The sequence below is a fragment of the Mytilus edulis genome, chromosome 13, assembly GCF_963676685.1.
Source record: "Mytilus edulis chromosome 13, xbMytEdul2.2, whole genome shotgun sequence".
NCBI classification, from domain to species: Eukaryota; Metazoa; Mollusca; class Bivalvia; order Mytilida; family Mytilidae; genus Mytilus; species Mytilus edulis.
The window spans coordinates 11987786-12131964 of NC_092356.1; the positions used below are offsets into that span (position 1 = coordinate 11987786).

At 32.6% G+C, this 144179-nt stretch overlaps 3 protein-coding genes across 5 annotated transcripts in view; 1 reads left to right on the plus strand and 2 right to left on the minus strand.

Moving 5' to 3' along the window:
- LOC139499979 (short-chain collagen C4-like) overlaps positions 1 to 1219 on the minus strand; it is a 3830-nt gene extending 2611 nt beyond the window's left edge. The window contains exon 1 of the mRNA XM_071288651.1: positions 897 to 1219. Coding sequence (XP_071144752.1) covers positions 897 to 1086 — 190 coding nt within the window. The 5' untranslated portion in view covers positions 1087 to 1219. The remainder of the gene's footprint in view (positions 1 to 896) is intronic.
- A 27065-nt stretch (positions 1220 to 28284) lies between these two features.
- LOC139502105 (ATP-binding cassette sub-family F member 3-like) lies at positions 28285 to 49998 on the minus strand. 2 transcript variants are annotated; one of them, XM_071291469.1, is made up of 19 exons: positions 49910 to 49998; positions 47572 to 47716; positions 46949 to 47102; positions 46115 to 46215; positions 44704 to 44823; positions 44056 to 44160; positions 43069 to 43227; positions 41787 to 41936; positions 41184 to 41240; positions 39716 to 39738; positions 37355 to 37410; positions 36406 to 36606; positions 35421 to 35497; positions 34633 to 34677; positions 33801 to 33930; positions 32604 to 32784; positions 31423 to 31555; positions 29391 to 29478; positions 28285 to 28578 (listed from the first exon to the last, which is right to left on the minus strand). In XM_071291469.1, the coding sequence occupies exons 1-19, from the start codon at positions 49980 to 49982 to the stop codon at positions 28426 to 28428; spliced, it is 2151 nt and encodes a 716-aa protein (XP_071147570.1). In that variant the 5' UTR covers positions 49983 to 49998; the 3' UTR covers positions 28285 to 28425. The 2 variants fall into 2 exon arrangements, with proteins under 2 accessions (XP_071147570.1, XP_071147571.1); XM_071291470.1 differs by lacking the exons at positions 46949 to 47102; positions 47572 to 47716; positions 49910 to 49998 and adding an exon at positions 46773 to 46856.
- Positions 49993 to 109289, plus strand: LOC139502104 (phosphoinositide 3-kinase regulatory subunit 4-like). Of its 2 annotated transcripts, none has more exons than XM_071291467.1 (34): positions 49993 to 50221; positions 52393 to 52559; positions 54814 to 54938; positions 55710 to 55765; positions 56242 to 56391; positions 57123 to 57224; positions 58457 to 58650; positions 63028 to 63154; positions 64051 to 64223; positions 66158 to 66278; positions 67922 to 68017; positions 68770 to 68864; positions 69698 to 69737; positions 71292 to 71374; positions 72059 to 72131; positions 76375 to 76522; positions 77835 to 77881; positions 79195 to 79296; positions 80380 to 80514; positions 82826 to 82963; positions 83669 to 83839; positions 89445 to 89501; positions 90867 to 90910; positions 91465 to 91614; positions 91917 to 91968; positions 92794 to 93049; positions 93970 to 94165; positions 94921 to 95051; positions 95680 to 95764; positions 97356 to 97447; positions 105493 to 105597; positions 105967 to 106250; positions 108380 to 108555; positions 108887 to 109289. In XM_071291467.1, exons 2-34 carry the CDS (start codon positions 52465 to 52467, stop codon positions 109089 to 109091), a joined length of 4104 nt encoding a protein of 1367 aa, XP_071147568.1. In that variant the 5' UTR covers positions 49993 to 50221; positions 52393 to 52464; the 3' UTR covers positions 109092 to 109289. The 2 variants fall into 2 exon arrangements, with proteins under 2 accessions (XP_071147568.1, XP_071147569.1); XM_071291468.1 differs by having other exon boundaries at positions 50151 to 50229.
- Positions 109290 to 144179: the final 34890 nt, after the last annotated feature.

The window sequence follows — 144179 nt, forward strand, 5'->3', positions numbered from 1 at the left end:
TAATGTTACCACGTCTTCTTATTTGTATAAGCATATCGGCCCTATTGTACTTCAACATATAGAAAGATAAAACTTGAAGTATCGGCAAATGTACACTAATTGCAGACAGACAGATTAGAAAGTGTACACACGTTAAAACTGGTCGCTGTCAAGATGAGCAAAAACAATTCTGCACTTCTGAATAGACGCAAAAATATGGTAAATTTCTTTATTTCGCATATAGCAATCTAAATCCAGAAAATAATTTGGTTTAACCTTAAACTTATTTCAGCATGTTGACACCATGGATCAAGGGGAACATTTTACAAAAACACGGTTAAGTTATGGCTTTCCGTTCAAAAGTATTGTTACTTTTTTAAAAGTCCTTATTTATGAAATTTCAGGGATTTTCTTTTAAATATGCAAATTTCGAACAAAATTATCTCAAAAAGAAAGTCATGGAGGTACCTTTTTCTTTGCATATTTTAAAAGTACACATTAAAATTTACCTTTTACTAAAATTTCAAGAAAAAATCACCGAGGGATCTATACAGTTACAGGGGAGATAATGACGTTGCTAACGTAAAATGTTATTTTTAGCGACGCCAAACTTTGACACATCGGGAAAAGATGCATGTGTCTACTTACTTTTATCGTTTAGACTGATTTAACTTGAAAACGAGTTCATGAAACCCTTTTTTTTTAAATGACATTAGGTTTGTTTACGTATGAAAATTATTTGTACCAATTTTTATAAAAAAAAGTCACCGATGAAATGTTTTAATACAAATTTAGAGCATACTTATGTAAAGAAGGTTTTCCTAATGTTTTTACAAAAATCCGCTTTATATCGTTTTATTGTATGTTCTAATCTTAAATGCATTAAATGTTTTACTTTAAGAGCAATACAGTCTTACCTCTTGCTTTCAATGCTTTGTTTTCTCTTTCCAGGCCATCAATTCTCGTTTGAAGGCCATCAATTCTCGGTTGAAGGACATCAATTCTCCCAATTTCTCGTTTGAATTCTGGAAACATATCGAGAACAGATTCTGTCGCCTGGCATCGAATAGCTTTAAGAAAAAATACTATTAAAAATTGAACCTTCATTCTTTTATATACTGTTTTAACAGATGCACACTTTTTAGTGGCTTGTTATCGGGCCATGTGTTTATATAAGGCTACTGCTATTTCCTGTTGATGTTCTTTACATGCATATTAACCAATATATATATATGTACATGCAAATTATTTATATCTACTTGTAATTTATAGTTAAAATTAGAAACCAGACAATATTTGATTGGTTATAGGTAGCAAATTTTTATACGATAATTTGTCATATTTTGTTGTTTTTGTTAACAGAAATTAAAATTCGACTGCTGATAAAAAAAAACTTGATATCGCATTAGCCATAAATGCCTCCTGATATTTACCTCTCTACTGGGTTTAATACCGTTTTTGTTTTCTAATTCTCTGGAATCGCCGAACTTCTCAGGGAAAGACTGCTTATTTTATCTAAAAAATGATAGCTAAGGATAGAAAAGTGTTCAGCATCGTCTTTATTTGGCGTGTTCTGTTAAAACAATGACCCGGAATCGAAAATCTGAAAACACTATCAAATGCCCCTTCAAATAGAATAAATTTGTGTTCAGGCGGTGCTTCGCCTCCTGGTCCTCCACCAATTACGGAAATCTTGTGGGATCAACAGCTAGACTCCTTCCTGATTTTTTTTAAAGGAATTCTCCTCAAAATATGTTAGCAAGTATGTTATCAAATGTAGATATGGTTCTGAAGCTGAAGGCTACGTTTTGGTCCCTTGAATAACAAGATACATGTATTATAAATCTACAAATAACATTCTTCATATGTTCGAAAGATACTCGTCTGTCAGATAGTAGTAACATCTTGAATTTTGTCTTACATCTTAGCTGTAAGAAAATTTATTTTTCCCGAGTATCCATGGCATTGATCAAAGGGGAATTTATGTTTTTGGCCCGAGAAAATGAAGTTTGTTCAGCATTATTTGTACTCAAAACATTGGAAAATGCATATCATCAAAGAATATAAATGAATTAGACAAGATTTACGATGTATGACGTCAGATTGTGCATTATTCACAAAAATACAGAAAAATGTTGATTTTAGGCAAGTTTTCATCCATGTCTGTTCGAAAAGATCGCCCACAGATAAATAATAACAAAATAATTTCATAGAAGCTATCTTAAAGCTATTTACATTAATCCTCAAAATATAAAGTTCTTATTATTGGTATGCCCATATAGTCCAGTCGATTTGTGAAACAATTGCTCAGATTGTGGTAAAAGCATAGAATTTGGCAGAGTGTTAGTTGAGGTCATAACTAACATTTATAGCTATGGAATCAATTCAGAAAATCAAAATGGCGGCTCTGGGCGGCCATTTTGAAATCATGTCCAAAAAATTAATAAAAATTATTAAAAAAAATATGAAAAAAATATTACTTTTAAATTACCAATTTTGATAAACTTTCGTATATCTTATGACAAAGGATATCAACTGAGGTCTATTGAAGTATTAGGTGGCCATCTTGAATGGTGGCTATTTTGGAAACGTAAATTTCAAATATATCATTATTCGCTATCCTAAATTGTTTTTGGAATTAATACTTTGAGTTTTATATGCATTTACAAGTAGTTTTTCTTATCATTTATTTATATGACTGTTGCTATTCATATAGGATATATTCACCAAGTACTGAAATAAGGCATGCATATGTTAACTAATAATTACATTAGATGTATGTTTTATTATAATACGTTATTCTTATTGGCTAACAGCACATCACGTATTATTCCTTAATCAGTTGTATCACACAATACAACTTATCATTCATGATGACACGAGGTCCCATAATAAAGTGCACAGGTAAATTAAATAAAAACTTGATGTAAATCGTGTTTTCATGATCCTAGCTAAAAAATGTAATTATAAGTATTGAATGCTTTTTTTGTAACTTTATAGGGTTGTAAAAGCGTTGACCGTGCGCACATTTTTAGAATGAAGCGCTTCCGCGCTTCATACAACATGTACTTCGGTCAACGCCTTTACACCCCAATAAAGTCACAAAAAGAAGCATTCAATTCTCAAAAAAATGTATTTAAAAAATATGCGTAAATTCTTTTAATTGCAGTTTAGCATGTAGGGCTTAGTTACTCTTTACCACCAAAAATGCGTATAAACAATATAAGTTATGACCACTGTATGTTGAAAAGGAATAATACGTAGGTATCAAGTCAATGGAGCTGACAAAATAATAAATAGACCGGAAAGAATTCCGTAACGCCAAGAGAGGACACATGAGGATTTACAATGTCAATCAAATACAAAAAGAGCAGACATAGACATTTGAGCTGGTAATCAGTCATTTTCTGTAAGCATACAACTGTTCAAATTTGATGAAGGCAATGTAATGGGAGAATCACAAGGCAAAAGGTACTTATCATGTTAAAGCAAATCTTAAGATCAAAATACATTTTGTCAGGAAAAACGAAAAAAGTCTAAGATGAGTCGCGGATTGAAAATAACAGTAAAATAATCAGCCACGGTTGTGATGAATTAACAAGAACAACATGATTGCAGGATTTTTTTTTTTCATTGTGATGAGGTATCTGACTATCATCATGAAGCCTCGACAATTATGATCGAGTATGTGACTGTCATTTGAACCACTAACCATTGTTCTTTTAGCAAGACTCAGTGCTGGAGATTATTATTTCAGGAGCAGATATCATGCTTAATGTTTGCTAAAACTGCACGACAGGGCAATTAGACAGAATTCGAGACACAGAAGCAAAATCAAGAATCTGTTATCCATGGAATGGGGCTAGCCAAATTGATAGAAAACAGTGACGGCTCACACTATGGAACAGATATTGTTTCAATATTTGAAATTGATGATATTGGTACAGTAAACGTTCTTAGTAAATATGAGTTGTCATGGAAGGAAAGATTAATACAACACTTCTGAAAAATTGAATACTAGCTGCCATAGATGATATTCAAGCACACATGAAAGGTTGCGTCTTTCTCCGGATTCTCAACGAATATGTTGGGGAAGTTCTGAAACAGTCCATGTCTTTTAGTCGTGATGATGAAGGTCTCTTCATAGTCAAAGTAACTAGAAAAGTTTGAAGAGTTAAGCTTGTTACTATAAAAAGGTTTACAGGGACAATCAATGTAGGCTTTCCAAATGAATCAGTTCCACAATCTTTGAGACATCTTACTCTCTATCTGAGGACTGATAAGTTGCAGTTGTATCCTTTCAACGACGAGTTGCACAATTGAATTATTATAGCTGAGAAATGGTAAGTCTTGTCTGCCACTCAACGATATTTCTGGACTGTGTCTTGATGTTTGGCCATCCTGTATCATTCTTACTAGGGAAACTTATGTCTGTTGAACTGATTCGTGTCAACAGCTGTTATGGCAGTCAGCAGGTGTCCCTGTAAAGTTATTCTTAGTATCAAGCATATATATTGTGCCTGCTATGGCTATGGTGATGCATTCATTTTTACCCTTTTTTATTAGGTCTGTTTCAGAGCTTCACGATTACATTTGTTGAAAATCAAGAGCACTAATTTATCTTGCTTGTATGCTTATAGATATCCTATAGCAGCTGCATTCCAATTTTGTTAACTGCGTTGTATCAGTTCTTCCTTCCATGATAACTCCAAGATCTTCCAGGCGTTTACCGTACAATTTAGCGTGATCTGCAAGTTTGGAGATTGGTACAATACTTCTTCCAGACCGTGTGCCATCAATGTATTTCATTATTTAGGAAAGCACAACTCCAAGGATAAAAGATTCCTGACTTTCTTTCTGTGTCTTTTATTCTGCTTATTTGCTATGTTGTCAAGTTTCATCAATCATCCAGCATGATACTAGTGATTTGACATCTCAAGCTCTTACTTTGGCTAAGGGAATATGTCTTGTAGTACAAGTGCACAGTCATGCCCTTTTTTGTCGATTTGAAAATGTCGATGTATCATGGAGATCTTAAGATACATCACCACAGAAAAAATACATTGCAGTCATTGTTCTTTTACAGTGTCTGTTTGCTTATTGTTTCCTTTCAATTGGCATCTTATCTTCAACATCAGAAGTATGTTTTCCCTTTGCTGATGAAATATTTTGAGGTCTGAAAATTTGTTTGACATGGTTTGTGCCATTTTGCCTTGTAATTCTGGAGGGCTTCTGCAGTTCCATAGCCCTCATTCAACTGTTTCGAATTGAGCGAAAGGAAAACAAATTCAAGACCCAACAACTTCGTATGCTTGCATCAAAAGAGTGATTGCCAGCTCAAATGTCTATGACTGTTCTGTTTGTATCTGCTTGGCATTACAAACCCTTACATGTCCTCTCTTGCCGTTTCACACATTCCTTCCAGTCTAATTGCCCATTATGTTTTTCTGATATCTAGTTCCAGTGTTTTTGAAATCTACAATTTTGATCTTTTCCAAAAATAAAAACTTTCGGTCATAAATTATATAATATATAGATAATTTCTGTTTTAAAAAGTTACTTAGGCAAACGTGTCAGTAACAGAAATTTTGATACTGATCTCTTGAATTTGTAAACATGTGCATACCTTATCTGACCTCTTTGTGAATATCCAATATAAATTAGTAAAAAAAGTATGAAAGCAAACAGTGAATTAGTTAGATTAGCGAATAATGATATATTGGAAATTCATGTTTTCAAAATAGCCATCATCCAAGATGGCTACCAAAAAATCAATATATATAAAGTCATCAGATGACAGTCCTTGTCATCTGTGATGAATATACCATATGACTATATAATATTTTCCTGCAGCACGCTTAACTTATAAGTCAAAGTGAACACAGTTACTAAGGAATTGCAAATGTGTAAAGGCAGTATTAAGTTGTACTACTCTATGTTAATGTGGAGGACAATGTGATAGAATATGATAAACAGAGTGTGGTTTGACAAAACATGTACATGTACATTTCATTTATTGTTAGATATTGTTAACGTAAATTGAGAACATTTGAGCAGTTGATGTTCTTATAACATTACTTGTATGATCTAAAATTCATTATGTCTGCAATCAAGGTTTTTGAAAGTTGTTTCAAATGAACAATATCAACAAAACGAATTATCCAGTAATCAGCCAACTATTATAAACGACAGGAATACAAATGTGTTCTTGCTTTATTTCTACGTATAAAATAAAATTCTCTTGTTATTCTATGTTGAACAAGCGGTTGCACGAATATTGCTTTCAGAGTAATAGTTCATTTTATGATCCTCTTCGTGTCCGCGTTTTTAATGCTTTTGTACCCGCTACAAAACAGAAGAATAGCTCGGGGGAGGGGGATATGCTATCTTTTTATCCTGTTTATATAGCTCAAACAAATACATTTGTATATATCTTCCACAACGCATTTTTTTTATTATATCGAATAATGACTACATATTTTTCATGATGGCCGCCATTCAATATGGGTAATATTTCCAAAACTTGTGTTCAACAAGACAATTGGATTCACCACTGTTATTCTATCAACCAGATTTCATGTCAATATCTTCTCTAATATCATTTTCATGATTTTCAATTATTAATCTATTGAGATCAAACAGCCGCCATTTTAAAATGACCGCCTCTTCCGCCAATTTCGATTTTCAGATTGGGTCCATAGCTTAAAATGTTGTCCATGACATATACTACTTCTATGCCAAATTTCATGCTTTTACCACAATCTGAGCAATTTTGTCAAAAATCTGCACAAATCGACTGGACATACTTTTCTAATCCAAAGTATACTCAAAAGTTGATACAAAACAAGGAATATTGCAAAATTATAGACAATATATTTCGTCACGGTCTGCAGCCATGGATACGTTATAAGGGTCTGGATGTGGATTACTCAATTCTGTATTCCTTATTTTTTACACCTTTTTTCCATTCTCTATTCTTTAAATTTGTTGCCCATTATTCTCTATTCTTTATATTTGTTGCCCATTATTATCTGTTCTTTATATTTGTTGCCCATTATTATCTGTTCTTTATATGTGTTGCCCATTATTATCTGTTTTTTATATTTGTTGCCCATTATTATCTATTCTTTATATTTGTTGCCCATTATTATCTGTTCTTTATATTTGTTGCCCATTATTATCTGTTCTTTATATGTGTTGCCCATTATTATCTGTTCTTTATATTTGTTGCCCATTATTATCTGTTCTTTATATTTGTTGCCCATTATTATCTGTTTTTTATATTTGTTGCCCATTATTATCTGTTCTTTATATTTGTTGCCCATTATTATCTGTTCTTTATATTTGTTGCCCATTATTATCTGTTTTTTATATTTGTTGCCCATTATTATCTATTCTTTATATTTGTTGCCCATTATTATCTGTTCTTTATATTTGTTGCCCATTATTATCTGTTCTTTATATTTGTTGCCCATTATTATCTGTTCTTTATATTTGTTGCCCATTATTCTCTATTCTTTATATTTGTTGCCCATTATTCTCTATTCTTTATATTTGTTGCCCATTATTATCTGTTCTTTATATTTGAACACCCTTTACTCTCTATTCTTTAATTTTTCTCTTTTCTTAATTTGCTTTTGGCCCATTATTCTCTATTATGTAATACCCATGCAAACTTTCCGTTATTGTAGCCTGGTGTAGCGAGAATGGCCGAGTAGTTACGATTGATGACTTGTTACATAACCCTTAACAAAGTGAATATTGATAAATATTGCTAAGGGTTTCTGCAAACAAGTGTTGTATTACATCCGAAAGATAAAGTCACGTTTTCTGCAGGATGCAGAACATGATACAAATACTAAATATAATATTAAGGATATATCTGTAACAAAGACGCATTGTTTTTGTTGACCTTTAAGGACGGAAACCCTCAGCTCATCAACAGATGCATCCGTAGCTGTAAATCTTAATGACAACAGCTACTGTTTATCAAGGATGCACTTGTTTTATGTTTTAATTTCCTGATGTACAAATATTTTTTTAAAACATTCAACCTTTTTTATTTAGCAGAAAATTAGATTTATGTTAACGCATTCATTCAGCATTGACGGAAGTATCAGTCTATTATCCGTTCGGAACACCAGTTTTACACTTTTTTTATCTATAATTTGAACCACCGAGTTAATTAAGACTTAAACATAGCTAACATTATTGTTAAATTCTTATAACCTGTCTGAGTATAACTCACGACCTAGCCACAATCAGATGTACTATTTTTTGTTTCACATGAAGTCAAAAATGAATATCACATCACGAAAAAACTCTTTTATATTTTGGTACAGAAATGGTTTAAATTATGAGAAATAGCCATCGTTCACTTGGGTAAAGCTGATGACCGTAAGGGAGCTACCATTTGATTTTTATGGGGGGGGGGGGGGGGGGTGGGGGCTAGGATGAAAAATTGTGTCCTGCATTTTTTTTAGCTGTAATCGCTGTCCTGCCTTTTTATTTTTCACTCTGTTCTGTTCTGCCTTTTTCTTTTTTTTTTAGTATATCCTGACTTTTTTTTACCTAAATTGTCGTCCTGACTTTTTTTTTTTGCAAGTGTCTAATCCTGCCTTTTTTATTTAATCAAAACTCCTGTCCTGCCTATTTTTTTCAAATTTCATCCTAGCCCCCCCCATAAAAATCAAATGGTAGCTCCCTAACTGCATTCACGGTCATCCCAAGATGTCGGATGAAAAATTAGGTTAGTTTCTGTATTGTCAGTTAAAGTGTTTCTATATCATTTTCTTTACCAAGCATATATTGATACGATGTAAATTTATAAAAGATTCACACGGAAATCACCAATTACTACCGAGAAATGTGCATGAAACGGGAAATTCGATTTGAAAAAATCGCTAAGATGACCGTAAATCATCATCAAAATATTTTCAAGATGACCGTAACATATAACAAGGATGACCGTGATTGGTAAAACGATGACCGTAACTTGTAAAGGATGACCGTAATTTGTAAAGGCTGACTGTAATTTATAAAGGATGACCGTTACTTTTAAAGGATGGTCGTCAATTCTAGAAAATATCCGTATTTGTATTCATAGCTTTTTGTTGAGTTTGTCTCGGTTAGCGGATATAAATACGTTTCATTAAATTCTTTTTAACTATTTGCCATATTTTGGGTTCATGACAATGATAGTAAATTGCATATTTCTCGAAAACAATGAAATATTCATTGATAACGACGTTAAGATTTTAATACAAATTGACAGTGATAAGACGAAAAGTTGAAGAATTTCAAACATGAATGTGTATCTAGTACACGGATGCCTCATCTACACTATCATTTTCTATGTTCAGTGGACCGTAAAAATGGATTAAAACTGTAATTTGGCACTAGAATTAGAAAGATCATATCATACGGAAAATGTGCACTAAGTTTCAAGCTGACTTCAACGTTATCAAAACTTCCTCATCAAGAATTTTAACCTGAAGCTGGACATACGGACAAACGAACAGACGAACGGACACACAGACCATAAAACATAATGCCCATAAATGGAGCATAAAAAACATTAATTAAAAATTTGAATATCCGGTAATCCAATCTAATTAAAAACCGATCTCTCATCGCTCCTGTTTCTGATATGTCGCGTGGGAGATCTAACGAAACCGGCTTTGAGGTCACATGTGAGTGAACTAAAAGTCATGAATTTATAAAGATATGCAAATGAGTTGACGACCTATTAATAAGCCAATCAGAAAAGTTTATGAATTATTATGACTGACGATTTCGTCGTAAATAAAATGAGTTACATCCCTTTGCCTTACGTTAAACTTCCAAGATCGTGGAAGACTCAATTCCATTGGTCGAAAAAGACACACCTACGAGGTCACTCACATGTGACCTCAAAGCGGGTTTCGTTAGATCTCCCACGCGACATATCAGAAACAGGAGCGATGAGAGATCGGTTTTTAATTAGATTGCCGGTAATCGAGCCCATGTGTATGGTTCCAGAGGAAGCAGATTAAAATCTTAATTTGTCTTGATATATAAACTACATTTCTGTATATATATAATATATAAATTGACAAGGTTCCCCCTTGTGATACGCTATTCGTACAAGACTATTTTAAGGATCTATTTTGCTAGTTTGGTCGTATTATTTAAAAAAAAAAACATTTTCAAAGACGATATAATATCAATAGGTGTACATGCATTAGCATTTTTAAAAATGTGTATTTATTATATGTCATTTAAAGGAATCCCAGAAATAAAAACAAAATCTCTTGACTTTTAGGTAGGCTATGCACCGCCTTTTTTTTTTATTATATATAGTAGGGCTATTGCATAAAGTATGAGAAAACAGAACAAAACCTCAAAAACTTAACTTTGACCACTGAACCATGAAAATGAGGTCAAGGTCAGATGACATCTGCCCGCTAGACATGTACACTTTACAATCATTCCATACAACACATATAGTAGGCCTATTGCATAAAGTATGAGAAAACAGAACAAAACACAAAACACAAAAACTTAACTATAACCACTGAACCATGAAAATGAGGTCAAGGTCAGATGACATCTGCGCGTTGGACATGTACACCGTACAGTCCTTCCATACACCGAATATACTAGACCTATTGCTTATAGTATCTGAGATATGGACTTGACCACCAAAACTTAACCTTGTTCACTGATCCATGAAATGAGGTCGAGATCAAGTGAAAACTGTCTGACTGGCATGAGGACCTTGCAAGGTAAGTACATACCAAATATAGTTATCACATTACTTATAATAAAAAATAATTCACAATTACAAAGTGGTCACAGAACCATGAAAATGAGGTCAAGGACATAGGACATGTGACTGACTGACGGAAACTTCTTAACATAACACATCTATATAGAAAGTAAGTATGAAGCATCCAGGTCTTCAACCGTCTAAAATATAAAACTTTTAAGAAGTGAGCTAACGCCGCCGCCGCTGCCTGATCACTATCCCTATGTCGAGCTTTCTGCAACAAAAGTTGCAGTCTCGACAAAAAGATACATATCGTGAACTATTTATTTGAAGCACGTCTTATTTTCTTCTACCTAGGATAATACTCTCATATAAATAAGTTTATACCAACATAATTAATCATTTGATACAAAAAAAAAAGGTAGTTATATAAAAACGGATATTTCTTAAAATTGACGGTCATCCTTTAAAAGTTACGGCAATCATTTATAAATTACGGTCATCTTAAAACCAATTACGGTCACCCTTGTTATGAATCGCTGATTCTGTTACGGTCATCTCGATTGTGATTTACAGTCATCTTGGCGATTTTTTTAAATCGAAATTTGTTTCATGCACATTTCTCGGTAGTCATTAGTGATTTCCTTGTGAATCTTTTATAAATTTACATCGTATCAACATATGATTTGTAAAGAAAATGATATAGAAACACTTTAACAGACAATACAGATACTGACCTATTTTTTCATCCGACATCTTGGGATGACCGTGAATGCAGTTACGGTCATCAGCTTTACCCCAGTGATCGTTAGGCTAACACTGGAAGCATTTATACAATTACATGCAGTTTTCAGAAGAAATATTTAATATTTATATTAAATAAATGGTGTTTAAAAACTGTCTTATTTTCTTAATTGGTTGCCTTCAAGAATTGGTCACCAGTCTAAGATTTTTGGTCAATGACAAAGACAACAAAATATGTTTAGAACTATTGAATATCAAACATTTTAATTGAAAAAAAATTACATGTTTAACTCACAGTTATTTCAAACAACCGTAGCTTTATTTTATCATTATTCTTATCTGGTCAAAATATACCTTAACTTATCTATAAAAAAAAAAAGAAAACTTAAAACAAAACCCTTTCTTTTGGTGTATAGAACATTAAAATAACTTGATGCATATTCTTACAATAAACAATCAAACTTAGCAATACAATTCGTATGTTTTGTCTACGAACAAGACATTGTATTCATATTTAATGAAATGCATTATTAAAACATAATTTTGACAGAGTTGAAAGTGTTCTTCTGAAGAAAAAAACCCAGACATTTTATCAGGTTTATCTATCAAATGATGCTGAACTTCGAAGAAAATGGAAACAAATACATTGTGATATTGTCTACGGGAAAGACATTTTATTGATATTTCATAAATGCTTTCAAAGATGATTGTTAAAGTTAATATTAAAAGTTACCAATTAAATTTTAAGCTGTATTTTTTAAATTTTGGAAAATATAAAAATGTACCCATAATTTTTTATATCTAAATAATTTATTGATTAAGCCAAAATGAAGACACATTCTTTTAACTGATATCCAAATATCTGACTGTTTAAAACAATCAAACTATTATTAAAACTCAATTTTGACATAGTTGAATGTGTTCTCTTGAAAAAAAATAGCATACATATTATCTATAAAATTAGGCTGAACTCAAGGAAATTGTTTACAAATAGTGTGGTAATGTCTACGGACAAGACAATTTCTGTTAGAATTAATTGTCACTATATATATGTTGAAAATATTGAGTTTTTATTTGAATAGATAACTTTCATCACCTATAAATAAGATTTAAGTTCCAAAGCAGACAAATAATTGAATCTAATACTTGTTGTGTACAAGTGGCTTGTCTGTAGACACTACCTCATCTGCTGGTAATACTGAAATGCGTAAGATAACATCAGAGAGAGTTTTCATTTGATTTAGTTAATCTTTTAAGGTATGCAGCAACTGGAATTAAAATATTGAAGTAAAATAAGGTATGCTTTTCATGGCTGATAATTTGCCACTTATTAAAATCCACTCCTGTAAAGTAAATTTACAAAAAATTAGATCACTTAAACTACCAGTTATTAATTAAAAATAAGACATTTCTAAGTTTAAAAAACACATAGGGCTAATTTAGACCTATAAAGCTAGCCAATATTGATATAAAGCCATGTCTACGGACAAGATATTGTGACATATTTTTCACATATAACCTCTATTAATAGATGGTAGAAAAAAATGTGAGTAGTGTTTTCATATCTACAAAAGAACAGGAACTTAGCAATGCAACATTAATGTTATAACACTTCCAGTTTACTAGGGAATGCATGTCTACGGACAAGACATTTTTTTCACTTTATTTGCATATCCAACTTTGTTGGCATATATATCTCCAGCTAGGGTACTGCAATATTGATATATGAGATAGTTTTTGATAATGTATATGCTAGAAGAGAAAACAAGACACATAATAGCATAAATTTGATTTATTTTTCTCTTTTATCACTACACTGAGCAAGCTAAAAACAAAAGTACAAAATTTCATAACAAACGCATTGTATTCCACTTTATATCATAACTTTGTAATCATTTTTTGAAGATTTTTTGTTGCAACAACCAGTAAAAGAAAGATAAATAAATTGTCTATAACACTAAACCAATAATGTAGTTCACATTAAGTTTAATTATTAACTATACTGGATAAAAACAGCGTAATTTCAAATGAAACAACATAACGTGAAATTTTGCCCATTTTCAGTGTGTATTTTATTGTTTTTTTTTAAAAACGGTAACACATATACATGATATTTGATATTCATTGTGAAGCCCTACATTTTCTCCCTCAGTTCAAACATGTAAACACTTATGTTAAGTTTATCTTCTTGTCTTTACATAGACCCAATATGAAATGTACATCTGATTGTGGCTAGGCCGTAATATACATTACTGGATCAAATTTACTAATGAGTTTGGATGTTCCTTTGGTATTTTTCGCCTCTCTTTTACTGGTTAAATTTTAAAATGTGTCACTTTGATCATTGTATATGTTTGTTTCTCTGTTAAACCCATGTCCTCACTATTTGGACTACACTTTTGGATGCCTGCATAACGTTAACGATTCCATTCAAAAATTTGATACGAGTGATATTGACGGTTGTTTTCTTCGTTATTGCTTTAAATAGTTAATGTATACAGTTAATGTATACAGTTCATGCACTTTGCTATTTTTTTTGTCAGTATTGCCTGATTGCACATTTTGAGTATTTTAGTGACGTTTAGGACGTTTCTGAATAATTGGATGAAAAATATGTAAAAGTATGCGAAAGATACCAAAGAAATATACCAACTCAAAAGTCGAAACGAAACTGACAACACCATGGCTAAAACGAAAAAGACTAACAAACAAACAACCGGCAGTGTAAGCAGTTCATGCTCTGCATGTGGCAGCTGTCGTAATGATCATGTACATGTAAGTGCCAGGGGCGGATCCAAGAATTTAGAAAGGGGGCGAAGTTTTTAAAGATCGCCGAGCGGAGCGAGTGGAAAAATTTTGGGACATTTTTTGGACTAAAAAACATAAAATAAGTGTAAAATGCACTTTTTAAACCGGGTTCCTGACGTGGGGCATGTATATTCTATAGTTGCTGTAAAGTGTCAGGGTTGGACATTTTTTATGCTATATTCTCCATATTGATTGTCTATAATAAAATGATAGTATGGATCCAAAGCTACATGCATGTACTGATATATTTGATGTGGGACTTGTCAGTAAAAAATAGACATGGACAATTCTCATTTGTTGTATGTTAAGTTAGCATAACCACACAGATTTCTTGTTGTAAACAAGAAATACGCCGGGCTATTCTATGAAAGTTACAATACGAATGAGTCTGAAATGACAACGAATTTATGAATGACTGTCGACAAATGGAGACATAAAGGCCACTCTCAGCAGTCAGGTTGCAGTCTGGTCTTGAAACAAGTATTCAATATATCAGTTCGGCGAAACAGACATTCCGGTCAGACATGCAAACCCCCGACCTTAAAAAAATACGCCTGTTTTTTATTCATCATGTTCATTTAATGCAAAATAATTTTGTGGGAAATTTTCGTTTCTAATAGCAAAAAAATGGACAAGATTATTGTTTTAAATCCAGATACGGCCAGAAATTTTATTTAATGCAAAAATCGGAGTTAGATTTTTTCTTTCTGATATACCTTAGACTGCCTCCTCAAATCAAATGGTTCGTACCTTAGACTTTAAATCTATCTATTGAGCTGATACTGACTGGGGATCATATTCAGCTATCACGTTATTCTAAAATAGGCTGGGGCTTTTGGGGTAAAACATGTTTTCGTAGGTAAATAATATTGTTGTGCATTTTTTTTTCTTTATGAGAGTGTTATAGAGTATTACTTTCTGTTTGATTGAATTGTGAAATAGAAGTCACTACTATACGTTTTTGCTCAATCCTGTGTCGCTTTGAAGGTCATCCTCAGACTAAGCAATGTGTTACTGTAATTTGAATTTCAAAATGACTGAGAGACGCACTGGTCAACTCCACCATAGCGAATCACATGACTTAGATATACTCAATAAATACGTATACCACCGAAAAATAAGAAAAGAATTGTCGCATAAAAATTAAATACACGGGAAATGGCAAATTTCACGAAGTCTTTTCTGATAAATCATTTTACAAAAAAAAGGTTTAAGCAAAAGGGGGGGGGGGGTACGCCCTCTACGCCCCCTCTGGATCCGTCACTGAGTACGAACCGGTGATAAGTCTGCTTTGCTAGGTCACATACTATGTCAATATAAAACAATCTAATATAAAAGATATATGAACACCAAAAGATCTTTGAATCTTTAAGTATCTACATCGGATTCGTACCAACTCTAGTATAGTTAGTTTAGCACTAATTTCGAAGCCCGATTTTGATTGTTAATTACATTGATGTTTAAAATTAGTTAAAATGGACAGTATTTGAAAGTTTTTGTTTATTATTTTGTTTGCCTCAGACAACATTGCTCAATTTAAGAATTTTATGTTTAAATAAATGATGTTTTAATTTAAGTTGCAACTAAAGGTTTTCAAAGAGAAGAAAACAAACCAAAGCCACCAATTGGTCTATCTAATAAAAAAGGATGAAAATCTGCGTCTATCAAAAACCAGAACCGACAGTTTAACATGGCTTTGACATTATAATAATAATGATAATAATAATATCTTTATTTAGAGAGAGTAACTCATTTGGATTACACCAATTTTCAATAAGGCTCTCTTAATACAATAATAATTACATTACAAATAAACAATGCATCAATAATAATGGTAAATAAAGATTATGTACAATTTAAAATACAATAAACAATTATGATATGGCATTACAGTAAAAATATGATGGTAATGTTAAAAGTACATAGATTTGTATTTATGTTTAAATTCGGATACTGTATTTGATTTTTTTTATTGAATTAGGAAGATCATTCCACACTTTTGGTCCATTGTACGAGAAACTAGACTTATACAACTCTGTATTTGGTTTTGGAATAATAAAATTATCTGAGGATGAAAATCTCGTATTATATTTTTGGTTTGCAGAAGCTGATACAATAAGACTGGACATATATTCTGGAGCTAAGCCATGTTTTGCCTTATACATTAGTAATGATTTGTGATAAAATATTCTTTGTGTGATTGGCACAATGTTACATTCGTGAAATAATTCTCTTGAAGGTTTGGTGTAATCATGTTCGTCTAAAATTATTCTTGCTGCCCTTTTTTGCAGTTTTAGTAAACTTTTTTGATTATATAATCGATATGAGAAGACCAAGATAGAGATGCATCAATAAAAACACCTAGAACTTTTTCACATGTACTTTCTATAATTTGTTGTCCATTTAAAGCAAGATTAATGTTTTCATTTGATGTAACGGAATGCTTTTGTTTAGATCCAATGCATATAGCTTTCGTTTTAGATACATTTACAGCCATTTTATTGTCATCACACCAGCTAAAAATATCTTGTAAAACCGTATTAGGTTTTTGACTGATGCAGCTTTTGGTTTGTCCAATGACTGATATGGTGCTATCATCAGCAAATAAATCGGTGTTATGATTACGATTAGACAAAGGAAGATCATTAATAAAAATTAAAAACAACACCGGTCCTAATACGGATCCTTGAGGTACACCCGTGTTTTGTTTTTGTACGTCTGATAATGTATTTGAAATAGATACTTTCTGATATCTGTCAGCCAAATATGATGTAAACCAACGTAATGAAGTATAAGCTAATTTGTATTTGTTTAATTTATGAATAAGCAGTTCATGATTGAGAAGATCAAAAGCTTTTGCTAGATCTAGAAATACTGCTCCAACAAGATCGCCATCATCAATGGCTTTAAGCCATTTATCTATTAAAGCTGTTAAAGCAATTTGACAAGAATGGTTTGCACGAAAGCCTGACTGCATTTTATACAATAACTTGTATTTATTAAGATATTTTACTAAGTGTGTTTTCACATGTTTATCAAGGATTTTAGAAATGAGTGGTAAAATTGCAATTGGTCTATAATTAAAAACATCCTGTTTTGAGCCTTTGTTCTTATAAACTGGTATGACTTTTGCCAGTTTAAATGAGGATGGAAAAATACATTTTTTGATCTCAAATTAAAAATATGACAAAGTGGTAGTGAAATAGCATGAGAAGACATCATTAAAAAATTTTCACTTATGGTATCAAGGCCTGTTGCTTTTGATTCATCTAGTGCTTTTAGTTGTAAACACACAAAATCATAACTCATAAGTGGTATAGAAAAATACACGTCATCTGGTACATGACCCAATATAAAATCACCAAGTTTGTTAAAACAACTACTAGAATTGTTGATGTTTTGATCTATATTAAGATTATCTGTGATATTTGTGAAATAAGCATTAAAAACTTCAGCAATGCCTTTTGGTTCTAAAATTTCCTTTTTGTTACAATCACTTATGATTTTATACTGGTATGATTGTCGGTACCGCTGACAGTATATAGGTGCTTCCATAATTTACTGCTGTTGCTCTTTTTTTGTTCTATGATATTGGTATAATAATTTTGTTTAGAGTTTTCGATGAGATATTTGACTTTATTTCTCCAAAGTCTATAACTATGCATATCTTTTTTCTTATGATAAAAATCACGTTATCACATGCTATCTAGAATTTTATCATTCATCCACTCATTTTGATACAAACGTTTTACTATCTTTTTAATGAGTGGAGCATGATGATTTAATACTTTAGTAAAAATATTTAAAAGAGACAACAGTGCTTCTTCGGGGTCATCAATTTCTAATACACAATTAAATGAACACTGTGATATGTCATTGACAAAATCATTTTCATTAAAATGTTTAGTAGATCTGAACGTAATATATTCATGAATTTTCTTTTTCGATTTTAACCCTCTTTTGTGAGAAATGCATACTGGATAATGGTCACTGATAGAATACTTCGGAACAGATATAAAATGAATATTATGTGGTTCATTGCTATAAATATGGTCTACCAAAGAGGAAGATGTTTGTGTGACTCGAGTAGGAACTGAGACTATTTGAGACAAGTTAAAAATGTTTTTTAAATGTGACCATTTAGCTGGAATCTTTCTCGACGACAAATTAATATTAAAGTCACCCAAAATAATCATTTCCTTATCTTCAATATCGACATTTGTTAACATTAATTCAAATTTTGTAACCCACTCTGCATTACTTTTTGGTGGTCTATAAATGTTACCAATTAATATAGGTTTTTGATGAACAACAATAATTTCGATCCACATTGATTCTATATCATCATTTTCCAAATCATATCGTCTTATTGTGGTTAACATGTTAGAAATATAAATTAAAAACCCACCGCCAGATTTTCCAATTCTGTCTTTTCTGTTTGTATCATAACCCTTAATATCTATTTCTTTGTTTTGGACAGAATCTGACAAAAATGTTTCACTTAAACACAGCACATCTGTGTTAGATTTTGATAGCAAATATTTAATTTCAGAAAACTTTGGCAATATATGATTTATGTTTAAGTGACATATATTAAGTGACTTGTGTGGAAATATAAAAGGGTTTGTAATTAATGGAGATGATTTGGAATTAGATGATAGAATATGTGTTGCAGTACATAAATACAAATTAACAATACTGACAATATTTCCTAAAATAGAATTACATGTTCTGGTAGTAGAAAAGTTATTGGTTAAATTTACCTCCAGTACGTTTGACTGGACACACTTTGTTCTTGAGTTGTTGTGTTGTTGAATGGCATAAATCTTCTCCCTGTTGACCTCACCGATAAATTCGATATATATATAACAAAACTAATACTGAACACCGTTTAATTACACTCATAGCAGGTGATGTCTCGTCTGATGAGTTACCCATTATGGCATAATAGTTATCAAAGGTACCAGGATTATAATTATGCCTCGTTCACACGTATATTTAATTCGAATTGAATTCGAATCGAATGCGAATCGAATTCTCTAATCGCGTTCACACACTCTTCTTTTTTAATTCTAATTGATTCGAATTAGCTAATTCGAATTATCCAATTCGGATAACGCTTTTTTTAATTCGAATTGAAAGTCAACGTCGTTTGGACAGTTTAGCGAATTTGACGCGCATTGCAATTCGAATTAGAATTGACGTTAGGACGTAAAACGTTTGAATGCGAATTAACTAATTCGAATAAGTTAACGCGAATCGAATTCGAATTACGTGTGAACTCAGCATTAAATACGCCAGACGCGCGTTTCGTCTACATAATGCCTCGTTCACACGTACATTAAATTCGAATTGAATTCGAATCGAATGCGAATCGAATTCGCTAATCGCGTTCATACACTCTTCTTTTTTTAATTCAAATTGATTCGAATTGGCTTATTCGAATTTATCCAATTCGCATTAGAAATACGCTTTGTTAATACGAATTAAAAGTTAACGTCGTTTGGACAGTAAACCGAATTCGACGCGCATTGTAATTCGAATTAGAATTGACGTTAAGACGTAATTCGAATTAGTTAATGCGAATTCGAATTACGTGTGAACTCAGCATAAGACTCATCGGTGATGCTCAGATAAAAAAAGTCAAACAAATACAAAGTTGAAAAGCATTGAGGACCACAATTTCAAAAAGATGTGCCAAATATGGCTAAGGAAATCTATTCCTGGGATAAGAAAATCCTTAGTTTTTCGAAAATTCCGAGTTTTGTAACAGGAAATTTATAAAAATGACCATATAATTGATATTCGTGTCAACACTGAAGTGCTGACTACTGGGCTGGTGATATCCTCGGGGACGAAACGTCCCCCAGCAGTGGCATCGACCCAGTGGTGTAAATAGTTATCAAAGGTACCATAAACCAGGTTTAATCCATCATTTTCCACATAAGAAAATGCATGTACCAATTCAGAAATATGACAGTTGTTATCCATTCGTTTGATGTGTTTGAGCTTTTAATTTTGTCCTTTGATTTGGACAATTTCATTCTGAATTTTCCTCGGAGTTTTTGTTCTTTTACTTTTCGCTACTCTTTGAGCTCATGCGATTCCAACGATCTGGTAATAGGCGTTTCGGAGGTAAGAAATTCATTACGTGTTGTTTTAATTTTTTTGTCAGATTTGAGAAAACTAAAAACCTAATTATGATTTAAGTACAATACAATTTACTAATTTACTAACGACAGCCACTGAACTACGGGTTACGTATTAGGGACATTCACATACATGTGGTGGTGTTCAAGCGCTGCATGACAGCTGCTACTAAGACTTTGTAGAACGTCACCAGTTCTGCTACTCAGACTTTGTAAAACGTCACCAGTGTCTGAGCACAAAGTTGATGAGCCAGGGGTATGTCAAAGAAAGTCTCGTCCTTATTCTAATAAAAAAACTAATAGGAAGATACCAAGAACTTGTTCATTAATATTCCCTATCAACATAATAATCAATGGTCTTGAAGTATAGATTCTAGATACTAACGATGTGTATCATCTAAAAAACGTGTTTCGACTTTTCCGTGCAAAGACCTATTGGATTTCTTCTGATTATTATTCTACATTCAACTGAAAAAAAATGAGTGAACATGCTTAACAGAAATAATAGATAAATTGGAAAAAGGGATAAAATTAAAACAAAAGAAATAACTGAATTGCAAGAACATAAAATTGAGAGGATTGAAAATATCAACAGATTGAATTCATCAAAATCAAAAGAACCACTAAGAAATACAGACGTGTTGATTATAGGAACATTAGTAGTAAAAGATCTAGAGCCAATAAATTATAGAAATAAACATGGGAAAATTAATACACTGAAAGAAAAAAAAATAGAGGTGCTAGAAGCTTTATTCAATCAGAAAGCAACAAAATGCCTGTCAATAATGTAGGTTCTAATGATTTAGATTTTGAGGACAGTGTAGACCAAGTTAATCCTCCTTTTCTGGAATTATTGAAAGAAACAAAAGAGAGTATGTCCCCTGACTGCAACATCTTTGTTGGAGAAATTTTGCTTACATACTACCAAAATAGAACAGAAACACGAACATTTGATAAAAAAGGCTAGACTTTAATCAAATCTTTGAAAATCACACAGAAACTACGATATGGATTTACAATCATTAGACAGAATAACCTGAATCGAAATGACTTCATGGATGGAATACATCTGTCTTTAGAAAGGGGAGTCCCTACATACGTCAGACATGTAAAATAAATTTTGAACCCAATATTAGGAATCAGTTCTTGGAACAATTTTAACAAAGGAAAGAAAGAGCCCAGTACAACTGAGGCACCGAACAGCAATTTATGCATGGAAGACGAAACCGACTTCAGACATACTGAAATGGCCACCGATTTACAGACTATAAGGATGACCAATATCAAAATGATAGGGAATGTCCAAGATATCAAAATGAGAGGGAACATCTGAGACATCAGACCGAGAAAGAATATCAAAGATACCCAAATGAGAGGGAACATCTGAGACATCGGACCGAGAAAGAATATATCAAAGATACCCAAATGAGAGGGAATATCAAAATAACTTTCAAAATAAACAGGAAAATTATAGACGCATGCAAATGGATCAAAACTATCCCTACCAATCAAATAAGAGAAATGTGAATCATGAAAATGACAACATGGAAAGATTTATGAATCAACTATTGAGAAAGTAAATAAATATTTTTGCCAAATTATAATTAACGCTGAAAATTACATTTGCACTGTAACAATTCATTGTTTTGTGTTAACTTCATGTCTACCAAATTTTGCATAGCTGGAGAAAATAAATACTCTTAAAAATACAAGTCAATTGTAATGCAATTGATCACGTGGTTAACATTTGCCGACAGGTGGAAACTGGTGGAAACAGTGTTTCCATTTTCAGAGTCCAATTAATTTGTGATCGTAATTTCGTTCATATTGGTGGGAAAAAAAATAAGCAACACAGTTATAAGGTTTAAGTATAATACAAAAAATATTCCAGCAATTAATCTCCAATGTAACAATAATTATTTTATCGTTGTTACATTTTCATGTAACCGTAGCCAGTGCCATATTTAGATAAACGACCAAAGGACAATTTGCAAACAAGATATAGTGGGATATTTTCCTTTATACATACTTGCAGACCATATGCTTATTCTTATACAAAACATATATTGGCTTTTTATCCTGTGACTTTTTTTCCTGTGACTTTTTCCTGTAACTTTTTTTTCCGTGACTTTTTCCTGTGACTTTTTTCATACGTTTCTCACTGGCACATCTTCCCATATCTATTATTAGCAGCAACTGACATGCCAACTCCAGACCTCAGTTAAACTGATTGTAATATTATGTTTTCATCATATGAATATAAATCAAGCACAATCCTACCCGTTTAATGGTTTAGTATCATATAATCATAAAATATATTAGAAGAGCATAATCTGTATCATGCCAAATATTAGTTTAATCGAATAAATGTGTTTATTTCCGATACAAAACCCAACAAGTAAATCAAATATCAAAGCCAATATATGACATATCAGTGACCTGATTTTTTGAGGTGAATGCCGACATTTTTGTGCTGTGTAAAACATTTAACCATAAAAGATTGGATGTGAAATACCTAGACGTATAAGATGTCTGCATGTTGATTTATATTTACGAAAGGTGTCCTTGTACCGATGATTATTCAAATAAATAACTTGTGAAAATAAATGTTTTGGTTAGCTTGTGAAAACCCTAGTGTAATAATTTTTCAGTAATACAGATTTCTTTCTTTAAAATCAAATACGTTCAACTTGTTAAAAACATGAATCTAGATTAGAGCCAAAACAATTAATAATATACATCAGAGACTAAAATCAACTTAAACACATCCCAGGGATTTAGTATTTAACGTCATGGACAGTCAAAGAATACATTTTTTCAACTCATAATTGATATAAAGTCAAATGTCCAATGTCAGTTTTTGTACCAAAGTTAGATGGTTCTTTCAGGCTGCCTCCAACAATAAATATAGGTCAGATTTGTCGGATACTAATAAGGTCAAAGTTCCTGCATTGAGTGGTCTGCCTTGTTATGTATAAGCCCAACAGTCATGTGGTCTGGAGAATTATGATTGGAATTAAGGAGGGGTCTATTTAGAATTCCAATTATTTACTCACTGTTTTTAAATGTTCCTTGATGACAGTTGTCAATCATACTGATAATGTACAAATACACTTAGTAATAAAATGCTCTGTCGGGTGCAGCTTGATACGACTGCAGTAAGTACAGCTCTGAATTTGGATTGGGATAAAATATTTGACACAGCATAGATTTCTGACACAGAATGGATGTGCCGGGTCTATGAACTTAAAATTTTTAATTTGGACAATTACCTTTTATGGTCTAATATCCAAAATCAAAATACATGGTAAGATTCAGCATATCAAAGAACCCAAAGAATGCAAATTTTTGATGAAATTAAACAAACTTTAATTTGGACCCTTTTGACCTCAATGTGGACCAATTTGATAACAGGGCCCATAAATCAAAAATCTAAATACATGGTTAGATTCAACATACCAAAGAACTCCATATATTCAATATTTGTTTAAATCAAACAAAGTTTAATATTGGAGCCAATTTGTAACAACTTGAAAACTGAGCCCATAATCAAAAACCTAAGTACTGTTTAGATTCAGCATATCAAAGTCATCAAAAAACCCCAAGAATTCAATTTTTGTTAAAATCAAACTAAGTTTAATTTTGGACCTTTTGGACCTTAATGTAGACCAATTTTGAAAACTGAACCAACAAGAATGTGTCAATAGTACACGGATGCCCCACTTGCACAATCATTTTCCATGTTCAGGAAGTTTATGTAACTTTAACTTCATCAAAAACTACCTTGACCAAAAACTTTAACCTGAACTTCGCACTATCATTTTCTATGTTCAGTGGACCATGAAATTGGGTTCAAAACTATAATTTGGCATTAAAATTAGAAATATCATATCATAGGGAACATGTGTACTAATTTTCAAGTTCATGTGACTTCAACTTCATCAAAAACTACCTTGACCAAAAACTTTAACCAAAACTGAAGCGGGAAGAACGAACAAACAAACGGCTGAACGAAAGGACAAACAAACGGATGGACAAAAACCCACAGACCAGAAAACATAATACCCCTCTATTATCGTAGATGGAGCATAACAATTAAAATCTAGATACACGGTTAGATTTGGCATATTAAAGAACCCCAATATAAATTCAATTTTTGATGAAGTTTGATTTTGGACCCTTTGGACCTCAATGTGGACCAATTTAAACCAGATGCTCCGCAGGGCGCAGCTTTATACGACCGCAGAGGTTGAACAATGAACGGACACAACATTCAAGCTGGATTCAGCTCTAAATTTGGATTGTGATTAAATAGTTGACACAGCATAGGTTTCTGACACATAATGAATGTGGTCTAATGAACTTTTTTTGCCTTTGAGCAATTCACTATGCTGTTGAATATTAATCCTCTCAAAAAAATGTTTGAAGAATTTTTTTTTTTATTTATGAAATCTGAAATGAAAAAAATTGGAACCCCCCCCCCCCCAATTTTTCTTTCACATCCCCCTTTCCCTTATTCCAAAACTGATCTCAATTCAAATTTCTATTGGAGTTTGCAACAATAACTACTCATTATTAAAAATACATATTAAAATGTAAAAAAAGTGCTTGTTATCACTGAATGGTAAAGATTGTTTTAATTTATCAGTTGGTAGTAAAAGTGAATATACATTGTATATTGTATAAAGCAATGATTTAAGTTGATCAACTACTATTCTGGACAAAGAAAGATAACTCCAATTGAAAATATGAAAATTTCTTGCTATTGCACAATATTGTGCAATTAGATATTTCTTGCTATTGCCCAATACTGTGCAATTGAAAATATTTGCTATTGCACAATACTGTGCAATTGAAGATTTCTTGCTATTGCGCAATACTGTGCAATTGAAAATTTCTTGCTATTGCACAATACTGTGCAATTGAAGATTTCTTGCTATTGCTGAATACTGTGCAATTGAAAATTTCTTGCTATTGCACAATACTTAATATAATAATTTTGGATCCTGATTTGGACCAACTTGAAAACTAGGCCCATAATCAAAAATCTAAGTACATGTTTAGATTCAGCATATCAAAGAAGCCCAAGAATTCAATTTTTGTTCAAATCAAACTTAGTTTAATTTTGGACCCTTTGGACTTTAATGTAGACCAATTTGAAAATGGGACCAAAAATTAAGAATCTACATACACTGTTAGATTTGGCATATCAAAGAACCCCAATTATTCAATTTTTGATGAAATCAAACAAAGTTTAATTTTGGACCCCGATTTTGACCAACTTGTAAACTGGGCCAATAATAAAAAATCTAAGTACATTTTTAGATTCAGCATATCAAAGAACCCCAAGGATTCAATTTTTGTTAAAATCAAACTAAGTTTAATTTTGGACCCTTTGGACCTTAATGTAGACCAATTTTAAAACGGGACCAAAAATTAAGAATCTACATGCACAATTAGATTCGGCATATCAAGGAACCCCAATTATTCAATTTTGATGAAATCAAACAAAGTTTAATTTTGGACCCTTTGGGTCCAAACTGTTGGGACCAAAACTTCCAAAATCAATCTCAAACTTCCTTTTATGGTCATAAATCTTGTGTTTAAATTTCATAGATTTCTATTTACTTATACTAAAGTTATGGTGCGAAAACCAAGAAAAATGCTTATTTGGGCCCCTAATTTCTAAACTGTTAGGACTTCAACTCCTTAAATCAATCCCAACCTTCCTTTTGTGGTCATAAACCTTGTGTTTTAATTTCATTGATTTCTATTTACTTATACTAAAGTAATTGTGCGAAAACCGAGAATAATGCTTATTTGGGTCCTTTTTTGGCCCCTAATTCCTAAACTGTTGTAACCAAAAGTCCCAAAATCAATCCCAACCTTTCTTTTGTGGTCAAAAACCTTGTGTCAAAATTTCATAGATTTCTATTTACTTAAACTAAAGTTATAGTGCGAAAACCAAGAAAATGCTTATTTGGGCCCTTTATGGCCCCTAATTCCTAAAATGTTGGGACCAAAACTTCCAAAATCAATCCCAACCTTCCTTTTGTGGTAATAAACCTTGTGTTAAAATTTCATAGATTTCTATACTCATTTACTAAAGTTAGAGTGCGAAAACTAAAAGTATTCAGACGACGACGACGATGACGACGACGCCAACATCATACCAATATACGACCAAAAATTTTTCAATTTTTGCGGTCGTATAAAAACTGGGCAAAAAATTCAAAATCTAAGTAAAAGTTTAGATTCGGCATATCAAAGAAACCAAATAACTAACCAACCTTTCTTTTGTCGTTAAAAACCTTGTTTTAATTAAATTTCATAAAGTTATTGTCCGCAAACCAAGTGTCTTAGACAACACGGATAATAAATTATCGCATTTTTTTCATCTTTGCGGTGTCAGATATAAAAAGACAAAATTAGCCAGTAAATTGAAAAAAGTAAAGAGGGCTGTTCCATAAAATCATACATGGGATTAAGTAAGGCAACTTCAATTTGCCACTATGGATGAGTGTGAAATATTGTATTTAATGTGCTTTAAATGTATGCAGGACTCTAAATTTACCACTGTTCAAAATTCATAAATTGATCGAGAAAAAAACAAATCTGGGTTACAATAACCAGCAATATCAACATATTAATGTTTTTTAGGTATCCAAAAGAGAAAAAAGATCAAGTTCTTTGTCTGTTGTTGGCATTCTGAAGGAACATAGAATGATTATCCAGAATTTCTCCTGTGTAAGAGTCATAAGGGTAGATGTTGAGCTTCCAAGTGAATTATCATTTCATTTATCAAATAAAGGCAACAGTAGTATACCGCTGTTCAAAATTCATAAACCGATTGAGAGAAAAAACAAATCCGGATTACAAACTAAAACTTAGGGAAACACATCAAATATAAGAGCAGAACTACGACACAACAGAAACACAACATTTAAATGTAACACACACAGAAACGAACTATAATATAACAATGGCTATTTTCCGGACTTGGTACAGGTCTAAAATTGCTTCAATGAGGGATCACTGTGTTTTTAAAGTGCCTTATTTGGCCTTTTTAACATTTTTGGGTTCGAGTGTCACTGATGAGTCTTTTGTAGACGAAACACGTGTCTGGCGTATACTAAATTTAGTCCTGGTATCTATGATGAGTTTATTTACAACCACTGGGTCGATATTTATTTCCCTGAGGGTATCACAAGCCCAGTAGTCAGCACTTTTTGTGCTGACATGAATTGTCATTGATATGGTTATATTTATAAATTTACTGTTTACAAATTTTTGAATTTTTTGAAATACTAAGGCTTTTCTACCTCAGGCATAGATTAACTTAGCTGTATTTGGCAAAACTTTTAGGAATTTTGGTCCGCAATGCTCTTCAACTTCGTACTTTATTTGGCCTTTTTAAGGTTTTTGGATTCGAGCATCACTGATGAGTCTTTTGTAGACGAAACACGCGTCTGGCGTATACTAAATTTAGTCCTGGTATCTATGATGAGTTTATTTCCATGGGTACCATGTATGTTTTAATAGAACAGTCCCTGACTATTATTTGACAAAATAGTCTTAATTTAAGATGTAACCAATTATTATTACAATTCATTTGTGCATATGTCAGTATGTATATATTGAGTACCTGAAAATCTGTCCACTTTTTGTCATGCAGTACATAATTAAGAATTTGAACAAGTTCCAATCTTTCAAAAAATTGACTGCCAAGAAGTAGCGTAATAGTGCAGAAAATGGCAATAAACACAAATCAACTGATCAATGTATCAAATAGCCCTTTGTGCCAGGTGAGCTTAAAAACATTAAAATCTTTCCGTCAAATAATCAACAACTAAGTAGGATAAGGATTTTAATCATGTGAAGAGATGTCAATTCTTCATTAGTTTCCCTCTTCTGCAGACTACCATCTCCAAAAGTAAAAATAAATACTATCAAGTTCGATCGATCACAGAAAAAGTATCTAAAATACAGCCATTATCAACAGTTCATTTCTAACTCCTTCTCTACGATATGCTTGTATTCCTCGAAGCCTCCTTCTAATGTCCGAACCGTTCCTCCTTGGACAACCCATAATTCCTTGCAGATCATTCTTATCAAACGTTCGTCGTGAGAAACTAAAATGACACCTCCCTGAAAAAAAAAGCAAAAAGTAAGAGTAAATTGTCATGTACTATTTATACTATACTTGCTAGTTTTTCAATTTTTTTATTGTAAAAAGATGGAACTACTTAGACCACTCGGTTAAGGTGATTTAAATCATAGCTAAAGTCATTAGAACAATATTTATTACCCTGTTGGTACTATCATGAGCAACACAAGTGCCACATGTGGAGCAGGATCTGCTTACCCTTCCAGAGCACCCAAGATAGCCCCTGTTTTTGTGTTTCTCAGAATTTAGTTTTCTGTGTTGTGTTTTGTGTACTGTTGTTTGACTGTTGGGTCTTTTTCTTTTTTTTCCCTTAAATTATTAGTTACTTTTTCAACTAGAGTTTGAATGTCACTTTTAAATATCTTTTGCCTCTCTTTAAATATTCTTTAATTCCTGAAATTTCTGTGAAACTTACCTTGAATTTTAGTAGCAAACTTTACCTTAAATTTGAGTAGCAAACCTTACCTTAAATTATAGTACCAAATCATACCTCAAATTTAAGTTGCGAAACTTACCTTAAATTTGAGTAGCAAAACTTACCTTGAATTTGAGTAGCAAAACTTTACTTTAAATCTAAGAAGCAAAACTTACCTCGAATTTGAATAGTAATCCATACTTTAAATTTGAGTAGCAAGAGATATACCTTAAATTTGAGTAGCACAACTTACCTTGAATTTGAGTAGCGAACCTTACCTTAAATCTAAGAAACAAAATATACCATAAATTCAAGTTGCAAACCTTACCTTAAAATTGAGTAGTAAACCTTGCCTTAAATTTGAGTAGTGAACCTTACCTTAAATTTGAGTAGAGCATGCCCAAGTGCATCAATGGTTTCCATGTCTAAATGATTAGTAGGTTCATCAAGGATTAAAAAGTTTGGGCTAAAAAGAAAATTGATATACAAGATATTATTCACTTAAAATCAAAAACAAGATACATTGGGCAACTTTTCTTAAACAGATAATCTTTGACATTTTTTTTTACTTTGAATTGGAAAATCCAACTACCTGTAATTGCCTTCAAATGTTCATTAGACATGTTAGATATCAAACTGCTAGATATTATAGTTATTTAGGAGGAATTTGTCCATTTATAAAGGGATATAACTCAACAACATTGAAAGTGATGCCAACTATATCTTAATCTTAAGTGTGGTGGTAATAAGCATTATTATCACTATTTATAGTTAACTTGTTCTGGTCCTGAAAATGAATGAAATATTTGCCACTTAAGAAATAATTCATGGAAGCCATAGATTGTTGAACATTTACACATGGCCTGGGCCGTGATATTCGAATTTTATCCTGAGCGTTAGCGAGGGATAAAATAAACGAATATCACGGCCCAGGCCATGTGTAAATTTCCAACAATCTATGGCTTCCATGAATTATTTAGATTCTAATAGGACAAATACGGTCATTAAAAAACTGAAGCGAGGGTGGGTATGCTGTGTGTTTGGCTGTTCTTTTTTATTCCCTGCCTTAGATAAAGCTCAAACATTCTAATAAATCTGTAGCTTGCATGCATTATTTCTTGAATAACCGCTAGAAAAAAATCTGTTTAATTCTTTTAATTCTCAAACCCAACATTTGCCATTTTTAATTTACATGTTTCTCTCGTAAGCTACCGTCAAATCCAAAGGTGACATTTCGTAACTAAGGAGCTGCCATGTTGACTTGCTGAAATCAGTAAATATGCGAATAATGCAATAGAATAGAAAACAAAACAAAACCTACCTCAAAAATGAATTTAAATACAATATCATATGAATTTCGATGGTTCACATAACAGAAAACTTTCAACTCTAGCGTTTACATTTGTATGACGTCATGTTTTGAAATGACTTAAATTCTCCAAAAACATTAATAGACTTTCGCGGAATTTTATTTTATTTTTATTTTTTTTATTTCTCCGAGATCTTGTGCATTACTTCTTTTTATTATGCATCCGAATAGGAATAAAAGTTATTTCATCTTTTTTAATTGAAATTTTAAAACAATAATATCGGCAAAGGGTTTGAAAATAGGTTCCAATACATGTGGATTTACGTGGGAAGTTAATTGTAACAGCTAAAATTATGTTTATCTCGGAGTCTGCGCTAAGTATAGATATATCGAGAATTTTATCACAGTGTTGTTTACAAAGCGAAAGAAGCGTGTCATATTAGAATGAATTTAAGCAACAAACAATCAATCAATCACGTAGGAAAATAAATCTCGTTGAGATGATCAACCATGATCTATAACTATGTATAATTTTGATAACATTTAATTGGTTGAGGGAAACTAAAGTTAGAGCATGGATATGGCAAATTGGAAATGTTCTTGATACAAACCCTGTCAAATTGTTCTCATTTTGAGATCTTTTCATTAATGGTTTGAAATGAGCCAAAACTTTACCTGAAAGATACTTTGCTACAGAATGTGAAATGTCTTTTTGGGTAACCCCTTTGGTCAAATCTATATGCTAGCTGTATTGGATATCAATCAGCTTTATGAATGCATATGTTAACCTATCTAGAGTTGAACAAATCTCTTTGCAAAGTCTGTAACTGTGTGAAAATTGAATTGATATAAGAAGCCTGTGATACTGACAAAAAGCCCCCTTTTAAATTCGTATTTATAAATGCTTTAAAATCAATCAAATTCTAACACATGTACATGCATATGTGCACGTTCATAAGGACGATGTCTATCCGACGCAACTCATTTATATTGTATTGATCTTTTATACAGAAATTATAATGTGGCATTGTCTTATTCTAGTTAGTGAAGTGTTGACCTATGACCTGCATTCTAATCAGACTGGTACCAAACTAAACTTACTTCTGCATACACAGTACAGCAAAAGCCACCCGACTTTTCTGTCCTCCAGATAAACTTGAAACCGGTCTCAAGACCAAATCACCACTCACACCAAACTGACCTAGCTTGTTTCGATATAATTCTGAATTATTACCTGTAATTATAAAACATTTACACATTTATTTATTTATTTATATTCATATGCCAAAATCTAAATAAATAGCAATAACTAACTTTTCAAAAAAAGTCTCAGTTTAAATAATTAAGATCATAAATCTCTTATAATGCAACTATCACTGTTGTATGAAGTTATGAACTAGTACACGTGTACATAGGTGTGAGATTTAATTATGCGCCCAAAATCTTTTAATATGCTAAAAATACCATGGATTTCTTTATGTTTTTTGTTTTTTTTCAAGTAATTTCTTGTTAAAATGTTGTTTGGTAAGAATATTATAGAATGATCACTACTGTAAAGCTAAATATTCTCATTGATTATAAAGTTGTATACTTAAAATAGCCATTTCAGCCCTTCACACAATTCTAATACAGTATGTGTCAAACTCTTTTGGTATCTGTTTAACATTCGGTCATACAGTGTTGTAGGTTTAGTCTGACTGAACAGAATTTTATCTGTCCAAAAAAAAAATCATTCACATAAGCTTTAAATGTTGTTTATTCTTTTTAAATGTCATGTTCAAATACACGGTGTTGTTTTATGATGATATTCATATTCTTGGCAGACCTGTGTCTATTTCAGCAGTCAGGTGTTTGACACATACTGCTAATATTTTTTCTATGTCAGATTGTATATTATAGGAAACTAAATGTATTCAAAGTATTAAATTTTCTAAGAACTTATTGTGTGAAAGGAGCCGCATCACCAAAGGATTTTCAGGGTATGCTTATTTACAAAACAATGAATCTTACTTCGTACCCTGAAAATTTAACTACATATGTGAAAATGTTTCAGGTTTGAAACGAGCTCTCATACATATCCAAGTTTATGACATGGACTGAGCTACAGAAGAAAACATTACCATTATCGCCTATGGAAAATATTTTGAGCATATTGCCCCATATAACAGTTTAAACATAACAGCCAATAAATAAGTTAGATAACAGTAAAAAAATACCAATAAAGACATAACAGCCAAAAAATATCAATTAAGACATGACAGTTAAACTTCCTATCAACATACCAGGGAACTTTTCTGCCATCATTTCTAAAGATGTCTGATCCATTTCAAGTTGGTCGACGTGATGCTGACTGAAGTATCCTATACTGAGATTTCTATGGGTGTGGCATATTCCCGACGTCGGGGACAAGTCTCCTTGTAAAATTTTCAGTAAAGTTGTTTTACCAGCACCATTTTCTCCTACCTATAAATAATAATTTAATTTTGGATGTAATGCGTCTTCTGATTGGCTGACATCGTTTAGTTTATCAGATCATAGACATAATTTTACAACCGATGTTACATTGAACAGTATTTGGTCAATTTTTCGTTTGTCTTTTGTGTAGTTGTTACAACTTTCTTCAATAGTAAATTGCTAGCTGTTACATTTCATCAGATTTTATTATAGTTTATGGACTGTGGTAAATTCAGTATTAATGGTTGGAGCTAGGTAGGGAGGGATGAGTAGATGGAGTAAAAAGAGGGGGGGAATTGGAAGGTTGGTAGAAAATTAAGGTACTATAGATAGGAATATCATGCGAAATCATTTTCTATAAAATCATGATTTTGTCAAATATTGGAAATCCCCTGGTTATAGGGTAATGTAGTGCATTAAACATTTTGCCCACTAATCAACATTTCTTCCATTTAAATGGATAATGAAATTTTACAATCCATTATCCAATATGGATTCATTATTATTTGTTGGATACAAATTGATGTGGATTTCATGGGTACAGGTGAGCTACAAATTTAAATGTTTGAAAATTACAAATTCCCTACAGGGTGGTATGTAAACTTAAACAACATGAAATCAAATATCCATCAAATTGCAAGTTTTACTCAAACCCAGAAAATAAATGAATCCTCATTAGTTAAAGTGCCTCAAATTAATGTTTTTTTTTTAATGATAATTCATCAAAACACAGCTAGCCAAATTACGAGAGTATGAATGCCATTTACCATCCAGATACAAAAGGTCATTTTCGACTACCATAAGTATCAAATTGGTAATTTTATTGTGATTTAAAAATCCATATCACGATTTGTCAGAGGTCTCAAATAATTATCTGTTACTGCTATTTTTGGAAAAAAATTAATGTGATTCGTTAAAAACAGTTGATTTTTTCATTGTCATGCACCAAACTGTTAACGTCATTTGGCAAGATTTTTTACCGATATTCGTCATGAAGGTACCGCAGTTTTGACTCATTTACTTACAATACATATCCTAGATTCCATATCGGCATTGACACATATACTATTAAATATAACTTCATCTTTGGAGTAGTAGAATCCCACTTCATCCAACTGTAAAATTGGGGGAGATAATCTTTCACATTCTGGAAATCTAAAAATAGAATTAGGCAATAATATTTAACAGATGTTCAAACTTTCAGACGACTTTTATGTGGTGCCATTAAGACTGCAATTATTGGGTTTTCTACGCATTTATTTTTGCATTTAATAGAATCAGCAGTATTTCCATTAGTGAGTTTTATAATCCTTACCATCAATTAGGTGATTAATATGAGACAAGTGATACCTGATGAGCCCCTAAATATTATTGGTATATGTTATATCAATAACTAATTATCATTATTTCTTCTGGTTATCAGATATACAAATTAGCAGGAAATCAAATGATCCTTTTAAATAGAGGAAATCAGATACTAATTTGTGGGAGATTGTATGCTGGGAAATCAGATACTAACTTGTGGGAAATTGTATGCTCCTTAAGAGCCTAGAGGTAATCAGATACTAATTTGTGGGAAAGTGTATGCTCCATTAGAGGTAAACAGATACTAAATTGTGTGAAATTGTATGCTTCTTTAGAGGTAATCAGATAAAAATTTGCATGAAATCGCATGCTTCTTTATATTTTGGGAAAAATCATGCAGAAACTGAAAACTAGTATTAGGAACATTCCGCCATATCATTGAAGCTTTTAATCATTATAGTAGACCCCATTGTAAACCAAAATCGATCCTTCTACGAAAGGAGAATAATGTCACGTGACCAATACTAATAATGTCATGTGATGAATACTTACCTAAAAGTGACAGTAGATACTTTTTCAACAGCTATTAATGGCGGTCTGGAATAAACAAAATAAGAATCGTGAATTAGATAGATAAAAATCATTTTTGATAAACGATATTTAACACATATAAATTGCAATCACTGTGTAGAAATTATCAGGGTTAAATTTTTTTGTTACAGTTCACTAGCCCATGACTTATTGGTAACAGTAGTCCTGTTGATATAACTGCTAGTCCAGCAAATCAAACCTTCGAGTCAGCTTGATATTTTCTTCTGATTCAAATTTCAATCCTGTAAGACTTGGGCACAAAGACAATCATTGTTAAAATGTGTCTTAGTCACAAAGGCAATCATTGTTAAAATGTGTCTTAGTCACAAAGGCAATCATTGTTAAAATGTGTCTTAGTCACAAAGGCAATCATTGTTAAAATGTTGGCATCATCACAATACCTTAATAATTGACATAAAAACAACATTAAAATAAATCATATTGGAGTGTTACATTTAAATTAAGTAGACATATACATTTGGTATTGGTACAATATTGAAACAAACAGAACATTCACTGCTCTTTTAATTTTTAGTCTCAAATTTGTCTGGGAGTTTCAAAAGGAAAAGTCACTTCTTCCTATCATTTTGAAGTAGTGCGAGCCCTGTTAATTTCTGATTCTGAAGTAAACAACCTCAGAAAGTCTCTTCTCTTTTTAGTTAAACCGTGTAACCTCTTCACCTTGCCAGAGTCCCCCCCCCATGATTCTGAAGTAGTGTGAACCCTGAGTGATTGAAATAAATACTTACAATTTTTCTAATATTTTCAGCTTACTCTGTACAGATGCAGCTCGGTTGGCATTATATCTAAATCTATCAATGAACACCTATAATGAAGAAAATAAATTAAGAATGTTTTTTTTTTGTATTTTTTCTAATGTTGTGTTATAACACCACTTTCCCAGGTTTGGGGAGGATTAAGCACTTACAAACATGTTAAACACACCCCATTTCTTTGGCCTGTCCCAAATCAGGCGTCTATATCAACTGCTTGTTGTCTGTCTGTTAGTTATTGTTTTTAGCATTAATCATTCTCTTTTGAATTGATTTACATTTTGTCATTAGATAGATATAGATATAAGAAGCTGTGGTATGAGTGCCAACCAGACAACTTGCCATCCAAAACTCAATTTGTAAAAGTAAACCATTCTAGGTCAAAGTACGGTCTTCAACACAGAGCCTTTTATATTTACTATATATGGTATGCTTTTTCTCATTGTTGGACACTAATTAATGACCTATAGTTCACATCCTGGTCCTTTGGTCTCATTTGAATATTAGTCTGATTGACAGTCATACCTCATCTCTTTATTCAGTGATTGGCAGTCATACCTCATCTATTTACAGAGTTCGCAAAATCTTTTTTCCCCTGGTGGTCCCTGAAGAAAATCTACTGGTCCTCACTATTAATTCTATTGAAAAATACTAAAATTTTGTCAGTCCTACGCAAAATTTTGTTGGTAAAATCCTGAGGACCGATACTTTTCCCGAACTCTGTCTTTATTCAGTGGTTAGCAATCATACCACATCTCTTTAATCAGTGTTCTCCAAAAGATTTTAGATAGCACCAGTTTTTAACAGATTTTACCAATAAACGATTTTTGACTGAAAATTATAGCATCTTTGAACAGGAATATATAGGACCATGCAAAGACTGATATTATAGAACTGTGGATCTATGGTGCTTTAAGGGCCTGGGAAGATCACAGCCTTATTTCTATACTGTCTTTCTTACTTGTAGATGTTCTCTGTATTGCACTTGTGCCTCATATTCTTTCTGTTGGTTTATAAGTCTCTGCTCCCGTGTTTTATGAAAGATGTCGTAGTTACCTCGGTATGTTTCTATCAAACGGTTGTTTAAGTATAAAATGTCTGTAGATATTGCGTTAAGGAACATTCGGTCGTGAGATACAACTAACATAGTAGTTTGCCATTTCTGAAAAAGAAAATATACACTGTATTAAATATAGCACTGAAAGAAAATATACACTGTATTTAAATATAGCACTGAAAGAAAATCTATACAAATGGAGTATTGTAAACACTTGAAATAACCTGTGTTGATACAATTAACTTTCAATGGCAATTCTTAACTCTAAAATATCTGTTTTTTAAGCTGACCTTGAATGACAAACCAGCAGCTGACAAGCAGAACAGGAAAAAAAGTTAAATGTTTATACTAAGTACTTAAACTGCTGCTGTTTTGGTTAACTACAAACAACATACTGTGGATTCATTATTATTCATTGGATACCATTTTTAGTGGATTTCTAAGGTACAGAGGAACGTTCAATGAAATACTACTCTTTAAAAGGAATAAATGCAGACTTCGGTAAAATATCTAAGTTTTCCATAATCCATGAAATTTGGTGTCCATGAAATTAAATGAATCCACAGTTATAGCAACTAGCAAGAAGAACAATAGCAATCTAAGTGCTAAAATGGTTATAATAATAACATGTACTTCATGCAACAGATGTAACTACTACATAGCTGCTCATTTAAAAATGTTCTTACATCAACTTTCACAATGGAGAAAAGCTATATAGAGTTGAAACTGACTTTCTTCATATTTCATATTTAACATGCAGATGGTACATTTGTGTATATTTCTTTTTTCATAAAGTTAAATTTCTGACAAAAAAAGTCCAAACTGTAATATTAATTATACTTATATACAATACCTGTAAATAGTTTTCCAACCAGATTATGGCTTTCATGTCCAACATGTTTGTAGGTTCTGAAAGTAAACAGTAAACATATTGAAATCTCCATTTAATAAGAAAGGGGGAGGGAGATCCTGGCTCAAGGGAGATTACCCTATAAATTAACTGACGTCAGACATGCGAAGCAATGAATGTTTTTAATTTGATAGATGTTTTTGTGATTTTTTGTAAAATTGTTTGTTTGAAGATTGTAACATAGTGATGACTGCTGTACCAATATTTTGACTATTTTATTTATTATGTCTGTTTTGTTCACGCATCATTGTAAATAATACGAAATTTGATGAGACTGTCGTAAAAGTGAGAGGTTTAGCGCTAAAAAACCTGGTTCAATCCACCATTTTCTACATTTGAAAATGCCTGTACCAAGTCAGGAATACAATTCGTTAGATGTGTTTTGTCATTTGATTTTACCATGTGATTAGGGACTTTCCGATTGAATTTTCCTCGGAGTTCAGTATTTTTGTGATTTTACTTTTTGTTAGGATTACAAAAACTGTGTCAGATTAATTATTGCAAACATAAAAATTTGCTTTATAAATGTTGATATCATAATATTTGTAAAAAGCTTTTCTTCACATGTGCATCTATTTTACAATTACAATAATAAATGAATACATATATTTCTTAATTTACAGTCACAGTTGATTAATATTAACTCCAAGAATCTGTTAAGATATGACTGAAAACCCACTAACAGTTAAAAGTTATTCAACAGCAGCGCATCATGAATACACTGTAAAAACAAGAATGTGTCCAAAGTACACGGATGCCCCACTCACACTATCATTTTCCATGTTTAATGGACCGTGAAAATGGGTAAAAATATAATTAGGCATTAAAATTAGAAAGATCATATCTGACATAGGGAACATTTGTACTAAGTTTCAAGTTGATTGGACTTCAACTTCATCAAAAACTATTTTGACCAAAAACTTTAACCTGAAACTCGCACTTTCATTTTCTATGTTCAGTGGACCGTGAAATAGGGGTCAAAAGTTTAATTTGTCTTTAAAAATAGAAAGATCATATCATAAGGAACATATGTACTAAGTTTCAAGTTGATTGGACTTCAGCTTCATCAAAAACTACCTTGACCAAAAACTTTAACCTGAAGCTGGACAGACGGACGAACGAACGAACGGACAGATGAACGGACGCACAGACCAGAAAACATAATGCCCCTCTTCTATCGTAGGTGGGGCATAAATATGTAAAAGGGTTCTAAGGAACTCAGTGTCTCGCCTACTTTAAGAAGCTAATAAATGTTTTAGAAACTTTAACTAATGTTTAATGGAAGAAAACTATCTACATAAATAAGTAACATAAGGAATAAATTGCTTTGCTGAGCGCAGCTGGATCAACCTCAGATGTCCAACCCTGAAAAGTTGGGGCCAAAATGGACACAATATTCGCGCTTGATACAGGTCTGAATTTGGATTGTAATTAAATTTTTGACACATAATAGGTTTCTGACACAGAATAACTGTAGTTAAAGACCTTCAAATTAGTTATATGATTTGAATTTATATTCTATTTTTTACTTTTGTGCAATTAACTATGCTGTTGAATATTAACCCCAAAAAAATAAATATTTGAAGATTTTTTTATTTTTTTTTCAAATCTGAAATGAGAAGCATTGTCCCCCTTCCACTTTTCTCACCTTCCCCTTTTCCCTTATTTAAAATAATAATCTTTCCTCAAGATAAGGTCAGTATTTCAATTCAAATTTCTAATGGAATCTGAACCAAAATTACCCATTTAAATACATCATAAAAGGTTAAAAAAAAAAAATTACATACAAAGTCATGGCTAAAATTAATATAAATTTATAGTAACTGCTAAAATAAATTCACAGCTAATCACCTCAACACAATCATTATTTCTTAATACACAATCTACAAGCAGTATAAGGGAGGTAATCAACATTGTTCTTTAAAAATTATCAGTCAGCATGATCAAAGGAAAATTTCGTAAAAAAAGCAATAATTACATTAAAACACAGAACATGCAGATAAGAAAATATACAATTTTTAACAAAAATGCTTTGAAACATTTTACTCGCTGCATTGAAGACCTGTTGGTGACCTTCTGTCTGTTTTATGGTCGGGTTGTTGTCTCTTTGACACATTCCCCATTTCCATTCTCAATTTTACTATGATCCAATCTTTAACAATGACAATTATTAAATTCAATACATTATAATTCAAGATTGTTCTGTTCTGAATATGAATAAAATATTGCTGACTAGAGAAGAAACAATCAATATCAGATACAAACTCTTTCAATTTTGGAGTAAGAATAGTTGCTATAACTTACCGTCAAGTAACAACAGATCTGGTCTGAAAAATTAAAGAAAATAATACAATAGATAATATATACATATTAACAACTTATCTTAAATAAATATATTCAGACTTAAGGAGGTTCGCGGGTATAAGATTTTTAGAACTTTTATTTTAAATTACAAATTTAATTTATTACCTTTAGAAGTTGTTACTTTATCATATGGTACAAAAGGCATTCCAAAAAACAATTCGTGTTGACCCCAGGTGACTTTTAAAATGTCGATATCATTGAAAAAGCTCTAAATTATCTCCCTTTGGTGCAAAAATGCCATTTTTTGGCATTAAAATTGAAATATCTTTTTTAACTCATTGGTGACCTATATTTTTTATTGTTGTTTTCGAATGAGCTGTTCATAAACTAAATAATTGTAAAATTTAAGCGATTTCTGTAATTTAGTTCTTTTTTTATTTCGATATTACCGCTATTTCTCCTATTAGTTCAACAGAAAAAAAGGACATTGACAAAAATGTATGCTTCTTTCGAAGGCAGATTGTGAGCGTAAATGAACGGTGACCCCATTTTTTAATTTCATTTTTCTATTAAGAATAAGATTAAGTTCATTTATAGAAAAATATAGCGAAATCCTATATCAAATAAAAAAATTCATTTAGACCCGCGAGCACCCTTAATATATGATATTTGAATAGTACAAAGGTAAATTGTAGGATTTTTAAATAGAATGTCCAAAGTTCATGGATTCCCCACTTGCACTATCATGTGGGGCATGAAAAAAAGCTAATATATAGTTAATAATTTGCTCTTTGTTTACAGCTAATTTCCTAATACTTGTTGAGTAAAATTTGGTTTGCTTGCTTGCTTTGTTTGTATAAATGTTTATTCAAGCTTTTTGAGTACAATGGAGTAAGGTTGACATCTTCAAACAATATATATAGGCATAGTTAAACCTGTATATATTATATTTAACCTTAATTGGATCAGTGTTCCAGCTTGAATCTCAGGGCAGAAGGGTGCTAGTTGTCTGAAAGGGCACTATAGCGCAATAACCCAAATTGTAAGGGCACTGTTTGGCATTCTTTTGCTTTGGAGGGCAGAAGGGCGGTGGTAAGGGCACCAAAGGTGGGGTACCCTTCTATTTAGGGCAGGCAGGTACACTGTGGATGTTATCCCATTATAATTGTACTAAATACAAACAAAGCAAGCAAGTGAACCAAAATCTTGCTCTACATGCATCAGGAAATTAGCTGTAAACCTGTAGTACATCCTTGTCATTAGTGTCTAGTGAATAGTTGCTCTTTGCTCCTTACTCTTACAAAGTTAGATATTAAGAAAATTTTTAAATTAGAGTCACAAGTCTTCACAAAATACTATTTTACTTACAAGCCCCCCAAAAATTAGTCTCTTGTCAAATAAGTGAAGCATTTTACTGGGATTTTTATTGTAGTAAATCCTGAATACTGGTGTGGTAGATAATACTTACTTTGTAAACAGAGCTCTTGCCAGAGCCAATCTCATTCTCCAACCACCAGAAAATTCCCTGAAAAAAGTATTGTCATTTAATTTGCTGCGGTTCCTGATCACAGTGGATTCATATAAAAATGTATAATTTTGTAGATGATTAATATCTTGGCCTTGACAAAATTTGCATATCTTCCTTTTGAAAATTTGTAAATCATAGAACATTAAAATTCATGGTTCCCAATATCAACAAAATCAATGAAAAATTGGTATCCAAAGAGTATTAATGAATCCAGTCTCTGAAGAATTCATTTTAGTGGAATTTCGTGGGAATAGGTAAAGAACAAATTGAAATGTTCTATAAAGAATAAAATTCATAAATGATTAACATTGTGTGGAATAGAGATAAGTCCAAGTTTTATACTAGGAACAATATTTGCATATAAAACCATATCAGTTTGTTTTATGTTACATCAGACTTTATAGAGACTTTTAACCATCCATTTTTACAGCGCTTTACAAAGTAAGGCTTTCAAATAAGTTTAATAGGGTAGGCATGACTATTAAGGGTAGACTGTAGGAAAATAAAAAACATAAATGTATTCTTGGAGGCCTTAATACTAACTTTGTAGTCTGTCCCTGCATCTTTGGTGTGAATCCGAGACCAGCTAGGATTACTGCAGCTTTAGCTGGCGCTTTGTCTGCCTCCATGGCCTCTAGTTGTTGGTATATCTCACTTAGTCTGGTTGATACACCGGCATCTGTTTTAGTGGGACTGAAAAATAACAACATGCAATCATAAATATACACCTAATGGTGTTCAAAGTGGTGTTAAACACAAATCAATCAATCTTTTGGTTTAAGTTAGTTTGCAAATCAGTCCTTATTACACTCATCAGTGTAAGATTATAGGAAAGCAGAATTCAGTAATGTTTTATAAAAGTATTGGTCTAAGAAGTTAACATGTTAAGGTGAACAATGTTTCTGCATGCTTCAGGTAAATGAGTTATATACAAGTTTGTTTTGACATCCAACATTCTGAATGTACCTGTCCAAGTCAGTAGCCTGTACTTCAGTGGTTGCCGTTTCTTGCTGTGTTTCATATTTGTTTTTCATTCATTCTTTTGTACATAAATCAGGCCATTGTTTTTCATGTTTGAATTGTTTTATCATTGTCATTTCAGGGCCTTTTATAGCGGTATGGGCTTGCTCATTGCTGAAGTCTGTACGGTGACCTATAGTTGTTTCTGTGTTATTTGTCTCATAGGCAATCACACCACATCTTATCTTAGTATTTAGACAAGATTGTTTTCAATATCTCGAATCGGGTAGAGAACATGAAACATTGAAGGATAAAAAATTGATGTAAGAAGATTAGTTCTTATAAGAGAAAAATAAAACATGTTAATCCATAAATATTATATCAATCTGAACAAACAAAGATTAATAACAAGTTGATGAGTGATGAATATGAATGTGAATGTGAAAATTTCACACATGGCCATTATTTGTTATATATAAGCAATGAACCTGAAAATGCATCACAAATTATAACATGTTCTCATGAAGCTTGATCCAAATTTTATCAAGCTCTGCAACTCATTTTACCAAAAGTTGTTATGAGTATTTTTTTATCTTAATTAAGATATGCATATTTCAGTATAACTCCAGTTTGTCTAGTTTCCACAGGTGGAGCAGGATCTGCTTACGGTTTTCAAGGGCCTGATACCATCCTTCTATCACTTGTCTGTCTTTCTTTTTTAGCAATGGCATTGTCTGTTTCTACCTGTGAGTTAAGTGTTCCTTATGTTTCTTCCTTCTTTTTTAGAACATGTGAATTGGTGATCGTAAACAAGATTTATTATTACACAATCAATTCAATGATTGGAAAATATATTATTTTTTACCTAGAACTTAATGTGGCATTTATTTCTTTTTCTTCTTTCAACAATCGATTTCTTTCTTCGTCACATTCTAACACACTGTCTAAAGCAATCGTTTGGTCGCCAACCACTTCTTGTTCTACGTGAAGTATGGATATATGTGATGGAATCTTTAAATGACCTCTGTAATATAAACAGTAGATATATTTATTAAGGTGGTAAACAACACAACAGTTAGATAACTGTTTAAAATCAGCAAAACATTTAATTTTTTTTTCTCATAATTTCAGGCATGTTTTTACATCTTCAGCTAATTTTCTAATGCATGTAGCTTACTTGCTTGCTTGGTTTGTATACTGACAATTTTAATTAAGATAACTTTCAATCAAATTTAAATATAATATGTACTGCTTTAATAATGCATGCCTATATGGTTTGATGTCAATCTCAATTACAATATGCTTGAGCTAACATTTATACAAACAAAGCAAGCAAGCCAGGGATATTTTTACTCTACAAGCATTAGGAAATAAGCTGAAAAAATTTGAATTCTATGGACTTAAATAAAAATCCCAACCTTATATACAAGTACGTTTTTTGAGAAAATTAAGGGGAGATAATTTTTACATATCTAATCCCACATTTCTGCACAAGTCTTAATTCAGAAGCCTCTGGTCTTGTATGATTTTTTATTTTTGTTCATTTATATGTTTTGGAGTTTAGTATGATGTGTATTTTCACTGAACTGTCATAAAACTCCTCAAATTTTCTGGGTTTTAAATTTTGTGTCCAGAGCATTCTTCATGAAGGTAAATCCAGGAATGTGCTTCAGATGCAACTTAGTTCACTATTGTATTTTTATCTGGGTTCATTTTGCTCTGTGTACTGTGATGTTTTACTTTTTTTGTAATATTCTTGCTTTTTCTTATCGTTTTTAGCCAAGGTGTCTTTTTTTAGTCAATTTTTTTTATTGGCCTTTGTTATTTCTACCACTTAATCCCTGACTATTACCTTGACAATAATTTGAGGAGAGTTGTTTTACCCAATCCATTTCTGCCTACAAATCCATATCTTCTACCAGACAACAATTGTATAGATGCTCCTTTTATAAGTTGTCTGAAAAAAAGTTTAATTTACTATTAATTATTTTCTAATTTTTGTAATACTGAAATCTTTTATTCTGAGATTCATATTTTAGTACAAAGCTTTTTCTTGAATTCAGAGTAAAAAGTTTGGACATCTCGTCATGAAAACTAATCTCTTGAGGTAAATATCTGTCAATCCAAATTCTCTCCACATCTTATTTTAGTCCCAGATCACAAGAGTTTTACCTGAAAAATTATGCTTTTTTTATTTATATATTATTTTTTTTTTCTTTCAAATTGCCTCAATATCCTAGTGGAAACCATGAAAAATATAGGTATAATAAGTTGGACATTCAGTCATGCTTATCATAGCTAAACTTGTAATAAACAAGTATTCTGTGAGTATTTCATGGCAATACATATATATATAGTCACCTACTTCATTTGGCTTTGAACTTTCAGCAAATTCATATTTGTGTTTTGGTTATATTTAGCCATGGAGAATAGGTAATACCCCCACTTTAAGGGGGAAAGGGGGAGGGGTGTTTATTAATAATATTTATGTTGTACTCACTTTTCACCAAATGATATATCGAAATCGTCAATTTTAATATCCAAAGATCTGTTTTGACCAGAGGCATCAAATTTGGTATCTTTTCTGTTGAACTGCTGACTCGCACTGGCCATTTCCTCTCTGAAAAAGGGAGGTTACAGTTTGAATATGTCATTAAGTATATCTTATATTTGTAAGTCAATAAACTGAACAAGAATGTGTCCCCAGTACAATGCAGTACAAGGATGCCCCATTGGACATCAGCTTCATCAAAAACTACCTTGACCAAAAACTTTAACCTAAAGAAGTGAAGTAAAATTATATTTCAGAAAATTATAATGGATTCAAATTATATGAATCTTTAGATTGATTGATTGGTGTTAAATGTCCCTTTCAACACTATTGTGATTTTTTGTGGCAGTCAGAAGAGAACCACTGACTTTCGTTAAAAACAAGAATGTGTCCTCAATACACGAATGCCCCACTCGCACTTTCATTTTCTATGTTCAGTGGACCAGGGCATTGGGATAAAAACTCTAATTTGGCATTAAAATTAGAAAGATCATATCATAGGGAACATGTGTACTAACTACTAAGTTTGAAGTTGATTGGACCTCAACTTCATCAAAAACTACCTTAACCAAAAACTTTAACCTGAAGCGGGACAGACGGACGAACGGACGGACTCACAGACTAGAAAACATAATGCCCCTCTACTATCGTAGGTGGGGCATAAAAAACTAACAATCAAAGTCTAAGTCATGTAAGATTGAAGCTGAGTGTAACTGCCTCTTGCTGGATTAGAAACTAAAAACCTTAGTGCTGACAGGCTAGTGACACAGTAGTTTGACTACTTATACTACTGGGTCACCAAGGCCCATTGACTTTCTAGAACAAGTACATGTATTTATGCCTTATGATAATAAAACTTGCTATGTACTAAACGGCCATGATGAGCAGGAATTTAAACGTGCTGATTCACCATGACAAATAAAGAATGGCATGTCAAATAACCAGACTCTGAGTCAACCATTATTTGCCCTTACTCCTACAAAATATAAAAATATGTGTTATGGGCTTTGCTCATTGTTGAAGTCTGTACAGCAACCTAAAGTAATTAATTTCTGTGTGATTTTGTCTCATTGGCAATCATACCACATCTAGCATACTGTAGCACACTACAAGACAACCAAGGTGATTAATGTGAGGAAAACCAAACTGTAAATCTGGAAATAAATAAGTTTATTATTGCAAATCATTGGCAACTGAGAAATCTAATCAATCAATTACGAAATTTTATCAAAGAAAACTGCTTAAATTATGAATGCAAGTTTTCATTATGCAAACCTTATACTGTTTCATTTTTCAACTCTCATTTTATAGTTTTTCTTCATGTTAGCCAGCCCCCTCATTTTTTGTAAAATTGACTTACTCTTTCTCAGCTGTTTTTTTAGTAGTTTTGGATTCTGTCTTCCGTGTGATCTTTTTTTGAATTTGTTGTTCAGCTTTCGCTAATTTCGTTTGATCCACAGCCTGGATAACAAAATAGATATATAATATAATTTGCGAAAGCAAATTTACAGATATTACCTTGTTGGATTGATGTTTAGATGAGTTGTATATAATATACTATATACATACAACATAAATTATGTAGATCTATCATTTTTTTTTCGTACCTAAATCATGCACTTACTTTTCTCCTTAATGTTTAAATTTTCATGTACAATTTTTAGTGGTACATGTTTTTTCAGACACTCAATAGAACTTTCTCCTTTGTGGATCACCTAGGCCTATACCATGAGAACCCAGAAAAATTGAGGAAAATAAGAACCTACTTTACAAGACATTCTTTGTAATACATAAACATGATAAACGAGGGTCTGGATGGGTTTTGTAGAATAGAGAATATCTAACCAATAAACTAATTATTTATATGAAGAAAAGAGATAAAAAAATAATTTAAGATACATCATAATGTAAAAGAATTAAAAGAATCCGTAATAAATGGTATGAAAAATCAAAGAATACAGAAAAAAGACCCTCATTCCATATCCAGATATATTTCCTATGTGTTTGACACGTCTTACTGAACCCATATTCCCCATTCCATACCCAGATATATTTCCTATGTGTTTTTCATGACTTACTGAACCCATATCCCCCCATTCCATACCAAGATATATTTCCTATGTGTTTTACACGACTTACTGAACCCATATCCCCCCATTCAATACCTAGATCCTATGTGTTTTACATGACTTACTGAACCCATATCCTTTTTAGTCAGCCATATATTACTACTGGTAACTGTACGTTCATCATGTTCCTTCTTCACCATCTCGGACATCTGTAAAGGAGCATTTAGCATCCGACGTGTGCCATTGGTTATGTTGGCTGCAGTTGTTCCAGTTTTTGACCTGAAACAATTCAGTATAAAATATAGTATTTATAGTTCTTCTTTAGACACATGTAAAAGAGAAGTTAAAGATATAAAACTAATGTTCAATCTCATAAATAAATAATATACAGTAACTGTCAATCATGTCACAGTGAAATATACATATGAAGATGGTTTTCTAAATTTTAAAACTGTTCAGCAAGAATTGCTAAGAATGAAAGCTATTGTTTTGACAATGAAAACTGCCCAGATTAAACCTAATTCTATGGATTCATTATTCATTGTCTGGTATCAAGTTTCATGAATATTTGTGAACCAAAATTTAAATGTTCAACAAGTTACAAATTTCCTAACAATTGTATTTCAAGTATTTACTAAAAATAAATAAATTCATAGTACATTGTAATTTTTTGTATCTACTAGCAAGCAGATTCCGTGACTTTTCTATATATTTTCCATCATATGAAGTTCAGGTTGATGATAATTACCCAATTAAAATATCATGTAGATCTTTACAAATCTGTCTAATTTCATCTTCTGATTTGCTAATGTCGGTTTGCATGAGAACATCACCAATGGCCTCAAACAAAGCATCGGAATCATCAAAATCATCATGGCTATCTTCAAGGATACCTACATTAAAATGGAAAATTAATATAAATGTGAAAATTTAAATAAGGAGACAGCCTTATAGTCATGACAACTTGTGATAAATATTTGCATTTACTTCAAAAGGACACTAGCTACGAGATATATAAAAAATCTAAAGTTTGATTTTTTTCTGTTCAATCAATAATGAAAGTGAAATAGTGAAATAACAATTCACTTTTTGCAGCCAAAAAGGTTCAATTTTGTCAAATTACGCTAAGAAACATTGATAATTAGTAATTCACTTGCAAGTGAATGAGTCGACCTCTATAAATCCATATTCATGTGAACTTCAAATTAACCCCTAGCTAGAGATTGACAACGCATGCATTGTATGTGTACTGGTTATTTAAAGAAAAAGAATGTCAACAATGAAAGTGAAACTACGGTAAATCATTTGATTACTAATTCAATGCACATAAAATCATTCTTATACGGTTAAAAACAATGAGAAACATATATTTTTAATCTATAAAATAAAATCAAACAGACCTATAAAAATCCAATTGCACGTGTTGGTTTAATCTATTCGTATCTTTATTTTTGTTTACATCGCTTATATGGTCATCTGAGATCAATTCGATAGTTAATTAGATGGCGTCTGGACTAAAATACACACGAAACAAACCTATATATTATCTACCCCATGCTCTGTAAACTGTTTATTTTAGACTTTTGATAGTTTGGATAAATGTTTTACAGTGTTATAAACCAAATATGAGAATTTGAGTCAAATCGGTTACCACGAATTTGACAGCTAGTGCACCTTTCAACATGTATACTAAAAAATAACAACTGCAGAGGTCAACCCCTGATACAGCTCTGACTTCAGATTGACACAGCATACATGTATGTTACTGACACAGAATGAATGTGGTCTTTCGTAATTAAAAAAATTGAAATTTATATACAATTTACCTTAAATCTAATTTCATGGTTAGTTTCAGCATATTAAATAACGCAAATAACTTGATCTGTGTCTTGTGGTGATATTAAAGCATTGTACCTAAGTTTCATAAAATTTGGTTGAGGCAAACTAAAGTTAGAGAACCAATTTTGGGACGTATATATATGTGTACGTCTGTACATGCTGTAAAGATGGACAATATTATGTAGGCCTGGTAAAACTTAATGCCCCCCACCCCCCGCTACGGTAGGGGCATAAAATTACCAACATGTATATATCTAAACTTTAAATAGTGTACATCTCTAATCTAGTCAATATTTGTGTTCTGTCAAGTTGTCAAATGATATCGGATATGTTCCTTACGTCGTAACTACAATCCCCTTCCCTTTCATGAATATGACCTACCGAATTAGACTATTTACCGGATTTGAAATCACTTAAGCAACACGACGGGTGCCACATGTGGAGCAGGATCTGCTTACCCTTCCGGAGCACCTGAGATCACCCCTAGTTTTTGGTGGGGTTCGTGTTGTTTATTCTTTAGTTTTCTATGTTGTGTCGTGTGTACTATTGTTTTTCTGTTTGTCTTTTTTATTTTTAGCCATGGCGTTGTCAGTTTGTTTTAGATTTATGAGTTTGACTGTCCCTTTGGTATCTTTCGTCCCTCTTTTGTCAACTTCATGTAAGGTTCTTGTTGGTCATTCACCTTGTGAACTTTCAATATTTGACTTTTCCATTCTTATTCTGTTTTTTTTTATTGCCAACTCCATTTCATATGTCACATCCTACTGTAAATATTGGTGGAGGATATTCAGTGTAACATTTCTTATATACCGTACTCCGGGTTCCAGGAGGTGTGCCTTAATTGGCAAAAGATATATACAGATAGATAGATATGGTGTTGATTGAACTCTTACAAACACAAATTATAACTGGGTAAACAGCAAAAATATATATAACCGTATTATACCCATGTATGGGCATCTTCAAAAACCTGTCTAAAATCTACTTTATTATAAGCCAAGTAGATTACGACAAACAAGACTATTTTGGGATTTGGACGTTGTGTAAAAATTTATTTAATGATCTTGAATGAAGCTGAACTATTGAAGATGACGTCACTGTCAAAAATTGACAAAACGATAAAAATATGCAGCCGGTACATTTTCACCTGTGATTTTGGCAAAATATTTCTATTAGACGTCTTAAAATGTTATTTGAATATGAATAATGGATTCAATAAGATTATGACTACACTGTTCTCCACTCACTATTAACATAGGTTACTATCTCATCATCGATTGTAGGAATACACTGCGTCAAAACTTCTTCGTAGTCCGCCATGCTGACAGTTTCACAATATAATCTCTAAATTTATTTACATTTGGTAGACCAATATAAGACACAGTTCATTTTTTTGTTTTTAAATGAAACAAACTATTTATTTTGATTTACAGAATAAAGGATATTTGAAAAGAATATCTAATACTAAAATAAACCATTTATTTATCTAAAATAGAGACTAGGATGACGTTTCCGGTTTCTACTTTCACATTCACACAATATTTGTTAAATTTTTTTATGTCAGAAGGTATATACATGTATATTATTTTTGTTATAAATCTCTACGACAGCGACTTTGGCTTGAGAATTTAAGCATGTAGCAATCTTTACATGAAAATTTCACCATTGAAGTTATTCAGCAATACACAGATCACAGGACATTTGCCCTTCTCTCTATTTTTGTCCTGTGACTGAGACTGAGTGAAAGTGAGAGTAAAGGAGTAGGTCCAGAAAGACCCCTTTTTGGCCCCAAAAATTAGCAGTTTTACAAAATTGTTAAAATGTAAGCTTTGAGTTAATATGGGGACGAAGTCCCCAATTATGGTAGAAAAATCAATAAAAAAAAATAAAATCGGGAAAATTTTCCCGAATTTTTCATTCTACTAACACTAATGAACTCAAAATCGTTAACTTTTTTTTCAGATCTACTTCCTGTTCCGGTCTTGTTGCTTCCTATTTTGGTCTTGTTGGCATGAGACTTTAAAAAAAAATGTATATTTATCAACATATCAACAAATATAGGAAGGAATTCAACACCCAATCATTTTTAATAATTGTTTGATATGAAAAAAACGTTACCTGATAACAGCGTTTCTTTGTTTACATTGAATATGACGTCATAACGTAAATAACGTCACAATTAAATCCCTAACAACAGAACCAATTTCGGAAACGTTACGGTATTTCCGTTTATCAACATGTTTGAATAAAAAAAAAAAATAATCGACTTCGTCCCCATTCACAGGTAATGCCTGCCTCATATTAATTGAAAAGTTAAATGCTTCTGCTACATTAATATGGGCTGTTTTTGACAATATAATGCACTGTAATGGTGGTTGGTTTTACCTTAGAATTGATTCATATTAAACCCTGCTTTGTAATTATATATAGCTTCTAAACTGCCGTACTGGCCGTAGTTAGCTATGAGGTTACTGGGCCTACTGGTCTTCTACTGGTAGGACCGGCACGTGCGGGTCTGATGTCTCATGACGTCAGACTAGAGTTTTTGCGTTAGTTCTGCACTTACAAACTGATTGAGAAAAGAAAACACTGAACATCACCTTCTTCAGGTTGATATTTTTATTACTACTACGTATATAACCACCATTATGTCTCATTTTGCCATTCTAAACATTTAAAGTATTATTATTCATTGTAAACTGTGCTTAAATTATTTGGCTGATATTAAATCTATATTATTGGTAACGTATTCTGTTTTCTAATATTCCGTGAACTCGGGAAAACTCATTCCCGTTACATTAGGGGCTCGTCTGCGGGATATTTGGAGGAAAACTGATTAAGTTTTCTGAAGAAAATATATTTTTCTGTGAAAACTTCAGTAAATACAAAAATGTCGTCAGCCAATAAGATTTTTTCGAACTTAGGGGCTAGTTTTAATAGACTTCTTCATGGAAGTAGGGAAAATGAAACACAAAATTTGTGTACAAATCAAAATTTAAATTCGGTTTACCCCAAGTTAACGAGTATAATAGAGATGAAAATAATGTTTTGGGCATTTGATAGATTTTTCATATTTAGGCTTGAATCGGAGCGTTTATAATGACTAAATAAGTTAAAATCTTTCACATAAACTAATTGGATCAACTGAAATAGACACTTAAGTGTTCAAAATCTTTCGTTAGATGAACCTAAAATTTGAGTCCAAAATCGAGTCAAATTTGAGTTGTGGGTCAGTGAAATAACCTGTCAAATTTAACAGTGACATCAAAGATTTTAAATAATTTGAAGTTGGCTTTAAAAAAATTGGAAACTGTATAAATTTATATGTTTCCATTATCATTATTATGTTAAGCTGCTCACAACACATTAAATTTCAGTTTTTGATAAGTATGATATATATATAATATCTGATGAGAAATTGCGTAACAACCTGAACATTCCAAGATGAGGGGTCAGTAGAAGCCATTGGCTTAGTTTAAGACACAAAGATAAGTTTAAGTGCCCTGTTGAAAAATTATATAATTTGTAGTCATAAGTTGGTAATCATGGTAATATGAAAATGGTCTATTAGCATAATACCAACAGAAATAGATTAAAGAATAGTGAGAGAGAAAAAAACTTCATACAAGTCAGTACTTTAATAGTTGTTACCTTGATTGAGATTTGTTTCATTGGCACTCATAACACATCTTCCTATATTTACATAAAATTTTGTTTTTGTTTTTCACAGGCAATATATGTAATCCGATCATGTTAACAAGACAGGAGTAACAACAGGACACCAGTTTCACTTTCTGTCACCATGGGGAATCAATTGACGGGTATCGCTCCGTCTCAAATATTACCTGTAGAACAGTACTTGACAGATGTTTCTTCGGAATATGAATTTGAATGCAGGTAACCATGGTTTCATTGAGAATCTTCAAGAAATCTGTGTTTTTTACTCTTTTGACACATTTCCCATTTCCATTCTCTATTTTATTTGAAAAATGAACAATAATTTAGTTTTTAACCGGATTTTTGTGACAAAAATGTCGGTTATTGATTCGGGCGGGCGGTTGGTCGGGCGGGCGGTCGGGTGGGCGGCAATCAAATGTTGTCCGTGCATTAACTCATGAACCGTTCAACCAAAGCTTTTAAAATTTTAATATGTTGTTACTGACAACTAAATGAAGGTCAAGTTCAATAATGGCGATTTTGACTTTTACCGTTCAGGAGTTATGGTTCTTGAAAGATTGAAAAATGGAGTTTCCAGTCGTGTCCGTGCATTTACGCATGAACTGTTCTACCTAAGCTTCCCAAATTTTAATATGTTGTTACTGATGACAAAATGGAGGTCAAGTTCAATAATGACGATTTTGACTTTTACCGTTCAGGAGTTGTGGTTCTTGAAAGATTGAAAAATGGTGTTTCCAGTCGTGTCCGTGCATTTATGCATGAACTGTTTTACCAAAGCTTCCCAAATTTTAATATGTTGTTACTGATGACAAAATAGAGGTCAAGTTCAATAATGACGATTTTGACTTTTACAGTTCAGGAGTTATGGTTCTTGAAAGATTGAAAAATGGTGTTTCCAGTCGTGTCCGTGCATTTTCTCATGAACCATTCAACCAAAGCTTTTGAAATTTTTATATGTTGTTACTGATGGCAAATTAGAGGTCAAGTTCAATAATGACGATTTTGAATTTTACCGTTCAGGAGTTATGGTTCTTGAAAGATTGTGAAATGGCGTTTCAATTCACGTTGTTGCATTTAATCATGAACCATTCAATCTAAGCTTTTCAAATTTTAAAATGTTGATACTGATGACAAAATGGAGCTCAAATTTGATATTGACGATTTTCACTTTCACCATTCATCAGTAATGGTTCTTGTGATATTGCCAGGACACAAATAAATATTAATAAATCCGGTTTGCTGTCGTTGTGACAGCCTCTTGTTCAATCTTTGTTTAATATACATTTGTATATATATATATATTCCATTGTATTCTTCACTTGGTCTTTATTTATCATGTTTATATTTCACCAAAATTTTTATAATAAATTAGGGACGACATCAAAAGGTCAATGTCTGATAAAAAAACTTAAATCAAATAGATTAGGGTTGAAATTGCTACAAGTTATGTATAATTGACATCGATTTTACATGAATCCTTATTGGTCAATAATTTTTTTCCAAATTAAGGGATCAGTAAAAAAACTATGTGAATTAAGTTTTTTATCCTACATGTACATTGAACTTTTGATGTCGTCCCTAAGTTATACACCAAGCTCTAAATTGTCTGAATAAATCATATGATGCAACCCAACAAATTAGACATGCTACTGCTAGAGAGCTGGGAATAAATTTATCAGAAGAAGATATAACATACAACAACTATTCAAAATAGATTGATTGATTTGTTGGAGTTTAACACCACATTCATCAAAATAGTGCTATTTCTTGGCTGTCATTTCTTATTGGTGGAGGAAGCTGGAGTGCCAGGAGAGAATCATTGACCTTTGGTAGAAAAAATGACAATACTAGTCAACTACTGATGAGATTATGATGTTCCTAACAAGATCAGACTAGCACATTCCCTGTTTCTGTTCTCTATTTCATGAGTCTTTCTTTCTTCATATACTAAATAACTATTTTCTAGTCTCTATACAAAAATAAGGAGATGTTGTATCATTGCAAATGAAAAAAATATCTACCATAGAACCATGCCCCATTTCCATTCTATAATATACATGATATATGTGTCTTTTTTCCATTTACTGTACTAGTGTCTTCTCGCTATACAAAAATAAGGAGGTGGTGTATAATTGCCATTGAGATAACTTTCCACCAACTGAATGTGAAACAATTGAAAAGAGAAATATGTATAAAGTGTGTTAACAATTGAAAAGAGAAATACAAATGTATGTATAAAGTTTGTAAATATATATACTGATATATAATATATGATGTATATATTATTCCGTACAACTTACTTTAGTATGTGTTTAGCATGATGAGTGTTTGTGGGGATATGATCAATGATAGATACATGTATATATACTTTTACTATTTTTTATATTTAGAAGACTTTTCAAAAGAAAATCACCATCACTTGATGTACATAAAAATAAATATAGAATTTATGTAAAATATTATTATGTTTCAGCTTGGGTAGTACACGATTTTTCAAGGTAGCCCGAGCTAAGACTAAGGAGGGATTGGTTGTTGTGAAGGTGTTTGTGATTCATGACCCGTCTTTACCTCTCAAAGATCATAGAATTTTTATGGAAGGTGAGACCATATCATGTGTAGAGAAAACCAACCAATTGATTTATAAAAAATGACCAGACACTAGAGTTATTAGCATGATTTAGTTGACATAAGAGATGTGATACTGGGACATTTAAACTAAAAAGTAGAAAATAAACCAGCAACACCATGGCAAAACAAGATAAAGACCGGAAGACAAACAACAGTACACAAAACACATCATTATGTTATAGAAAACTAAAGACTGAGCTACAAAGGTTGTCCTTAAATGGGTTTGGCTATTTTATTTAGGTCCTTTTTGGTCAAATAACTATTCAAATGTTTCAGTTCTCCTAGGCCTTGGATTTCAAATATTCTGCTTCAAGTGTTCCTTATGAAGGTCAATTCATAGGGCTTTCACTTCATGATTTTTTTTTTCATTTTTTTTTTTATCTTAAACCAAAACAATAGTACTTAATTATTATTACCTTTTTCTTCATAAAGATACTGACTTGGAAGAACTAGATTTTTATTAGACAAATGTATGTTATACTTTTAACGGTAAAAAAGAAGATGTGGTATGATTGCCTATGAGACAACTCTCCTGAAGAGACCAAAATGACACAGGCCTTCAACAATGAGCAAAGCCCATACCGTATAGACAGCTATAAAAGCACCCGAATTGACAAAGTAAAACAATTCAAATGAGAAAACTAACAGCCAAATTTATATTAGAAAATAAACGAAAAACAAGTATGTAACACATAAACAAACGACAACCACTGAATTACAGATACCAATTTATTTCCACAGATATTCACACACGACTGCATGGAACTTCTAATTGTCTCCCTTTCCAGAAAGCTGTGGTAAGTTGCTTTTTATACATATACTGTGGATTCATTATTATTCGTTGGATACCAATTTCGTGGATTTTGTGGGTACAGGTGAACCACGAATTTTAATGTTCAACAAATTGCAAATTTTCAATACTTTTGTTTGCACACTTTTGCAAAACCGCGAAATCAAATATTCACAAAAATACAGGCATTCCTCAATCCACAAAAATTGGTACCCACGAAAATAAATGAATCTTCAGTTACTATTAACCCTTTCTATTCCACTTAATAGTGACTATTTTTAAAATTATGCAATTTTCTAAATGACTTGATTTAGTTTAATAATTAGCATGATACGGACACATCCAAGTTTTACTTATTCATGAAGATTCATATTTGCGTTGTAAAAGAATAAAAAATTGTATATCATCATGTATATATAAGTTTATTTCATGTTCCATTTGATTTGGGAATGTCATTTGAAATGATTTTTTTTTTATTTACAGCAATCAGAGAAAGCCGCCTTGTTAATAAGGCAGTATGTAAAAGATAGCTTATATGATAGAATAAGTACACGACCATTCCTTATCAACATAGAAAAAAGATGGCTGGCATTCCAATTACTCTGTGCTCTTAACCAATGTCATAAAATGAAGGTAAGGAAATGAGTTTGATGGCTATGCCAATTAAAGGGGACAGCAACCCAACCACACAAAATACATCTAGTTGTTGAAATACAGTATTTCAAGCTTTTAATTTCCAAAGTTCTAAAATTAGGATACAAAAAACAAATAAAAACCGAAACCATCAAAGTAAAATTACAATACATGTATGAGAATGGGAATGTATCAAACATTTTTTGACAAAGAGACAACATACTGACCATAGAGAAAAAAACAGCCAAAGACCACCAATAAACCAAGGGAGAAAAGCTGATACATGGATGCCAGCTAAACCCTGAAAAAAAAATTGTACCTGATTCAGTGAAAATGGACATTCCGCTTTACTCTGAAACATATTTATAATGTAAAAAAGTTTACAAGACTTAACAAAGACAAGAGGCTCCTGGCTTTGAACAGACGCAAACATGTGGCAGGGTTAAACATGTTGGTTGAGATATCAACCCTCCCCTTTACCCTCAGCCAATGAAGAAAAAACAAACATTAAAACAAGCAGCAATATTCACAGTAAAAAAGATCTGGTGTTTTGTAACTTTCCAGGACCATTAATTATTGTACTCAGATTCAGAAATCAAACGATCAAAATACACGACATAGAAAAATGGTTAACAAGTATTTTAGAAATATAACACAAAAGTTTACTAATTTTAATATTATAATTTAATGTTACCACAATTTTTTTTTGTAACCATGGTATTATGTTTCAGGTTTACCATGGCGATATAAAATCAGAAAATGTCATGGTTACAGGATGGACATGGTTACTTCTGTCTGATTTTGCCAGTTTTAAACCAGTCTATCTGCCTGAGGTAAATATAGGCTTATTTGATTACTCCTAATTCAAATATTTTTGAAAACATTTATTTTATGTAGATTGTCGAAAAGTGAACAAAAATGCCAGATTAATTATTACGATTTCAGGAAATGTTATCATTCAACATTCATTGTGTCACTGTGACCTATTTTAAAGGCCCAAGTACTATTACTACTCGAGGATAAAACTGAATTGTTGTTATCTTCAAATTAGAAGCTGATCTATAAAATTGAGAATTGAAATGGGGAATGTGTCAAAGAGACAACAATCCGACCTATGTTTGCAAAAGTAGAATAACTAAAATACCGAACTTCAAGGAAAACTTAAAACCGAAAGTCAAGTTAATGGCAAATCAAAAGCTCAAAAACTTGAAATAAATGAAAACGACTGTCATATTCCTGACTTGGTACTGTCAAACATGTGGATTTATTATAATTCGTATGATACCAACTTTTCATTTTGTTGGATTTTGTGGGTATAGGTTGACCCACTTGATTAAATGTTTAGCGAATGATAAATTTGCTGTAGACGTGTATGCAAACTTTGGCAAAACCACAAAATAACATATCCTTAAACATGTGAGTTTGTCTTAATCCACAAAAATTGGTACCCACGAAAATAAATGAATCCACAGAAGTCTAAATGAAAATAATAAAGACGTACTTAGGTGATCTAAGGTTAAATTAAATAAATCAAGAATTCAAAATTGATACTTCAAGATGGGAGAGTATAAGTTAAGGATTAAAATGATCTAAAAAAAATGATAGGTCACAGAGCTACTTTCCGAGATATTTGATTTATAAAATATGACGGGGAAAAGGCTGACTCTGACTTTCACCTTATATTTGGATTGGTATTATTTTGGTCTCTAATCAGAAGATTGGGTCTCTAATCAGAAGATTTTTCCTGGCACTCCAGCTTCCTCCACCAATAAAAACTGACTGCCACGAAATAGCCTAAATGTGGTGCTTAATAGTGGTGTTAAAAAATAAAATCCAATCAAATCAATCAAATCAGTAGAAAAAAAATCAAGAATCTGCTTTAATTTTGTCAAATGACCTTTTATGAGCTATAAAGTCTTATGTTAAAAGATAAATAGGTGTTATGGGGCAAAATATTTTACCTTGTATTGTATGGAAAAACACCAAGGAGTCCGATCATTTGACACTTATTCCAAAACCTCATCTTAGCACATCCTTTAGTCATTGATTTATTTGAATTTTTCAGGACAATCCTTCAGATTTCTCTTATTTCTTTGATACATCAAGACGTAGAACTTGTTACGTTGCACCAGAGAGATTTGTAGAAGGAGGTTGGAAGACTGCAGAGGTTGGAGGTCAAACTGCTAACCTTGACATTACAGATAGTAGTGATGTCAAAAAAGGGGAGCTTACTCCAGCTATGGATATATTTTCTGCAGGGTATGAATTTAGATTATATGAAAATATTTAAGAGAATTTATATATATAATGCTAAGTCAAAATCAACAATGTTGGATGGGGAGGAAATAGACATTCTCTAAGTGCTTCAGATGGAAAAGATGTAAAAGGTCCACATATATTATATACAGCAATATACTGTAGAAACATTAATTTTTGTGGGGTCAAAATTTTGTGGTTTTGTCTCAATATAAGATTTAATGGGGAAGTAATTTCGTGGTTTCCTGCAAATGGAAGTGATATTCTGTTTAGGTTAAATTTTCGTTGGGGTTTTAATTTCGTGGATATATTCTTTCCACGAAAGAAACAAATTAAATCCTTCACAAAAACAATTCTGCTTTTACAGTATTCTTGGATATAACTCTTTAGTATTGGGAGTCTGCTTAATAACTAACCCCCCGCACTTATGGCAAAATTAAACGGGTGATGATCCACCAATATGTATCTACTTTTACATGTATTCTCCTTTACATGTATTCTCTTTTTATATCCCTGTGTAAGCAATGAAGCAATAGGGGCTTTATTAAAGTGTTACCCTTGACCTTCCTTCTTTTGACCTGTCTGTCTTACATTCATCATTCATCCGTCTGTCCCATATCATTTACTTTTGTTTCCACATCATAAGTTTGCCTCATGCAAATCGTATCAAGATCATACACAATGCTAAGAGCGAAGCAACATATAAAGTGTTTAAATTCATGCAGTGATTTATGACCCTTATTTACTTGTGAAAATTGCAAACTTGAACAGAGGCATTCATGTCCTAAGATACATTCTTCTTTTATTTTGTAATAAAGTATATTGCTTTTTTTATTTCAGTTGTGTTATAACTGAGTTATTTACAGAGGGAACCCCACCATTTGATTTATCTATTTCAGGTGTGTTATAACTGAGTTATTTACAGAAGGAACTCCACCATTTGATTTATCTATTTCAGGTGTGTTATAACAGAGTTATTTACAGAAGGAACTCCACCATTTGATTTATCTATTTCAGCTGTGTTATAACAGAGTTATTTACAGAAGGAACTCCACCATTTGATTTATCTATTTCAGGTGTGTTATAACTGAGTTATTTACAGAAGGAACTCCACCATTTGATTTATCTATTTCAGGTGTGTTATAACTGAGTTATTTACAGAAGGAACTCCACCATTTGATTTATCTATTTCAGGTGTGTTATAACTGAGTTATTTACAGAGGGAACCCCACCATTTGATTTATCTATTTCAGCTGTGTTATAACAGAGTTATTTACAGAAGGAACTCCACCATTTGATTTATCTATTTCAGGTGTGTTATAACTGAGTTATTTACAGAAGGAACTCCACCATTTGATTTATCTATTTCAGGTGTGTTATAACTGAGTTATTTACAGAAGGAACTCCACCATTTGATTTATCTATTTCAGGTGTGTTATAACAGAGTTATTTACAGAAGGAACTCCACCATTTGATTTATCTATTTCAGGTGTGTTATAACAGAGTTATTTACAGAAGGAACTCCACCATTTGATTTATCTATTTCAGCTGTGTTATAACAGAGTTATTTACAGAAGGAACTCCACCATTTGATTTATCTATTTCAGGTGTGTTATAACTGAGTTATTTACAGAAGGAACTCCACCATTTGATTTATCTATTTCAGGTGTGTTATAACTGAGTTATTTACAGAAGGAACCCCACCATTTGATTTATCTATTTCAGGTGTGTTATAACTGAGTTATTTACAGAAGGAACTCCACCATTTGATTTATCTATTTCAGCTGTGTTATAACAGAGTTATTTACAGAGGGAACCCCACCATTTGATTTATCTATTTCAGGTGTGTTATAACAGAGTTATTTACAGAGGGAACCCCACCATTTGATTTATCTATTTCAGGTGTGTTATAACTGAGTTATTTACAGAGGGAACCCCACCATTTGATTTATCTATTTCAGGTGTGTTATAACTGAGTTATTTACAGAGGGAACCCCACCATTTGATTTATCTATTTCAGGTGTGTTATAACAGAGTTATTTACAGAAGGAACTCCACCATTTGATTTATCTATTTCAGCTGTGTTATAACAGAGTTATTTACAGAGGGAACCCCACCATTTGATTTATCTATTTCAGGTGTGTTATAACTGAGTTATTTACAGAAGGAACTCCACCATTTGATTTATCTATTTCAGCTGTGTTATAACAGAGTTATTTACAGAAGGAACTCTACCATTTGATTTATCTATTTCAGGTGTGTTATAACTGAGTTATTTACAGAAGGAACTCCACCATTTGATTTATCTATTTCAGCTGTGTTATAACAGAGTTATTTACAGAAGGAACCCCACCATTTGATTTATCTATTTCAGGTGTGTTATAACTGAGTTATTTACAGAAGGAACCCCACCATTTGATTTATCTATTTCAGGTGTGTTATAACAGAGTTATTTACAGAAGGAACTCCACCATTTGATTTATCTATTTCAGGTGTGTTATAACTGAGTTATTTACAGAGGGAACCCCACCATTTGATTTATCTATTTCAGGTGTGTTATAACAGAGTTATTTACAGAGGGAACCCCACCATTTGATTTATCTATTTCAGCTGTGTTATAACTGAGTTATTTACAGAGGGAACCCCACCATTTGATTTATCTATTTCAGGTGTGTTATAACAGAGTTATTTACAGAAGGAACTCCACCATTTGATTTATCTATTTCAGCTGTGTTATAACTGAGTTATTTACAGAGGGAACCCCACCATTTGATTTATCTATTTCAGGTGTGTTATAACAGAGTTATTTACAGAAGGAACTCCACCATTTGATTTATCTATTTCAGCTGTGTTATAACTGAGTTATTTACAGAAGGAACTCCACCATTTGATTTATCTATTTCAGCTGTGTTATAACTGAGTTATTTACAGAGGGAACCCCACCATTTGATTTATCTATTTCAGGTGTGTTATAACAGAGTTATTTACAGAAGGAACCCCACCATTTGATTTATCTATTTCAGCTGTGTTATAACTGAGTTATTTACAGAAGGAACCCCACCATTTGATTTATCTATTTCAGCTGTGTTATAACTGAGTTATTTACAGAGGGAACCCCACCATTTGATTTATCTATTTCAGGTGTGTTATAACAGAGTTATTTACAGAAGGAACTCCACCATTTGATTTATCTATTTCAGCTGTGTTATAACAGAGTTATTTACAGAGGGAACCCCACCATTTGATTTATCTATTTCAGGTGTGTTATAACTGAGTTATTTACAGAAGGAACCCCACCATTTGATTTATCTATTTCAGCTGTGTTATAACTGAGTTATTTACAGAGGGAACCCCACCATTTGATTTATCTATTTCAGGTGTGTTATAACTGAGTTATTTACAGAAGGAACTCCACCATTTGATTTATCTATTTCAGGTGTGTTATAACTGAGTTATTTACAGAAGGAACTCCACCATTTGATTTATCTATTTCAGGTGTGTTATAACTGAGTTATTTACAGAGGGAACCCCACCATTTGATTTATCTATTTCAGGTGTGTTATAACTGAGTTATTTACAGAAGGAACTCCACCATTTGATTTATCTATTTCAGGTGTGTTATAACTGAGTTATTTACAGAGGGAACCCCACCATTTGATTTATCTATTTCAGCTGTGTTATAACTGAGTTATTTACAGAGGGAACTCCACCATTTGATTTATCTATTTCAGGTGTGTTATAACTGAGTTATTTACAGAAGGAACTCCACCATTTGATTTATCTATTTCAGGTGTGTTATAACTGAGTTATTTACAGAAGGAACTCCACCATTTGATTTATCTATTTCAGGTGTGTTATAACAGAGTTATTTACAGAAGGAACTCCACCATTTGATTTATCTATTTCAGCTGTGTTATAACTGAGTTATTTACAGAGGGAACTCCACCATTTGATTTATCTATTTCAGGTGTGTTATAACAGAGTTATTTACAGAAGGAACCCCACCATTTGATTTATCTATTTCAGGTGTGTTATAACAGAGTTATTTACAGAGGGAACCCCACCATTTGATTTATCTATTTCAGGTGTGTTATAACAGAGTTATTTACAGAGGGAACCCCACCATTTGATTTATCTATTTCAGCTGTGTTATAACTGAGTTATTTACAGAGGGAACCCCACCGTTTGATTTATCTATTTCAGGTGTGTTATAACTGAGTTATTTACAGAAGGAACTCCACCATTTGATTTATCTATTTCAGGTGTGTTATAACTGAGTTATTTACAGAAGGAACCCCACCATTTGATTTATCTATTTCAGGTGTGTTATAACAGAGTTATTTACAGAAGGAACCCCACCATTTGATTTATTTATTTCAGCTGTGTTATAACTGAGTTATTTACAGAGGGAACTCCACCATTTGATTTATCACAGTTATTAGCTTACATCAATGGAGAATATAGTCCATGGAAAGTTCTAGAAAAAATAGATGATGCTAGTATAAGGGTTAGTTATATTATAAATAGGATTCTGTAATAGGTGTAATAATTTATTCTGTGTTATAATGCCACTTTAATGCACCTCTTTTGGGCTATTTTGTGGTGGTCAGTTTTAATTGGTGGAGGAAGCCAGAGTGCCTGGAGAAAACTACAGACCTTCGATAGAAAAACTGACAATCCTAGTCAATTAAGATGGGAATTGAGTGCACCCGCATGAGGGGGTTTAAACTCACAATCTCAGTGTTGACTGGCTAGTGATTACAGTAGTAACTACTTTGACCACTTGGTAGTAGAGCATACAGCTTTATTTATATTAAAAAAATAAGATATGGTATGACAGCAAATGAGACAACTCTTCAGAAGTGACCAAATGAAACAGAAATTAACAACTGTAGGTCACTCTACGGCCTTCAACAATGAGTAAACCCATAGGGCATTGTCAGCTCAAAAAGACCCAGAAATGACAAATGTGAAACATTTCTAACGAGAAAACTAACGGTTGATTTTTGTACAAAATAATGAACTAAAAACAATTTGATATACAGAAACAAACGACTACCACTGAATTACAGGCTCCAGACTTGGGACAGGCACATACAGAATGGAATGACAAACGGACAGAGGGACAGACATGTGTTTTGTTGTAGTTGACTGACTTTTTGGGATTAGGATGTAGGCAGGTTCATTCATGTTATAGACACATCTTATTTTTTCATGCAAGAAACAAAATTGATGTGAGCAAGGAGTTAGCCTAATATACTTAATTTAATGTATTTATTTATAAAATCTTTTGTGTAAATACAATCAGCATTTTCAATGAATTCACAATGAACTTAACCATTCCTAGACAAATTTGGTGATGGTTCAGAAACCTTTGAAGCTCATTTTCATTTTGTCTTTTAGGACTTGATAAGGCACATGATAAAAAAAGAACCAAACCATAGATTGTCTGCCGAGGAATATATGATACAACAGAGAGGCAAAGCTTTCCCAGAATATTTCTTCTCTTTCTTGAAATTATATCTACAGAGGTTTGCTACAGCACCCATTCTACCTCCTGACGACAGAATTATTAGGTAACTATGACAATTTAATCTGCCACTAAAAAATATGATTTTAGTATGAAACAAAAGTTAACTATGACAACTTGATTTAGCACTAAAAAAATGATAAAGGACCTGGTACTACAGTTGAACCCTTGTCAAATGTTTATTTTTAATAATAAAATATTTGTATGAAGTTATAAAAGATCATCGTACCTTGAGGCCAAGGTCAAATAAAACCTGGGAGACTGACGTGTCAATCATAAAAATACAGTTAAATTGGTGAAATGTGATTGGTTTAATGTCCTCACTTGGTGACCCTTAAGGATCCATAGAGGTTTAGAGGGTTTCATGATGACTCGTTTACTACTATTTGTATGAAGTTAAAATAGAGGTGAATATTTTAACTGTTTCTTTGATCAGAAGTTCATGTTTTTGTACTTACCAGTGCACTCTTATATTCAATTAAAAATATATTAAACTTCAGAGAAGACAGGCTTTGGTATTGTTTGTACATGAAATAACCATCAATTAATTTATATGGGGACGAAGTCCCTCCTCTATTACAGTAGAAAAATCAATATAAAAAAAAAAAAAAAGTCGAGAAAATTTCCTGATTTCATTGTACTAATGAACTCAAAATCGAGAAAAAAAATTTTGGTAGCTTTTTTTAATTCCTGCATTTGCGCAGAAGGCAGAAATCTACTTCCTTCTTCTGGTCTCGTTGTCGTGAGACTTTTAGTAGTCTAGTAAAATATATGAACTCAAGGAACACAATACCAATATTTCATTTCTAATAATTCTTTGTCTTTGAAATGAATTAACGTTACCTGATGCATTGCGTTTCTTTGTTTACATTGGACATGACGTCATAACTTAAATAACGTCACAAGTAAAATCCCTAACAACAGAACCAAAATCGGATACGTTACAGTATTTCTGTTTCTTTTTTATGCCCCACCTACAATAGTAGAGGGGCATTATGTTTTCTGGTCTGTGCGTCCGTTCGTCTGTCCGTCCGTTCGTCCGTCTGTCCCGCTTCAGGTTAAAGTTTTTGGTCAAGGTAGTTTTTGATGAAGTTGAAGTCCAATCAACTTCAAACTTAGTACACATGTTCCCTATGATATGATCTTTCTAATTTTAATGCCAAATTAGAGTTTTTATCCTAATGTCACGGTCCACTGAACATAGAAAATGAAAGTGCGAGTGGGGCATTCGTGTACTGAGGACACATTCTTGTTTAACAAATATTTAAGGTAAAAAAAAATAATTCATACAGACTTCGTCCCCATTTACGGGTAATGCCTGCCACATATTATTAAAGATAAAATAGCTATCATTGTTGGAAATTGCAGAATTTAGCATAGTAAGCTATAATGTCATGAATATGTAAATAAATACATATTAACAACTCAATCCTATAAAGTTAGTATTTCACAAATTAAAACAAATCCACAGTACTTTTTATGCCCCACCTACGATAGTAGAGGGGCATTATGTTTTCGGGTCTGTGCCTCCGTTCGTTCGTCCGTCTGTGTGTCTGTCTGTGCGTCCGTTCGCTTCAGGTTAAAGTTTTTGGTCAAGGTAGTTTTTGAAGAAGTTGAAGTCCAATCAACTTGAAACTTAGTACACATGTTCCCCATGATATGATCTTTCTAATTTTAATGCCAAATTATAGTTTTGACCCCAATTTCGTGGTCCACTGAACATAGAAAATGATAGTGCGAAGTTCAGGTTAAAGTTTTTGGTCAAGGTAGTTTTTGATGAAGTTAAAGTTACATCAACTTGAAACTTAGTACACATGTTCCCTATGATATGATTTTTCTAATTTTAATTCCAAATTAAAGGTTTAACCCCAATTTTCACAGCCACTGAACATAAAAAATTATAGTGCGAGTGGGGCATCCGTGTACTATGGACACATTCTTGTTTTCTTATAAAAATGTGTATATGTAATTCAATTTCAGATTAAAAAAAGATTTTTCTAAAATAACCAAGAATTTATGTGTTAAAGAAGATCACTGTGAGGAAAATGTTGGACTGGTTCTTGTGCTGTCACTACTGGAATCCAGTTCAAGGAAATTACATGTAAGGAATCAGGAATTAAAAAAACTGTGTCAGACTGTCCAGATATCTGTTTGACCCCCAAAAACTGTAAATTCAGAAATTATTGCGTGCATTTACTATTAATGCGATTTTGTCATTTTAGACTTAAAAGCATTTTTGATTTTTACGATTTTGAAAAAAAATCTGTTTATTTCATATAAAATATTTCAAAATGCTAGTTTAAATTATTGCGCTTACAACCCTGTAGCATTTTTCGCAATAATAAAAACCTCTGAATTTACAGTATATATTTTCCTGGTATAAACTAATATCAAAGATATACAACCAATACTTGTACCAAATATCTAAGTATATATAGATACTCTCTCAGCCTTATCAAATATATGAATAGACACACAACAAAAGTCGAACTAATACTTTAATTTGCAAAGTGGATACTCACAGGACAACGCCTATGCCATATTTTATATGAAATAAACATTATTCAAATATAAATTAACACATATAATATATAATTCAAACATCAGAATCAAACAAAAAATGTTATCCACTTCAAATTCAAAATTTATGGTTTTTACTCAAAATATTTTATTTGAAACCTTTGTATGAGTTTCGATAACCATACATTGAAAACAGACAAATGCCAAAAATTGGTCTCCAACATAGCGAGAAAATCCTGCTCCCAGAGGTTTAATCTATCTATTACATTCTTTTTAAGAATGTCGAGAATGTTAAAGATTTGTTTATTTCAACATTTTTGTCAATTTGTGTTTCAGATTTTATTTGTTTAAAGGTTCTTATTATGCCTTCCAAAATAAGTACTTGTCTTGCTACACCTTTTAAATGGCTAGGCAGATATTAATGAAATTTTACACGTTGTAGAACTCAAGCTGAGTATGTTCAAAATGCCTAGTCAAATATATTAAGGGGAGATAATTGAGTTTAGTAAGTTTGATACACTTGTATTGTTGCAGGGAGGGGGTATCCTTTGTGAGTTCATTCACTGTTCTAGTTTGCTATGTTTATGTCTAAAAATCTTCATTCAGTCCCCCAAAAAAACTTGTTTGTTTTTCGTGAATTTTGTTTTAAGATTTTTTTCTCACATATTCCCCTTTAGGCTTCAGACCACAATTAATTCCCTTTGTTTTTGGTCTAGGAACATATTTCTTAATTATTATATGGAATATTTCTGCCTAATTGTTCTGACTAATGTTTTCTTTGAAATGTTTACTATTTAAGTGGTCCTATCAGTTGCATATATATTGAAATATGTAAACATTTGGAAAAAAATATTGTTGAAAGTGAAAATAGTGATTTGGCCAAAATGAAAGTAGTGTAGAAATTATTCTTCATTATTTATTTATTGGCATGTTAATATGGCTCTGAAAAGAAAAAAACACTGATCGATTGTCCTGGGACAAGCGCATTTTATTCAAATAATAATCATTCTGATGGTCTATAAGCAGCTAAATTTATTTCATATTTGATTCGGTGCAAATTTTTAAATTCAATTTGACTTTTACCAAAAAATACATTGCAACCAATGTGAAGAATAATTGTGGGCTGAAGCCTTTAAAGTGTTTTGTTTAATTCATAACTTTTACAAAAACAACATATGATATATTGGTATACACTATGATTCATATTGGTTTTTTTTATTTCAGTTTTTTAACACTAAGATAATGGCTCTACAACTTCTACTAGACTTCTCTAAGTACCTAACTACAGATATTATACTGGATAGAATAGTTCCTTATATGGTAAGTTCTGACAGAGTAATTGGCTCTGAATGATTTATCTCTTAGCACCTAACAAAAGATATTATGTTGAATAGAATTTGTTCTTGTATGGTAAATTCTGACAGAGTTATTGACCCTGGATGATGTATCTTTAAGCACCTAACTACGTCACTGTAAATGAAGTAATTTAGTCTTAGACAACTTAGCCACCAAGACTCCATAATGTTTGGAATGACTTGGTGAGGTCAAACACCCGACTTTATACCAGAGTTGATGTGAATGCAGTCACAACATTTCAATTATTTCAATTCTTTATGGGTTGATTTCAAATAAATATATAAACAATGAATGTCGTTGTTAAATTTAATAAATGCTATTTATGCTTTTTTGTTAAATATTTGTTTGTTTTTGTTCTTATTGAGATTGTGACATAGTGATGACTGCTGTACCCCTATTTTGACAATTTTACCTATTATGGCTGTTTTGTTCACCCATTGTTGTATATATAATGGAATTTGATGAGACTGTCATACAAGTGAGAGGTTTAGCGCTATAAAACCAGGTTCAATATCATTTTCTACATTTAGAAATGCCAGCACCAAGTCAGGAATATGACAGTTTTTGTTCATTCTTTTGATGTGTTTTATCATTTGATTTTGCCATTTGATTAGGGACTTTCTATTTGAATTTTCCTCAGAGCTGAGTATTTTTTTCCATTATAAAATTATTTTAATTTAAGAGTAATTGCATTTATTACATTTTGTCCATTTCAGTTGCATTTTGCAAACGACCACTTTCCTCGAGTAAGAGCAGAGCTTGTAAGAGTAATAACACAGTGTCTGAAAACCATAAAATCTGTACCTCGAAGGTAAATATTATTTTAATATAGATTTCGTTGCTGAAATTCAAAACATATTTTGATTGATGGTATTTTTTTCCATAAATTTATAGAGAAAAAAATACATTTGCTTGTCATTATCAAAATTTGAAGATGTTGAATATACCAATGAAACAATAAAAAACACACAGATCAATTTTTAGTTCTTATTTTCCATTATAATATATCTAATGTGATTAGAAAATATAAAAACAACACTTTTATGTATCCAAAGTGATTTTCTAGATTTACCTTCATCAAGAATGTTCAATTAGGATATAACTGTATTATATTTTAAGCTCCGACCACATCAATTGGGGATTTGATGTTCACAAATTAAGTTTACTGGCGACGCGTTAGCGGAGACAGTAAACGGGTATTTGCGACCATCAAATCCCCAATTGATGCCGTCAGAGCTTAAAATACAATATTGTTATCTCCATTCTAATGAAACTGACAGAAAACAACGTTAAAACAAGTAATTGAAATCTGGTATATGCCTTCTGCGCTTGCGTGTACGTCCCATAGCATCAATTGTCAATTGATGCCATGTACAAAAGTGACGTAATCCAATCAAAATGAATTGTTGCATTAGAATGCCTAATATTTGTATTCTAAAGATGTATAAGAACCCAAACAGATCTATATGACCATAAACAACCTAAAAACATAATAGTCGTATCCATCTAATGTCAACTTTGACTTAAGGAGTTGAAATTTTAGAAAGTGTGGATTTCAAAGATTAAAGAAAAATTCAATTTAATTTTTTAATCGAGAATCAGCTCACATTGTCATATTAAATAATTTTATTTTATATTTAACAGTGATGCCAACATTTTCCCAGAATACATTTTCCCTTCACTGGTAAGTAATTTTTCTAAATCAATTTATATGAATATTTGGAGATTAATTTTTGAAATGTTAATATTTAAATTGATTACGGTATAAAAAAGATGTGGTATGTCTTTGAGACTCTTCACAAGGTACATATGACACAGAAATTGACAGCTACAGCAACAATTAGCAAAGCCCATACCACATACTCAGCTATAAAAGGTCCCAAATGATAGATATAAAAAAAGGAAAACTAACGGCATAATTTATTTACAAAACAATGAACAAAACAACAAACAACAAACAACAACGACTGAATGTCAGGGTTCTGACAGACACATGCATACAGCATGTGACAGGGTTATATTGGGACAGGCACATGCATACAGCATGTGACAGGGTTATATTGGGACAGGCACATGCATATAGTATGGGGCAGGGTTATACATGTTAGCATGCTTGTTTTGTTTCAACTCAAGATCAACTCAAGAGCAGGTGAAGTTCAGTTATAATATCATGCTTGTTAAGTTTCAACTCAAGAGCAGGTGAAGGTCATTTCTAATATCAGAATTATTATAAAGAAATTGATTATGAATTTTATGTTTTGTCAAATATTTTAATACAAGTAAGCATGGATTTAAAGTATTTAGCATATACTTTTTAAAAGGAGAACACTATTAAAAATCTTTAAAATTTTATATAGCAACCATTTCTCAAAAAGTTTATGACCCTTCTTCAAAACTACTACATATTCATAGTATGTTAAATGAAATGAGGGCTATACCATATGTACTGTGAATAGAGGTAAAATCTTTACTGCTTAAGAATAATGTTACAAAAATTTGTCAAGCAAGGGTGTACATTACCTCCTAACTTATTCTCCAATTATGTGAATGATAAAACAAATGTAATGTGAGTTGTGAAATCTGTTTTGATTCAAGAATAATTTTACAATGGTGTTACAATAGTGCATATATTATCCCAGGCTTTATTCTCCATTTATGAGAATGACTTTATCAAGATCACATGAAAAAAATGTACGCTTTATTTAAATAGCTAGCAGCTTGATGTGAGGTTATTTAATTTAATTATATAAATTCAGTAAATTTGTTCTACTGTAAATTCAGAAATTATTGAGTGAACTTATTATTGCGATTTTGTCATTTTAGTCTTAAATGCGATTTTAATTTTTACGATTTGGTGAAAATTCTGTTTATATATAAAAATGAAGATGTGGTATGATTGCCAATGAGACAACTGTCCACAAGAGGACCAAAATGACACAAACCTTATGAACTATAGGTCACTGTACAGCCTTCAACAAAGAACAAAGCCCATACCGCATAGTCAGCTATAAAAGGTACGATAAGACAATATAAAACAATTTAAGCGAGAAAACTAACAGCTTTATTTATAATTTTTTTTTTATATAAAATATTTCAAAATGGGAGTTTAAATTATTGTGTTTACAACTCAGTTGCATTTTTGGCAATAATAAAAAGCTGGCATTAATTTCGGAATTTTCAGTATGTTTTTGTTAAAATAACATTTCTTTGTACCACAGTTTTACTCTCTTCATTCCAGTCAAATCTGACACAAGATCCATCAGCTATGGTGAGAGCTGCATATGCTGAAAACATTGCACAACTGGCTGAAACAGGTCTCAAGTAAGTCACAAGTCAGTAAGTTATTATGCTAAGAATACAGTAGTAACTTTTTGGGCCCTTTATAGTCTGCTGTTTAGTGTGAGCATAGGCACAGTGTTGAAAATCATACTTTGACTGGTTTTCTTTTACAAGTTGTGGCTTGAATGGATGGTTTCTCATTGACGCTCATATATACCACTATATATAATGATAAGTTTAAAAAGAAAGCATAAACTGCTGTTTGATTTATTACACATAAGGCCAATTAAAATTAATTGGTAGATTTTCATCCCCGACCGCCCCTCTGAAATCGTCCCGGCCCGATTTTTGTTATTTTGAAAAATTTTCGATTTCCGGATTTGTTCATCTCCGTTTCCAGTAACCGCCAAAAATTGTGTTTCCTTCCAAACTTCCTGTTTCAAATTTTGAAATAAAAATTAAAAAATAAAATCCTCCCACCCGCCCCATTTTTTTCAAAAATTTGGATGAAAATCTTCTAATTAATTTTAGTTGGCCTAAGAAGGGTTTTATGATCAGGGTCCTTCTGCATAGAATACACAATAACTAAATTGTTTAAGGCTGACATATGTCATTTAGTAGGCTAGACACTTGTTTCCCTAGAAAACTTTACAAGTTTAGAGGTTAAGAAATAACAGTTCATAATAAAAAAAAAGGCAATGCTTAGCACAGTACTATATTTTACAGGGTTTTAGAAATGATGCAGAGAAGTGATCTAGAGGAGAAAGAAGAGGAAGAAACAGACAGCACAACATTCCAGGTATATATCAACCTATATCACCCTTCCCTTTACCTATATCTACCTTCCCTTTGCCTATATCTCCCTTCCCTTTACCTATATCTCCCTTTCCTTTCCTATATAACCCTTCCCTTTGTCTATATCACCTTTCCTTTTACCTATATCACCCTTCCCTTTGCCTATATCACCCTCTCCTTTCCTATATTACCCTTCCCTTTACCTTTATCACCCTTCTCTTTACCTATATCCCCCTTCCCTTTGCCTATATCACCCTTCCCTTTCCTATATTACCCTTCCATTTACCTATATCACCCTTCCCTTTGCCTATATCACCCTTCCCTTTCCTATATTACCCTTCCTTTTACCTATATCACCCTTCCCTTTACCTATATCACCCTTCCCTTTGCCTATATCAATCTTCCCTTTGCCTATATCACTCTTCCCTTTGCCTATATCACTCTTCCCTTTGCCTATATCGCCCTTCCCTTTCCTATATCACCCTTCCCTTTACCTATATCACCCTCCCCTTTGCCTATATGGCTCAATATCTTTAATTGTTTTTACATAGGCGGTAATGGTAACGTTTTTTCCTGTAGCTCAGTCCATATCGTAAACTTGGATATGTATGATAGCTCGTTTCGAAGCTGTGACATTTTCACATATGTGGTTAAATTTTCGGGGTACGAAGTGAGATTACTTTTTCCGTAAATTAGCAAACCCCGAACATCCTTTTGTGATGCGGCTCCTTGTGGTAAAATATCCCCTTTTTAACACAATAAGTTCTTTGAAAATTTAATACTTTGAACACATTCAATAGCTCCATAGTTTTTACACATTTATTCTATGTTCCTCTACTTTCCTAATCACCACAAATAATTAAGTTCAGTCATTTGTTAAAAATAGAAACATGTCCAATATCACTACACAGAGATTTTTTCTGTACATTGACTATTGAGTTCCTCATTTCGAGGCGCATTAGGGATGTTGTCCCATATTGCAATCCATAGTTCTGATTTTTCCAAATATTTTTATGTGATCTTCATCGGTATGACATTCTGAATAAATCTGTGTATTTTTGTCCATTTCTGAAAAAAAAAAAAAGTTGTTTCAGCACTATAAGGCAATGACACTTTTATCGCTATATTTATTTATTTTGAATACAAAGTGTATGCATAATTATTTTTTCCAGTATACCTTCACTAGTCACAAGAAGGACAAAACATCTGAATGTAACCTTAAATTACAACACACAGACCCTGTTAAAGCATTCAATAAAATTTTCTGGTGCCTTAAAGTGCATTTTGACAGAGAAATTATGCAAAAATGAAGATTTCATAAAAAAACCACCAAAATACTTAATTATTCTAGCCAGTGGAAACCTTGTATTTTATACTGTAGAAACCACTATAAACTACTGTAAAAGTCATTTGAATCATATAATTAGAGTGCAATGAAGTGCAAATTTTCAAAACTTGTTCTTTCACATAATTCTATTTGAGAAAACATGTTTTTTACATGTATTTCAGTGAAAATCTTTTATCAGTGAGATATCGGCATGAGGTTTTAAAGGAAACATTGTGGCATCACATGTAATATGGCGTCATTAACTAACGACATATCAAAATAATGCTAATTATAGTTGCAGTGTTACATGAAGAACAGTTGCCGCAAGGTTTAACTTGAAATATGGAGTCGAAAAGATCAGTAACCAAGCATTTTCATTTAATGCCAAGACCATAGCAACAGTTTTCATATCAGTATATTTTTAACATACCGACTGTAATTTGAATTGCATAAATACCATAAATAAACAATTTAGAGCTTGCCAAATAAAACGAAATGCTTACCAGTTATTCAGGACTTTTTAAAACCTCTAGAAATCTAGTAAATTAGCAAACCCCGAACATTTTTTTGTGATGCGGCTCCTTGTGGTAAAATATCCCCTTTTTAACACAATTAGTTCTTTGAAAATTTAATACTTTGAACACATTCAATAGCTCCATAGTTTTTACACATTTATTCTATGTTCCTCTACTTTCCTAATCACCACAAATAATTAAGTTCAGTCATTTGTTAAAAATAGAAACATGTCCAATATCACTACACAGAGATTTTTTCTTTACACGTGACTTTTGAGTTCCTCATTTCGAGGCGCATTAGGGATGTTGTCCCATATCACCCTTCCCTTTGCCTATATCAATCTTCCCTTTGCCTATATTAATCTTCCTTTTGCCTATATCTTATATCTACATGCTTAGTTTTACTCACACAGGTTATCCGGATGATTTTGGGTGGGGGTGTTTGGACCACAACTGCACACGAAAAGTTTTTGCATTGAAATTTCAAAAATAATCACATTGGCAAATTTTGTCTCGCTTGAGTCAAAAAGCTAGATATAGGTATGCTGTTTCTGGCATTGGCAACTGCAGCGGCGTCAACAATGTACTAGTTTGTGATGAGGTCTAGTTTATAGTGAACCGCAAGTGGTAGACTAATGATATTTGGTATGCAGTTGTATAAGCATTGGCACATCCCATTGGCATGGAGATTATTTTTCCCTGCCCCCTTAGTTATGGTCTATTGACTTTGAAACTTTTGCTTATTTTACATGTATTAGTTTGTGATTAGGTCTTTTTATTGGGAACCATTTGTGTTAGATCAATTTTATATGGTATGCTGTTGTCTAAGCACTGGCATATATCTCATTTCCATGGAGATTATTTGTCTCCGCTCCCTTAGTTATGGTATAAATTTTGCTTAGTTAACATGTGTTAGTTAGTGATTAGGTCAGTTCAGGGAGAATCATTTGTGGTAGGCCAGTTGTATTAGCTTTGGCACATCTCATTTTCATGGAGATTGCTTATGCAAGTACCTCAGTCATAGTTCATTGACTTTGAATATTTTCCCATTTTATGGAACATGTTAAGTATTGCTATTTTAATGTCAACATTGCATAATCAAATTACAAAAAAGCCAGACATATCTCTGTGATAACAGTTGATTAAACTAGTTAAGATTTGCAAGAGTTTCTGAACACGATTCCAAAACAGAATAGCCAGGCATGCTTTGAGATGGTCCTCATATGTCAAAAGATATCTCATCAGATATGAATAAAGGCAACAGTAGTATACCGCTGTTCAAAACTCATAAATCCATGGACAAAAAACAAAATCGGGATAACAAACTTAAACCGAGGGAAACGCATTAAATATAATAGAAGATAAGCCAGCATGTACAATTCAATTCTGGTTGACAGTGATTGTGAAATGTCTTAAATATATCTGAATGTTGATACATATGATGGTTAATTTTGAAGCTGATAGGTTTTCACATGTGTTGTTAAATTTTAGGGGTAGGAAGTGCGATGCAATTTTGCATACCCTGTAAAATACTTTGTTAAGTGGCTTCTCACTGTCAAGAATCCATATTTTCACTCAAAAAGTTCTCTTGAAATTCTGTTCTGTGGCTTTGTAACCTTTTGTAACCTCAATGTTTTTACTGTAACATCTTTATTGAAGGTTCTTTTGCTATTCAAATCAGGGCAAATCAGTTCAAATGGTTAATCCAAACCTCTTTTTTCAGCAAAAAATAAACCAACTTATTTTTGCAGATACTTTATTTCACGTTTAGCCATTACTATCCTAATTTGCAATTTTCATATTTGTTTTTATGCAGTTACATGTGAAAAGATCAAAATTTTACATATTCGTGTTATTTTTCTACTTGCGAAAGATGCGAAAATAAATCTTCCACGAAAACTAGTTGGTTTACAGTAGTATAGAGATTTGTGTACACATTATAACTGAGTACCTCAGCATTAGTTATATTGACCCTGATGTGGGATATAAGTCTATAGCACAGCAACACAACACCTAAATAACCAAAAGACGGGATGATCATAATTATTTAAGGAATGACTGTAATATTTTTTCTGTCTATGAAGAAATAACATAAAAAATTTGGTGCACACTGAATAACGGGTGTAGCGGGTTATTTAACAGTGTGCACCACATTTTTTATGTTATTTCGAATAGACAGAAAAAATATTACAGTAATTTCTTATAATTTAATTCTAAATTCCATTTTAAACCGTAGAAAACCACGAAAAACGTTGATGACGTCACGGTCACATGACTAAATTATGTCTATGGGCTGATAACAAAATACCGTCAGCCAATCAGAAGATGCGTTACATTCAAAATTAAATTATTTCATTTTGGTACTAAAAAGTTTAAGTTTTATTTATTTTTTTGACATTTTCTAGGCAAGCTACGATATGGAGCTGTTATCATTACAAGAGACAATTCAACAAAAGGTCGTGACCTTACTGAGTGACCCAGATAATATGGTGAAGCAGGCATTGATGGAGAATGGTATAACCAGGCTCTGTGTATTCTTTGGTAGACAAAAAGGTAATAGTCTGAACATAGTAAATGATAGTGTACTATGGACACATTCTTGTTTAGATAATTTTGCATAATGGTAATAGACGCATACTGCAAAAAGACCCTTGACCCCTGTTCAATAATTAAATTCTGTTTCGGAAAGCTATTTATCACGTTAAAATATTCTCTTAGCTTTGAAGTTTGTTTGCTTGAACTTCAAAACCTTTAATCTCAGAAAATGGATGAGGTTAGGGGAGGGGGAAGGGCATCAAAAAAGTCAAAAGAAGGGAAAATAACGATTTTTAGCCATTGTTTCTTAAAATTTAATAGTGTGCGCCTACGTGACCCGGAAAAAAATATGGCGATTTAGACAGCAAAAACAGTTCTCATGACATTGGAATAAAAAAAAATCTGGGTCACGTGGGCGCAGACACTAAGAAAATAAAATTTGTTGTAAAATCACCTGCAAAATGAATAATCATTACAATATTTAAATAATAATTGAAAGTTAACCCCCCTCACCTCACCCAGTTGCAAAAATTCGTGGTTTTGAAGTTTATCCAAACAAACTTCAAACCTCAGGGAATGTTTTAACATAATAAGTAGCTTTCCAAAACAGAATTTGAAAAATAGAAAATAGGGGGCCAAAAACAGACCCTATCGTACCTTGTCTTTTGATGAACCTATGTGCTTTAAAGTTTATGACCTCACCAGTCATATAATAGCAGTGTTTAACACAACTTTAAACATGATTGGTTGTGTCAAGTTTTTATTATAAGAGGAAGTCTGAGGCCAAAAATAAAATTTAGATTGTTTCATGTTGCCTACCTACCCATCTTAGAAGCAGCATACCTGAACAAATTTATGACACAAACCAGTTCATGTTTTTTAAATGATCGTTTCCTGCTCTAATTATAAAAAAGAAGATGTGGTATGAATGACAATGAGACAACTTTCCACAAAAGACCAAAATGACACAGAAATTAACAACTATAGGTCACTGTACCGCCTTCAACAATGAGAAAAGCCCATACTGCATAGTCAGCTATAAAAGGCCCCAAAATGACAATGTAAAACAAATGTTGTTTTCTTGTCTAAATTATGCAATTTTATGTTGCTGTCAAAGAGAAACAAAATTCCCTACCTTACCACCCAACTTTACAAGGCGTGGGTAGGCAACACCAAACAATTTTAGTAGTCTGAGTTATCGCCAACTGGTTGTCTCATTGATATATTCTGCCCGCCTCATTATATTGTTATTATTTTATTTTATTCACTTATCAGCTGTCATAAAGTATAATTCATTCATTCAATGATTTTTTTGGTTTGTATATTTCAGCCAATGATGTTCTGTTGTCACACATGATTACATTCCTGAATGACAAGGTAATCTATTGTACTTTATGCAAATTTTTTGTATAATTGGCTAATTTGATTGGTCAGTGCAGATGTGACCTTTCTCTGTGAGTATAATTAGCTCCACCCTCTGCACTACAACCTTTTAATGAAGGAAGGAATTATAATCACAGATTTAAAAATGTGACACCACTCTCTGGAATATACAGCAGTTTTCTTTGCAGCTTAATTGATAAAGAGTATTTAATGGAGTTCACTTCTCAGTTTCAAAATAATTAACTTTTCAAAACACTAGTTCATATTGATAGGGGATTAATAAAGGAATCAAAAGAGCAAAGAAAAAACATAGGTCAATATGCTTGTTTTCGAGATATTAGCCATTGAAATTTAAGAGGGAAAAAATTCACTCTTGACTTTTCATAGCTTTATCATTGACATGTTTAAGTTCTCAAAAACCAATAAAAAATAATTAAAATTTTATAAGACTTTTACAGATGGCTTGTCATTATACATGTAAAAGATGTATACAAAGAAAAATTGGGGTCAATCGTCAAATTTTTTTAAGGCATTCAAATAGATAAAACCAGAGGATTCCCAAAATCTTACAAAAATCCCAAAACATGACAAGAGAACTTCTTTAAACATTTTCATTCGTACAAAAACCTTGGAGAAGTGAGGAATCTGAATACAGAATTGTTTAAAGAATTTAAAAACACCTGCACTGAAACTTCCAAAATATGTTTTTATAATCTATTCCTGCTAATGAAAATTTAAGCATAAAGTATATACGTAGCAGGTTGGAGGAATTTAGAATTTTCATTGTCAGACAAGTAATGGAATTCTATGTAAACCAACTATTTGACTTAAGAAAATAATGTGTGATTGAAAATTGTCACAAACATATTAAACTTGAGGCTTTCCTCATTGAAATAAATCAAGAAAATTGTCACAAAAATATAAAACTTGCGGTTTTTCTCATTGGAATACATCAAGAAAATAGCAAAACCATGAAAAATGAATGTGTCATAATCTTTTTCAAGGGCTAAACGCAAAATGAAATATACACAAAAATAATTTGGTTTACAGTATGAAAATAAGGAGATGAGGTATGATTACTAAAGAGACAATTATCCACCAAAGTTCAAAAGAAGTGAATGAAAGCAATTATAGGCAACCATAAGGCCTTCAACAATGAGAAAAAACCCATAATGTATAGACAGCTTAGTCTTTAAACGCCCCAACTAGAAAATTAGGAAACAATTTAATTGAGAAAACTAAAGGCCTAATCTATAACAAAACAATTCACAAAAAACAAATATTCAACATAGTTTTTTATTATTCAGACTGATTGGAAGTTGAGGGGATCTTTCTTCGACAATATAGTTGGTGTGGCTGCCTATGTTGGATGGCAGAGTTCACCAGTACTTAAACCTCTGTTGGAGCAGGTAAGAAAATAATACCAATAAAACATACATGTATAAAATGGAGATGTAAAAGTTAAAGAGATATTTACAAACGTAATTAATACCAAAAAAAGTACATGTAATAGGACTGTTTCATTATAACATTTGGTACACATTAATGGCTAACCACCTATAGAGTCAATTTTAGATCTTATTTTAAATTTTCATTGTGAAAATAAGTATTTGTCACCTATCCATAGGCTGGGCAGGGGTGGATCCAGATATTTTCAAAAGTGGTGACCTACTGACTGCCTAAGAGGGGGCCACGCTTCCGTCATGCTTCAGTGATTCCCTTTATAATCAACCTAATTTTTCCTCTGTCCCCCAACCCTAAATCCGCCTCTGCTGGGATTCGAAGTGCTTAGGTATGCTTAAAAGGAAAAGTCTTGCCCACTGTCTCATGTCCAACCCAAATTTATTTAGCAACTGAAGATTATGTTAAGATTTGATTTTTGTTAGGTTTACCCAGTTTAACCTGTCACTTATATGAGAAACAGGGCGGTTGCCACATGTGGAGCAGGATCTGCTTATATGATTGCCTTTTGTTACTAAGTCTTAAGGGATTAGAATTGAAATAATAAGATTGAGAATGGAAAAGATGATGTGTCAAAGAGACAACCACCCAATAAAACAGCAGACAACAGCCAAAAACCACCAATGGGTCTTCAATGCAGCAAGAAACTCCCACACTCAGAGGCTTGCTTCAGCTGGCCTCTAAACAAAAATGTATACTAGTTCAATGATAATGGAAGTCATACAAAACTTCAAAATATACACAAGAAACTAAGATTAAAAGTCCTTCTAGTCAGCAGGTTTTTTTTTATTGTGAGACTACTAAATATGAAAGAGCCTGAAAATATCATACAGATAATTAAATCTTTAAAAAGAAAGTAAAGAAGGACCCCAAAAAATAAAGATCTTAGGTGTTCCTGGTGAGTGGGCAGACCCTGCTCCACATGTGGCACCCCTCATGTTGCTGATGAATAGTACAAAAATTCAAAATAGGTGATAATTATTATTCAGTGATGTCACATAATATTTGAAAAGTGTTTTCTATAATTTTAGGGATTGAATGACACAGAGGAATTTGTTGTATATCGTACTCTGAGAACATTACAGTCCCTGACAGAGTTAGGACTCCTACCTAAAACCATGCTGCATGAATTTCTACAGGAAGTTGTCCCATTTTTGGCACATTCTGTAAGTAGGTCACATAGACCATCTCAATCTGGCACATTTTGTAAGTAGGTCGCTTAGACAACCTTGTAGTAGAGATATTTGTTTGACATTCCATTATAAGCTTGATTATGTCATATATTACTACTAAGAGAGGCTGCTCACTTGGGAAAAAAACATGGCTGTGTAAATGTGCATTCTAATTGCTTGAAACCTACAAAATCTATGTGCTTTCTTAATAAATAACAAACAGGTATATTGTGGATAAATCATTTTTTGATGGGTTATAATATTCTCTGATTTTGTGCAGACAGGAATACTACAAATTTGAATGTTGAACAAAGTTCAAATAGGCTTTTATACTGAGTAAAAACACACAAAATATATTCAGGAAGATTCAAACCAAAAAAAAAATTAAAATATTAATACATATAAAAAGGAGATGTGAAAATTTACCACAATAAGACAATAACTCAATGGAAAAAAAATAACAGTTATTATGAGGCCAGCGGCTCTTTTCACAAAATATCTTTAAGAGTAAAGATACTTGTAAATTTTCCATATAACTTGCAATCAATTTCAAGCGTAAGATTTTTTGTTGAAAAGAATTGTAGTATTTGACAAATAGACCTGTGTCTATACAGTATGTCCACCTCGTAATCTTATTAGGTCTAAAAAACTTGTGATTAAATAAAGGCAGTAGTATACAGCAATAGTCATAAATCGATTAAGTGAAAACAAATCCTGGTTACAAACTTAAACCAATGGAAACACATCAGCTATAAGAGGACAACAACGGATCAACAGAAATACTAATGTGCAACAGAAATAAACGCCAACATACATAGAAACGGACTAATTGACAGCAACTGCCATATTCCTGGCTTGGTACAGGACATTTTGATAGAAAATGGAGGGTTGAACCTGGTTTTATGGCAAGCCAAACATCCTGCTATATGGCAATGTTAAAAAATATCGTTAAAATGACAACACTACGTGACAGGAATACAGTACAAACAAACACAAGAACACTCGGGATAGAGAAATACAGAAGTAAATAATATAAAAGTACATTACAACATGCAAACCATTGAATAACAATGAATACTCCCATGACTTTACAACAGTACACCAGGACATATATCAATGATCTGCCAACAACAACAAATTCTCCAATGAATATTTGTATAATAACTAATCTAAGAATTAAAATATAGAAAAAATATTCAAGGAGTGACCGAGCAACACATTAATTCATGAATGTGCCTAAATTAATTATCAGTGTTGTTGTTTACGAGTTGAATATTTTTTGATATTTTAATTCTTTGATTAGTTATTTTTATGCCCCACCTACGATAGTAGAGGGACATTATATTTTCTGGTCTGTGGCTCCGTTCGGGTTAAAGTTTTTGGTCAAGGTAGTTTTTGATGAAGCTGAAGTCCAATCAACTTGAAACTTAGTACACTTGTTGCTTATGATATGATCTTTCTAATTTTAAAGCCAAATTAGACTTTTGACCCCAATTTCATGGTCCACTGAACATAGAAAATGAAAGTGGGAGTTTCAGGTTAAAGTTTTTGGTCAAGGTAGTTTTTGATGAAGCTGAAGTCCAATCAACTTGAAACTTAGTACACTTGTTGCTTATAATATGATCTTTCTAATTTTAAAGCCAAGTTAGACTTTTGACCCCAATTTCATGGTCCACTGAACATAAAATGAAAGTGGGAGTTTCAGGTTAAAGTTTTTGGTCAAGGTAGTTTTTGATGAAACTGAAGTCCAATCAACTTGAAACTTAGTACAATTGTTGCTTATGATATGATCTTTATAATTTTTAAGCCAAATTAGACTTTTGACCCCAATTTCACGTTCCACTAAACATAGAAAATGAAAGTGGGAGTTTCAGGTTAAAGTTTTTGGTCAAGGTAGTTTTTGATAAAATTGAAGTCCAATCAACTTGAAACTTAGTACATATGTTCCCTATAGTATAATCTTTCTAATTTTAATGCCAAATTAGATTATTACCTAATTTCACGGTCCATGGAACATGGAAAAGGATAGTGCGAGTGGGGCATCCGTGTACTTTGGACACATTCTTGTTTTTATTACCTTGACCATGGACCTTTTAATGGAAATAAAGAAGAAAAAAAAAGAACTATATTTTTTTCTAAACATTCTCAATTTTTTTTATGCATCGTCATTGCCAGTGTCTTGACAACACCCAATGTTGTATGATGTCAAAAGAGAGAAATTATCCCATTTATTTTACTGGAAAATCACGTTTATTCATTGTAAATAATGAAATAATTTATTTTACACTTTTGCGTCTATTTTCAGGGTATATGGATCAGACAAGGAGCTGTAGGATTTATTTCTGCCGTAGCTAAAACATTTAACATTGCCGACATACACTGTAAATTGTTACCACTAGTACAGGTCTTCCTTAATAAATCTGTTCTACAAATCAACAAGGAGGTTAGTCTCTATTTCACTATTAGTCTGATATTTTTTCGTTCTGAAAGATAGTTTTTATACGCCCGTTACAGGATGATAATGGTATACTGTTGTCCGTCCATTCTTCTATCCGTCGTCAACGTGTCGGACAATAACTCAAAAACCATTTAACCAATATGCATGAAACTTTGGCTAATTGTTTATATCTATTGACGTGAGCTCCCTTTTGATTTTTATAAATTTTAGATCTCAAGTTGCTATTATGGGGTTTTCTCATTAAAAAAGGAGGATTTTCCAGTTTTAGGACAACTCGAAAATGCTTTGTGCAGTTTACATGAAACTTTGGTTAATTGTTTATATCTATTTACGTAAGCTCCCTTTTGAGTTTTGATTATTATAAAATTTTGATTTTAAGTTCAATAGTTATGGGATTTTATTCTTAAAAAAGTGGAGATTTTCCAGTTTTTGGACATAGTTCAAAAGTGCTTTGAGCAGTTTTCAACCCAAAATGAAACCCAAGATGTCAATGTTTATCATTTTTATTTTTGTACCAATTGTTTTGTCTTAGTTGATACTGTGTTGTGTTAGTTTTTATGCTTATACAAATTAGGTGAGCCCCGCTATTCTTTCTGTTTCTAAAGCTTGTACAAATTAATTTATATTTTCTGACAAGGTATGTTGTGAACTTATGCTTGATTTTACATTAATACCATTCTGCCATTTCAGGTTTATTTGTTAAATGCTCTAGAAGGCTCAGTCCCTCGAAAGGTATTTGATTATATACTTAAATCTAACCTGCTGGGAAGACTATTTGATACATTACAAGAAAGACAATATATGAGAAAAGTTTACAGAAATAAAGTTACATACTCAGAAATGGACGAAAGCATGTCACAGGTAGATATTACTGTTATTTCAGAAATTATTGGGTGCATTTATTATAGCGATTTTGTCATTATAGACTAATATGCAATTTTTATTTTTGCAATATTGAGAAAAATCCTATTTAAGACCACACCAATTTGATTTATAGTTCTTTGGATTTTCCCGTTCCTGTTTTGGAGAAATTGACTTTTCAATAAAATAAAAAAAATACCGCTTCTGCACATTTTTGGGCCGCATGCCGCTCCAAAATTAGTTTATCCTTGACATTTTTTTTCTCGTAGACGTTTTTCTTGTGCATACATTGCTCCAATGAATTAAAACGCATGTGTGATTAATCGATTTTTTAATAAAAGGTCAAAAATTTATTATCTACCATATTTCCTCTTGGTAAACTTTGTACACTTTGCCTCCTTAATATATACACATGTGTAAATTTGAATAAAAATCAAGTAGTTAAAGCTTATTTGACGAAAATAGTGAAAATTATACTAAACCAAAGCAAACCAGAAAGTTTGGTATAGTATAGACTGTACAACAGGCACAAATTCATTGTGTACATCAAATTATATGCATAAGATCATGTTTCTCTTCCTTTTTCATTGAAGTTACCCAGTTTTAACATGTATATAAATTTCTAATTTCTAAACTTCACAATTTAAAAAAAAATTATACAGGTCGCTCCACTTGTAGAACACCCGCCTCAGCAAAACTCATTTTTAGCTCACCTGGCCCGAAGGGCCAAGTGAGCTTTTCTCACCACTTGGCGTCCGTCGTCCGTCGTCGTCCGTCATCGTCCGTCGTCGTCGTCGTTAACAATTTACATTTTGAACTTCTTCTAGAGAACCACTGAATGGAATGGAACCAAACATGGCATGAATGTTCCTTATGAGGTGATGACCAAGTGTTGTTACTTTGTAGCCGATCCATCATCCAAGATGGCCGCCAGCGGGGGACTTAGTTTAACATAGGACCCTATGGGAAATGCATACAAATGACTTCTTTTAGAGAGCCACTGAATGGAATGAAACCAAACATGGCATGAATGTTCCTTATGAGGTACTGACCAAGTGTTGTTACTTTGTTGCCGATCCATCATCCAAGATGGCTGCTAGCCGGGGACTTAGTTTAACATAGGACCCTATGGGAAATGCATACAAATGACTTCTTTTAGAGAACCACTGAATGGAATAAAACCAAACATAGCATGAATGTTCCTTATGGGGTGCTGACCAAGTGTTGTTACTTTGTAGCCGATCCATCATCCAAGATGGCCGCCAGCAGGGGACTTAGTTTAACATAGGACCCTATGGGAAATGCATACAAATGACTTCTTTTAGAGAACCACTGAATTGAATGAAACCAAACATGGCATGAATGTTCCTTATGAGGTGCTGACCAAGTGTTGTTACTTTGTTGCCGATCCATCATCCAAGATGGCCGCCAGCGGGGGACTTAGTTTAACATAGGACCCTATGGGAAATGCATACAAATGACTTCCTCTAGAGAACCACTGAATGGAATGAAACCAAACATGGCATGAATGTTCCTTATGAGGTGCTGACCAAGTGTTGTTACTTTGTTGCCGATCCATCATCCAAGATGGCCGCCAGCCGGGAACTTAGTTTAACATAGGACCCTATGGGAAATGCATACAAATGACTTCTTTTAGAGAACCACTGAATGGAATAAAACCAAACATAGCATGAATGTTCCTTATGGGGTGCTGACCAAGTGTTGTTACTTTGTAGCCGATCCATCATCCAAGATGGCCGCCAGCGGGGGACTTAGTTTAACATAGGACCCTATGGGAAATGCATACAAATGACTTCTTCTAGAGAACCACTAAATGGAATGAAACCAAACATAGCATGAATGTTCCTTATGGAGTGCTGACCAAGTGTTGTTACTTTGTATCCGATCCATCATCCAAGATGGCCGCCAGCGGGGGACTTAGTTTAACATAGGACCCTATGGGAAATGCATACAAATGACTTCTTCTAGAGAACCACTAAATGGAATGAAACCAAACATAGCATGAATGTTCCTTATGGAGTGCTGACCAAGTGTTGTTACTTTGTAGCCAATCCATCATCCAAGATGGCCGCCAGCGGGGGACTTAGTTTAACATAGGACCCCATGGGAAATGCATACAAATGACTTCTTTTAGAGAACCACTGAATGGAATGAAATCAAACATGGCATGAATGTTCCTAATGTGGTGCTGACCAAGTGTTGTTACTTTGTAGCCGATCCATTATCCAAGATGGCCGCCAGCAGGGACTTAGTTTAACATAGGACCCTATTGGAAATGCATAAAAATGACTTCTTTTAGAGAACCACTGAATGGAATAAAACTAAACATTGCATGAATGTTCCTTATGAGGTGCTGACCAAGTGTTGTTACTTTGTAGCAGATCCATCATCCAAGATGGCCGCCAGCAGGGGACTTAGTTTAACATAGGACCCTATGGGAAATGCATACAGATGACTTCTTTTAGAGAACCACTGAATGGAATAAAACCAAACATGGCATGAATATTCCTTATGAGGTGCTGACCAAGTGTTGTTACTTTGTAGCCGATCCGCCATCCAAGATGGCCGCCAGTGGGGGACTTTTGAATGAAATTAAACATGTGCCTTTCCTTATCAATGAGGTTGTGTTGTCACTTTTAGCCAAATTTTATATTTTTTCATATGATTTCAAAAACCCAAGTAGAATCAGGTGAGCGATACAGGCTCTTGAGAGCCTCTAGTCAAGAATATTTTACAATAAAAAAAATTTCGCTCGCTCGCCCCATATTTTTTGGAGCTTTTGTCCAAAGAACTATAAATCAAATTGGTGTGGCCTAAGTTATATACTAAATTTCAAAATGCGAGTTTAAATTATTGCGATTATGACCCTGTCGCAATTTTCGCAATAATAAAAACATCACAATAATTTATGAATTTACAGTAATTATTTAATATTTGTATGCCCAACCTACAATAGTAGAGGGGCATTATGTTTTTCGGTCAATGTGTCCATTCATTTGTTAGTTTGTTCATCCTTTCATGTGTCCATCCGCTTGTCTGTCTGTCTTGCTTCAGATTAAAGTTTTTGGTCAAGGTAGTTTTTGATGAAGTTGAAGTTGAAACTTAGTACACTTGTTCCCTATGATATGACCTTTCTAATTTTAATGCCAAATTAGAGTTTTTACCCCAATCTCACAGTCCTAGGAATATAGAAAATGATAGTGGGAATGTGGCATCTGTGTACCATGGACACATCTTTTTTGGTAAAACTTAAAAAGTCTTTACCAAATTCTTTTAAAATGTGGTCAACTCTATTTAACAGAAGAGCTGATTTAAAAAATGTCTGGTGTCTGATTTAAAATTGATAGGGTGAAGATTGGTTTAATCTCATTTAAAGTCATCTGAAGTTACTGTAAATTCAGAAATTATTGTGTGCATTTATTATTGCGATTGTGTCCTTTTTGACTAAGATGTGATTTTATAATTTTTGCAATATTAATAAAAATCCTATTTAAAAAATTTCAATATGTGAGTTTTAGTTATTGCGATAACAACCCTGTCACATTTTTAACAATAATAAAAGCATCATAATAATTTCTGAATTTACAGTATTAAGGAGATATAAGCATATTGTAATTGAAGATTTGCAGGGTATTTGATGGTGGCAAAATTTCACTCAATAGAGTATTTTTTCTCTATAATAGCAATGCACTATATATATAAGTGAAATTGTATGTTTTTATTAAAGCAATTGCTTTTATGCCGTCGCGTATGGCCATCTTTGTGACCCAGATCAGAGACTCCGCCCAGATCAAGCCATAGTATTTTGTTAAACAGGCTCCTGGTCAGTCATTCTTTAACACCTATGTATGTTTTCTAATGCAATACATAGCTTGAAACTTTAAAAAAAAGGTAGTGGATTTAAGAAGTTTCAGAATATGTTCTTGTAGATGTATTTTTGTATTTAAAGGGTCAACCGTTTGACTATCAAATAACATTGAAGTCCGAGTGAAAAAAAGTACATTTTTATAAATGCGATTCCGTTTTCCGCCGTTCGTACGATGTTTCAACAAAATATGGATTCATTTCAGTTGTTGATTTAGTATTGAAAATTTAACTGAATTATCTCTTAATAAATACGGTATTTTATGTTTAATTTGTGTTTCTTTAAGAGGTCAGGTGCTCTTGTTCATTCATAAAATTATCGTTCATTCATACATTTATCGTAAAATCAAAATCACTACACAGGTTAATTATTACCTGTAATCTAAAAATAGACAAACTTTATTTGCGCAAATAATTTAGCGGAACGAAACCTTTGTTGAAAACACATAACAATAAGTTCGTTTTCCTTTTCTGTCAAAACTCCGTAATATTTATCGATCACCTTACTAATGAAATGGACCCGTCCAAACGTAGTACTAGATGCCAAGTCGGTCCAGATGAAGAGATATTTACAATTTGGAATTTTCTAGTTTATTAATACATAGATTGAAAAAAAGTACGTCTTTTTAAATATCATGATCAAAACTGGGTTTGCATAACAAAATTAATGTCAGATGAAACCATTATCCTCGTCTTTTCAGTGAACAAGTCTACTACGTTTGTTGACACTCGACGGTCCACCGTGTTAGCAATTTTATTTCACATGTTTTCGAAATATTGAAGATCCTGTTTCGCAATGTTTCCTGAAAATTGATAAATATCAAAGCAACGTAGAGCTGTTTGTTCTTGTTCGTATAATAAAATTGAGAATGGAAATGGGGAATTTGTCAAAGAGACAACAACCCGACCATGGAAAAACATACAACAGCAGAATTAAGGTCACCAACAGGTCTTCAATGCAGCGAAAAATTCCCGCACCCGGAGTCGTCCTTCAGCTGGCCCCTATACAATATATATACGTCTAGTTCAGTGATAACGATTTAATGTCATGTTTGTCTTTTCGGGATTGCATGAGAATTGTAGTTATCTCGTACCCACATGCACTTGTTTCTATGCCTGTGCTCGTACCGCATCAGAAGGACACATATCAACTGAGCAATAATGTTTGGAACTTAGTTTTAAAAATGATGACAAAGTAACATTATGAAAATATTTTTATTAAGCTGAAATATACATTTATTCTTTACATGTTTATGTCTTGTAAGATATTTTATTTCTTTCCCGTTTTTTAACATTTGCGTCTGGAAAGTTGAAATGTTTTAACTTAATCATTTGTGTTAATGGTTAAATATAAATTAATAATGAAAATTGTTAAAACTAAATCAATAAAGGAAATTATTGCCAAGGAAGTTACAAACACTACCAGGGGATAATCCATGATGATTTCATTTTGAGTTATATGTTTCAGCACATGTATATTTGACCCCAACTTTAGCCTGGTAAACGTGTTGTCTCCTTGTGAAATATAAAACATATTAAAAATGACTTTCTGCTAAAGTCTTTTATTTATATAAAGTTAAAACCTTCTTACTTTTAACTAGACAACACTCATGTCAGGTTTAATTCTTGTATATATGTGGATGAAAAATAAAAGTCCCCAAACATTAACATGGCAGCAATTGCTTTTACAGCCTTTAAGGCTTTGATTTTATTTATTTAGATATTCAGGAAGTTGTCATCACTAGGTATGGCTGAAGAGCACGAAGATAAAGTTCTGGTAAGATTGACTTAAAATACATTTGTTTAATTGAAGACAACATTATAGAAATAGGGAGATGTTGTAGAATCATCAATGAGACAACTATCCACCAGAGTTCAAATGAGGAGGATAAAAACAATTAAACCTCATCATATGGCCTTCAACAATGAGAAAATCCCATACTGTATGATAAGCTGTTACAAAACCTCCACATGTCCAATGTAAGATATTCAAATAAGAAAACTAACAGCCTGATTTATGTACAAAACAATGAAAGGAAAACAAAGGTGTTAGACTGCAACCAATGTATTAAAACACTGAAATACCTGCTCCTGACTTAGGGCAGCCACATACTGAATGTGGTTGGTTCTAAAAGAGGGGCGAAAGATATCAGAGGGACATTCTCACTCATATTTCAAAAATAAACAGACAACACCATGACTGAAAAAGAAAAAGACCATATATACAAACAATAGTATACAAAACACAGCATAGAAATCTAAAGACGGGGCGATCTCAGGTGCTCTGGAAGGGTAAGCAGATCCTGCTCCACATGTGGCACCCGTCTTGTTGCACATGTTATTTCAAACCCAGTATAAATAAGTCTAATTTGGTAGGTCTTTTTTCAGGAAAAGGGTATGAGATTCTAACATCTTTGCCTGTAAATATAAAAAAGGAAATGTGGTATGATTGCCAATGAGACAACTCTCCACAAGAGACCAAATGACACAGAAATCAACAACTATAGGTCACTATACAGCCTTCAACAATTAGCAAAGCCCATACCACATAGTCAGCTTTAAAAGGCCCAAAAATGACAAATGTAAAACAATTCAAACGAGAAAACTAACGGCCTAATTTATGTACAAAAACGAAAAACAAATATTTAACACATCAACAAACGACAACCACTGAATTACAGGCTCCTGATTTGGGACAGGCACATACATACAGAATGTAAGCCAGTTGTGACCTAAGGATTATAGTTTTGATCAATGTACTGGATGGGATACAGCTAGCTGGTGCTGTATCAGGGTTCTGGACTGGCATGGTTACTTCCATTCCTTTCACATGTGAAAATTAGACATATATCATTAAATGTAAGAAGAACAACTTATCATATTATTTTCTGAATCAGGAAAGGAGAAATCTTAGAAATTTATTTTTATGTTGTAAAGAAGAACATTACCACAGCAAGCTAAGTTTCTAGTACCCAAAATAACAAGTAAGAGATACAAAATTGCTGCCTTTTGTACTCATTTACAATAGTTCTGTTCTGTGCGACAGACTTTGTTTGAAGGCAAATGACTTTCTTACCACATTTGTACCAAAGCTAAAACTGTCTTTTGAATTAACTTTATATTGAAATTTTCATATTTTTAGGCGATGAAAGATTACATAATCAAGCTTCACAGAATCAGAGCTGGGTAGGTGGCAAGTACTACATGGATCATTTGAAGGGCAAATTTTTCACCTGCATAGTTAATGTGGGTACAGTTTTTGCTCAATCAACTTTTTTGGATTTTTTTTGTATACAGCAATAACTATTTAGAAATAAGAAAATGTGTTATGAGTGCCAATGAGACAACTCTCCAACCAAGTCACAATGTGTAAAACGTAAACAATCATAGGTTAAAGTATGGCCTTCAAAAAGGAGCCTTGGCTCACACTGAAAAGCCAGCTATAAAGGGCCACAAAATGACAAGTGTAAAACAGGAAAACCAACAGTCTTATCTATATAAAAAGAGAAATGAGAAACACTTATGATTCACATCACCAAACGACAACCACTGAACAACAGGTTCCTGACTTAGGACAGTTGCAATCAAATGCATCAAGTTTAAACGTTTTAACAGGCGCCAACCTTCACCCTGGTTTGGATATTCACAATTATATCTGAAGTAGGTAAGGGAACTATTGACTATATAAGAATATGGATATCCTAATTTTATTTTAAAAACTAACAAAAAATTACTTTCAGATCCTCAGAAAATGAACCAAGGAATGGAGAAGAGATGAACAGACCTGGAGAAATAAATGTCATCAGTGTAAGAGCTGTTACAAGGAGACATGCTGAACTGGAGAGAAGTAAAGATTCTAAAATGGATGGATCAACTGGTACCCCACCAAGGTTAGTATTGACTGGTTCCCCACCAAGGCTGGTTACAAACTGACTGGTATACGACCAAAGTTAGGATTGGCTGCTACTTAATCGAAGTTTATATTGACTGGTTCAATAATGAGTACCAAACAACAATATTAATGTGATAGGGGCGTTTTAAGTTTATGTACATGTATTTAATCAATGCACTAATTGTTTACGCCTTGAAATCACCAAAATAAAACAACCTGTCAAAAATTTCCAAATTAACAATGCTTTGCAAAATCACAATCTACTGCAGCAGTTTTCATGATAACTTATCTTCATTTTAGTCGTGGAAAGAAGAAACAACAAACATTAGATAGTCAGACATCAAGTTCTATGGTAAGTTTAAGTTTGTGAATTTAATTACTGTGTTTTTAAGTTTCAGGGCTGGTATGCATTACACTACTTCAGACAAGATTTGTTTCTGGTTTTATACATATCAGCCCAGGTCTGTTACTTTCCTATTTTGATTTTACAGATTTATTTTCACTCATCATTTCTAACATTCACTATTTTGCTATATGATAATTAAAATTTTCAAAATTAGTATAGATATTTCAAAAGATCTTATATTTCCAATGTAATTTATTAATTATAGAATAGCTAATCAAAGAATTCAAATAGAGAATAATATTTAACAAGTGACCGGACAACACATTAATTCACGAATGTGTTAATTATTAGTATTGTTCAGTCACGAGTTGAATATTTTTCAATATTTGAATTCTTTGATTAGTTATTTTTTTATTACATTGGCAAATGTCTTTTTTCATGAAATTAATGTAGAAAATGTAAGGAACTATATCTCTTTTCTACGCATTCACAATTTGTTTTGATCCTGTTTTGTTCTATCTCATCTTAATTGCCTAGGATTGCCGGTGTTCCTGCAGAGGTTTGGTAGTTCTCTCAGATCTAGCTTCGTCAACTGTTAAAACCTGGCCTTTTCGATATGGCCAAGCGAGCTGAAAAAGATGATAAACACCAACAAACTATCAGTCATGTCAACAATTATTTGAATATATCTTTTCCCTATTAACAGAACCTAGATGCAAAAAGAAAATCGTTGTAATACAAACGTATACTACAAGAATATTCCATAAGTTTATTTGTGTAGTTAAATTGCCAATTTAAGAATCAAATGTTTTTTTTCGTTTTTTTTTTCAGAATCCAGAATGGAAGAGTATGTTTGGATCCAGTGATTCAAGCTCCGCTACAGACTCGCCAAAATCCAAGTCGATTGTCAAGGCCGAATTACAGGAAAAAAAGATTAGTTCCAGTACAACTTCACTAACAAGCCAAGGATCCTCAAACTCTGGAAGCTTTGTTACTATGTCACAGGGACAGATATCTATCCCAGAAGGCACTCTTGCAAGGGGAACAATTGGGGCAATTACTCAAGATATGAACAAAATTATGGCTAGTAAGTTTGAGTGAGTTCTGTCAAGGGGAACCACTAGGGTTTTAAATTTTGATATGAATGAAATCATGGTCGTAAATTTTAAGTAATCTTAATGTTGGTGCAAAATCATGTTAGTAGAATAGGTGAATTAAGGATCCTTTTCATCTTACAAAACTGAAGTTCTGTAGATTTATTATTATTTGTTTGATACCAATTTTAGTAAATATCTCGGGTATTAGTAAACCACAAATTTGAATGCTCAACACAGTAAAAAAGTTCTATTGGCATATATGCAGACTTTGGCAATACCTCAATTCAGATATCTACAAACTTTAGATTTTAAATGAATCCATAGTAATTTTCGTGACGTTGAAGTTGCATTTCTTGTGAAGTCCTGAGTAAAAACATCTCAGTTTTTAATTTTCCACACCTCAACTTTAATGCAGAAATATAATTGAAATCGTAAATTAGTTTCCATTATTGTAAACCCAACTGTTTAAATAAAATAATTTGAAGAAAAGGGAAACAATCAGTGATATCACTGAAAATACAAATCAATGTTTGTATAACCAAAGTGTTAAAGAAGTTTGGAAAAGGGAGGCGGACAACACCAAATGGATTTTCAAAAAGTCAATGACAAACCGAACAAATAATACTATGGCAAGATACAAAATACATCCAAAAGACAAACAACAGTTTACAAACCACAACAACTAAAGACTAAACCAGTTGAACCCCAACAAAAATCTGGGATGTTCTCATGTACTCTCAAAGGATTAGAAGATCCTAAGATATTATTTTAGTGTTACTGGAAATTCAAATTAAAATACGTTCATTTTAAAGTGCTTGTTCTTTTTGTTAAGATTTAAATTTTCTAAATTTTGAAATAAATAACAACAAAGATGACAGATTTCATAGTCACTTGTGTCTATTTTGATCAGCACGGTACAATCCCTGCAAACTGGAGTTAAGGAACTTGGTACACCAACAGAGAGACAGATATAATGATGAGATCCTGTCCAAGGACTTACTGATTGATGATTTGTCACCATGGGAAAGTCAACCTCCATTGTCAAATTGGAGACCTAAAGGTTTACTGGTTGCTCATTTACATGAGCATAGAGGGAGTATAAATAGGTATTTATGAGGACCTGGATTGAGTTTACATAATAGATAATAGAGAGTATGCATTGGGTCAAAACCACAAAAAAATGGGCCCAAAAAATAAAGAATATAGAATAATGGGCTGCTAAAATTAAAAAAAAAAATTGGAATGCAGGTGCTTATCTGAATTATAGTACTTACCGGAACTCCTTATTTTCAGCATATGTATTGTCATCTGATAAAGTTTCCCCTGATTTCAATATCTTTATGTTTGAACCCGTCCTGGTTTTCTTACTACAACGAGAAACTATGGTACATAACATTGAGAATGGAAATGACCGTTTTATTGCATTTCACTTATTGTATTGGGGAAAGTTGAAGGCCTGGGTAGGAAACCGGACAGGCAAATACTCACATTTAATCGGTACTGATACAGCATGATACACCTTTATACCGTAACCCATGGTGGTTGTCCTATTATAGGAGTGAGATACAAAACATACATGTGGAACTTGACCCCTGGTGTTGTCTCATTACAGTTGCTGCAGTTTTTATTTAAAGGTGAAGAACAGTAAATGAACATTTTTACAGATTTTTGGGAAAATTTTGCATACAACTTGAACTGAAAAAATGCATATGTTTTTGTAACTGACATTCATATATATTTTACTATCCTTTAAAGCTTCTAGGTAGTGTCATGAGACCATTTCTACTATATTGAAGCCTAATTTGATGTTGCAAAAAACATTAATATTATTAAAGTTATATTTATTTTTCAACCTATTCAGAATCCAAGTGTCATGTGACCATTCCTACTTTGCCACAGCCTCCAATGATGGCTCCATAAAACTGTGGGAGTGTGACAAGTTAGAAGGCAAGAGTAGTATCAATAGATCTAAACAGACCATAAATCTCAAAGGTAATTAACTGTAAAAGTTGTCTCCCATTGTATTGATCCTGAAAGAGTTGTCTCCCATTCTTTTTTATTCCTCCAATGATGACTCCATAAAAAGTGGGAATGTGACATGTTAGAAGGCAAGAGTAGTACTTGCCAAATGACATTGACGGTAATTTTTGGTGCATGACGATGAAATGTGCATTTTCTTTAAGAAGATAAAAAAATTGGCTGATTTTGACGAATCAAGTTAAATTTTTACAAAAATAACAGTAAAGATAATTATTTGAGACCTCTGACGAATCACGAGATGGATATTTTACGAATTATGATAAGGATATATATGAAGAATCTCTGTAAATTTTAACCAATTTGGTGCTAACGGTAGCCGAAAATGACAATTTCAAGTCTGACGGTAATGGGCACAACAGGCTATTGACCTGGTGTTTTTGGTGTAGAGTTGTTTAACATCAAATTGAAAAAGTTAGTACACATAATTATAATATTGTGAAAGTTTTGTAAACAATGTATGCAAAATTAGTTTTTTTTCCCCAAGATTTTTTGGCTTCTTGTGCAAGGTGCAAGGTTGTCCTATGGACTCATGTTCTTTTTATTTTTAAATAAAAGTAATCTTTTTTCTTATCTTTTTCAGATGGTAAAATAAACAGTTTAGTTTTCTGTGAGGGTTCCCTGTCTCTTGCAGCCGCTACCGAGAATAACAATATACATGTGTACAAGTAAGTTAAGTGTCAAAGAGAATGTTAATATACATGTGTACAGGTAAGTTATGTGCATGAGAGTATGTAAAAAAACATGTGTACAAGCATGTTATGTGTCACAGAGAATCTCAATATGCATATGTACAAGTACGTCACAGATAATGCCAATATAAATGTGGTCATGTAAGTTATATCTCACATTGAATGCCAATATATATGTGTGCAAGTGAGTTTTCTGTCACAGATAATGCCAATATTTATGTGTACTTTAAGTAACTTCAGACTGCCATGTGTACAAGTTAGTTTTCTGTCACAGATAATTACAATGTACAATACTGTTGATTCACTACTATTCGTGGGATACCAATTTTTCCTGGATTTTATAGATATAGGTTAACAACAAATTTAAATGTTCAACAAGTTTCAAATTTTGTATTAGCTTGTATGCAGACTTTGGCAAAACAATGAAATTAAGTATACATGAAAATGTAAGATTTTCTCAATTCACAAAAATTGGTAAAAAAATGAATTCAAATGTGTACAATAATTGAATTACTGGTAATTTTTTTGCCACAGAGTATTTCAAAATACTTGTGTTAATAAATTCATCAGAGATACCAGGATTGAAATTTTATATTTGCGCCAGACACGTTTAGTCTACAATAGACTCATGAGTGATGCTCGAAACCCAAAAAGTTAAAAAGGCCAAACAAAGTACAAAGTTAAAGAGCATTGAGGATCAAAATTCCCAAACATTTTGCCTGATACAGCCAAGGTAATCTATTCCTGAGGTATATATAGTATAGTCATTTTGAACTAATTGTAATTACTCAAGCTTGGAGTGTTTCGTTTTTATGCCCCACCTAGGGGCATTATGTTTTCAGGCTCTACATCCGTTTCATTGGTTCTTTAGTTTGTTTGTCCATTCTTTTGTTAATTCCTTCATTGTCCATCTGTCTGTCCCACTTCTGGTTAAAGTTTTTCATCAAGGTAGTTTTTGATGAAGTTGAAGTCCAATTGACTTGAAACTTAGTACACATGACATGGTTCCTATAATATAATCTTTCTAATTTTGATGCCAAATTACAGTTTTAACCCAGATTTCATGGCCTACAGAACATAGGAAAGGATAGTGATAGTGGTGCATCTGTGTACTATGAACATTCTTGTTTCTTTTAATTTTCTAGTTATTGACCACAAATATTGCAGAAACTTAAAATTTCTGTATAGTGTTTGATGGACTTTGTCTTAGTTTTCACTATTTGATATTGGCAAAGATGTGTCGTCCACCTATTCAATCTTAATTTTAATTCGCATACACAATTGTTTTTTCAAAACAACCATTTTCAATTTCCTGACATTTGAAAATAGATATAAGGGGTTGTTTTACTTTCCATGAGGGTCTGAAGTTATATTATATAAATTTTACAATTAAAATAACTTTATTTTGTAGCCGTTTTAGCAAAATCAGACTAAGTTTAATCTAATTAAAATTAAATCTCCCACGCAGCGACCAAGCATAAAAAAGGAGCGAGTGAGGAGATTTAATTTTAATTAGATTGGACTAAGTTTGATGGGTTATTAAAATGATCATGTTTATTTGTTTCAGAATAGAAAGTGGTAAAGCAAATGCTGTGAACAAACTAGATATAGATAAAGAGGAATTTGGTAAAGTCGTAGATGTAACTCATTATGACACAGGTAATTAAAGTGGATTCATAAGATAATTTTTCAAATTTTTAAAACCATTATGAAGTAAGCCTTTTTAGAATTAGAAAAACATTGTAAGTTATATGGTTAGCTACTGACCCCCTGCGGATCCATAGAGGGTTAGTAAAATCCATAGGGGATGAGGCCAGAGGCGTATAACGAATTTATGGACTTTTATTAACTGTATAACGAATTTATTGCACGCTGCATTTTTAGCTCACCTGGCCCGAAGGGCCAAGTGAGCTTTTCCCATCACTTTGCGTCCTGCGTCCGTCGTCCGTCGTCGTCCTGCGTCTGTCGTCGTTAACTTTTACAAAAATCTTCTCCTCTGAAACTACTAAGCCAAATTTAATCAAACTTGGCCACAATCATCATTTGGGTATCTAGTTTAAAAAATGTGTCCGGTGACCCCGCCAACCAACCAAGATGGCCGCCATGGCTAAAAATAGAACATAGGGGTAAAATGCAGTTTTTGGCTTATAACTCAAAAACCAAAGCATTTAGAGCAAATCTGACAGGGGTAAAATTGTTTATCAGGTCAAGATCTATCTGCCCTGAAATTTTCAGATGAATCGGACAACCCGTTGATGGGTTGCTGCCCCTGAATTGGTAATTTTATGGAAATTTTGCTGTTTTTGGTTATTATCTTGAATATTATTATAGATAGAGATAAACTGTAAACAGCAATAATGTTCAGCAAAGTAAGATTTACAAATAAGTCAACAAGACCGAAATGGTCAGTTGACCCCTTAAGGAGTTATTGCCCTTTATAGTCAATTTTTAACCATTTTTCGTAAATCTTAGTAATCATTTACAAAAATCTTCTCCTCTGAAACTACTGGGCTAAATTAATCCAAACTTGGCCACAATCATCTTTGGGGTATGTAGTTTAAAAAATGTGTCCGGTGACCCGGCCATCCAACCAAGATGGCTGCCACGGCTAAATATAGGACATAGGGGTAAAATGCAGTTTTTGGCTTATAACTAAAAAATCAAAGCATTTAGAGCAAATCTGACTGGGGTAAAATTGTTTATCAGGTCAAGATCTATCTGCCCAGAAATTTTCAGATGAATGGACAACCAGTTGATGGGTTGCTGCCCCTGAATTTGTAATTTTATGGAAATTTTGCTGTTTTTAGCTCACCTGGCCCGAAGGGCCAAGTGAGCTTTTCTCATCACTTGGCGTCCGTCGTCCGTCGTCCGTTGTCCGTCGTCGTCGTCGTTAACTTTTACAAAAATCTTCTCCTCGGAAACTACTGGGCCAAATCACACTAAACTTGGCCACAATCATCATTGGGGTATCTAGTTTAAAAAATGTGTGGCGTGACCCGGTCAACCAACCAAGATGGCCGCCACGGCTAAAAATAGAACATAGGGGTAAAATGCAGTTTTTGGCTTATAACTCAAAAACCAAAGCATTTAGAGCAAATCTGACATGGGGTAAAAATGTTTATCAGGTCAAGATCTATCTGCCCTGAAATTTTCAGATGAATCGGTCAATCGGTTGTTGGGTTGCTGCCCCTGAATTGGTAATTTTGAGGAAATTTTGCTGTTTTTGGTTATTATCTTGAATATTATTATAGATAGAGATAAACTGTAAACAGCAATAATGTTCAGCAAAGTAAGATCTACAAATAAGTCAACATGACCAAAATGGTCAGTTGACCCGTTTAGGAGTTATTGCCCTTTATAGTCAATTTTTAACCATTTTTCGTTAATTAAAGTAATCTTTTACAAAAATCTTCTCCTCTGAAACTACTGGGCCAAATTAATCCAAACTTGGCCACAATCATCTTTGTGGTATGTAGTTTAAAAAATGTGTCCGGTGACCCGGCCATCCAACCAAGATGGCTGCCACGGCTAAAAATAGAACAAAGGGGTAAAATGCAGTTTTTGGCTTATAACTCAAAAACCAAAGCATTTTGAGGAAATCTGACATGGGATAAAAATGTTTATCAGGTCAAGATCTATCTGCCCTAAAATTTTCAGATGAATCGGTCAATCGGTTGTTGGGTTGCTGCCCCTGAATTGGTAATTTTGAGGAAATTTTGCTGTTTTTGGTTATTATCTTGAATATTATTATAGATAGAGATAAACTGTAAACAGCAATAATGTTCAGAAAAGTAAGATCTACAAATAAGTCAACATGACCAAAATGGTCAGTTGACCCGTTTAGGAGTTATTGCCCTTTATAGTCAATTTTAACCATTTTTCATAAATTAAATTAATCTTTTACAAAAATCTTCTCCTCTGAAACTACTGGGCCAAATTAATCCAAACTTGGCCACAATCATCTTTGGGGTATCTAGTTTAAAAAATGTGTGGCGTGACCTGGTCAACCAACCAAGATGGCCGCCACCGCTAAAAATAGAACATAGGGGTAAAATGCAGTTTTTGGCTTATAACTCAAAAACCAAAGCATTTTGAGGAAATCTGATGGGATAAAAATGTTTATCAGGTCAAGATCTATCTGCCCTGAAATTTTCAGATGAATCGGTCAATCGGTTGTTGGGTTGCTGCCCCTGAATTGGTAATTTTGAGGAAATTTTGCTGTTTTTAGCTCACCTGGCCCGAAGGGCCAAGTGAGCTTTTCTCATCACTTGGCGTCCGGCGTCCGTCGTCCGTCGTCCGTCGTCCGTCGTCCGTCGTCGTCGTCGTCGTTAACTTTTACAAAAATCTTCTCCTCTGAAACTACTGGGCCAAATCAAACCAAACTTGGCCACAATCATCATTGGGGTATCTAGTTTAAAAAATGTGTGGCGTGACCCGGTCAACCAACCAAGATGGCCGCCACGGCTAAAAATAGAACATAGGGGTAAAATGCAGTTTTTGGCTTATAACTCAAAAACCAAAGCATTTAGAGCAAATCTGACATGGGGTAAAAATGTTTATCAGGTCAAGATCTATCTGCCCTGAAATTTTCAGATGAATCGGTCAATCGGTTGTTGGGTTGCTGCCCCTGAATTGGTAATTTTGAGGAAATTTTGCTGTTTTTGGTTATTATCTTGAATATTATTATAGATAGAGATAAACTGTAAACAGCAATAATGTTCAGCAAAGTAAGATCTACAAATAAGCAACATGACCAAAATGGTCAGTTGACCCGTTTAGGAGTTATTGCCCTTTATAGTCAATTTTTAACCATTTTTCGTAAATTAAAGTAATCTTTTACAAAAATCTTCTCCTCTGAAACCACTGGGCCAAATTAATTCAAACTTGGCCACAATCATCTTTGGGGTATCTAGTTTAAAAAATGTGTGGCGTGACCTGGTCAACCAACCAAGATGGCCGCCACGGCTAAAAATAGAACATAGGGGTAAAATGCAGTTTTTGGCTTATAACTCAAAAACCAAAGCATTTAGAGCAAATCTGACATGGGGTAAAAATGTTTATCAGGTCAAGATCTATCTGCCCTGAAATTTTCAGATGAATCGGTCAATCGGTTGTTGGGTTGCTGCCCCTGAATTGGTAATTTTGAGGAAATTTTGCTGTTTTTGGTTATTATCTTGAATATTATTATAGATAGAGATAAACTGTAAACAGCAATAATGTTCAGCAAAGTAAGATCTACAAATAAGTCAACATGACCAAAATGGTCAGTTGACCCGTTTAGGAGTTATTGCCCTTTATAGTCAATTTTTAACCATTTTTCGTAAATTAAAGTAATCTTTTACAAAAATCTTCTCCTCTGAAACCACTGGGCCAAATTAATTCAAACTTGGCCACAATCATCTTTGGGGTATCTAGTTTGAAAAAATGTGTGGCGTGACCTGGTCAACCAACCAAGATGGCCGCCACCGCTAAAAATAGAACATAGGGGTAAAATGCAGTTTTTGGCTTATAACTCAAAAACCAAAGCATTTTGAGGAAATCTGACATGGGGATATAAATGTTTATCAGGTCAAGATCTATCTGCCCTGAAATTTTCAGATGAATCGGTCAATCGGTTGTTGGGTTGCTGCCCCTGAATTGGTAATTTTGAGGAAATTTTGCTGTTTTTTGTTATTATCTTGAATATTATTATAGATAGAGATAAATTGTAAACAGCAATAATGTTCAGCAAAGTAAGATCTACAAATAAGTCAACATGACCAAAATGGTCAGTTGACCCCTTTAGGAGTTATTGCCCTTTATAGTCAATTTTTAACCATTTTTCATAAATCTAAGTAATCTTTTACAAAATCTCCACTGAAACTACTAGGCCACAATCATCTTTGGGGTATGTAGTTTGAAAAATGTGTCCGATGACCTGGCCATTCAACCAAGATGGCCGCCACGGCTAAAAATAGAACATAGGGGGTAAAATGCAGTTTCTGGCTTATAACTATGAAACCAAAGCATCTAGAGCAAATCTGACGAGAAGTTAAGTTGTTAATCAAGTCAATATCTATCTGCCCTGAATTTTTCAGATGAATTGGACAACTGGTTGTTGGGTTGCTGCCCTCCAATTGGTAATTTTTAAAGAAATTTTGCCGTTTTTGGTTATCTTGAATACTATTATAGATAGCGATAAACTGTAAACAGCAATAATGTTCAGCAAAGTAAGATCTACAAATAAGTCAACATGACCTAAATGGTCAATTGACCCCTTAAGGAGTTATTGCCCTTTATAGTCAATTTTTAACAATTTTCATTAATTTGGTAAATTTATGTAAATTTTTACCAAATATAGTTCTCTGTTACTAATGGGCAAAGTTCATTATAGATATAGTTGTAAGAAGCAAAATCATTCAGTAAAGTAAGAACTTCAAACACATCACCATCACCAAAATACAATTTTGTCATGAATCCATTTGTGTCCTTTGTTTAATATGCACATAGACCAAGGTGAGCGACACAGGCTCTTTAGAGCCTCTAGTTGGTTATTATCTTGAATATTATTATAGATAGAGATAAATTGTAAACAGCAATAATGTTCAGCAAAGTAAGATCTACAAATAAGTCAACATGACCAAAATGGTCAGTTGACCCCTTTAGGAGTTATTACCCTTTATAGTCAATCTTTAACCATTTTTCATAAATATAAGTAATCTTTTACAAAATCTCCACTGAAACTACTAGGCCACAATCATCTTTGGGGTATCTAGTTTGAAAAATGTGTCCGATGACCTGGCCATTCAACCAAGATGGCCGCCACGGCTAAAAATAGAACATAGGGGTAAAATGCAGTTTTTGGCTTATAACTATGAATTCAAAGCATCTAGAGCAAATCTGACAAGAAGTTAAATTGTTAATCAAGTCAATATCTATCTGCCCTGATTTTTTCAGATGAATTGGACAACTGGTTGTTGGGTTGCTGCCCTCCAATTGGTAATTTTTAAAGAAATTTTGCCGTTTTTGGTTATCTTGAATACTATTATAGATAGCGATAAACTGTAAACAGCAATAATGTTCAGCAAAGTAAGATCTACAAATAAGTCAACATGACCTAAATGGTCAATTGACCCCTTAAAGAGTTATTGCCCTTTATAGTCAATTTTTAACAATTTTCATTAATTTGGTAAATATATGTAAATTTTTACCAAATATAGTTCTCTGTTACTAATGGGCAAAGTTCATTATAGATATAATTGTAAGAAGCAAAATCGTTCAGTAAAGTAAGAACTTCAAACACATCACCATCACCAAAATACAATTTTGTCATGAATCCATTTGTGTCCTTTGTTTAATATGCACATAGACCAAGGTGAGCGACACAGGCTCTTTAGAGCCTCTAGTTGGTTATTATCTTGAATATTATTATAGATAGAGATAAACTGTAAACAGCAATAATGTTCAGCAAAGTAAGATTTACAAATAAGTCAACATGACCGAAATGGTCAGTTGACCCCTTAAGGAGTTATTGCCCTTTATAGTCAATTTTTTAACCATTTTTCGTAAATTTTAGTAATCTTTTACAAAAATCTTCTCCTCTGAAACTACTGGGCTAAATTAATCCAAACTTGGCCACAATCATCTTTGTGGTATGTAGTTTAAAAAATGTGTCCGGTGACCCGGCCATCCAACCAAGATGGCTGCCACGGCTAAATATAGGACATAGGGGTAAAATGCAGTTTTTGGCTTATAACTCAAAAATCAAAGCATTTAGAGCAAATCTGACGGAGTGAAATTGTTTATCATGTCAAGATCTATCAGCCCTCAAATTTTCAGATGGATCCGACAACCGGTTGTTGGGTTGCTGCCCCATAATTGGTAATTTTAAGAAAATTTTGACGTTTTTTGTTATTATCTTGAAATATTATTATAGATAGAGATAAACTGTAAACAGCAATAATGTACAGCAAAGTAAGACCTAAAGATAAGTCACGCATGACAAAAATGGTCAGTTGACCCCCTAAGAAGTTATTGTCCTTTATAGTCAATTTTTAACAATTTTCATAAAATTTGTAAATTTTTACTAACATTTTCCACTGAAACTACTGGGCCAAGATCATTATAGATAGAGATAATTGTAAGGAGCAAGAATGTTCAGTAAAGTAAGATGTACAAACACATCACCATCACCTAAACACAATTTTGTCATGAATCCATCTGCTTCCTTTGTTTAATATTCACATATACCAAGGTGAGCGACACAGGCTCTTTAGAGCCTCTAGTTTTTTGCTGCATTTTGTTGAAAAATAATCGATGAAACACAACAACATTAATAGATAACGTCACCATGAAACGTAGACGTGACGTGACGAACCCCCTATGAAGTTTACTTATCCCCTACGGATCCATAGGGGGTCACCATGTGACGGCGTTAAACCAATCACAACGTGATAATTTTTCTGCGGTGCGATAAATTACAAATTTAAGGATGTACTTAGGTGAGGTTTTGGAATTTGTGTCAAATGTTCGGACTCCTTGGTGTTTTTCCATATAATACAATGTAAAATATTTTGCCCCATAACACCCATTTATTTTTTCATATAAGACTTAGTAGCTCATGAAAGGTCATTTACCAAAATTTTAGAAGATTCTTAATTTTCTTTCTTTTGTTTTGAGACCTAATAATACCAATGCAAATATAAGGTAAAAGTCCGAGTCAGCCTTTTCCCGCCATTTTTTTATCTCGAAAAGGAGGTCCATGACCTATCAATATTTTTAGCTTATTTTTATCCTTAATTGATGCTCTATCAACTTATAGTATCAATTTTAACTTCTTAATTTATTAATTTTCACCTAACCTCACCTAAGTACATCCTTAAAGCTATTTGTCAATGCATGGAAATTAATAAAGCAGAACTCTAAACAACTGCATACAAGTGGGAGGTTAATGTAGCTATAAAACCAATTTAAACCCACCTTTTTTCTTTGGGAAATGTCTGTACCATGTCCAGAATATGACAGTTTTCCTTTCAGATGGTTGATATATTCTAACATTTGGTTTTGCCATTTTTTTTACTTCCCTCTTGCTGAATTTACCTTGCATTGGAGTTCAGTATTTTAGTTAACAGTTAACAGTGTTTCTGGAATACTGGAATAGGCAGAGAAACATACCCAAGAGGGGAGATAGGAACTTATTGGGACATCAGGATCGGGTGTTTTTAAGCTTGGGATTTCAGGATTGACCCTTTTGGGATCCGGGAATTCTTTTTCTGAATTTCGGGATGTCAGGATTTAAATTTATTTGAATTTGGGACCACGTGATTTCATGTTTTTAAGCCCGGGATTTCGGGATAAGAACCCCTCCTAAACTGTTTATAAATCTGAATTTAAAAAAAAAGAGTTGTTCTATGCTTTAAAACTTAACTTTATACACAGAATGATTTTTTTTAATGAAATATAGGGTCTATATAAATCAGAAGATGTGGTATGAGTGCCATTGAGACAAATTTCCATCTAAGTCACAAACTCACAATGTGTAAAAAGTAAATTATAGGTCAAGGTAAGGCCTTCAACACAGAGCATTGGCTCACCCTGAACAGCAAGCTATAAATAGCCCCAACTAATTTACATTCTGCTGCTTAAAGTTGTGTTTTGTTTTTAAGATATTACAGCTAAGGTTATAGATTTAAAACACAATTATAAATTGCTTTTCTGTTTTACAGGAGCCCAGTCAGTTCTGGCCTATGCTACAGTAAATGGATATATTATGGGATTTGACTTAAGGTCCAATAAAGAAGTTTGGAAGCTGAAAAATGATCCAAAAAAAGGTAATGTGAAATCTGGCTTTGACATTTAAAGTTTCCTACTTTTTCTGTGTATTATACTGTAACTCTGGAAGAAAAGACCACTGGATGTATTTTATGAATAAATTCATAGCACTATATGGAATATATGGCTGCTTATTATCAGATGTCCTTCTCAATTAAAGTATGTGAATGGAAGCAAAGCTGAGGTCAATGTAGTTTTATGAGATGACAAAAAAAATAAATTGTAAGCTGGTTTTATTTTATTTAAATTGTTAGCAAATGAATTTTAATGATTTGGTCTTTTAATATTCAAGGAGCATTTAAATAACATTGGTACTGCTAGATATTTTTTTAGATATTCATAAACAATTGATCAAATGTTTATTTTAGGTTTAATTACTACCTGCGCTGTCCATCACTCTCAGTGCTGGTTTGCTGTCGGAACCAGTAGTGGCAGCCATGTTTGTTGGGATCTAAGATTCCAGTTGCCTATTACCTCGATAGAACATCCAATGGGAGCCAGGGTCAGGAAGTTAATAGTTCATCCAAAGGAGCAGTCATGGATTATATCAGCTACCCAGGGCAATAATGAGGTCTCCATGTGGGATGTAGAGACAGGAGCTAGACGCAAAGCATTGTGGGCCAGTCCTGCTCCACCCCTGTCACAAAAACAGGTCAGAAAAATGATTGGAGTTTTACAAAACATATATTAATAGAGCACACATACTAAATTGGTATCTACTGCTAAAATTTATGAAAGTTAATAATCTATGAACATGTGCAACACTGCTTTGTATGCATCAGTCTCTTTGCCTTACATAAAGATGTGCGAGCAGGGCCGTTGCTGACATGTCAAATATCAAATTTTCTAGTCTAGTTCTGTATACATCAGATTGAGAATTTATGTTCAAAATTTGGTTAATCTATGTAAAATTGAGACTGGAAATGGGGAATATTTCAAAGAGAAAACAACCCTACCAAAGAGTAGATAACAACCAAAAGCAACCAATGGGTCTTCAACACAACAAGAAAATCCCGCACCTGGAGGTTGTCTTCAGCTGACTCCTAAATAAAAATGTGCACTAGTTCAGTGAAAATGGATGTCATACTAAACTCCAAAACATATACACTTGTAATTGAACTAAAATTTTTAAAAAAATCAAGATTAACAAAGGCCAGAGGCTTCTGACTTGGGACAGGCGCAAAAATTGGGCAGAGTTCAACATGTTTTGTGAGATCTCAACCCTCTCCCTATAGCCAATGTAGAATAAAGAATACACAGCAATACACACAGTAAAACTCAGTTAAAAGGAGTCCAAATCCGATCTCAGAATTGGTATCAAAAGAAACTAAGCAAAATGACAATAATACAGAAATTAACAAAGGACTACTATCAGATACTGACATGCCAACTACAGACCTCAATTAAACTGATTGAAAGATTACGTCTTCATCATATGAAAATTACTGCTGTCATGGTTTGAAATATTGTTTCTTGCTTGATAATTTTTTAATTTGTTGGATAACATTTTCACATAACAAAGTCATCCCTTTTTTGTAATGTGGATTCATCATTATTTGTTATATACCAATTTTCATGGGTTTCATGGAAACCACAAATTGAAATGTTCAACAATTGCATATTTTCAATAGGCTTTGTATACAGAGATTGTCAAAACCACAAATTCACATATCCACGAAAATGCTAGTTGTCAGCAATCCACAAAAATTGATACATACGAAAATAAATATAATCCATGAAAATTGATACCTAGGAAAATAAATATAATCCATGAAAATTGATACCCAAGAAAATATATGAATCCATAAAAATTGTTACCCACGAAAATAAATGAATCCACAGTATTTCAATATGGTTTTCGAATGCTCTATAAGTATATTCAGTTGTAAAATTTAATGGGCAATAGTAGCTAGGATTAAGAATGTTATTATTTTTCAGTATTTTTGAGGATTTAGTCAAATTAAATAATTCCATCATTTGTGGTTCCAATGTTCAATTTTTATCAAGTAATTTATTGTAAAAAAAAGTCTGATTTCCCATATGCAAAAATTTTTTTTATTTTTTTTTATAATGTTTACTATTAACAAAAGCAAAACAGGTCAAAGTTCACCATTGGAGAGTAGGTAATGTTTATATATTAACCATTAATTCAGTATTTTAAGTTCAATATCCAATGGCAGCAGACCTCACTAAAGTTGTATTATGATAGGCTAACATAGTAACTCTTTTAGCTGAATTTTTGACTATGGAGTATCTTATCTTTAAAACTAGTGCAAATATGAGTAATTGATTTATCCATTATACTTAATTTATTGTGAGAAGTTTAAAAAAACAATAGTAAAATATTGTTTATTCAATGATTTTTAAATTAAATTTTCTACCATTTGATATAAAAAAGAAATTTGTTTCTGAACAAATCAAGGGAGGTAATCCAGTATTCTCCTTGATTACACATATACTTAGTTACATAACTATTCAAAATATCAGCACAACAATGTTAAATCTGCAAATTTTGTTCTTCCCTAGCTAGCTGCTGAGAGCTATAAAACATCAGGTGTAATGAAAAAATGTGTTGAAATTGAAAAAGAAATAATGATTGATTAGTTAGTGTTTAATGCTATTTTCAACACCATCAGGTTTATTTTGGCTGTCAGTTTTAAAGCATTCATTGATAGAAGAAGCCAGAGTGCCCAGGGAGTACGACAAATCTTGGATAGTAAAATTTACAATCATTAACAATGAGATTGGAGTCGTTTAAAACATTAATTTTTACTTCTACAGGCAAGTAACCATTCTGTATATGGTATGCATATGGTGATGACAGATAACAATGTTATAATGTTGACAGCAAGCTCTGACATGAGGGCCAGATTCTGGGATATAAATTATCCAGCCAATTCTTACATCATGGCCCCTGCTGCTATGGACCCTGGTCATCAACCAAGTGTGAGCTACAGGTAAATTTTATTTCTGTAGTAACCTAGTTAATAACAAGAATAAAAGACAGTTTTGTCACCAAAATCCATAATGTAACAATATTTATTCTAACTCTGGCTTGCTGGTATAAACATTGGTGGGAAAAATTGATTATCGTGTTTCAGAAAAACAAATATATGTAATGATATCTTAATGGTAGTTCTTAATTTTGCAATATACATTAAGTCTCATTATTTGCACTAAATAAAATTCCCAATTTACAGGACCATGGATATGCATGGTTGTTAGACATATTAGATGTAACAAAAAAATGTACAAACTTTGATATGATTTAGTTTCTTTTTCTTTCAGATCTCGTCTAATTGAGGGCACAGAAGTTATAATAGAAACATATACCAAAAAACAGACTTTGACAAATGAAGATATTCCACGCTGTGGACCAGACACTCCGGCCATTGGACACCATGATGTCATCAGTGATATAAATACATGTATGGCTTCTCAGTGTCTCGTGATAACAGGCTCTAGAGATGGTGTTGTAAAAGTCTGGAAATGACATTGATATATTCCAGATCAAATGTAAAACTAAAGGTCACAAGGACTTGGGAATAATGTTTAAATATTTAATGTGAAGGTTAAAGGTCTAATGTTAACCAAAGGTCACAAGGACAGTGCAATATGTTTTTCCTGAGAAATAGACCATTTGTAATAATTGTTATGCCAAATATCAATATTTTTTATATTAAAACATTGTGTTTGTATTTGTCTTTCTGTTGAATTGATGGCATGTTTTTTAGAGACATAAAGTCTTTTTCACCGGTAATGGTTCAATTCAGAAGATCCATTCTTCGAACATCACCTTTTGGATATTCGCATTATGCTTTGTTTTGGACATTCCAATTTTTGACAATTCCAATTTTGGACATTCCCATTATGCTCTGTTTTGGACATAATGTACTGTTTCTAACAATATGTAGTTTGTTGTTGGTTTTTTTTACATTCCCAGAATGCACTGTTTTGTACATTCTCATTATGAATTTTTTTTCACATTCCCTTAATGCACTTGTTATGTTACCATTGTCAGAGGCCAATTGAGTTAATCCATATAATTAATACATGTTTATTATAAGACTACATGATATAGAACTGCCCATGTTATAAACCCCAGTGTGTTATATATAGATAAAGTCAATGAACTTTAAGTACGTGTAACTGTTATAATGTCAATCAAGATAAGATAGGCAGAGTCTCTATAAATGTAAACATTGACCAGATGATATAGCAATATCATTACAACCCCCCTCTTGAGACAAGCAATTAATTTAACACAGTTCATTAAGTCACATTGAAAGTCTGGCCAGTTTGTGTTGTATGTTGAATCTAATTAACTACGATAAATATTTACAGACAGCATGCAATTTAACGATCATACGAAATTACTTTAGAAAATCACATGTTGATCAATAAAGAAAATAGAGAAAATGTTTTCTCACATAAGTAGTAAACGTATACTAAATTAAATAATTTTGATGGATAAATATGAAGAAATTGTGATTATCTATTTAAATAATTTCATACAAACGTAAGGTCAGGATAGACTCTCCTGCCTTTTCCTACTCGATAAATCTGAGCAAAGGCATTATTCTGTCCCTTTCGGCACTACTCGGATTTCCTTAAGAATTTAACACTCCTCTATAAGTCGAGTAGGTTTTTTGACAGATCTTTCACTTCTTCTAACAGACGATGGTTCTGTGGATTGTTCATCAGTTATATTGATGTTGTTATTGTTTTCATTTGCTTCTTCTAAAGATGTTTGTTCAATTTTGTCTTCTTTTGTTTTTACTAAATGTTTTCTGTTTCTTTTGAAAATTTGTCCTTCTGGTGTTTCAATCACATACGAGTTCGGAGTGTTATTATATTTCACAACAGTTTCTTGGTCCCATTTTCCTTTCGGTTTGTGCTGGAATCGAACAGTATCATTCGGCTGTAATTCAGGTAATGGTTTTGAACTTTTATCGTAATATTGTTTTTGATTTATTTTTTGTTGTTTCATTTGGTACGCACTGAAACCCGGACCGGACCGGACCGGACTCCGGACCCGGACTTGGGTATGAAACCCGGACCCGGACTGAACGCCGGACCCGGACTGGGTAAAACTTATGAATTTTCTTATAAATACCTTTTCTTTTTTTATTAAGTGGAAGGAAGATAATTTTTGGAGAACTGTAACACATTATATTAATTATGAGATCATCAAATTTTGCTCTTACTCTAGTATAGTCTAGCATGCAAGTTAGACTTGCAATGATTCTGAATCTTCAATTTACAGTTGTGCAACTACTTTAAAAAATATATATATATGTATCAATGTTTACAAATGACTTTAAAAATATATATATATATATGTAACAATGTTTACAAATGACTTTAAAAAAAAGCCATAGAAATATTTTTTTTATAAATTATAGGGAGAAAGTGGATTTTCTTAAAATTATTTTTTCCTTTTTTTGTTCATCTATCAGAGACATATAATACAATTATTATGTTTCTGAAACTATCCAGAAGGAAGTTTATTTTGGCAGAAATATACAAGATGCATTACATCTATAATAATTATGAAAATGAATCAGACCTGTATAACCAGACCTGATACATACCGTGACAGTAGTTTATATGGGCATTAGTGACGCGATGCATGAACCTGTATTACGTAATTGAGTAATAAGTGTATAAAAGTCCGATAGGAAATGGCAAGAATACCTAGTCATGTCACCTCACAATAACTCTGGCAATAATACCATTAGTCATGCTGGTAAATTAGGGAAGGACCGAATTATAAACAAATGTAAAAAGTGTTATGACCAAAATGATATTTTGAAAAGCAAAACGGGAAAAAAAATCTTTCAATTTAACAAATAATTTGGTATATTTATATACAATCCGTATACTCCCAGTCCGGGGTTATTTAAGGTCACGGTCCGGACTCGCCTAGTATTATTTTGTTGATTCTCGGGTAAACGTCTTTTATTAATTTTTCAGACGATAATGCAGTAAGCAAAAAAATGAATGAATAAAAATGATAAAGTTCGTTTCATCAAATAATTTGTGAAGTTTTATATCTCTATCGATGTCTATAGTTTGCGAATATACCTAGTCCGGAGTTACTTCAGGTCACCATCCGGACTCGGCTAGTACATGTAATTGTTTCGTTAAATGTCGGATAAATATCTTATAATTGTTTTCTGTATTACATGCTTGATCAAAGATCCCGTCAATATACTTTACGACAATAAACAGTGTACATACAGTTAGTCGTCGTAATGCAATACACGCAGGTATAGTAAACTTCAAACTAGTCCGGGGTTATGTCAGGTCACAGTCCGGACTCACCTGTTCAACATTGTGTATTACATGGATGATCGATCGTTGCTTAAATTTTATTGGAGCAATTTCAACTTTGTATCATCCAATCAGGAGCTGCATAATATTTTATTCAGAGTACCATCTTATAAATATAAAAAAATATCCCGGTTAATGGATACGGCCTTTGTAATATGTCACTCATTGTATATAACACAAGATTATTTCTGTATTTCTTACCAAAGGGATACTACTGATACGGAGATTACGAGTGAATAATTCTTAAGCGAGGTATCTTAGTTCATTTTGACAATGGATGCTCAAATAAAATTATTTCACTATATTGAACAATATTTATTATTTCATTATATCTCGTAGCTAATGCCCCTTTAAATCTAACTTCTATACATGCTTGATTATGATTGATAGTGAAGTCTTTGACACCTTTTCACATCTGATTGTTAAATTATTTTTATAGACTTTGTGATGACAATCCGAAATAAGCAAGTATATCTTTATTTTTTTATTTTACTGTAGAAAAAAATGGAGTAATTAAAATACTATGTTATTGACCAGTGAAGCGTTATTTGAGATGTTGATATAAGAATAAGAATGATGTGATGTGATGTGATTGCAAATGAGAGCTGACAAAGAAGACCAAATGACACAGACATATACAACTATAGGTCACAGTACGACCTTCAAAACTGAGCAAATTACATACCGGAAAGTCAGCTATAGAAGGCCCTAATAATGACAAAAGGAAAAGAAATCGCTATAATGAAAGATATACAAATGTATTACACATCAACACACGACAACCACTTAATTGCAGGCTCCTGACTTGGGACAGGCACATACTTAATGTTGCCAGTTTTAACTCGTTTGAAGGCGACAACCCCCCCTTAACTTGGGGCAGTGCTGTAAAATAAGAACAAACTATTAAAATCAGTTGAAAACAATATTAACTCATCAGATGGATACAAATAGATTTACAAAAACAGAGTATACTTGGGTTGGTACTAATACTTGGATGGGTACTTACACAACTTATACAGCCACACAACATAGCGACACCAACTACAAATATGAGAATGCTCGCAGTCACAGCTAGTACATGGCCAACAACTAAAGGTAAAAAGCAATCCATCATGGTTTATATTTTGGTTATTTAAACACTGAATTACCAACAGCCTTAACATATCTTGTAAGTAATTCCTGGTTGTGTCTTCTTTTTTCGTTTTCTTTTAATTAACCCAATATCCTAAAGCGAGTCTGTGTAAAACTTTGTCAATAATACAATATGAGGAACAGTAAATGATCATAAGAATTAAGAGGAACAATTAAGAGACATACAAATTCGTAGGAACGATAAGTCTTAGAGATTATAATAACTCGGATGAACAATAAAAAGTCACAAGGCTTCTGAGGAACAGCAAGAGGTCATAAGAATTCGGAGGAAAAATCAAGTCATAAGAATTCGGAGGAACAATAAAAAGTCATAAGAATTATGAGAAACAATAAGATATTATAAGAATTTGGAAGAACAATAAGATATCATAAACATTCGGAGGAACAATAAGAGATCATAGGAATTCTTATGATACTAGTTGACAATTCTGATATGTACAACTCGCTAACGAAAGAGGTTTATATTGATGAATAGAAAGTGATATTCACCTGCAATTTACCTGTGCACAATCGGCGCAAATGAAAGATCGAAACTTTTAAAAATCGGCGTAAATGTCAAACACCCAATAAAACACGAGACTTTCATTACACAGTGACATAACAACGCTTAATTAATGTTCTCATGAAAGTGAACTAATATTAAAAGTGATTAATTAAGACTGTCAAAACAAGAAAGATCTAATTTCTTGTCCAATTGCATGTAAAGCACAAGTTAAGGCTAAATTCGTAAATTTCGATAAATGTTTATGAAGCGGGAGAAAATAACCGTCATATATCATTTATAAAAGTAAAACATTGAGTCATAAGACAAAAAAGTCGTAATAACTCAAAATTTATTTATACAGTTTCTTAGAGAAATATAAACACACGGGTGCATTATTTAGAAAAGCAGGAATTCTATTTTTCCCTTTATGTCTAGAAAAAGAAAACAAACAAAGAAATATAATCCTCGAATATTTCAAACTGTTGCGCTTCACTCTTCCTTTGAATAAAAATTTAATTTGCTTTCATTGTTAATAAAAAGATTTTATTAATTTCCATAAAACAATAACGACAAGGGAATTATTTTATCTCTTCCTCACTTTACTTTAATCTTTTTGGTCAATTTTGCGCTCGGAATGTGGATTTTTTAAAAACTATACTATTACTTATTATATGACAGTAGAAATCTTAAAAAAATATTTCTGAAAGTGGTAAAAAACCCACAGTCCGGGTCCAGCATTCAGTCCGGGTCCGGCGACCAGTCCGGGTCCGGAGTCCGGTCCGGTCCGGGTTTCAGTGCGTACCGTTTCATTTTGATTTGCGTGTTCTTCAAATTCCCGCATTTTGGTTTCAAACGGTTCTTTATTGTCGGAATAGTTGTCCTCAGTCTTCTATTCATTAATAGTTTAGCTGGTGAGTCAAGATTTTCCAACGGTGTATTTCTGTATTTTAACATAGCAATATACGGATCTTTTCCGTCCTCTTTAGATTTGCTTAGCATTTTCTTGACGCTTTGAACGAATCTCTCGGCTAATCCATTGGACTGTTGATAGTGTGGACTAGACACTGTGTGTGTGAAGCCCCATGATTCTGCAAATTGTCGAAATTCAGCTGATACGTATTGAGATCCTGAATCACTTCGGACTTTTGTCGGTATGCCGTGTCTCGCAAAAACGGATTTCATGTGTGTTATAACGCATGACGCACGTATGTTCTCTAATTTCGTAATTTCAAAATATCTTGAGTAGTAATCTACAATGATCAAGTAATTGTTATTGTTCCAATAAAAAATATCGGTACCAACTGTCATCCACGGTAGATCTAGACATTCACTTTCGGACATTGGCTCTTTTGAATTTGATCTTCTGCTTTCTAAACACACACTGCATTTCGAAATAAAATCAGTAATCTGTGCATTAATTCCTGGCCAAAAAATTGAGTCTCTTGCTAATTTTCGGGTTTTTTCTATTCCCAAATGTCCTTCGTGTAGTTTGTTGAGAATATTCTTTCTCATACTCGCTGGTATAATTATCTTTTCTCCTTTCAGAATAATTCCATTTACGTTTGATAATTCATCCCGGAAATTCCAATATTCAAAAACCTCCTTGGGAACCTCATTTTTCTCATCTGGCCAGCCGTCTATTATTAGCCTGGTCAGTGTTTGTAAGGTACCATCCTTTGAAGTTTCTTCCGTTATTTGTTCAAAATTTCTATCAGACATTGATGTATTTCTTATGACCATGTTCACGAAACACTCTATATCATTTTCCACTTCATTATTTGTGTTGATCTTTATCGGCGCTCGCGATAACATGTCTGGAACTATTAAATCCTTCCCTGGTATGTACTTCAGTGAGAAATCATATTTTTGTAACCTCAGTAACATCCTCTGTAGTCGTGGCGGAGCACACCCTAGAGATTTTCTCACGATCATCTCTAACGGTTTGTGGTCAGATTCAACATTTATGTGTTTACCATACGTTTAATCGTTAAATCTTTCCAACCCAAATAGCACACCAAGCAATTCTCTTTCTATGTTGGCATATCTACTTTCGGCATCTGTCAATGATCTGGATGCATATGCAACAGGTTTATTGTCTTGTATCAACATTGCCCCTAGACCGCATTGGGATGCATCACAACTTACAGTAACTGGTTTTGACACATCATAAAAACTTAATACTGGATTCCTAGTAATAATGTCTTTTAGTTTCTCAAATGCTTGTTGCTGTTCGTGTGTCCAAATGAATTCATTTTCTTCTTTTAACAGCTTTCTGATAGGCTCTGTAACTGCTGACATATTCGGAACAAACTTTGCTAAATGATTAATTGTCCCTAGTAGTCTTTGTATTCCTTTTTTGTCTGTTGGAGCCGGCATTTCTTTGATAGCCCGTATCTTTTCCTGATCGGGTCTAACTCCATCTGTGCTTAGAGTATGTCCTATGTACGTCACCTCTTTCACTCGAAACTTGCATTTTTCGGCATTTAACGTAAGTCCAACCTCTTGACATCTGTTAAGAACTGAGCGAAGTCTATCATCGTGTTCCTTTCGCGTTGTTCCCCACACTAGAATATCGTCGATATCAGTTTCAACTCCTTTTAAGTTTTCAAACAATTGTGACACTCGTTTTTGAAATACTTCTTGTGCCGATTTAATTCCAAAAGGCATTCGTAAAAAGCAATACCTCCCGAATGGAGAGTTAAACGTAGTAAGGAGCTGGCTCTCTTTATCCATGCGTAACTGCCAATATCCACTATTACAGTCTAGTTTACTTAGGTATTTAGCACCTGTCAGTCGTGTGGTTATGTCCTCTATTGTTGGTAGCGCAAAATGTTCTCTTTTTATCGCTTTATTCAAATTTCTTGGATCTAAACAAATCCTCAACTTTCCTGTTTTCGGCTTTTCTACAATAACCAACGAATTCACCCAGTCTGTCGGTTCGTCGACCTTTCGGATTACTTCTTTGTCTTCCATTTCTTTTAATGTACCTTTGAGCTTTTCTCGAAGCGCGGCGGGTATCTTTCTCGGCGGGTTTATTACAGGATTGACGCTTGAGTCTATTTTGATATGGTAAGGTTTTTCTAGACATCCTAAGCCTGTAAAGACTTTCGGAAACGATTTGACAGGATCGTCAACGTCTGCTTGTACCGTCATAATAACATGAATAAGACCTAACTCATTTGACGCCTTGAATCCTAATAGCGGAGATTGATTTGTGTCCGTCACAAAGAATTCACAGTTTTTGTCTTTCAAATAAAACGAACATTTTCCTTTAACTTTGAGTTTATCTCCTGAATAGCTAGTAAGAGAAGTGGAAGTTTTGCTTAATTTCACGTTTGACAATTTCTTGTAAATTGAGAGCGGTAAGATGTTGACTTGAGCACCAGTATCGATTTTAAATTGTACTGTCTTACCTTGCAATTTGAATGATGTAAAGCAAGCATTTTCCTTGATTTCCGTTTTTCTGTTTACTGCTCCTACGAAGTAATTTTCACCGTCCGATTCGCATGAAGAATATTCATCTAATCCGTGAACACTTTTCGAAAACTTTGATTTACAGAACTTCTGATAGTGATTCGGTTTTTTGCATTTATGGCACTTTTTACCGTATGCAGGACAGTTTCTTTTCTCGTGAGTTGTTCCGCACTTTCCACAACTGAAACTCGAATTCGACCCTCGGTTCTCGTGATCTCGTCTGCTCAGACCTATCTTTGCGTAGCCTTCATTTCGGTTATTTCTTTGGTGTTGTGTTTTCCTCCTCAAAGCGTGTACTTGTTCTTCGTCATTCAACGTCTTCATCTGTTTTCGAGATTCTTCGTCGGCGCGACAAATACCAACAGCTTTGTCCAGTGTCAACCCATCCTCTCGAAGTAAACGTTCTTTTACTCTGGAAGAGTTCGTACCACAAACTATTCTATCACGAATGAGTCCATCTTTTAAGTGTTCAAATTCGCAGTTTTTTGCAATTAACTTCAGGTCTGTTAAATACTGATCAATACTTTCACTTGAATTTTGAACGCGTGTATTAAAACGATGTCTAATTACCGTTACATTCTTCTTCGGGATGCAATAGTCCTCGAATTTTTTCAACAGCACTTGAAGTTTGTCAGCCTCACCTTCACCGAAATTGAAAGTATTATAAATTTCTCGGCCGTCTAATCCGATAACATATAAAACAGCTCTGCACTGTTCTTTTTCTGTTTTTTCACTCATAGCTACTTCTAAGTATAAGCTCATTGTTTGTTTCCACCTTTTCCATTTTTCGGATAGGTTATCTTCATGGGAAAAATCAATTTCTGGTGGTTGCTTGAAATGACCATCCATTCTTTCTTTTATCTTTTCCCCACCAAACAATAACGATAGCATTTGCTATTAACTATTTTAAAGTCGTTTTCACATCTGACACCATGTTATGTTACCATTGTCAGAGGCCAATTGAGTTAATCCATATAATTAATACATGTTTATTATAAGACTACATGATATAGAACTGCACATGTTATAAAACCCCAGTGTGTTATATATAGATAAAGTCAATGAACTTTAAGCACGTGTAACTGTTATAATGTCAATCAAGATAAGATAGGCGGAGTCTCTATAAACGTAAACGTTGACCAGATGATATAGCAATATCATTACAGCACTATTTTGAACATTCCAAAAGGTTCGAAGTTTTAGTCATAAGAAATGAGTGACTGATAAAAAATAATATTATTCCAATTCTTGAACCGATGCATACATACATCATAAACTTAGTCTTCGGTGCACAATTTTATCATTTTTCCCCATGAATTTCGTATAATCGTCAAATTTTTTTTCAATCGGTCAGTGTTGTTGTGAAAATATGGCAGGTAATTAAAGTTCTTGTTTTGAAGCCGATGTTTAAAGATTGACACCTAATGGTCAACATTAACAAAAAAGCATGGATATTAAGCACATGTTTTAACATGTACACTCAGATAATAGTTTATTTTAAGGTCATCCATGAGTATTGAGATCACCAAATTTTTCTGAGATGGGTCAAACTGAGGTCACTTTGTATAGGGAAAAAATGTCAAGAGAATTACTTTTAAATTTCTGGATAGTAAACTTCTTCTAAATATGAACAAATAAAGAAATTTTCTTCAGAAATAAGTATAAGTTTTATAATGAAAACTATCCATTGAGCTATAAAAACATATGCATTATTTTTTTTTAATTTGAGGTTTCTTATGACTTTAATAAATTTCAGTAACGTTGTGTTGGTACTGATATTTTTTCGTCCACCTTCATCAATGTAAGCACTGGTCACTTTTAAACAATATCATACATAGCAATCAGATAAAATTCAAAATCAATTTAATGCCATACGCATGTATCGTCTACAAAAATCTAACGCTCAAATAAAATAAAAAATAATAGGCCAAATAAAGAACGATGTTTAAGAGCACTGAGGACTAAACATCATGAAAAGTTTTCCCAAAACAGCAGTAGTAATCTATTGAAAAGAAGCGTGTCATCTGGGATAGTTATACCCTTGGGAATTAGACCCCCATCAAAAGTAGCATCAACTAAGTGGTTGTAAATTAACTCATAAGATGTATTTTTATACATTTTAGATAAAATTATTGTATAGAAAAAGAAGAATAAAACATTTCATTTGAAAACCAAAATTTTATGTTATTTAGTAAATTTAATAAAAGTATTTAAAACAGTACAGAAAAATATCAGAATTGTAATAAAGCCAAAAAAAATATTCACCCAATGCTATCAATTTTATAGTCTTTTAATAACCTTGAAATAACATTGCTACTTGTTATGAATACATTACACTTTTACTAATTAATTTACATGTTAAAATACCATTGCACAACTTCATGAGCAGACGACGCAAAAATTTAAACACCCGAATTACCTTAAGTCTTTTTGTTTAGCAAGATTTTCATGTCACATTTTGTTCTGGATCTATGTACAAAATTATATAACAGTCTAAAAATATCAGGTGATTGACGTTCTATACGAAAAGTACAAAAAACCTGCATTACTTGTCCTAAGAATCTGATGTTTTTGCACATTAAGGATTCAGTGATTTGGGAAGACAGGCTATGATAATCTTGTAGCGTCTCAGAAGATGCAAAACAATGAATTTCTTGTTCATATAAATTCGTAAGTATGGTAATCAATTGTTCTTCGTTGTGAGTATTGAATCTTAGATAGAACAAATTATTGTCAGGAATAAAATAATGTAACAATATTCTATACCTCTCTTACACAGTAGAGAAGTCTTTGCAGACAACCCCTGAAACATTTTAAGATATTAACCGGTCTCCAAACATATGTGTTTGTTTCTTCTGAAATCCAAAACATCAGTGTTTTTAAGAAATATGAACACAATAAACCTTGCAAATCTTCAAGTTTTTCTATTATTTCCTTCACCAAGATTTTTAACATAGCATAACATAATAATTGTGTATGGCTGAAGGAAAATATAAGAATTTTTTCAGCTACAGAGAAAGAAATTCGCCATTCTAGATGTTCATTTATGGATCCTTTACAGCCAGTAGGGACCATTAGCACCCCACTAGATACTATTTTTGAAACGATTTCAGTTGAAGGCCATGTTGTTCGTGATCTGCTAACCCATTGCCTTGCTTCACATATCCATTTGTCACATTTTAAACAAAATGCAAGATCAAGTGTATCATTTTTATCTGTTATACATGGTCCATGGATTTTCCCGCAAAACGAAGTGGGAAATGAGTTTGCAATATTCTTATAGTATTGTTTAAATAGTTCATTTGAAAGCTTATTATCCCAAATGATTGTTTTGAAACATATTCGGAGTTATCATTTTATTTTGATTTAAAAGCCATAATTGTACAAAACATGGTTGCGTCTCTTCGGTATTCATAATTAACGGAGTTGAAAGAGAATATTTAACTTCTGTTTCTGATTGATACACTTTAAAGCTTTGATCAATAAGCATTATATCTAAATCACTGCTATTTAAATCGAGTCCTTCACCTTTACTTCCACTGGTTATAACTGTTTCCCTGCATCCAACATCTCTTATAGTGAAGGCCAACCTCCTAATTCTCACGACCTCCTCCGATCCAACCTTTTTGCAAAGATATTTGTAAAAATCTAAAGATTCGCTTTCCCCTTTGAACATTTTTGTCATTCTCAGCATGTCATTCTAAGAATTAAAATACGGGTCTTATACTGACATGAGTAAATGACATAGCTGTTCTCTTTCTTCATCAAACCTGACAAAAAAGAAAAACATATTGAACAAAGGTAATAGTCGTCTTATTACTGATACATTCAGTTAAAGGAATGTGACAACCATAATGTGTGTTATATATAAAAAAAAAAAAAACAGAACTTCTTCTTATTGAGGTAATTTAAACATAAATACCAATCTTCCCTTATCTGGGCAAAATTCGTTAAAAAGCAAATCCCCTTCATTTCAGTACTAGAGTTTCCTATCATGATTTCCTTGACAAAATCTCTCGGTTGGTAAAGTTTGAATGACGTTGACATTAATCAATGCCAACAAAAGACAAAAACAGCTGTTCTCCCACTCTCTTATGAAGAGGGCAACTTGATTTGTATAATTTGAGCGACACAGGCTGTATAAAGCCTCCAATTGTTTTCTTTATACTGCAGAAGCATATTCTATTGTAATGTACACGGAAATATTTTGATAGAAGATATCTTTTGAACATTAAGAAATATAAAACCAGCAGCCCTGAACAATTAACGTGAAAAGCACAAACTTTTATTGCCTTGCAAGGCTCTTGAAATTCGTACTTTATGCGACCTTTTGACTTTTATGATTCGAGCGTCACATAGTAGTTAACACTTCAGTGTTGACATGCATATCAATAATGTGGTCATTTTTATAAATTTCCTGTTTGCAAAACTATAAATTTTTCGAAAAACTTAGGATTTTCTTATCCCAGGCATATACAAATTATTACCTTAGCCTTTTTTGGCACAACTTTTTTGAATTTTGGATCCTCAATGCTCTTCAACTTTGTACATGTTTGGCTTTATTAATGTTTTGATATGAGCGTCACTGATGAGTCTTATGTTTACGAAACGCGCATCGTCTGACGTACTAAATTATAATCCTGGTACTTTTGATAACTATGAAAACGTGCATCGGGCGTAAACAGATATCAGACTGGTTTGTTTTTATCCATTGTAGTTAATTATTTAGATTTTTGTTTCTAATTCTTTTTTTGTGTTATGCTTCTGTTGACAGTAAATTTTTTACCTTCTCTCTTTAATCATGTTTAAAATGCTTGATCCTTTGATTCAATATTCCGAAAAACAGCTGACTTATATATCAGTGACTTGGAAACAAGGAAAATGAAAATTAAACTTTATAAATGTGTTGCATCAGGTGCGTTTTATTGGGTGATTTTTGAAGTGACAATTTTAATACAATTGAAAATCTACATAAGAAATATATGAAACTTAGAATATTGAATATATTGTTAAAGAGCAACAAAGAAAACGGAAATAACTTTATCTTCCTGGTTATTCTGAAGTAAAATATTCCTTATATACATCGCTATTCCATTACCATCTCGTGACTTTACTAGTATATGTTTTCTTCAAATATCAAATTCATGTTACTTGATAAGGGTATGTTAAACTGTCCCAAGCTAACCTTTAATTACTAAAAATCGTCCTTTTTAAAAAAAAATCTTACATAATTGAATTTAGTGCACACTCTACCAAATATTTCCAGTTGCAGTTTCAGTTCAGTTTTTCTTGAGTCATGACTTATTTTAAACATGCTATTTTGCTGACGATGGGTTTTTGTTTTCAAATAGACTAAACAAATATCCTATCAATAGTCAAAGAATTTTTTTGGTGTCCACCTTGTGAATGAATGTTGTGAAAACAATTTAACTAACATTGTATGCTTCTTCAATTCACTAATAAGAGACATGGAATTCTATTTCTGTGCTGATCAATCTTTTGCTATAGACTTCAACTTTTGAAATATTTCAGACTCAATTTAAGGCAAAAAAATTGCAACATTGGTCAGTCGTAAGTTTGAATGTTGGCCTTCTTGGCGCAAAACACCCAGCATTGTCTCTAATTCACAATTGTTTCATCCAAACTACTTATATATGTAAATGAGGAGGGTGAAGGGTTATTTTCATGCAATAATTTTTGCCTTTTTACTTCGTGTTTTCGTGTATTGACGTTTTATTTTGTCGTGTTTTGTAAGACATGCATGCTTCGGGTTTTCCCTTATTTGTTTTCCGCGTTTCGAATCGGTACTCTAAATTTTTCGTGCTTGTCCCGCGTTTAATTAAAAAAAAAAACGGAACTCTATTCAAAGTCAGTCTGAAGATTGTGTTAATTTATGTTTTCCCAGGATATTTTAAAATGCTTTCAAATTATGAATAATTATATATTTCTTAAATCAGATGCAATTATCGGAAGCTAAGAGGTTACCTCGGGGCCTTTGTGTCCATTATAATGACTGAGTGATCTCCAAAAACGGCTGAGTAATAACATTTAGTACTTTTTTTTTTCTTGTGGTTCGTTTCCCCCGATTTTTCTTCCGTGCAACGTATTTGCAATTTTTATTTCACGTGTGTCCATGTTCAGAACCCCCTTTTACCACCCTCGTAAATAGTTTTCTGTTGAAAAAATAATTATCTACTTTTCCCTTGCTTTCAATTTTTTTTTGTATTGATAATGACTTTCAACAACTAATATCCAGTTATCTGACTTTGGAAAGTCGATGCCTATGCGGAGGGATTTTACCAATTTTTTTTTTAGACCTTAACCCTTGATCAAGTCTCGAAAAATAGACTAGAAATAAGAACATATAGAAACATACGATACAATTTAGTGCAGTTGTTTTTTCCTCATACATAATAATACATTAAAAGCAAAAAACTATTAGATTACAAAATTATGATATTTGCTAAAAACAAGCTCAAAGTGTTTAGCCCCTGAAAAAGAAAACCTCTTGCTGTCAAAAACTCTTTTATAGATTTCAATATTGAACAAACGTCATAAAAAGTGCAACGAGCAATTTCAGAGTTACGTTTATTGAAAAACTAAAGACACATTATAATGTTGTTTTACACTTTACATTTGTTAATTGCTGTTTATCGTTACTGAACGATCGAACATCAACTGTATAACTGATACCTTTATCAATAAATTCATTACGTCGAAGAAAATGATAGGTTTGCGATCTTTCCAAGAGTATAAAAATGAATATAGTGCCTGTCTGGTGATGTCTCCTTATTGTATAAAACGTTTGAGTTTTGCTCAGTGAGTCCATTAGGTTCGGAAACAATTATTTACCATCTCTCTCGATCTTTATGAGTTCTAATTTTAGTTAGCATCTATATTGTTTTGTTAACAGAGATGTTTTTTAAAAGAAAATCTACTGTACTTCAGTTGAGACATACAAGTGACGCCTCTGTTATGTGACTGACTTGAAAATACTTTTGAACTTCAGTAGACTGACTTAGTTTTAACAAGTTATGATGACATTGATTTATATCAGCGACATATGCCATATAGATTATAATTGATTTTTATCCTTTTCTTCACTATAGAGGCAAGCAAGGACATATATTAATTTAAAAAAATCGTTGGAATAAAACAAAACGTTTACCTTTAATTCATTCAAATGTTAGTATTTTTCATACAATGATGTTTATAACATGTATTTAATTTTATAATATTTATTACATTTTTGTGTTCTGCTTTTTTTAAAATACTGAGCTTTATTCTGAAACAATTGTAAACTTTTTTTCTAAATTCATGAATAATGGATTTTCCGTCATTAGGCATACTTTTAAAGTAATGGAAAATTAACGTGACAAATGTATGAAACCAAGAATATGGAAGATATTGTGAAAAGAGCAGCAATGGAGAAGATACTCAGTGTGTTCAACTGCCATTTCGTGACGTTGGATGTTTTTCTTAAAATCCCATTGTTACTTGACATGAATATTTTATACTGCGATTCCCCTTGATAACTCTTTACAAAATTAAAATCTTCCCTATGAAATAAGCATTTTTAAATATAGGGAACACTCTACAAAAATCGTTTTGTTTCAGTTCTGATATTATTTGATCGGGATGCATTTTACACATTTGCTTGTATTGATATCATATATCACAGGTTTGTCTTATCAGACCAGATAGGCTAATCAAATTTTGACGATGTTCTTCAAGTTTGACATAGGACGATGATATGTTGATGTAATATGAATATGTACCCAAACGTATGATTTTAAATTTCAAAATCCAACTAAATTGTGGCGTCTGTATGCCTGTTTTGGATTAATATATACATAGAAACGTTCAGTAAAATTGGCACCTTCAAATGTCTAGATTTAAGTCAAGATATAGGACAGACTAACATTACCTTACAAAAGATATTATTTGTCAATTTAGGGTCTCTCTCTTTGCTAATTTAAACAAATTTGTTTATAGTGGATTGGGAAACAAGTTTTGCAACTTATATTATTCCGTTTTTCTTTGCGGGTGAGAGTGCTGCCTTGTAGTGGCAGTAGCCTGTTCTTTTTCGAAATTTACAAGGGTGTCTTTAACGTGCAAGATATATAGCTCTCTCTTAATACGTTCACCCATTTATCGTTATTTTCCGACTGACTATTATCGTTTCCTCAAGACCATACTCGCAAATGGTGTCAAGGGAGAGCCTATTTGCTCATAAAGAGTTTTAAAGAATCTTTTAAACGTCACTTGGATCAGCAATACAGTAAATGATAAAAAAAATATTTTTTTGAGCTACTTGGATTCTCTAGTTTTATTGATGTACCATGTATTCAAGCTAGCAATAAATCCAGGTTCAACCCACTACTTTTAATGTTCTATACCAAGACAGGAATATGGCAGTTGTTATGAAGACGAAACGCGCGTCTGGCGTACTAAATTATAATCCTGGTACCTTTGATAACTATTATTACATAATCCGTTGATGTGTATGTTGATGGTTTTTTTATGATGTCGTTCAGTGTTTCTGTTGTTTCATTGTTTTCTTCTCATAGTTAATGTGAATCCCTCTGGATTAGTATGAAACGCTGATTTGTTTTGAACAGCGGTATACTAGTAGTGCCTTTATGTTTCTACTTTGTGTATTCCATCATTGGTTATTGTCTATATTATTTGTCTCTCAGTTTTGGTTTGTGATTCGGATCTGTTTCAGTTAAATTGATTTACGATAACTGAACACCGGTATACTACTAATGCCTTTATTTCATCAGTATAAATATAGTACTATTTAATATGGAATTAACTGAGATGAAAATTCTCTACTAAATGTTGTTCCGTTTTGAAATTAACGTGAAATACAATCATTATCAAGCAAGCTGTATCAGCCACCCGTGATGATATCACACCTTTTATCTGTTCGACGTCACGTCATCTATTGCAGTCACTGTTGCAAAGAATTTAGCAAACCCCTTATCTGTATGACGTCATGTCAAACCTATAATCTGTATGACGTCATGTTAAACCTCCTTATCTGTATGACGTCATGTCACATATAAAACATCTACATGAGGTAGTATATGTATATAATAAAGTGTATACGATATGGCTTTTTCACGATCACACACCGTATCAACCATCAACTTCGAGCTCTTATGATTATATTGGTGTCTCGAGTTGATTCGGACGTGATATTGGAAAAGCCATATCATATTCTACAATCTGTTTATAGAATGTAATAGGAATTTTTGACACAATTCCACAGCGTTTCTTTTCTGGCTTTTTTTTTTTACCACAGACAATTGTAGAATTTTTACACAGTTTGCCTTAGTGTCTGTAATAGGCTTTTAATATTAGTTTATTAATTTTTTTAATTTCAAATTGATAAATGTAAAGTTAATTGTCCAAATAGTTATTATTTCTTGTAACTGATCTGTTTTCAAATTTACAAATGATGAGGCGTAAAATCTTTATATTTTCTGTTATTTGTTAAAACAAAAACAGTGTAGTAATAATTTGAATGGTTTGACTAATTCTTCGAGAGACAATTAAGGGTTAATTAACATGATGATGAAATGTCTGATATATTTAGATAAGACCTGATAACCTTGATGCTGCACTGGTAAAATGTAAAATATCTAGGTTAGCAAGTCCTCTGAAAGCTTGTCTAGCATCGTATGAATCGCCCATTTTGAATATTTAATATATGAAAATTTAACAGTCTCGAGTGGATAAATATAGTATCACACTCGATGCAGTGGAATAATCTACATATATAACTAACATATTTTATGTGCTAATTTACTTTGTCATTATGCGTTTTTGGGAGTTTTTTGTTACAAATGGCGTTGCTCTGTACATACCGCCATAATTGCGTTATGTGTCATGGTAATAGTTCATGAGTTCAAAACGTTCAAAAGTACCAGGATTATAATTTAGTACGCCAGACGCGCGTTTCGTCTACATAAGACTTATCAGTGACGCTCATATCAAAATAGTTATAAAGCCAAACAAGTACAACGTTGAAGATCATTGAGGATCCAAAATTCCAAAAAGTTGTGCCAAATACGGGTAAGGTAATGTATTACTGAGACTTCAAAATCCTTAGTTTTTTTAAAAATTCAAAGTTTTGTAAACAGGGAAATTTATAAAAATTACCACATAATTGATATTCATGTCAACACCGAAGTACTGACTACAGGGCTGATGATACCCTCGGGGACGCAACGTCCACCAGAAGTGGCCTAGACCCATTGGTGTAAATAGTTATCAAAAGTACCAGGATTATAATTTAGTACGCCAGACCTGCCTTTCGTATATATAAGTCTCATCAGTGACGCTCATATCAAAATAGTAAATGTTTGTTTATATATTTGTTAGTTCTTATAGTGATTAAGATAATAACATCATGCTGACTGATGAACCCCTATTTTTTAAAGAGTTTAAAGTGTACTTTTTTACTTAATTAGTACATTAGTATTTGTGCTTTATTTACTGTGGTACATTATTTCTTTGATGTGTAAGCATAGATATTAATGAACGGATTAAACGTAATTTGACAATAACTCACACAGGTTAAAATCCGTATAATTTGCTATCAGTTTTACTGATATTGTTCGTTTCAGATAAGATACAAAAAAATCGTCGATTAACAATTTTTCCCAAAGTAAACATCCGTACCTGTTTAATAGAATCTGAAACGATGAATCATCAGGAATAATTTCAAATAAAGCATAGTTATGTTAAACAATTCAATTCCGTATCCTGCAGTCTCTTTTGCAGTCAGTGTGGTCAGTTCATTGATAAAATTACTTCACAAGACAATCAATGACATGGTATCCAATTTCGTTTATGTACGCGGCTATTAATCTGGGTGAAACTAGTTTAAGATCTCGACTTCAATGAGTATCAATCTCGATCAATATTTTAGTGAATAAGATTACTGTTATTCCAAAACAAAAAATCAAGGTTCAAGGATTAAAAAACAACAATATATATGAAATCTTAACAACGATTCAATTCAGCTGCAGAGAAGATAAGCTTGAAATTCCTTAATATAGAACAAATATATCGCCATCAAGTCTACCATTTTCATGGTGATTGACGCAGCTTACCTCAAAGGATTTTTCTTGCTGTATAAAATCGATTGATATTCAAAATATTATCAAAACTTTTTTCTTCTGTCGCTCATTCAGTTCATAAGGTTTGGGAACACACGTAGCGTGTCGTCATATATATCACTCTATTGACTACCATGTATTGTGTGTTCCAAATTTTAAGAAAACGTGGTATGAGTGCCAATGAGACAACTCTCCATCTTAGTCTCAATATGCAAAAGTAAACCATTATAGGTAAACGTAAGGCCTTCAACACAAATCGTTGGCTCACACCAAACACCGAGCTATAAAAAACCCCGCAAAAATACTGAACTCCGAGGAAAATTCAAAAAGGAAAGTCCAAAATCAAATGGCTAAATCAAAAGTTCAAACACATCAAACAAATGGATAACAACTGTCATATGCCTGACTTGGTACAGGCATTTTCTTATATAGAAAATGGTAAATTGAACCTGGTGTTATAGCTAGCTAAACCTCTCACTTATCAAATTTATTTTGTCAATGATGCTTGAACAAAACAAAAAGACACAATAGGTAAAAGTGTCAAAAATAGGGGTACAACAATCAACATTGTGTTATCATCTTAATCACTATAAAAACAACAAATGTTAAAAAGAAGCACAAAAGGCATACATCAAATTTAACATACTCATTTTGCCTATATTATACGATTTTATTCATCTATGTAAAATCCATCCATAAAGGATGGAAGGTTTTAGGTACTGTTGAAAACTTGCGCGTTTGCAATTCGCACAGGTAGACTAAGAATAATGTTTTTCGTTCAAAGTATGACGGGATACATTAATACAGAGTCACGTAAAGTAGATATAACAAAAACAGACTTAACAGTAAAAGTAACAATAATGAATAGAATTGTTTTTTCATTCAAAGATGACAAGATACAAACGTAAAAGTAATATAATTAATAAATAGAATAATTTTGTCGTTCAAAGTATGATGGTATACATAAGCACAGAGTCACGTCAAATGAATTTCTAAAACAAAACCAGACTTAACAGTAAAAGTAATATTAATAAAGACAAATAAAAGAATACTATAACACGTTATTAAGATGATAATCGACGTCAGTACGCAAAATCTATACTTCAAGACCATCGCGTATTATTTGTGAAGTTAATTAGGAATAGTTATCAACACGTTTTGGGTACCTTCCGATGAACCTTTTTAGGAAAAGGTGAGACGTTCTTTGACAAACTCCTGGTTCATCAACTGTCTGCTCAGATACTTGTGACGTTTTACAAAGTATGACTACCGATAAAGTTGGGAAATGTATATTCCAAATACAGGTGAAGTAGGTATATTGCTACTAAGGTGGAGGGAATTGATAATTTCAAAATTAAAATCGTCTCGTTTGTCAACGATTCTGGTACTGAGATGACTGTGTATGTCAAATTCGAGGTATAAGTCTAAAAATGAGGAGGAGGAAGTCGTGCCTGTTGTCTCTTTAATTTCTAGTTCTTGTGGATATACCAATGGAACTTAATCAGAAAAGTTCGGATTGGTAATGTAAAGGACATCATCAATACATCTGAAATTGAAATTAAATAACCTGGCTTCTTTGATCTTCATGTTTTTCACAATTGTATGAAGGAACTCCGATTCATATGAAAACAAGAAGAGGTCGGCACACAGTTCGATCTCATATGTATGCCGACAAAGTCTACCTCCAAATTCAATGAATATGTTGTCAATAAGAAACTCAAGCATACTGATCACTTGTTAAAAGACAAATTAAAAGAGTTGGTATTACTTTACTTCATTAAAAAGAATGGCCAACGTAGATACAAGTATCTTCTCTTAGAGATGGATAAATCCTACTTTGTAAAGAATCACTCTGATTCAAACAAAAAATTATCTGAAACCGATATTATCAAGATGCTTGATTTCTTGATTGACAACATATTTGTTACGTTTGGAGGACGTGTTTTTCAACAGACTGTCGGCATACCAATGGGAACAAACTGTGCCCCTCTACTTGCTGACTTGTTTTTCTATTATCATAAGGCTGACTTCATGCTGGAACTTCTTAGGAAGAAAGATAAGAAGTTTCAATTTCCTTTAACTCTACTTTCCGCTATATAGATGACGTTCTTTCACTAAACAATTCAAAATTTGGTGACTATGTGGAACGCATCTATCCCATCTTATTGGAGATAAAGGATACTCCAGATACAGTTAAGTCGGCTTCATATCTTGACTTACATCTAGAAATTGACAATGAGGGTTGGTTGAAGACAAAACTTTACGATTGAAGAGATGATTTCAGCTTTCCAATTGTGAACTTTCCATTTCTTAGCAACATTCCAGCAGCACCTGCATACGGGGTATATATCTCCCAATTGATACGATATTCCCGTGCTTGCATTTCCTATCATGATTTTCTTGATAGAGGGTAACTGATCACAAGGAAGCTATTAAACCAAGAGTTACAAATGGTGAAGTTGAAATCATCCCTTCGCCATCACGAGTTGGTTGACCGTTATGGAATAACCGTTTCACAAATGATATCGGATATGTTCCTTACGTCGTAACTACAATCCCCTTCCCTTTCATGAATTTGACCTACCGAATAAGACTATTTACCGGATTTGTAATCACATAAGCAACACGACGGGTGCCGCATGTGGAGCAGTATCTGCTTACCCTTCCGGAGTACCTGAGATCACCCCTAGTTTTTGTTGGGGTTCGTGTTGTTTATTCTTTAGTTTTTTATGTTGTGTCATGTGTACTATTGTTTTTCTTCCCCGAGGGTATCACCAACCCAGTAGTCAGCACTTAGGTGTTGACATGAATATCAATTATATGGTCATTTTTATAAAAGTTATGTTTACAAAACTTTGAATTTTTCGAAAAACTAAGGATTTTCTTACCCCAGGAGTAGATTACCTTAGCCGTATTTGGCACAATTTTTTGGAATTTTGGGTCCTCAATGCTCCTCAACTTTGTATTTGTTTTGGCTTTTTAACTATTTTGATCTGAGCGTCACTGATGAGTTTTTTGGTAGACGAAACGCGCGTCTGGCGTATAAAATTATAATCCTGGTACTTTTGATAACTATTTTCTGTTTGTCTTTTTCATTTTTAGCCATGGCGTTGTCAGTTTGTTTTAGATTTATGAGTTTGACTGTCCTTTTGGTATCTTTCTTCCCTCTTTTGTTCCTCTGTGTAGCATGTTTTACTGTTTTACTATATTTCCAAAATATGCCTGATGGTATCGTAAAGTGATAAATTTATAGCGTTTTTTACCATTTTTATGATGAAAAGCATTGTGGATGGTTTCTATTAGACGAATTTTCAATTTCACATTGGGAATGGTGGTATACAAGGTTGAAAAATCAAAAGTTTTGATAGAACTAATTTCAGAAAAGATTTCAAATTATCCAGAAGTTCTTTTACGAATCCACATATGGTTAATACCACTACGCGAGTAAACAGTTTCACAGTATATCTGAAGACCCTCTTTCACTGCGGACAAAAATGTTAGTCAATGTAATGTACAATTTTTTAGTGTAACATTCAGATGAGCCGTCAATGTACCGTTGTTTGTATGGAATTTTGTGAAGTTTAGGTATCCAATTGAAACAAGGTAAGTCCTTCAATATGTTGTTCAATGCAATATTCATTGAAGCCATTAAGGACTTATGCTTCGCCAAAATCTCATCCTTGTCAAATGATATGTTTTTGTATGTGGGATAACCTGAGTGCTTATTTATTTGTAATTTATTTACAAGACACTCGTAGTAATACGATTTACATATAAAGACAATATTGTTTGAAGCTTTGTCCGCAGGAACAACAACATACTTATCTTGATGAGATGATAGATATAAAGGACACAAAATTGACTGGTGTAAAACAAATCAAACAGGAAAACCAACGGTATATTCTATTAAACAAGCGAGAAGGATATGATTTCCAATGAGGCAACTATTCACCATAGCACAAATAAAGTGGATGTTAGCAATGATAGGCAACCTTACGGCCTTCAATAATGAGAATAACAATTACCGTAAAGTCGATTAAAAAAGGCCCCGGCTTGAAAATATGAAACCATTCAATTGAAAAAACAAACTGCCTATTTTATAACAAAACAATTTTTATAAACAAAAATAATAGACACGAACCAACGACAACCAAAAACAGGTTTCTGGCTTGGAACAGGCAAATAAAAAATGTGGTGGGGTTAAACATGTTAATGAGCGCTCAGCCCTCCCTTAATCTGGGAAGGTAGTATAACATGTACAGCATCAAATAAGAAAAACTATAAAAAATCAGAGCGATACAAAGAAAACCATTAAACAAAACTAAAGACAGGACGTGGCAGGGTATGTGTCGTTTCAGATCCCCAATTACAAAAAAAGGTAATGACAGCTAGTTTAAAGCCAATAAAAACGAGAAAAAATATCATGAATCTTAGCATAAGTAGTAATCAGAACACATCCAATATCAAATGGATTTAGTGTAAAGACATCATCAAAATAAAGGCAACAGTAGTAGACCGCTGTTAAAAACTCGTAAATTCATGGACAAAAAACTAGATCGGGGTAACGATCTAAAACTGAGGGAAACGCATCAAATATAATAAGAGAACAACGACACAAAATTAAAATGTTATACACAATGAAACGGACTAGGCATTAGACAAAATCCTATGAGAATAACAAATATAACATCAAAACTAAATAGTATTACACGAATTTGGGATAGAAACGTACCGTGACACGTCTTATAGTAATGTGAGTTCACACTCAAATATAAGAGAAAACAAACAGCACAACGGAAAAAGAACGTTAAAAGTTAACACTCACAGACACAAACTATAATATAACAATGGCCATATTCCTGACTTGGTACAGGACATTTTTAAATGAAGAAAACGGTAGGTTGAATCTGGTTTTGTGGCATTCCCAACCTACCACTTCAATGGCAATGTTAAAAATAACATTTAAATGACAACATTATATTACAGGACTACAATACAAATAAAGAGGAGAACATATTAGACAAAGAAACACATTAATAATAGCTAACAAGAGGCGTCAGGTTTAAAATTCAATACGCTAGAAACGCACCTCGTCCACACAAGACTTACCAGTGACGCCCAGATATAAAAGTTTGAAAGTCAAAACAAGTACTGAAAGTCAGAGAATGACTTTGTACAATGCTCAAAATGTATCGACAGATTGAAGTACCGTGAAAAGTACATATGTGTTCCACAACAATAGTTATCTAACTAATATGTCTATAAAGAACTTGAAAGATAAAATCTACCCCTAAAAATAAGACCATCCACTGGTTTAAGAGAAATCTAGGGCGTGGGTGCTGATTTAAAAGTACCTTCTAACTTCGGGAGTAGCCTTGAATTCAGTTTAACTTCTCAACTTTAAATATTTCTTTTACATTAATTATAATTTTTTATTTGTTTTTGGATTATGCTTTCATTGTCATTGAACTTCTGATATACTGTCTCAATAACAACTGCACACTTAATTTAATGTTTTGAAAATAAACCATTGATGTATATTGTGACCACGAAACAAGGATATCATAACTAATTAAAGAGACAATTCTTAAACTGAAACTAAGAAGATAGAATTCAATTTATTGAAAAGCATAAAGCAAACAAGGAAAAGAAAAAAGAAACGCTCAACAAATTGAGATTTAAAGAAATATATCCTTACGTCCATTTTGGTTTAATAACCTATTCATGACTATGCTTATTTTCTTAACACAAGACAGTCACTTAATATTATTATTTCATAATGTACTTCACAAAAATGACAGCCTTATATCTCTTAGAATCTTCTTTTTTTCAAAATTCTCTGATAATTGATTATATTGCAAACCCTACAAATAAAGTTTAAGTTTCACGTTTCATTTTTGGGGGCTAGTATTTACTTTATATAGGAATTTTTTTCTGAAATAAGTTTTTTTTTTTATTTGTCTTTTTGTTTAAAAAGTATGTCGTGTGATCCCGTTCGTGAAAAAAAATCCAGAAGGCTACTATAAAAAAATAGTGATGAATATTTAATCTAGTTTGTATTGTAAAAAAGTGTGGCTATTTTTGAAAAAAACACATTGACCAAATTTAACACATACAAAGCCTCTTGAAGACCTTAAAAAATTCATCTCATATTTTGAAATAGTGATATGATACCAATTAAGTATGATTTAAAAACATAAGTTAAAAGTACAAATTAGGATGATCAACGACTTAATTTCGTTTCGCTATATATCATTTGAAATATATTTTAATATTGTAGTTGACCACAACATAGTTTTGATATTACACAGCTATTGGTATTGATAAGTGCCTAGATATTGGACATCCTCAGTCCAAGGTTTCCGCTTGGGGGTCTATACTATCGCCTTATGCAGTGAGGAAAAGATTAGGCAAACAAATCTTATTGGTGAAAATGTATCAAGCCCAGTAGTCGGCACTTTTTTGTGCGTCATGAATTGTCATTGATATGGTTATATTTATAAATTTACTGTTTACAAAATTTTGATTTTTTTTAAATCCGAAAGGCGTTTTTTCTACCTCAGGCAGAGATTACCTTAGCTGTATTTGGCAAAACTTTAAGGAGTTTTGGTCCTCAATGCTCTTCAACTTCGTACTTTATGTTGGCTTTTTTGAATTCGAGCGTCACTGATAAGTCTTTTGTAGATGAAACGCGAGTCTGGCGTATATACAAAATTTGGTCCTGGTATCTATGATGAGTAGATATAGGAAGATGTGGTGTGAGTGCCAATGAGACAACTCTCCATCCAAATAACAATAGAGTTTATTTACGAAGGTTTTTAACTTTCAATTTGTTTCACGATTCGATCTCGGCAGACACTCCCTTATAAGCTGATTATAAAAACTACAAGCTTTTGGTTGCTAAAGACAACTAACTAATATCAAAATGATGTTAATTGTATGTTTTAATACAATTGTTTGATTTAATGTCTAAATTTGCTGTGTATTCAGCAAAAATCACTACAGCATTCAGCTTGGACTCAAACTCTGGACGGAAGAAATTGAAATTAATATAGTAGTATGAAGTCGTTTGAATAAAGGTTTAGTTTAAATATCGATTATAATAAGAAACTTACTTCAAAACACTAGCAGCATGCAGTAGGTTGGTGTATCAAATAGTTGCGACACCTTCAAGTTTATGTGTTTTTTTTGTTCACCTTGTAGATAAATAAAGGCAACAGTAGTATACCGCTGTTCAAAACTCATAAATCCATGGTAAAAAAACAAAACCGGGGTAACAAACTAAAACCGAGGGAAACGCATTAAATATAAGAGGAGAACAACGACATAAAGCTAAATTGTAACACACACAGAAACGGACCGATCATCAGAAAAAATCCCACGAGAATAACAAATATAACATGAAAACCAAATACATGAATTTGGGATAGACATGCACCGTGACACGTCTTATCGCAATGTGAAAACAACCGACGCAACGTTAAAATGTAACACACACACATAAACGAACTATAATATAACAATGGCCATATTCCTGATTTGGTACAGGTCATTTTTAAATGAAAAATGGTGGGTTGAACCTGGTTTTCTGGCATGCCAAACCTCGCACTTTATGGCCATGTGAAATATAACATCAAAATGACAACACAATAATTTTTAAAATTTATTATTAATAGGTTGAAAATGAAATAATCTCTTTCGATGTTAGAAAATATGAAAAATTAGATAAGTAGGCCATATTTCACAATTTTAGCATGTCTAAAACACTTTTTTACAGCTGAAGTTGCAAGGTTCGAGTTTTTCATAAAAAAATATATAAGGATTTTAGAGTTAATATCTCTATCATAAAGTAAGAAAATAAAACCTCTCTTTATAGCAAAACATTTGAATTTAAAGTTAATAAGATTTTATTGAGCAACGTTCATTTATTGTTTATTAATTGTTCAATTATACATTTGTAGGTGCATGTTTGTAAATCTACAAATTCATAGTAATCACGTTAATGTAATATAAACAGTTACATGTAAAATTAAATGTATGACTTAATCAGATGAGTTTGAACAGCCTTGATGCTGCACTGGTTTGATTATGCTCATCATGTTCAGCAGCTATTTCGAAATATTGCCTAGCAATGAATGTATCACCGATAAGCTGGCGAGCGATGCCACAACAAATTAATGAATTCAGAGTTTCTGGAATAGAAACTCGAGGACTACAGTGTACAATTCTCTGTTGAACGTGTTCAAGTCGTTGCAATGACTGTTTACATGATGAAATGTCATGTAGATTGTAGTAACATAGAAAGTTAAGGAAATGTGCAAATGGTAACGAATGAAATTTAAAACGCATTCCTGAACTATCAAGTCGCAGTTCCTGTGGAATTATTGAAGAATCCTTTTCAAATTTAAAAAAATGAAGTATTAAAGATTTCATTATTGTTTTAAAATTTTCTTTTTTCATAAGATTTAGCACGTGCTTTTGAATAGGATTAAAATACTCTTTTTGATAAATAAATGACCTATAAATTTTCTCCTCTGTGCATTTCTGCAAAATATATGTTATGATGGTTAATGAGGCCTCGTAATTTTTGTGCACATATAAGAACGATGCTAACTTCAGTAATCCTGACAATGCATCTATATTTAAACCGATAGTCAAATGGCTAAGACAGTGTATGTAACTGAAGTAGTAATGTTTGTTTCCTAATACATTTTGGAGAAGATGTTTGTCTGCCACACCCAAAGATGCTGCTGATATTTGTAAAGCGAATAAAACTTTAGATAGACCAGTTCTGGAACTATGTAGAAAATTAAACAACAGTCTGAAAACTCGATCAACTTGTAACATTGTACGAATAGTATGAAATGTTGGCATTATTTGTTGTACGAATCTGATGTTTTTGTTAACTACGGATTCGGTGATTTCGTTTGACTGACTTTGATAATCCCGTAGAGTCTCAGAGGATGCAAAACAATAAATTCCTTGTTTATAAAAACTCGTTAGTATTGTGATAATTTTTTCTTTGTCATAAGTATTAAACCTTAATAAGAATAAGTTATTCTCTGGAATAAAATAATGTGACAATATTGTATATCGTACACAGTAGATCAGTCTTTTAAGACATGCCATAAAACATGGTATGATATTATCTGGTCTCCATAGATAGGGATCTGTTTCTTCTGATATCCAAAACATCAGTGTTTTTATGTAATATGAACACAATAAACCTTTCAAATCTTCATGTTTTTCTATTATTTCCTTCAGCAAGATTTTTAACATAGCATAACATAATAATTGTGTATGGCTAAAAGAAAATGTTAAAAATTTTTCCGCTACAGAAAATGAAATTCGCCATTCAATGTTTTCATTTAAAGACCCTTTGTATCCAATTGGAACAAATAACACACCACAAGATATTATTTTGGAAATAAGTTCAGGCGAAGGCCACGCTGCTCGAGGTCTTATTATCCATGGCTTCGCTTGACATATCCATGTATCGCATTTAAGACACCATGCGATATCATATTGATCATTTTCACTTGATATACACGGACCATGAAGTTTAAATGTTAAATTACCTAACATATAGTGTGACATACACATTTGTTTATATTGTTCACTTGAAAGCACATATCGCAGATTATTCATTTCTAACAAATTCAAAAGTCTCAAGAAGGAATCACCAAAAACAAAATTCCGATTCTGATGACGGGTCACAAGATATAATTGTGTGAAACATGGTTGTGTCTCATCAGTATTCATAATGAATGGTAACCTATGATGTTTGATAACTATATTTTTTTCTGATTCACATACTTCAATGGCACGATCTACAGTCATGACATCTATATCACTTCCCTTTAAATCGAGTCCTTCACCTTTACTACCACTGGTTATGATGTTTAGTTTATGACCGATGTCATGAATAATCAAAGCCAACCTCCTTATTCTCACAACTTCCTCAGATCCGATCTTTTGGCAAAGATAATTGTAAAAGTTTAAGGACATGTGTTTCTCTTGTTTCGTACCCTGCATTTTCAGCATACCAATCTATAAACTAAAATTGAATTATCCAGACGTTTTCATTTAAGCATGCTTGCAAATATTTCGGAGAAAAAACTACCACTTATACAACGGGTCAATGAATTCCAAAATTCCTTTTTGGAAAATATTTAAGCTTACAATAAGAACACAACAACGATTCCTGATATTTATATTAATCAATTAAGAAAACCTTTCTTCCTTTATAATAGTTTTATACGGAAGACATAAACGTGTTATCGGACCTACATATTTCAGATGAAGAATCAGTAGTCGTATGATGTTCCAATTTGCCTTAAGTTGTTTACTGATTTTGTTGGGCAACACATGCCTTACATGGCCTTTCGTTGTACATATCTATTGAGAAGTAGCTCACAATATGTAAAATAAATCAGTTTTATAAAAGCAGTATCTTTAGAAAATTTGTAAAAAAATAAAAAAATATATAAGTTAATAAAGACCGTGTGCATTTTTAAAAGCAAGCTATACTGAAAAAATTAAAACCAAATACTTAGTGTTCCAAACTCAGTGATTAAACAACACCACTAAAATGACTTTTTTCAATACCTTAATTCTGCCAAAGAGAAAGACAGGCTTGGAATTTATTATTACGAAAAACATGTCTTCATGCAAATTACAATGAATCATTGTCCTAGTTTATTTAAAAATTTTGAAGCTTTTCTAAAAGGTTCAATTGTGCTGCGCAAAAACTTTTTTGAGATTCTTTTATTTGTTTTTATCTTGTTCATTGGATCCTTTAATTTCATTATTATTTAGTACTTTCCTGGTACATATTTATTTATTTTCTCTCTGTATCTGTTTTGCACCTTGTGGTTCCAGTTTTACTAAGACTCTATGTAATTTGAAAGGTTCTATTTCCAATAGAAAGTATACTGTTCTTAAGAAGTGCTTCTAGTATAGGAATGACTCGAAAATTATTTTGAACTGTATGAGATTAACATAGTATGATATAGTTTGAAGGATGCCAACTCAGTTCACATTAAATAATGTGAGCGAGAAATGTATAGCATAGCCTTTGATTGATTAAATATACAGAAGAAGCATGCAAGATACCAGGAAAGAGTTTAATAAAAAGTTTCTTTTGAAAATATAAAAAAAAACAAAAGCTCCGAAAAGATTACTTGAAATTTATCAAAACTGCTTGCTTTTCAGGGCTCCTTTTTGTTTGTTTGACCTATTAATTGTTATTATTCGAGCGTCACTAATAATATTTTTTTAAAGGCGAAACGTTCCCCTATTATACATAGATATAATACTGGTATCTTTGATGATTTGTGTTGTTATACATTGTAGTCAAATATTTATTTTTTATTGTCGTATTTTGTTTTTCGTGTTATGTTTCTATTGTCATGACACTTCTTACCTCTTCTTTGTATTATTTTCTTCTGTGACTCAACATTCTGAAGAAGAAAAAAAAAATGATTTCTACAGGGACTTTGAAACAAAGAAGTAGTGATAACACTATATAAATGTTGTGCCCTGGAAGAGGATTTTGATATAGAATTTCCGTCATTAGGGACAATTGTAGAACAATGAAACATTTACATGAAAAATATATATGAAACGACGAATATGGAATATTTTGTAAACAAACATCTATGAGATCGGAAATACATATATCTTCCGGAGAATTTTGAAAATATATCCCTCATCTACTTGTATAACTGTTTGTTTCCATCTCGTCACTTAATAGGTTTACTTAGTTTATCAATGTTACTTGATATGGATATTTTATATTGTAATCCCCCAGGTTAATTCTTGATAATTTAAGATCGTCCTTCTGAACTGTCTCAGATAATAAAGTGCACACTCTACAAAACGTTTCCAGTTTCAGTGTTTTTCTTGTGTCAAAGTTTATTTTAAACATGCTATTATGAAGACAGTTTTTTTTTTTTAAATATAAAACTAGACAATTTTCCTATCAACAGTAAATGGTCTATATCACAAAATCTGAAGGGAAAATAAAAGTTTGTGTCCAATCTGTAAACGAATTTTGTAAGGACAATTTCTCTATTTCTTACCAGATTTATTCTTTTCCTGACATGTTCATTATTTTCATTTAACAAAAGTAATGTTAGTTCGATCGCAATTGGCTATTGGTCAAAATTCGATTATAACGTCAAACTGTCTTGCTTTCCTCTGAAATTTCTATTGTGATCTCATGAAATTAGCGACCATGTTTGATGACGTTACTAAAATATAACATATCTTTTTGCTGATCATTTGAAAAGATTGAATAGGTTTTCCTGCATATTGTTTAAAAATCATAAGAGAAACAGATTTCACCACCTAATCTCGTTTAATACGATATCAATCCACTCTTGACAGACAGTTTAATTTTGAATATTTAATACTTAAAAATGTAGCTGTCTCGAGTGGATGGATATCGTATCACACTCGATGCAAAAAGGAATCTTTATATAACTAACATAGTGTATGTGCTAATATGCTTTGTCTATTTGCGTTTTGGGGAGTTTCTTTGTTAAAAATGACGTGGCTCTTTTTAACTTATTTAGTACATTTTTATTTGGGCTATAGTCACTGTGGTACATAATTCCTTTGATTTGTAAGCATTGATAATAATGAACGGATTAAACGTAAATTAGACATTGACTCACAAAGGTTGAAATCCGTATAATTTGTAATCAGTTTTATTGATATATTTTTTGTATCACTTGATAAGATCAACGAGTTTTCGATTAACAATTCTGTCCGAAGTAAACATCCATACCTGAAACGATGAATCATCAGGAATAATTGCAAATCAAGCATAGTTTTATTAAAAAATTTAATTCCTTATAATTCAGTCGCTTTTGTAGTCAGTGTGATCAGTTTATTCAGAAAATTACTTCTAAAGACAATTAATGAAATGGGAGGGTATGTGTCCTTCCTGATCCCTAATAACAAAAAAGACAAAATACACTGAAAGTACTCGTAGGTACTGACAGCTAGTTCAAAGCCAATAAAACAAATACAAGAACCATGTATCTTAGACTAAAGTAATAATCAGTACACATCTAACATGAAATGGATTTAGAGTAAAGACGTCATTTAAAGTCAGAAAATGACCTTGTACAATGCTCAAATATATGTATCGACAGATTATAGTAACATGAAAGTACATATGTGTTCCACAATAATATTTATATAATTAGTATGTCTTCAAAGTACTTGAAAGATAAATTTTAACCCACAAATAAGACAATCTATTGTTTTAAATAAGTTTTACTTTCAGCATTAAATGTTTCTTTTTCATTGATCATCATTTTTTTTATTTTGATATTATACTTCCATTGTCATTGAACTTCTGATAGTTTGCCTCTATAGCAACTCTACACTTAATTTAATGTTTTGAAAATAAACCATTCATTTATATTGTGATCACGAAACAAGGACATCATAACAGGGGAAAATGTAAGAGACAATTCTATAACTGAAACTAAGAATATAGAATTCAATTTATTGAAAAGCATAAAGGAAACAAGGAAACGAAAAGAGCAACGCTTAAAAAAACTAAAAATACAAAAACAAATTAAGATTAAAAGAAATATGTCCATACGTTCATTTTGATTAAATAACCTATGCATGACTGTTACTTGATATGATTATTTCATAATGTACTTCACAAAAACAACAACCTTATATTACGTAGAATCTTCTTTTTCCTAAAATTCTTAGATAGTTGAATATTTTGAAAACCCTACAAATAAGTTTCAGTTTTCATTTTCGGGGGCTAGTATATACTTTATATAGGACTTTTTTTACTGAAATAGGCTATTTTGGTGTTTTCTTTTTTGTTTTTTAAAATGTGCAATATATTGCTGTTTAACAATTTAGCACAATGTTCAAATATCTACACATAAATGGAAAACAATAATGATACAGTTGCCACGATTCATTAGAATGATCATAACTGTATTTGCATTACATCCTTTTCAAGTGCTCTGCATCTGCACGCTTGATAAAAAGTATGAATCTGACATGTTATATGGACTGTTTTCCACTTTGTGAATTGACAAATATGTCATTGATGATAACAACACAATGAACGTGAACACTACAATTATTATGTGTTGTAAAACCAACATATCTAAAAGTAATAATGATACACGTTACTTTAACAAAACACTGTATTTCTTTGTCAATTGTGTTCTCCAACTTATTTATATTGTAGTCCTGTGGTGTTGTGTTGTCATTTTGATGTTATATTTCGCATAGCCATAAAAGAGGGAGGTTTGGCATGCCACAAAACCAGGTTCAACCCACCTTTTTTCCTTTAAAAATGTCCTGTACCAAGTCAGGAATATGGTCATTGTTATATTATAGTTCGTTTTTGTGTGTATTACAATTTAACGTTGCGTCGTTTGTTTTCTCTTATTTTTTAGTGTAAACTCACATAACAATAAGACGTGTCACGGTACTTATCTATCCCAAATTCATGTATTTGGTATTGATTGTATATTAGTTACTCTCGTGGGAGTTTGTCTGATGCCTGGTCTGTTTCTGTGTATGTTGCGTTTTAATGTTGTGTCGTTGTTCTCCTCTTATACTAATGCGTTTACCTCGGTTTGGGTTTGTTACCCCGATTTTGTTTTTTGTCCATGGATTTGTGAGTTTTGAACAGCAGTATACTACTGTTGCTTTTATTTACAATATTTAACAACATAACATCTTCCGTCTGATCATATTTTTGATTGCTTATGCGTTCATCCTTCACATTCAAATTATTAAGGTTTGGGGTGCGTAATGAAGGTTGATCGAGAACGCACCAAATTGATTAATGTCTGTTTTCACATCTATGAGGCAAAATAACAAATATGAAATATTAAAGGATTTTTTTAAAGCTCGACAGAAGCAAATATGACTTCCAATTATGAATCAACGGATAGTATACACTGTTTACACATTATTTGGAGCCGGTAAAAATATTACTATTTCCAGCATGAGTTATCTATTCACCACAAATATAACGTTGATGTTGAAGGGGAAAATATTGGTTTATTGTACGTATTTGGATATATTTAAGTTCGTTTTGGTTTTGTCTGGTCCTCAACAGAACGTTTACTAGGTTTTAGATTTACAATTGGGTTGGTCTTCAGCAAGACTATAAGCACATTGTTAATAAGTTTCAAACTGTGCATCTGGTACTATGACATTGATACAGTTGGTGTTGATACTGTTACTGATAAAAAAGCCATTTATATCGATAAATAAGCATCCATATACGCATTGTATCTCAACTATCACATGATAAAAAAATTGAATTTATTAATGTCAGATGGTCATGTGAGGGTGATGACATGACAATCAGTTTAATCGGAACACTGATGCGACCAACAAATTTACGACAAGTGTAAACATCGATAATTGCAACAAAAGCTAATATTTTACAATCCGTATTACATGACAAACGATTATTTTAGCGTATATAAAGTAACTTACAATCCCCAGCTGAGATATGATGCAAATCCTGAACCCAATTCGTACGCCCTTAATTCTCTTGGACTTGTTCATGAAGAGGCTAATTTGCAAATACCAAGTCTTTTTAATAGATGTTAAGCTGATTACAAAGATATGTATTATCGGGACTTGTCAAAATATTATCTAAATGCACAGACTGGGGAAACATTATTGAAAACCAACGTCATCCTTGTATCTTTAGATATCATATCTAATTTTTAATGATAGGATATTTAACAATTCTTTATTTAGAGTAGTTGTTATATCTAAATATGTGTTACCAAAGAAAACATATCAAGGCATTCAAAAAGTAGGTTATTTTGACATACAAAAAACTTTATATGGAAAATAACTGAAAGACCACAAATATCTTTAGAACAAAAATTAGAATGGTTGATTGATTTTGTATGTTAGTCTTTACTGCGACAAGCGTCCTATTTGTACAAATTATAACTTTCAAACAGTTGATTGTCCTATCTTG

What these genes read in the sequence shown, in the direction of transcription:
- LOC139502104 (XM_071291467.1), top strand. Translation starts at nt 52,465, where the DNA reads ATGGGGAATCAATTGACGGGTATCGCTCCGTCTCAAATATTACCTGTA. An exon ending in CCTGACGACAGAATTATTAG is followed by an intron (nt 64,224 to 66,157) that starts GTAACTATGACA and finishes ATTCAATTTCAG; the next exon opens with ATTAAAAAAAGATTTTTCTA. An exon ending in TCAACTGGTACCCCACCAAG is followed by an intron (nt 91,615 to 91,916) that starts GTTAGTATTGAC and finishes TCTTCATTTTAG; the next exon opens with TCGTGGAAAGAAGAAACAAC.
- LOC139502105 (XM_071291469.1), bottom strand. Translation starts at nt 49,982, where the DNA reads ATGGCGGACTACGAAGAAGTTTTGACGCAGTGTATTCCTACAATCGAT. An exon ending in CTCCTCAAATTATTGTCAAG is followed by an intron (nt 43,228 to 44,055) that starts GTAATAGTCAGG and finishes TTTATATTACAG; the next exon opens with AGGTCATTTAAAGATTCCAT. An exon ending in CTGAAAATATTAGAAAAATT is followed by an intron (nt 34,678 to 35,420) that starts GTAAGTATTTAT and finishes TGTTTATTCCAG; the next exon opens with ACCGCCATTAATAGCTGTTG.